The 138,334-nt window shown below is 40.9% G+C and overlaps 1 protein-coding gene across 6 annotated transcripts; it reads left to right on the top strand.

Annotated features, from left to right (window-relative positions):
- Positions 1-20,847: 20,847 nt before the first annotated feature.
- ZNF516 (zinc finger protein 516) lies at positions 20,848-131,989 on the top strand. 6 transcript variants are annotated; one of them, XM_053396674.1, is made up of 6 exons: positions 30,125-30,464; positions 69,574-71,589; positions 108,910-110,367; positions 117,896-118,000; positions 118,975-119,042; positions 128,869-129,049. In XM_053396674.1, exons 2-6 carry the CDS (start codon positions 69,696-69,698, stop codon positions 128,926-128,928), a joined length of 3,585 nt encoding a protein of 1,194 aa, XP_053252649.1. In that variant the 5' UTR covers positions 30,125-30,464; positions 69,574-69,695; the 3' UTR covers positions 128,929-129,049. The 6 variants fall into 6 exon arrangements, with proteins under 6 accessions (XP_053252648.1, XP_053252645.1, XP_053252649.1 ...); XM_053396673.1 differs by lacking the exons at positions 30,125-30,464; positions 118,975-119,042 and adding an exon at positions 20,848-20,868 and having other exon boundaries at positions 128,869-131,989; XM_053396670.1 differs by lacking the exons at positions 30,125-30,464; positions 118,975-119,042 and adding an exon at positions 22,251-22,547 and having other exon boundaries at positions 128,869-131,989.
- The last annotated feature ends 6,345 nt before the right edge of the window (positions 131,990-138,334 follow it).

The raw sequence follows: 138,334 nt of genomic DNA, 5'->3' as shown, positions 1-138,334 counted from the left end.
GAGTGGGAGGAGGCTGGCAGACTTCAGAGGCCCTGCAGTGCGCCCCGCCACTATGGCTCCCCCCGCCCCTGGGCGCACCACCCTAGGCGCCCGAGCAACTTCCTCTGCTGCTGTAAACAAGGCAAGCCCAGGAAATTTTGCTGCCTGAAGTGAAGGACAAATAACATCTCGAACAGAAGGCAGGTTGTTTGACAACGGGGCAGCACCCTCTGTCACCAAGCATCTGGGGCTAGTGGGGCATTTGGAATTTAGAGAAAGTGTCAGTGGTGCCAGTTACAAAATGGCTGCTGTGGAGGTAAGGCATAATCCAAAATGGCTGCCACATTAAAAGAGCAGAGAGAGACAGAGAGGACTGCCAAAAGGTGGGGCATGCCCCACATCAGTACTCATAAACAATGGGGGAAGAGGCACCTACATCAGCAACACCGTACTTACTCACAGAGAGATGCATGTAGGAGAGGTGGAGCAAGTGCAAACAGGAACTGAGCAGGAGGAGCAAATTGTCCTTTGTGTTCTGTGGATTTTTGAGGGGATACTTAACAAGACCTTTCACAGGCACCATAGGAGGTGCTGCCAGGCATATTGGTTACCTGTGGGTGCCATATTGGCAACCGTTGTTTTGCTGCACCAGAGGGTAGCAGGCTAGCATGAAGGATCAGTTTTCACAGGGGTCCTCCAAGAGGGCTGGCCCACTTATGAGGCAAGGTGACAGGATCCATCAGAGCAGCAGATTCCAATGTCAGCCTTTCTGCTCTTCTCTTTCTTGAGGTACATCTTCCCTGGTGGGGAGGGGAGGGCACCATTTTGGGATCTGCCTCAGGTGCCATAATGTATTGGGTTGGCCTTGGGTACAGCTGCATCACTTTGTCCAATGGTAGGACTGGCTCTGGAATGCTGCTGTAGGAGAGCGCCTACTGCTTGCTTCTACGTATTGTTGTGAAGCAACGATGTTAAAGTCTAAGACTTCTTTTTAGCCTTGCTGATCTATCCATGAAAACGTCTCTTATATTCTACAGATAAAGCAGCCAGAAGAATGAAGCAGCTTTGATATATTCACTGGCTTTTCCTCTTATTTCTAAATTTACATCATCCTGTTTTTCAATTGCTGTGGTAAATGGCAAGTAAGACCAGCAAAAAAATGTTAAAAGATTGAAGTACAGCTACACAAATAATCTTAAAGATACAGTTCCAGCAAGGAATTTTTAAGACGTTTGGGCATCTCATTATAGATTTTGACTATGATCCTATTGTTAGATTGCCTAAATCTCATTGAAATCAATAAGCAGCCTAATTGTATACAGGATTACATCTCTCTCCCCCCCTTACAATTCAAGTACAAACACGCAAAAATGTGAGTTGATATATTAGGAGATACTATCTACCTAATGATATCAGTGTTACAGAAGAAAGAGATATTTTGTTCAGCTCATATAGTGCTCCAGTCCCATCTAGGGACAAATAGGGTTGATTTAGCACTTTAAGGACAATCACCCTGCCCTGAACTTTTGATAACTTTTATTGTTAATGAAGAAATGAGACATCAAACAATCAAAGAGCCAGCGCAAGCAATGAATCACAGTTTGGTTCTTTTAGCTTGAAAACACTCTGCATATTGTTCTGTGTGCAATTCATACCACCTGACCCTTCAGGAATAGGACAACATATATCTGAAGAAGGGATGTGTTCTCAAAAAAACAACAACAAAAACTAAACATCACACACCATTCTCTTTAGGGTTCTAGAAATGAACTCAAGAATCTGCTCACTTAAAAAACACAATTTTCCCTCCAGGTTCATGAAATGAAATAAACGATCCACTCAACTTATTAATTCTTGGAGCAAAGAAGATTAGATCAAGAGATTTCAAATAAGTTTGCTTATCTGCATTTTTAAAAGAGCAAAATAGTTTATATTATTGTTAAAAGGCACACTGATTATATTCCTTGGGAGACTGCAAAAACACTATTTTACAAACAGTTGCAAAGAGCTTTATCAGTGGAAAGTCAATAGCTTTTTCAAGAATAATGGTTTTTCAAAATCATAAATTGATGTAACATTTCCATAATCCTTTAAAATAATAATGTTAAGTGTTTCACTAAGAATATTCAGGGGCACTGGACTGCAGAAAGAACATGCTTGGTCTTGCTGTTTTACTAGAGATTTCTGCTTCCATTTGTATGGCCCATGACAGAATGCCAATGCCTTTTCTTTGTACAGCAAAGGAAGTTCATAAAAAAACAATTTCACTCAGCTTTCTATCTTATCCCATGATCTGATGATCATCAGCTTTAAATATCAGCTAGAAGGTGAATTATGAAATACCAGCTGACCTAGTTCCCCACAACAGCCTCAGAGAGGTTTAATTTTTTAATGCGCAGTGTTGAGCTGTATTACATCAGGTGCACCAATAACCTGACTTGTGCATTATGTCTTCAGTTGACAGGTGTAGATTTTGGAAATAAAAATGCCAGATTCACTTGTAAAAGGTCTAATAAGGCTCCCTCCAGGTTGCTATAGCTGGGTTGCTATAGAACAGGGGTGTCCAACTGGTCGATCACAATTGACAGGTCGATCCCTGGATGATCATGGTTGATGCTTTCACTTCTCTGACCTTTGATAGATCCCATCCCTTGGCCGATACTGATTCTTTTAAGCACTGCCCTTGGGCTCTTCTAGATTATCTATTTATTGAGAATTCATCTTGATTTACTTTCACAAAGCTGACCTGCAGGTAGGGATAGTCAAATCTGCCCATTTCAGTTTCACTCAGTATCTCTTTTTTCTTTTTCCAGTCTTCACCTCGGTTCTCCACATATCCATATCAGTTTTTGATAAATATATATACTCTCTCTGTGTGTATTGTCTACATGAAAATTCATTAGCATTTTAGTGCAATATTCTCCTAATGCACACGTTTCTGTATGCAACTTTGCCTAACAGAAACATTTTTGCAAAGCAATGTTCCCTAATATGCTGCATTTTTTGTATGTTATTTTCATCAATATATGAAATTATATGCATCTTAGTACACATTCCTTGGCTGGCGCACTGCCTTGCAAAATTCAGAGCAGTACAAATTTTGGAAGAATGGGTGGGTTTAAATTTGCGTGGATTGGGTAGGTTTGCCTTTCAACGTAAACTGAATCAAATATCTCCCCCATCCCTATATGATGGTTAGACTAGGGCTGGATCTATACACATCAAAGAAGCGATTCAGTTCAACGTGTTGTCAACTTCATACAGGGAAGTTCCGTTGGTGAAGAACAGCACTCCACAGCACCATCTGGTGTCAGTGTTACAACGCGTATACAGTGGTGCCTCGGTTTAAGAACAGTCGGTTTAAGAATGATTCGGTTTACAAACTCTGCAAAACTGGAAATAGTGTCTTGGTTTAAGAACTTTACCTCAGTCTAAGAACAGAATCTGAATGGTGGAAGGGCACCGGCGGTGGGAAGCCTCATTAGGGAAAGCGCACCTCGGTTTAAGAACGGTTTTGGTTTAAGAATGGACTTCCGGAATGGATTAAGTTCGTAAACCGAGGTGCTACTGTACGGTAAAGCGCTTTATCTTTACAAATGTAGCTGAATTCTAGGTCTGGTCTTTATTGAACAAGTTGTGAACTACTCAACGTTGCTGAGCAGTATTTAAAAGCCACCCTCATCAAGAAAGTTAGAGTAATCCAAAATGTTGATGCAATCATTAATTTAGAATTCCATGTAGGATTGCACCATTGCACATTCTCCACGGTGGTTTAGCAAAGATTTCCATACAGTTTGGGGGTGCATCTACGTGGTTTTGGGAAGGACAAAGTGGGATTTTCGTTGTATGTACTTTTAGGTCTATTTGGGAATCATTTGCACTCATTCAACATTATTTGACTCTAGAAAGTTTGATAGAAGGGGCATGCAGCTCAGTAGAACAGCAGATGCTTTGAATGTAAAGAGGTCCCAAGTTCAAGACCTGAGACTTCCAGGTAAGGAAATCAAGTGTTGATTTAAAAAAACAACAACAACAACACTTGAGAGATGCTGTCAGTCTGTGTAGGCAACGCAGAGCTAGATGGATTTGATTCACAACCAAACAGCTGCCTATGTACATTTTGTCTCTTATTCTCAGAAATTCTAGTTATGAGCAAGTATAAAGGATACAAAAGGAAGATTATTTAGAATGCATAGAGCAGCCTGCCTTCCAAATTGGGTTTCTGCTCTCCCTCCCCCCCAATATATGTTGGAATGTCATATCACTCAGAGTATCTTCAAATAACACCCTCTTCCCAGGAGTTACCCATCATTACAAAGTGACTAATGCTTACTGCTACACTGTAGCTTAAAACATATTTTCCAATTATAAGTGTATATAACCTTTCTTTAACAAATGGTCTAATTCTGTATACATAAGCAAGTTTTTAATGGAATTTTACAATTGGAAATTACCATATAATTTTTCAAGCACATCGGTGCAGGCCCATTATTAAACTTTTAATAAAAACATGAAAGCCGAGCTATATATTACAACAGAAATTGCCCTTACTTCGCTTGTATTAAAAATAGGATCCTGCTTGTTTTGGAGGGTTGAAGGCCATTTAAGCAAACGCTCTGCTGTGTTTATTTCTGTATTTAATAGTAAAGCTATACTGAGCATCTAATTACCAGTCTGTTCCTCTTGGATGGCTAAGAGAAGGGCTCTTTTGCATGGGGAATGACCTTATTGCAGGAATAAAAGCATTGCAATAATGCCCATTACAATGACCCAAGGGGTAGAACTTTATATTCTTTGTAATCTGTACAGCATCTCACACACCAACCTCATCACAATACAGTACCATCTCATTTAATTTCCCCATCCAATCTGGATTTATTATTCTTACATTTATATCCCATCTTTTCTCCCAGGACCTCAAGGTAGCATACACCGTTCTCCCTCTCCCCAATTTTCTCCTCACAACAGTCCTGTGAGGTGAGGTAGGCTAAGCAACAAACCCAAGGTCACCCACCCAGTGAGCTTCATAGTTGAGAATGGATTTGAACCTTGGTCTCCCAGGTCTTAGTCCTCACAATCTAACCACTACAGTGGTACCTCAGGTTAAGTACTTAATTCGTTCCGGAGGTCTGTACTTAACCTGAAACTGTTCTTAACCTGAAGCACCACTTTAGCTAATGGGCCTCCTGCTGCTGCTGTGCTGCCGGAGCACAATTTCTGTTCTCATCCTGAAGCAAAGTTCTTAACCTGAAGTACTATTTCTGGGTTAGCGGAGTCTGTAACCTGAAGCGTATGTAACCCGAAGCGTATGTAACCTGAGGTACCACTGTACAACACACTGGCTCTCTTCCACACAAAGAATCCAATAAGTCCCTCTCCTCCTCTCCAGCAAACAAACAAACAAACAAACAACACCAGGGAAATTATAAATCTAGATTATACTGGGGAGAAGGGATGGCATTTGATGAGGACGACCTCGTGTGAATGCTGCCAAAAAATTTTCCCATGCATATGGGCTACCAAATCCAAAATAAATTGCCAAGTAGAAGCGCCCATAATCTGGACCTTGCCTACATAACCAAGTTGGCGTTATGCAGCCTTGATTCAGGAAATCTCCCACTATTTGCTAAAAGAAGACAAGAGACAGGGTGAGATGCAGCATACTGCAAGCTGCATACAAAAAGAGAGGGTGTGTGTGTGTGTGTGTGTGTGTGTGTGTGTAAAATTCAAGAGCTGGGATTGTTTAAATCTCAAGACTGTTCTGGCTCACTCAAGCTGTTTTTGACTGAAGAATCAACTCAGACTACCTGTTTGAGCATTGCATTTGTGTTAAATAAGTGGGTAAGAAGAATGCTGAATGCCTTATTTGCACATTAAAAGCTGATAATTAATCCTGTATTTTAACTCTACAATTGTCAACAGCTATTATTTCCCCGAGAGCCTGACAGTTCCATGGATAAACTGGAGCTTAGTCCCATTATAAGGTTCTATGAATAGGCAGCAGGACAGTTTGTACAGCAAACCCCAAAGGCTGTTAAATGTGATACTGAATCAATTTGCAGCTAAATTAAAGGTGAGGGATGTGAAATGTGGGACGGATTCCAGCAAAACAGGAAATGTAACTCATAGAAGACGTGCAGGGAGTGGGGTGGGGGGGGGAGGATGCAATTAAGCAGATGTAAAGATGGAAGAAAATGTGTTTTAAACCTTAACACTTCCATTGATTCCTCCCTTCCCTCCTTGATGTGTTTTGGCTGCACATGTATTGAGCTGAGAAAGTGCTGAAATATTGTGATCAGAATTATGTTTTCAAGATCCTCCAGGGCAAATCAATGGGAGAGGTGACTGTTTTATAACTTCCCTTTGAGGGAAGTCAGCAAGCTAAATAAATGCAACCCAACCACAGCTATTTAAAAACAAACAAAAAACCCTGCAATAAACCGGTGGGATTTTTTATTTTCTGATTTTTTGCAACAGGACATCCTACTGACTTTTATCTAAGCTCATTAGGCTTTAAAGCTGGCATCTAGTCACATGAAAAGACATGTAAATCAAAACAAGGTCCTGTGTTTATGCTGAATGTTAGGTGAGGTCTGAAATACATCCAAGACTTTGGTTCTAGATGCATTCGTTTGGTTAAAGTCAAAAGGATTTGCATCCAAGGGAAAGAATGGCCACCCATTTGGTGGTGCAACTTATACATTGTTAATCATGCACCAAAATGCATCATTAGTTGTATGGTTTATATAGATATGTATAATTTGAGTATATCACTTTGGACTTAATAAAGAGTATTTTGTGTCCTGACAAAGGTGTTTGCTAAAATGCACTGGGACTAATAAATTACATTGCTGCGCACTTATATGTTTTCTCTCCTCTTGCTATTTGTACCCAGAGCCAAGTTACACAAAATATTTACATCATATGGGGTGGTGCTTATTTTCAGCCAGGCAGCAAGGGTGACTGATGGCAGCAGGATGGTGATGTAATTGTCCTCTCTCTCGTGCTTGCTTAGCTGTTACTCTAAGTAATGCTGGATTAGCACTGGGTGAAGTCACAGCACAAATAATGCAAGCTATTGCATTATAACTTGCATCAGGTTCAGTTCCATCCCTTGAAAAGTGCTATGTGGCTGACCTTTTACACGGTTGTGGTGCCAGTGGAAAAACAACCTTATGCTGGTTTTGAATGCCTCCTGCCTGATATTTGTTTCCTGTTCTTGTTTCACTATCATTATGGTATGCAGGCAGCTGAATGGAAAGATAGCAAAACTCTGGCTGTGCTGAAATCAGTGACAAAACTTCATTTATATCAGTGAAGCAAGGATTTAGGCATTGTATGTGCAATTACCCACACCCCCTCTGTGCATTCACAGACAAAACTGGCTGGGTTTGGCTGAACAGTGGGAACAGGATAATCGTACCCATAATCTTATTAGAGGAAAATAGGTTCACAAATAGTGTTCTACTTTTGTTACCGGCCTCAATGGCAGGGAATGGATTGTGTATACTTTGCAATCATAAGTGCCCATTATAATTGCGAAAGTGTTTTGATGCATTAAAAATATATCTGAATGTCACTACTGCAGCCCCAGCAACAAAAGAAGAGAAAGAGAAGAAATGCTTCAAAGGCCAAAATGTTTGAAGATTATAAACAGCGTAAAGCTGATACACATCAGCGTTTGTTTCTCTGGCTCTGAAAGAAGCATAACTTCTCTTTTTCTTTTTTTTATCCTGTGCAAAAGAGCAGGTTGCAGTCGGAGTTGATGAAAATTATTCAGTTGCAGTTGCGTCAGGAAAACCAATTGTGATATGCATGAAATTTTTAGAATATCTTTGCCAACTCTGTTCTGCCAGTGGTGTGGATTTGCATAAAAACAGTGTTGGCCAATGAAAGGCTGTATAGGTAAAAGAATTTTTCTGCCACCCAGCCTCTTGTCTGCTTGAAAGGGAGTTTTTGGTTTCATGGAACAAATAAAGCATGAAGCTAAATAATTAAAGCCTGGCATTAAGGGACAATGTAATTTGTCATTATCTGGAAACTATTTGTGTGTTTCAGATACTGGAAGATTTTTCTTTTTTTAAGAAAAAAAAATCCTAACAAAGAAAAGAGAAATATCCCCGGTAACATTTGGAAAATGTATACTACCTCTGGAAGGGAGGGGGGGAAAACAGAAACCAAGTGGAGCACATCTGCTTACTGGAAACCTAATACTGTTATTGTAAGGTTTTGTATAACTCACTTCCTGTCTTTATACTTACACAACAGGATATTTAAATTACAAGGACAACAGAGGAATGAGACAAAAGATTCAGCTTACTGCTGTTGATCACAAATATATAGTCTCTGATTAAACGCTCACTTTTATGAGGAAAGTCACTTTCAGAAATAATTAGTAACCACAAGGTCACTCCTTAATTAAACAAGCCCAAGTGATTAACATCAGATTTACTGTTTATTAACTGTTTTACTATGCTGCTTAAAAAAAAAACTTTTACATAGTGGCAAGCACTAGTCATGCTACACAGGGAAGTCTTATCACCATTTCCGTTGCTAATGTAGTCTTTGGGGTTTTAATATCTCAGCAGTAACAAATTGCATCAGGATGAAACCTGGTACTGAGATGTGGCTCCACAGTCACACTTTTTATTGTACCGGAATACAGTCACCTCAACTGGAGAGGCTGAAAATAAAGGAAAACAAAATAAAAAATGAAGCAATTGCCAGGCTCAGTCACCATTAAGGGATCTCCTTAATCTGAACGATTTTTAAATTCCTATTTGGAAAGCTTTTCATCTAAAAATAAATATATCCATTTTGCCCTTACAAGCTGCTGCAACACTGATATGGGTTTATGGAAGTATTTAATCTATGGAGGGGAAGTAAAATATATGGATGCTCATGGCGTTGAAAGCCGGCACCTTCATGTGCAGAACAATTATGGCCATAGCTGTCAACTTTTCCCTTTTCTTGCGAGGAATCCTATTCGGAATAAGGGAATTTCCCTTAAAAAAAGGGAAGAGTTGACAGCTATGATTATGGCTTGGAGTTGTGTTAAAGCATTCAAACTGCAATCCTAACCATGTCTACTCAGAAGTAAGTCTAATAGGGCTTACTCTCAGGTAAGTGGGTTAGTTTGTGGTAAACAATTTAGACCTGGGTAAAAATGGCCTCCAAAAATCCTCCATGACTGTTCAAGGGCAACAAATTGGGGGGGGGGTGTTTTGTGGGGTGTTAATGAAATTTTCCGAACAGTTTTTCCTCAAAATTTTAGCTCTTTGGACATGCAGTCCTGTGGTTCCTTGAAGGATGACCCAGGGCCATAGGAAGCATTGGCTCTTCCTTTCTGATGGCATGGAAAAAGAGCTCTGATTTCAAAGAGGCAGATTTTATATTGCATTCCCCGCTGCCATGGAAACTTCTTGGGCTACTTCACTTCTAACATCAGAGCTCCTGTGTCAGGATCAGTGTCGGATTTATGTATAAGCTAAACAAGCTATAGTTTAGGGCCCCACTCTCTTGAGGCCCCCCAAAAAAATTAAAGGGAAAAAAACCACTGGATGTACATTTCCAAAATATAAGATAAAAAGCAAATTACTTTGATAAAATACATATTTTGTTATGTGCAAATGGCTTTAGATACTTATTAGGTCCATAAATTAGCATATATTCAACACAAAAAAACCAGCAACCATTTATTGGACATACAAAGAGTCCCATTACCTTAAGTAGCTTAGGTCCTCATCAAATCTAAATCCGGCCCTGGTCAGGATAGGGCAGTCTGCAGTGGGCCACATCAGTCCCCCAGCACATACACCCCAACTGGGGAGAAAACTGTACCATTTTCAATCAGAGTAAAATCAGATGATAATGAACCAACTTCTGGGAAAGGATGGAAGAGCACAATGCCCCGCCAGCAGAAGCCTGGCAAAGGACTGGATCAGGCAGATGAACTTCTTTTGGTTGTCCTTTCCCTCCATCTTAGAATTGGAGCCTTAATGCTCATAGTTCATATTGGTCAATGAGCAAGGGTGTCGGTGGGGCAGGGAACCTCAGCTCCAGGGGCCAAATTTTGCTCCCCAGGCCTCGCTGTCCTGCTCTGTGGCCAGACTCAGGCTCTAGCGATGCAGAGCTCTGGCATTGCTTCAGCAACAAATGAACAGAGACAGAGTCCTATATAGGCAGCCCTGTATAGGGAAGTTTTTAATGTTTGACATTTTACTGTGGTTTTGTAATTTGCTGGAAGCTGCCCACAGTGGCTGGGGCAACCCAATCAGATGGTTGGCATATAAAGTATTAACAACAACAACAACAACAACAACAACAACAACAACAACAACAACAACTGACCCAAATGTAATCCCCGCCTGCACTGGAAGATGGTTCTTCCATTAAAGGGGCCCATTCTGCTTCAGTTGCATCCTACCATGACAGATTTGGGGGATGGGGGCTCTAGTTTCTTTGAATCTTTTGCAATGAAGTCTTCTGACTTTGTGGACATCCTTGGGCCTACAGGATTGTTTGGTGGAAGTGCTCCTGGGACAGGACCCCTTTTAGTTCACAGTCCTCAACCTCGTTTCCTGAAGAAGGATACTCCAGGTTCATGACACTTTCTGTCAGAACTCTCCCAAGGCCACACTCTGCACCAGCCCTGCTTCACACACCCAAAATGTTTGCCTGGGATAGTGCTATTGTGCTCCCGCCCTGCGTGCGGGCTTCCTGCAGGCATTTGATTGTCCAGTGTGGGACCAAAGATGCTGGACAAGATAGGCCTTTAGTGTGATCCATCAGGGCTCTTGTCGTGGTCTTATATTTAAAAGAACCCGACGGCCCATTAAGCAGACTGCTCATCCATGTCTGGAAAAAGTGTTTCCCTGGTAGCAGAAAGCAAGGAATGCAACAGGAAAAGCAAAATATCAGTTATCTGACAAGTTACAAGCTCCAATTACTCTAGCAGGCACGGAGACAGCTCTTTCTACATCTCAAATGGAGGTTAGATCCTAAAATGGCTACATATTTGCTTAAAACGAGAAGCAATATTGCATTACTTGCTTTCGTTCAGAACATTCCTCTCAGGACTGAGAAGGTAGGAACAAGGCCTCTGCTGACCCTTTGAATTGCACCCTGTCTGCATGTTTGGTCTCCACCATTTCTTTTAAGAAGGGAAGGAACAGGCATTTCTTGGGAAGCAGAACACAAGGATATTACCGTATGCTGTTCTTCAGGTGTAGGATCACATATCCTAATTTGAAAGGATGCATTGCTGTGTAGTGCAAACTAGTCCATAGAACTGAACCACCCAGATGTGAAAATATATTGCACTGGGTTTATTATCTATTTTGTTTATTTGTGTAGCACCATTTGCCTAAGCCACAGGGCAGTTTACAACAAAATCAAATACAGTGGTACCACTAGTTATGAACTTAATTCATTCCAAGGTCTGTTCTTAACCTGAAACTGTTCTTAACTAGAGGCGTGCCTTAGCTAATGGGGCCTCTTGCTGCCTCTGCACTGCTGGCACATGATTTCCGTTCTTATCCTGGGGCAAAGTTCTCAACTCGAGGTAACTCTTCCAGGTTAATGGAGTTTGTAACCTGTGGTGTTTGTAACTCAAGGTACCACTGTACCTAAAATTGGGGAGGGGGAGATTGGATTGCTTAAAACAGAAACACAACTCCTCATAACAAATCACTAAACAACAATTATTAATAGCAGCAGCAGCAACAACAACCAATCCAGTTGGATCCAGGCTAGGGGTTTATTTCATGTTAGTCCTATTCAGAGTAGACCCATTGACCATCGCTGCACTGTACATTTGGGGTCTATGGACCACAATAAAGCTGTTTGTGTGTGAATAGACCCATTGTTGTTAATGAACCTAACTAACATATGTTCATTCATTTCAATAGGTCTACTCTGATTAGGACTGGCATTGAATACAACCCTGGGTGAGAGCCCTCACACTCAAACCCATATAAAGATTGAGTCATGACTAACATAAGCTGGAACTGTGTGTCTAAGTCTATCTGAATGCAACCCTTTGAAATTCATGCTAAATAGTTCAGACTCCTTAGGAAAACCCTCCATATGTTATTGGACTCCATCTCCTATCAAGTTCAGATAGCCTGGTCAATGGTCAAGGTTTAAAGGTGTTCTATCTAGTGACTAGTCCAGCAACATTTGAAGGACCACAAGTTCCCAACTCCTGATATGAACAGAGCAACACGGTTCTGTATGGTTGGTGCATCACTTCATAGCAGTAATCATGCAGGTCACTTGTGCTTTCATGGCAATAGCACACACACAAAAAAATTCAAATATTAATGTTGGCCTGGAAATAATCGAGCATTCCAGGAGAACTGCATAATTGCCACTTTAAGGCTGTACCTTGGAACCTTGACTGCAAGGTGTGTCTGTGTTGGAGTCAAGAGTGGGAGATGGCAGTAATGTATATATTGGACCTGAGTTTTTATGTAAAAAAATATCCTGGTTAATTTTTCCTGGAGCCTCCTGAATTAACATATGGTTATGCCTTTCAATTTAGGGGGCTAAAGGAGAAAATACTTTGTATACTCTGACTTTGCCAAGTGATAGTTGTCCATCTTAATCTAGGAGAAGATTGCTTTGGACAGCAGCTGAAGCAAAGGTCACTTCATTATGCACAACCTCTTTTTCTTTAGCAAGTCTTCACTGAAATGAAGAAGCCATTATTCCATTGCCTTGTGTGTGCGCGACATTGTGCACAGAAATCACATCACAGGTTGCAAAAATATTTTATTTGGCGACTGCCTATATGTGTATGGTTCCCCCAACAAAACAAAAAAAACCCCACAATGAAGAATAACAATCCATAACAGCAAAAGTATCCAGTGCATCCCCCTCCCACTTATATCTCATTATTCAACTTCCATTTGCTATCCAGAATGTAGCTCCTTCCTCTGTTGCTCCCAATAGTCATATCAACCACCACACTATCCTTAAGCACACTTAAGGATATCATGAGCGAAAGGCAGGTTAATCACTGACTTTCTATAGACTTATGAGGTTACTTAGGAAGTTCTCAGGGGCTACCCCCGCCCTTTGGGAAAACTTTTGTGCTTTAATAGCCAGCTGCCCCGTGGAGTTACTCACAGTATAATACACCTTTTCTGTACAGGTTTGAAAGGCATACTGTAAAGAAAGAAAAGGGGATTAAATTGTAAATTTAGGAGAGAGAGAAACCAAAGAGCATGTTCAGCTTCTGTATATGTGGCGTATGACTAAAATATCTTCGAGTTCTCACCACAAGTTTCTTAAGGTTCTGCAGCCTCTAAGTAAGGCCTTTGTTGATATGAGTACTTTGCTTGTTACAGAATGCTCAAGGTTTATTAGTTTTGGAGTTTTAACAGGGGGAAAGCAGCAAACTGTTCTCAAATTTTGCAGCAGCCCATAATAACCCACACTGGCTTTTAAACGTAAATGAACACTACTGTTGGGTGGGATCATGAGCTGTATTTACAATAATAGTGTCTTGGTCCAAATATTTGACAGACTGTCATACAAATTATTTGTTTCAGCTCCTTCTCAATAGCTTCCAGCTTCCTGGGAATGTCTATAAAACATGGATGGTGTAAGGAATATTGATAGAGAAAACCAGCAATCTATTTAGCATTAAACTTTAAAGCAAAAGGAGTAAGTGGATGATTTTGAAATGTTTCAGTTTCCGACTATAAATATGCACATATTCATGGACTGAGATTGCTAGGGATGACAACTAATTTATAATACAAATGTATTCAGCATACTTCCTCTAAATCTTAATCCAAGTAATCTCAGAAAGATAAATAACACACACACAGCAAAGAAATCCACCTTCATGGCCTATGCTCTGGGAACGACGTGCCAACATTGTGCCCAATGGGGAAGATACAGTTGTGCTCTATCCTTATCCAAATAGTTGTGGAATCTGCATAAAGGGCTGGAACCTTGGCTAAATCACACACAGAGCTGTAGTAACCCCTGGCCATGAATGCAAACAACCTACCGGATGCAAATGGGTTATATATTAAACGACAGGAAGCCAATCAACAGGCTAGGCTATTTTCAAATCACACACACTAAATAAACAGCCTAACAGTTATTTAGAGCTGAGACTAGAACGTATCAAACCAGGAACATCAATGAACAAAACTTGCAGTGGATAGAATTTGAGCAAGGGGAGGATGAAACTTACTGAAGATAGCGGATTCCTTCTTCTGGTGAAGGACTTTCAGGGATTTAAATGTGAGAGGGTGTCATGAACTGGCAGGATGACGGGGAGGACAGCAAGGAGGAAGGGTATCCCAGCGAGGGGTGTAGCCAGGAGTGGGACACACCGGAGCAAGCAGGGGGTGGGAAAGGAAGTACTCACAGGGTGACAGAGGATGGCGAGGGGATGGGGGTCAGAGCACAGGAACCAGAGCAGCAGGATCCATCACCAGAATCAGAGGACCCCCTGTCTCCATGAATACAGTGTGCTCTGAGGCATAGAGAGCAGCAGGAGGGGTGCCCTAGGGGCTGAGGCAGGTAAGGACCCACAGGTTAGGCTTGCTAGCTCTGGGATGTGATTCCTCAGCTGAAGTAGGCTTGGAACAGGTGAGGGTCACACCTTGCCAAGCCCAGGTGCTGAAATCAGCATGCAAAGAGCAAAAAGGAAGCAGAGCTGAGGTGCTGGGTCTACTCAACTGCTCACGTTGAGGGACCTTGGCTTGGCTGCTCCTGGATCTCTATGTGACTGTGCTTCAGGTTTGACTCTGGACTGTATCCTGACTGCTGGACTTCAGACTTGGCTACTTGGATTGACCTTGGACTTTTGCTTGTGTGGACTGACCCCCAGACTTTGAACTTTGGTCTTGGCATACTGACTTGCTGCAAGGTAGGCCAGGGGTTCAGGGCAGAAAGATGTGCCAAGGTCGGAAGAAATTGGCATTTCCCTTGGAGGCTTTGCAATTGTTAAACATGCTCAGAATGGTCAGGGAAGTGCCGTAGCTCAGCTGTTTTTCAGCAAATGCTTTGAATGTAAACTGCCCCATGTTAAATCCCTGGCATCTCCAGCTAAATAGTCTGGTAGTATGCAACAGATGGTGCTGGAGGAGACTCTTGAGAGTCCCATGGACTCCAATAAGATCAAACATATCCATTCTTAAGGAAATCAGCCCTGAGTGCTCACTGGAAGGACAGATCCTGAAGCTGAGGCTCCAATACTTTGGCCACTTCATGAGAAGAGAAGACTCCCTGGAAAAGACCCTGATGTTGGGAAAGATGGAGGGCACAAGGAGAAGGGGGTGACAGAGGACGAGATGGTTGGACAGTGTTCTCAAAGCTACCAGCATGAGTTTGACCAAACTGTGGGAGGCAGTGGAAGACAGGAGTGCCTGGCGTGCTCTGGTCCATGGGGTCACGAAGAGTTGGACACGACTAAACGACTAAACAACAAATGCAATAGAAATCCCAGTGAACCCACTGCCAATTGGGCCCCGTCTCCACTATGTATTTAAAGCGGTCTCATACCATTTTAAACAGGAACTGCTTTCCGCAAAGAATTCTGGAAACTGTAGTTTAAGAGAGCTGAGCCCTGTTGGGAGGCCCCTATACTCCTCACAGAGCTACAGTTCCCAAAGTGGTTTAACAATCTTTCCCTCTTCCTGGGGAACTCTGGGAACTGTAGCTCTATGAGGGGAAGGCATGGCCACACAGTGGCATGATACAGTGGTACCTCAGGTTACAGACGCTTCAGGTTACAGACGCTTCAGGTTACAGACTCCGCTAACCCAGAAATAGTACCTCTGGTTAAGAACTTTGCTTCAGGATGAGAACAGAAATCGGGCGGTGGCAGCAGGAGGCCCCATTAGCTAAAGTGGTACTTCAGGTTAAGAACAGTTTCAGGTTAAGAACGGACCTCCAGAACAAATTAAGTTCTTAACCCGAGGTACCACTGTACTACTTTCAATGTAGAGTGCAGAAGCACTTGAGTAGACAATATTGGGCCAGCATCAGACTCAGTATAAGGCGACTTCAAAGGAGGGTGTGCAGAATTATTCCAACCTAGCGCAGCAGTTGTGCTGGAGGAGGGCCCTGTTTTTAAGCTCACTCTTGACATTGCAAAAACATCGCATTGAACATTTATTTGTCTTTTTTTGTACAGTGAACCTTGCGTAAAGTGCATCCATGGTCCAATCTCAGGCTGCCAAGCAATTAGTATATTACAGTTCAACAGTTAACCGTCGATGTGAAAGGAAAATAAACAGTTGGCCAAAATGTGCCATGAGAAAGTTAGGATATGTTTCAGGGTAGAACTCTTTATTGAATTTGTCTCTCTTTAAAAATCATTCTATTTGGCGGCTTCATTCTTATTGCTAAGGGTATGATCGACCACATATGTGGCATTCTATAGGAATTGTTTTGAAACCAGCTGCTGCTGAGATTCTTTCAGCTGAGGCTGAAATTAAGAACAGGTTTCATAGGTTTTCTACCCGCTGTGAATCCATGATATAGTATATAAAAGCGCAGATGGCTAAGAATGTTTGACTTCTACAGAACCTTTTTTTTAACTTCCATATGTAATGATTTTTATAAAGCAATATTTATTCTATAACCATTCGTTTTTTTCTATTGTATAATAGGACTCTTGGATTATTGGGTAGATTCATCATGGAAGGGCTTTGGATCCAGTGGACATCTCTGCTAACATGAAGGACAGGGCAGACATTTATGCATTTGTATATTATCTCCTCCAGAAAATCAGCTCCAGAGTGTTGCAGAATCCTTCAGAGCAGCATGGAAAGGCGGAATTGGTGAAGCATCTCCTCTCCCCTTCTGCTGGCAGAGGCATCCAGTGGATCAAAAGCACTTTCATGAATGCAAGGCCACCAGTGGAATTCCCTTCATGAAATAGCCTTTTGGTTTTACGTTTAACCAAGTGCAGAGAAAAATGCCCTTGTGTTTCTCTCTGTCTGTGTCCCCCACATTTTATGATGCACTTAAATTTAAACCATCTCCTAGCACAGTAGCAGGGGACCTCAGACTTGAGAGCTGAATGCAGCCCTCTGGATTTCTGTTGACCCTTGGCCCTGCCCACCACTGGCACACGCCCCTCAGAAAGTTGCATTAAAAGGAACGGGGCACAGCTGACTTATGCGCACTCCGCCGACACACACAGGATTTGGGAATGTAACCCCTGCACAAATCGGCCATTGCCTTCAGGACTTCATCTTCAGGACTGCATTACCTTATATACACTGGCCTGGTTGCTGTGTTCCTCAGGAGAGACACTTCTCAGCTGTGCTACAGAGTCATGGTTCACTTTTTATCTATAAAAACAAAACAAAACAGGACTTTGAGTGCTGTGGCACCTGCCCTCTGGAAAGCACTCCTAGTAACAGACAGGCACCTACTGAATTGGAATTTAGGTGCCTACATTTGCCTACTCAGGCTTTCCTGAGGGATAATTCGTTCATTTGTTGTCAGTAGTTGTTTTTATTAGTGTGATGTTATTGTTGATTTTACGATGTTCACCACCTTGATTGTTTTATGTTTGGAGGAGAGAAATATTTGCAAAAAAAATAAAATGTATAATATATAAATAAAGGAAATCACAACTGAACAGTTTTTAAAAACTGAAAGAGGAAAGGAGAAAGAAGTTACAGGAAAACTCCTTATATTAAAGTTATATTAAAGCATCCTTCAGGAACTTTGTTAAAATAACCATCAACTTGGCCAGAAAGGAAAGGTGTATGAGAGACAATTTAAGCAGTGAAGCATTTGAAAGGGAAATGAAGTATTCATTATGTCTACATTCACTTGATTATTCCTGCTATCAGGCAAAATTTAGCCCCATCTCAATAATAACAGCATGCCAGAGTCCTCCTCTTCTGCAAATTCTCTTTAAGGCAGTAAGACATCCTAGCTAATGGAAACACTACCAGGATATAAGGCTCTTTATAAACTCCTGAAATACTATCTTGTTGCCAGAAGCAAGAGTTGCATAACAGGCTGGAAATCTAACAAGGTTAAAAACGTACTTCATATTTTCCCCCAATGGAAAGAAAAGGCATTGTTTCGCATTGGCTGGATTTATGCTTGACAAGGCACAACAGCTTGACCCTAGAGCTTGTAGTCGCATGGAACATCAGTATGTAAAACGATGCTGGACAAAAATGAAGGGATTGCCCTTATGCTCACTTTAGAATAGTTCTGGCACCTCATAGCTACAAAAGAATGTTCAGATTTTTGTGGCACAGACAGTGTTGAGTAAGAGGCTTCTTTGTAGCAGAGTAAAATTCATCTTGCTGACAGCTGTGAGCATTACTTCTTGAGCAGACTTTTAGCCAGCTTTATGCACAAACGGACTGGAATTCGCATGTGTAGGTTGTATCAAAACCACCATTCTTGTGGCAATTAAACTTTGCATGTGACAGTGGTGTTGTCTGTGTTTTATAGCTGTAAACTGCAGATGCTATTTTTATCCATTTCTAAGTATTTTGAATGGAGTATTTCAGTCCCAGAATGGGGAAGAGTGAAATAAAGTAGTAATAATAAGTATATACCAATGGGAAAGAAAATATACAAAGATTACATTTATTAAAAAATGGACATTTCTGAAGATATTTGCTCTCTGCAAAGTTGCAGTTGCAATCTTATGCACACTTACTTGGGAGTAAGTATTGTGCTTCAAAGGCTTGTTTAGCTGTACTTATGTCTATATTCAAATTCTTCCTCGGGGCGGGGGAAGGGATGAAATTTTTCAGTATTAACTAACATCCTGTTACCTAGCATGGAAACTAAAACAGATTCATGTTCTAGATATGCTTCATGGAACACACATGTGCCATGGGTGAAATTACAGTTTGTTTCCCAGCCTTTGGAAATGTTTCATGTGGCCTTTCCTTCCTACCCCTAGTGCTTCTCAGGACCTTTTCTTATCTAAACTTCCACCAATCAGTCTTAAGAATGAGTGATACAGCACAGAGTCTCATCAAAATGCCATTTTCCTGAGCTTGAGAAAGCCTCCTTCCAAATGCTGAGCAAATAATTTATTTGACTCTGGCAAAAGTAAATAAATGTTTTCCTGTTCCTTGTACTCCATTAGACAGAATTATTACACATAGCAAACTATAAATAGCAAAATATGTATTGAACTATTAATATCCCTGACATTCTTATACAGTATTGTATTGTAATTTAACAAAATAATTTCAAATTGGAGTACTTCTGTAAGATTTCACTGAGACACAGAATAGAAAACAAAGCACCTTTAAAAGAGATTGATCAAATCGGAAACTGGGATGTTTATCATTTATTTCTTTGTTATCATGTAACACAATATTATTCCTATCATAATATTATTCTCTGAACCAAGAAACAGTACAATACATTGGAAGATGACGATGATGAACAGCTATAGATTGAAATTATTTGGATCAACTAGCTCTCTGCTACTCTGCAGAAAACAGCTTACAGTGAGATTCTAACACTATGCAGAAGTAAATCCTGATGATTTCAATGGAATTTACTGTCAAAGAAGAGTATATAAGAGGGCAGCCACCTTAGTGGCAATTTAATTAAAATGTGTTTCTCTTTCTCAGTTTTATTTGATCACAAACCCTGTTCACCTCTCTACAAAATTTAAGGCCCAACTAGGCAGCCCTTTCTAAGATGTTTATTCCTTTTACCGCATAAGGATGAGCTCTGTGAAAAGCATTTTTGAAGGACCACATAATGGCATAGTAAGCTTAACTCCAAACATTCACCTGACATTTGCATCAATGCCAGCCATGTTGTTGAGCCATCATGGCTTATGCTGTCGAGCTGTTCCCGCTTTTTGTGAAGACAGCGTCTAAAGTAATTAGTGCTTGACACAACACGGCTCACAAATGAAAGAGATGGGTCATGACATTCTTGCAACGTGGAGAAGTTTAGGCATCCTGTCCAACTTTCACTCCAGTAACTTGTCACTTTTCCCCACTTGGAAAATTGTTAGCCTCATATTATAGCTTTAAATGCTGCCTAGCAAAGCTGGCTTACAATGGATGCTTTAAAAGTCTGCACCAATAAATGCTCTTCTATTGTGTGCACTATAATGGTTAGAAAATTTGCACAGCACATTGTCGCTTGTATAGGATTTTATAGAGTGAAATCGTATTCCTGATTTTCACCTGGTACAAAGCAGAAATTACTGAAGTGTGCATATGACGAAGAGAATAAACTGCTGTAGTCTGTGTTTTGAAAAGGACATGCAAGAATGATGAAAATGCAAAACGCAACCTTTTGAGTACAGATTAACTCTTTTTTCTTTTTAAAGGAAAATAAAATATTGATATGATATACCAGTCTCAAGCTGCTGTCAAAAATCACTGGAAGGGGCTATGTATACACTGAAGTATGAGTCTGTGGTATGGAATGAATCGAGAATGCCCCAAAACGTATCTCACTCAGGCATTCATGCTGAAACCAGCAACAATTGTCAATGACCTTTAACATGTTTGCTATTCAAATTAGCACAGATCATCAATTGTACACAGCATACATAGTTATGTTTTTGTGTGTTCTTCATTACAAACTTTCCCTCCATTATCTTCTCCCCTTTTTTTGATCTCCAAGTGTTCCCTGACTCTAAGTATTTATATTTATGAGTTCAATTTGCCACAGACAGCGTGCATGCACGCCCCTCCCCCAGCGACTCTGCTTGCTGCCGGAGTAGATTCTGTCGCAAATGGGAAGAAGCTGGAGAGGGCTTATGCAGAGGCTTCCAACAGTTATGTGCACCAAATACCACAGCACTAGGTAACTGTTTAAACTGAAGCAGAGGCATCCTTGATTGTCTGGCTTGCAAAGAACCACACTGAAGAGATTTGGACAGCATGTTCCTTTTAAGTGCTTAGTAATCATGGTTGGGCAGGGAGGAGGGGGGAGGAGGGTGAGTATGCAATGGAAGGAAAATGGAAAGATCGAATCAACACTCCTCAAAAATTTTGCCTTTGCCAGTTATCACACACTACAGTACTAGACAAAGATTAAAACAAAGCTCCATTCTTACCCTCAACACATCCAGCACCTAGGACCACAATTCAGCCAATTAATTTGAGGCTCCCCACCTCAGACTCAACATATATCAGCTGCATGTTTGGGCAATTGCGGTGAGCTTTAGAAAGCATCCTGGAAAATATGAGATAAACCTTAGAGCTTATCTATTTATTTATTTTTAAAGGTATATGGCAAATGGATTTGTTTTGAGAAGTTCCAACTCTTTCCACTGTTAGTTAGCAGTATTGTCTTCTTCTTACAGCCTCTTGTTTAAAAGAAGGGGGGGAGCAGGAGTAAGCCACTTCAGATATTATGACTCCTCTCAATGGGTAACATGTTTGTTTAGGGAATTCCATTGCCAAACATATTGGATAGTAGTCAACCGAGGCATACTCAGAGTAGACCCATTGAGATCAATGGACTTAAGTGAGTCATTATTTTAAATGAATCATGTCCATTGATTTCAATGTTGACTACGGTCACATGATACAAGCACACACGTATTGGTCCTGTATATGCACACTGTGACTGATATGTTTTGGACAACACCCAATGATACAATCGTGTTTATTTAAAAAGCTGTGATGCAAACTGAGTTCATAGCTGATAAATGTCTCATTCTGACACTAAACAATGTATACCTTTAAGAAGGAGCGAGCATGTGTGCATAGCTTTCTCTTTCAGCTTCCAGTACATTGCCACATGAGATTACTGTACATATATAATTTGTGTGTGGGTATTCTAGTACAGCATGTACCTGTGATGAAATTAATGCACCCAGAAAAGTCACACGCTGCAAATGTCAAACCAAGATTTCATGTAGAAGTTGTCTGTAGCAGACCTCTCTGAATTAAACAATAACAACAGCAACAATTTAACAAGAAGAATATACAATATGCAATAATGTTTTTATTTCAAAGTTGAGATACCAGCAGCATGATATCTATCGCGAGAGAGTCGAAATTATACAAAATTGCAGTGTGAATATATAGTTTCCTGTAATCCCCATCTATGTAGTCATTTGGCTGAAGCAGAGATGAATAACAGATCTGCTAATGAATCAGTCCTGTTAGTGGAATAATTGTTTTTTATGTGACTCGCTTTTGGCTATCTAGACTTTCCCCGCATAATACAAGAACTTTGTGCTGATGAGACAATAGTAGACAGTGTGTGCATTTAATATAGAACAGACCATTCGCCCGGCTGGGGGAAGACGTCAACCTATACGCTGCGAGGTAAAAGACCAGGAAAAGGAGAGGGGGATTCCTCCCGTCGCCCTCCATCCCAGAGCCCTCAAGGGATTCCCAGATGGGCTAAAGGGCGGTGGAAAGTTTGAAGCCGGAGGACCCCTTGCCCAGGGCTTGGCACCGAGGGGTGTAGAGACGCCCCCCTCGCTGCTCGCCGGAGTGGAGCTGGCGCAGTGAATCATGTGCAGTTCTTTCCTTATTGCCTTCAGCGCATGGTTTCACCTTCAGGTTTCTTGTTTGTCTGTGTCCTTCTCCAAATCGCTTCACCTCAACTGCAAGAAGGTAAGGGGATCGGGAAGAGATTGTTAAGCCATTCTTTTCTCTCCACTTCCTCCCTCCTCCTTTTTTTCTTTCTTTTTCTTTCTTAAGTGCTTAGGAAGAAGATGGGAGGGGATCAGAAAGAGGGGGGGAAGAGCAGGAGAGAGATGAGAATATTCTTAATACGCCCGTGGGAAAAACTTCGCGTTTCCAATTAATAGTTAATCTCGCTCGGTAATTGAAGGGACTTTTTACAGAAACGATAACTTTGGGCTCTTTGAAAGGGGTGGCGGGGTGGGGGGGAGGGAGAGGGAGGAGGAGGAGGAGGAGAAAGATGGTTTTGTTTTTTTTTTTGCTGGGGCTGAATGGATTGTCGCTATATGTTATTTCTTCAAACTGTGAACATTTGGACTTTGTACAGAGTGGGGTGGGGAGGAGATCTCGCATGCAAGAAAGAAATCTGCCTGTCTTTTTTAAAAATGAAATGTTTGCGGGCTGCGGGAGGGAGGCGATGCTTCTCCAGCTTGGGAGCGAGCCACTTACATTATTAAGGGTATTTGCAGATTGGATTGATTTATTGCTTAGGGTGTGTGTGTGTGTCCTCTTTCCCTCGCCACTTCTCTCTCTTCCACCCACCCCCCAACCCCTCCTGATCCTCTCCCATCAGCTGAATTAAAAGGAATAGTTTATCCTGGAAAGTTGAGGACTGTAAATTAGGTGGAGAGGAAGGGAGTCCTTGGAGGGCAATCCCGGAGATGAGTCCTGCCCATTGGATATACTGGGAAGGGTGGGGGGAGAGAGATGAGAGGACTGGTGGTGGGGGGGTGCAGAGAAGAGAAATAATGCAGACATTTTGTCCTATGAAACCCTCCTCTTCCTCCTCCTCCTCCTCCTCCTCCTCTGCCCCTCCCATCTCCACCCAGAATTAGCATAATACTTGCAACCGTCATTTGAATCAAGCTGTTTCGACAAGTTGAGGAAACTTTAGAGGGGTCGGAGTTGAGCTGCAAGAAGTCTCAGGGAACAGGAGGCGTTTTTCATCCAGGTTAAGGTGACAGGGAGATGGTCCCAATTTTGTGCTCTGGCTTTCGGGTCGCTTGCCCTCTGCAGCTGCAGCGCTCTAGAAAATGCTGCCCACTTCCCCGCGGCAAAGATCTTGCTCCAGAAGCGCTGAAAAACTCCCAGCAGTAGACCAGGACGCTCTGGAAAATATGTATTGGGTGGATCTAAGATCTTGCAAATTCAGGCAGCCCCTCCCCCTCAGCTTTTGGAATCTAGATGTAGAAGGATATTTGTTGTTGTTTCTAGACCGTTTCTGGAGATCTATTAATGCATGGTCTTTATCTAATCCAGATGTAGCCCCCTGCCCCCACTCTCTCAATCCCCATTCAGTGCCTTATTGTTGGTTTACATTGTGTGTGTGTGTGTGTGTGTGTGTGTGTGTAAAAAGCGATCTGTGTAACCTGTGGAATTTGAAATGCAAATAAAAGCCCGTGGGAGTTGAGGCAGAACAAATCAGCATTTATAAAGTGGGAAAAGATTTCATGTCTTTGAAAGCATAGGGGGCGAATTCTCTCTTTCTGTCTCCCCCCCTCCCCAATTCTATTAAAAAAAGAAACCACCGGAGTATTGAACAGTGACGTCAATTCGTCCCTTTTCTAATGTGTGTGTGTGTATGTTGTTGTTCTTGTTGTTAATGTCTAAAAAGCGGGCATGCGAAGTGCTTACAGGAAAACAGATTACAAGATTAACATCTGTTAACATGATCGTTTATCTCCAGCCAAAAATAGGTCAGTCCTTTCTTAAGGAAGCTCGATTGGTTGGCGCATGATTAAATAATGAAATTAGACTAATGAGTTCGCAAATTAGACAAGAGTTGGGGGTGCTGTTATAATCCAGCTGACTGACCTGCAAGAATAAAATTCATAATGGTAACGGTAATAATATTAATGGATTCAGAGACTTTAGGAGATCAATGTAAGGTCAAAGCCTCTTTCAATGGAGTGACACAACTCCTCTCACCTCACCTCTGGGTCCCTTCCTCCTCCTCCTCCTCCTCCCTTTTCTCTCTGCTTTACAGCAAATAGTGTGTTACAGACTCCAACTCTCGTTTTTCCCTTTCTCTACTGAGGTGATGCATTAATATTTTCCATCTCCAGTGTTTATGGTGAAGGAGACCAACTCCTCCATGGATAGGGATGTTTGTTGCTTCCTAAACAGTGGGGTGTTATTTTTGGGAGAGGTGGGGGGAGGGGTTCACACAATGTGACACACAGTGGCAAAGAAGAATGGGAAACACCGATGCAAAGTAGCTCTGCTTCGCTTGACTCTGCCCTCCTGCAAAGATTGGCAGACCCACCGTCCAATCAGCAGCTCCAGCCCTCCTTACTGCCTTTGCATTGCAACTCCACATTACAGGCTCGGGAAAGCGGTGCTGTGCCCTTGCGTTTCTCTCTCTCTCCCTCTCTCTCTCTGTACGTGCATCTGTCTTTGTTGGGATATACGTCAGTATTGAGATAGGTAAATTAATACTTTCCCTCCCCCACCACCCCCGCCCATCTGCTGTGAACTAAAATCCAGTCCTTGGGACCAGAAACTCGAATAGTGAATAGAGAGTTATCGTTAAGGAGCTGGTTTTAAGTATCAAGTTGAGACCTGCTGAAGTCAAGGAAGTATAAAATGATCTATGGGTGTATTTGAACAATGTGGCAGACTGGCTTATCTGAAGGGAGAAAAAGGTGGAGTGCATCCAGAAATTCCACCCATTTCCAATCCGAAAATGATTATTTATATCACTTTAAAAGCCCATTGCTGTTAAAGACGGTTTTGTTGTTCTTTGGCCTTTAAGGTACTGCAGATTCACACCACCTCTGTAACATAATGGGTGTGTGTTTGTTTGATTTCTTCATGGTTTTCAAAGCAGACAGCTGTGTAGCCAAATAATAATAATGAAACAGGCAGTGCCCTCTCGATTCTTTCTGCACCAAGTGGTGTGTTTTTTTTTAATGCTCAGAAATAATTTAAATGTAAAATTTCGCTTTAGCAAATGTCAGATTTAACCATCATGGCACAACAGCATGACTGTTAGGCAGCATACTTTGTGAATGCCACACCACACAATGAGCACATTCATGGAAGGAGCAATCCTATACTATGCTTCAATTATGTTAGGCTGTGGATCTGCAAGATACTCCCCCTACGCCCACCATGGCAGCAATGCCCATCCCACTTGCATACCTTGAGAGGTTTGGCCCTTGGGGTCCAGGCAGTGGGGGGGGGAGGCCACTGCCAGAGCCCATAAGCTCTTTGTCTCCTTTAGAGAACCACCCTGAGTCAGATTTTTCTAGGGGGTTAGGGAAAAATCCATGGGCATAGCGAAGGGGGGCAGGGGGGTAGCTGAACCCCCTAGATCAAGCAAAGCAGTAGAAATACTTAACTAACTGACCAATCACGTCGGTTCTGCCCCCCAAAAGTCCTGACCCCCCCCCAACAAAAATCCTGGCTACGCCTAGACCTAGAGGGAAAGGGTTGTATTCAGCTAGGTCCTACCCAGAGTAGACCCACTGAAATCAATGGAACAATGTAAGTCTGTGTATTCATTTGAATGGGTCTACTCTGAGTTAGACTAGTATTGGATACAGCCCAAAGGAATAACATGTATGATGATGTCAAAGTCTTATTGAACAGCATCCAGGATGGAGGTAATTCTGGAAGGAAAGTACAGTGTGTGTGTGTGTCTAACTAGCCACTCCAGCAGGGATTGTACAGTGGCTTGACACAGACATGAGGGTAGTAGCTCCATATTAAGGACATATTCACCTGTTGCATCTGTCTGAAATAGAGCTTTTCTGCAAGTCAAGAACGAGGAACCCCTGAGAGCATGCTGGTCACTGTTGCAGGTTATGGAGTGGATTTTGATCATGATGAGTGCAAAATGGGGAGTGGGGTGGATCCTGTAGCTGTGGCGATCAAGGGAAAGACAAATATTGTATTCAGTTTTTTACTGTTACTTATTTGTTCTGTGTATGTTTACCTAAAAACCAATAAAATGATTTTTTAAAAAATAAGAGAAGAGAGAATATCAAGCAGTAGCCAACAGGTCTCCAGCATAATCTCTGTAGAGGGATGCACAGTGGGTGCCTGTGAGCAGGTGAGAGAGAGCAGTGACTGGTGCTACCTGAGTGCTCATCCCATGCTCCTTCCCCAGCCTTCCTGCCCTCCCTCTTGTGGGCTCCCATATGTGTGGTGCTCATTTCCTGTCCTACTCCATGCATGCAGGTTGTGATCTTGTAAGGCAAAAGTGTACCTGAGTGTCTCACCAGCAGTGGCCATAGTTGCGGTGGAGTGCCTGGCCTTTGCCAACAGGTAGCCTTGTTGGGAGGCAAGAGAACATCATGTAAAAGGCAGCAGGCAGTGTGGCTGCTATAAATAAAGCTGTACAGTTTAGACAAGACGGATGTAGTCACACATAGCAAAGGGGATGTGGTGGAGGGAGACACTTGAAGCAGGCATACATTACAGGATGTGTTCCCCCCTTTATTTCCTTAGTCGTTGGTGGGGTGGAGTGGGATTTGGTGATAGGAATTTGGACCCCTATGGTGAGTTACCTGCTAGGGTTCTAGGCAGTGGGCTGAAAGATCTCATGTGCGTTGTGAGGTCTGTCTGTTTTGTGCAAACTGCTCCTTTTGTCATGGGGGGGAATCTTTTCCATCAGCAGAGTTCTCCCTTGTGAGCTCTGTAAACGGGCACAGCATGAGATCAGAGCAGCATTCAAAATTCGCCAGGCATGTTTTGAACCTGGCTATTGGTCACTTGCAACCAAGTGAAGATGTGCGGGCGCCAGGATGGTGCCTGATGTCTCCACTATCTGGGGATCCTTGGATCTTGCCTGTTTTCACACACTAACAGTGCATCCTTTAGAATTTTATTTGTGGGGTGTTATCTGCACAACTGGAACACATTTCATTCCATTTTGGCAACTGTAACTCTGGTTTAAGGAGCCATTTGGCACCTAGCTTATATTCCCGAGTTTCTAACATTGGATCAGAGTGGTACACAACTCTATGCACCCTATCAGCTGACTTAGGATGTCTCTGTGTGGGGTTTATTTACTGATGGTGGTGTGCTATGAATGGGTCCTATGCTTTGCCATGAGGATGTGACTGGAGTGATTGTCCATGCAGGGGTGGCTTAAATCCCCCCCTTCCACTGATATCTCAGCTGTTTGTGTGGATTCTTTGTGATAGGCTGAGCACTGATGTAATATTGTGCTACTGATGGGGATGTGCCTGTGGACCGAAGGATTGTAGGATATGATGTCTGTAGTTCTTCCCTGTGTGGCCCATGACTCTGCCTGATGTTGGCCTTTTTAATCCTGGAGCGGCTCTGCCAGCAGAGTGCTCTACATATCTGTCAGGGCGACGGCCCATCTGGCATTCTGCCTGCGTAGCATGGCTTTGCCAGTTCCTACGGCAAATCTCAAGTATACGATTGCACCCTAAAAATGAATAGCTGCAATGTATCCTTCCCTGCTTTGTGCTTAGCAAATTCTTTGCTTTGCGATTTCATTTGTTTCCTGTTATATCAATATTATAATTGATTCTGGTTTTGTATGAGGAACATACTGCCTGTTAGTGTATTGATTGTTCGGGGCAAATGAGGTTTCTGTGCTTTCCAGGATAAATGGTTGATTTCTTGGGTTTTTCCATGATCTGTATTTGGGTGAAGGGGCAGGATGGACAATTGAAGGCCTAAATTCGCCCTTTTGTCTGACAGAAGCCAGCTGCCCACTTCTTTCGGAAGATGGTCAGAACTATTTCTTGTTAGAGAGAAACCTGAGTAGGTTCAAAGAAGAGTCCTTTATGCTTTGGCCTTGTGCCACATACTTTATTTCATAGCTGCTATGCTAAATGAGTTAACTACCAAAGGGTTTTTCATTAACTCACTTGGCAGCCATATATTTAACTTTTTGAAAAAGAAAAAAAAGAGAGTGTAACTTAAAGAGGACAAAACCTCACACAAGGAACATTTTGCTATTCAGCGGCATAGTTTTAAGAACCAGATTTATTTATTTTTTAAACCGTTTCCTCCTATTTGTTCTCTCCATCTCAACCTGGGACCAAAGTGGGTGGGGGAGATCTATCAATATTTCAGCAGCTAGTTGCCATAGGCGAGCAGTAACTGAATATAGTCCTCACCCCTTGAACTCCAATGTCACCAGTCCCCTCTGTTTTATTAGGTCAGGCGTGCACCCATTGTTACACACTGTAGTGTTAGGAAGAACATTGTTCATGTTACAGAGCAATCCATGGCAGCTTTCAGGCCGTGTGGTGTAAGCAGTGGTGGTGTCTGTTTTCTTGCTTGACACCAATAGCCAAATCCTACGTACTGTATACCTAGTGCTATTTTTCCAGAAAAAGAGGTCTTGGGACTCAGCATGAGCACCTCCCTTGTCCTCTTATAATTACAATGGTGCCCACCTGAGAGTTCTGGTGATTTCTGGCTGAAAAAAGGCCCTATGTATATCCATTTATTCATGATTACATTTATATCACACCTTTCCACCAAGAAGTTCAAGGTGGCATAATTGTTGCCTCTCACAACAACCCTGTTCGGTAGGTCAGACCAAGAGTCCGACTAGCCATTTGGTGAGTCTCATAGCCAAACAATTATTTGAACACTGGTCTTCCAGGTCCAACATTTTAGCCACTACACCACACTCACACACTTTTTGAGAGAAAGTCCTGCTGAAATCCCTGGGGCTTCCATGGTGTGTGTGGGGGTGTTTAAAAACCTCCATTGGACCAGCCTGTTTAAGCATATTTGCATTTCCCACATCTGCCATGCAAAAATGGAAAAACCTACTTGGCTGGAATGTATGTTCTGCTTTCTGCTCTGTATGCGCAGAAATAGCAGTTCAAAAGTGCACTTACAAGCACAATCCTATGCATGTGTAAGCCAGAAGTAAACCCTATTTCCCCCTCCAGTGGAACATCTTCCAAATTAGAATGCACAGCCTACGGTTGGAGGCCGAGGCTTCAGTCCTCTGTACACTAACCCATCGAACGCAACGGGACTTCCTCCTGAGCAACCATGCGTAGGGGGAAGTGCGCTTTTAGGATTATTTCTGAGAGCTACTGCAGACATGCCTGACAGACCCCCTCAGCGACATTGGCACCAGTTTGGGAGAAATGCAGGGTCGTTTCAAGGTGCAGAAGGATAGCAAGAGTGGCTTTGCCCTGCCCTACCCACTGTGGCAGTGTCAGCTTTTATTATATTCTGGGACTCCAATTAACTATCCCAGGAGAAGCAAAAAAAAAACCTTCTGACAACCCAACACTGGTAATAAACAGGATAATAACTGATGTTTGAGATTTTTGAGTGGGGCTTGGAGCTGCAAGGATTGGGGGACGGTAGAGATTATACCTGTGAAGGACAGAGCCAGAGCTCTGTTTCCTCTCCACCCCCCACCCCAAAAGCAGCTTGTTGCTGTGTGTTAGTTTGGAGGAAGGAGGGAGGGGAAAGCAGCAGAGAGGCGAAGAAGGGAGGAGCTTCGCCCTGGCAGGCGGCTCTCACCCTCAGTTGTTTTCTCCCCCTTTTTCTGTAGCCAGAAACGTCACACAGCCATGTAACTGTAATACAAGAAGTGAAAGAGGCAGAGAGAGAGAGAGAGGGAGGGAGAGAGAGAACAGGCACAGCTCAACTTCTAACCCTTAACAAAGGCAAAAAAAGAAAAAAGAGAGAAAGGATTTGTCAAGGCGCTACCCAAAAGAAAAGAAAAGTGGAGGTGGGCGGGGGGGGGGGGGAGAGACCGCTGCAGCCCCTGAGAAACCAGGCGAGGCTCAATTTCTGGAGGAGGAGAAGCAAGCAGCTCTGGAGGTTAGAGCGCTGCCCTCTTGGATTATGTGGGGCTCCGGTTGGCGGAGGACACTGACTCGGGAGGTAATTGCTTTCTATTTTCAACTTGAGTTTTGTTATTGTGGAAAAGGGAGAGCAGCGAGGGAGCGTCGCAAGGCGTGGCGAGCGCAGCAATTGTTGCACAAGTGTTTAAAAGGGAGGAGGGAGGAGGGAAAGCATGAGGTGCAATGGTTTGGCTGGGTGGGTGGAAGGGAAATATGCAGCATGCACAGATGTAGATAAATAGTTAAGATGCCGCACAGCGGGGGATTAGTCGCCTGCACCCCCCACCCCACCCCACCGCCTCCAATCGCTGGGAAGCTTTCCTTGGGGAAAGAGGGTACTGGGGAAACTGGGTGGTGGTGGTTTCCCAAACAGGAGATCCTCGCTCGAGTCTGGAAAGAGATGAAACTTTAGCAACCCAGATGTATTTCTTGGGCGTGAGATGAAGGCAAGCGCAGGTCTGCATAACAAAGGGAGACGGATGGATCGCGGATTGCAGATCTTAAATGAACTCTCATTCTTGTTCTGGGCTTTTTCAGAGAAGTGGGTGGCTGGGAATCCAAAGCCCGTGCGTATTGACTCAAATATGCATTCGTTCATTGAAATGGGAGAGACTAGTCGCTGTTGTTGTTGTTGTTGTTATGTCATGTTGCATCTTAATCACTGGGGAGAGAGGTCTGCACAGAGTGTTCTCCGGAGTTCTAAGGCCTTAACAACTTACAAAGGAGTTGAAAAGTTGACATCAGGCCTTACATTGTTGTAAGTATGGAATGGCAGGCTTCCTCTGCTGTGTAATCAGCGGCTGCATTTAGAAATGAAACAAATCCCACGACATGTTTTCCCAACCCATGATGTGTCTCAGCAAAATAATAAAAACAGAAACAGCCCTTCAGCTCAGTCCACAGGATGACTATTGCTCTGAAACATAAATATTCCAGCGGCTATATACATATTATCTCCTTGTGTTTGTGTAAGGGAGAAGAGAAGCTTGTTTTGCGAGGTTGCTTCCTTTTCTGTCAGTATGATGTTTAATTGTATCCTATCAAAATCTGAAAGATGTCATGTTGATACTTGCATATGTATATAATTGAATGCTCTCTGTCAGATTGGTAGGAGAGAGGGAATGGAGTAATGTATGGGTTTTCTAATAAAACTGGAGGCTGAGCTCGCATAGGAACATTTGTGGCATAATTAGTACTAGAGCTCAGTTATTCAAGGAGGCGTCTTCAGTTTCACAAGAGTTACTGCCATAGCCATCTTGAGCAAACTCTTAGTAATAAAGTGATCTTCAGTTCTGTTTGTTTTACTCTGAGTCATTTAATATTAGGCATGCCTTTATTTAGACCTGAGACAATGTGAAAGATGAAGTCAAGAGGCCTCTCATTCATTTGAATATAGCTTCTGAAAGCTATATATGCCACCAGTAGGGTTTTGTTTTTGTTTTCTTAAATACTGAATCATTTGAACATTTTATTAGATTATATCTAATGCATACAGGTGAAGATTTGTTTAGATAAAGCTCAAATTCAAAGTTGATGGCAACTATAAATGAGTATATTCTTCAAATCTGGCATGCACAACATTAGGAACAAAAGAAAGAGCCCTGGTGGATCAGACTCTCTTTCCCACAGTAGCCTAACAAATGCTTCTAAGAAACCCATATGAAGGCAGTAGGTGTTCAGGAACTGGCATTTTTAATTTGGTGGTATGCTGCATTTGAACATGGAGGTTCTATAAAACCATCATATCTAATAACAATTGATAGACATATCCCCCATGAATTTGCCTAATCTTCTGAGGTTGAGCCAGTGGTCATCACCACATCTTTTGGCAGTGAATTCCCTAAATTAGTGATGCTTTGTGAATTGGCATTCGGGGTGTGTTTCATACCTGTCAAGAAAAACAAAGCTGTGATAATTCAAAAACAAGCAATGATAACTCAAAAAGGATTATTAGTGGAGAACAACGTTTTAAATCAGGCTGCACAACTTAAGCATTTTATATATTTAGCTGTTAATTTTCCTTTTATCAGGCATGGGAACGGTTTGTAATCACTAACCAGATGATAACCCAGTAGCATAAATTGGTTGGGGCATCAGATGCAACTTTTTCCAGGGACGTGCAATGGGTCTCTGTGGCTATGCAATGTATGGATAGTTATTAAAATCATTTAAAATGGAAAAATGCATAATTCACATGTTTTCAGTGGTGGAAAGTGAATCTTCTTGGGAAGCAGGCTGCTTTGCAAGTTTTTCATTGGCTCTGCACCTGCAGTAATTCCAGAGTTGTAACCACACTTACTTAGGAGTAAGCCTCACTGAGCACAACAGGGCCTTACTTCCAAGTGGATTCAGTCAAACCTCGGTTCCCAAATGCCTCCATTATCATATGTTTCAGCTCCCAAATGCTGAAAACCCAGAAGTAACTGTTCCAGTTTTCGAATGATTTTCAGAAGCCGAACGTGCTACATGCCTTCCCCTTTGAGTTTCACTATTGTATTGAGGCTTCCGCTTTCAGTTTTTGGTTGTTGAATGTTTTGGAAGTCAAACGGTCTTCCAGAATGGATTACATCCGACAACCGAGGCTGGACTGTATACACAGGTTGGTCTGCAATCTATATACACAACATGATCATAATGACACATAAGCTTGTATGTTTATTCAGAGGTCTGAACAAGTTCAGCTGATTTCCTAGGAAGTGTAGCCTCAACCAGTGAATACTGCTGATGGGGCAAGAAAGCAACAGTGAGGTCTCCCTCTACCCTTCACTTCAATAGTCTCCTAGGAAAGCCTCTCAGGAGCACCTCTATGAGCAGTGAGATAATGTGTGGTTGTTAGCAGCAAGTGCCCTTAAAGGTTCTCAGCCATTCTTATCTGTTACTTGACTAGGTCAGTCCAGGAATAACCATTGTTTTCTTTGTTGACTTCTTTACCTGTTACATATAGTGATCTTACTGATGCTCCAGAAGGTATCTTGGTCGGCTGCTGGAGTTTGGTAAGAGTTGTAGCTCAGTGGTAGAACATCTGCTTTGAAACCAGAAGGTCCCTGTTTTAATCCAGGTAGGGCTGGCAATGTCCCCTTGCCTGAAACTTCAGGGAACTGCTTCCAGTCAGTATGGACAGTACTGTGCTAGACAGACTTCTGAAGAAGGCAGAAGGGGATGTAAGCTTGTCCTAGTACTAGGTATGTGACTGCAACAACCTGTTGTGGTTTACTGGTTCTAGATGGCAGGTTTTTATTCAGGTCCTGTGGTGATTGCAGTAACATTTAAATCCGCCACAGTACCTACATATGTGTCAGTGAATATCGTCTCATTAAAAAGAATAAGAAAGAAATCCAGAAGTATGTCTCTTAACATTTAAGAAGACCCAATATCAGTGCAAAGAACAGATCAAAAGAACCACGGCATTCTAAATCTTTGCTTCAAATCTTATTCCAACATCTCAGGGCTTATTTTATTCTGAGGTGTGGAAGCCACAATTCACTTCACATAAATGAGCAATCTGTAAACTTTCAGGTGCTAATATTGTATTTATTTATTTCATTTTTTAATCTTCTCCTATGAGGCACCCAGAAGCAATTTACAACATATAATATATATACACACGCACTGTATCTGGGTTGTGTTCAGTTAACTTTTACTCAGAGCAGACCTATTGAAATTAATAACCCTGATGAACTTAATTTCAATGGGTCAGATCTAAGCAAAAGTTAGTTGAATGCACCTCTATATGTCTCTTCCATATCTTCTACTTCTGAGAGTTACCAGAATAACAACAATATCAGAACCAAATAAGGAGAAATCAATAGCAACCTTATTTTTCATTTGTCAGATAGGCCAACTTGAGAGATGTATTCATGACCCTGTTCAAGGACACAGAAACTGCTCTTTTAGTTTTTCTATATGTTGTCATGATCTGTTCAGATGCAGAGTGTCAGTCCTTTGTTGTTCTGTCCAAACAGTGTAATGGAAGAAATTTTAGGGCTGTTTACATCTAATCCATCCATATGAAGTCATACGTGAGGCTGTGCTAATGGCTGCACACACTCTGTTAATATCATATTCAAGATTACTGTCTTGCACTGTGTTGTGAAAGGACCTGTTGTGGTTCAATGGAACCAGGGTTTCACCTTATTCACTGTTTTGAATTAAGCACTTGCTTAAGGCTTTCTATCCATACATACAGGTTGTTTCAGGATTGGGTACTTTGTAATACTACCTGTTTGGTAGGAAAGTAAATTTGTAGCACTGATCTGCCTTAATCTTAACTCCAACACAAGAACCTGTAATAGCATCTGGCTGTTTAGAAAGACCTTGTCTAAACCTTTGCATTTCATTGGTAATTTTTTCAAAAATATGTTTACATGCTTCAAACTGTGATGTATTTCTTCTTGGGAGCAGTAATTAGTATTGGTTCTTGTGTTTTTTGTCAAAAAGTTTGTTCACATTTTTGACAGAGCCATGCGATTTGGTGTCATTGGATGTGTGTATTTTCGCTTACATGGAAGGCAATAACTGCTTGCATCCATTGCAAGAGCTATTGACACCTGTTATTGTAATGCGTTGCTTCTGACAATGATGACCAACTAAGGACTACTTCTGATGTTCAGAAATATGCGAGTGCTTTCTTAACCCCATTTTATGGCTGGAATTATTACCAGGGCTTTCTTTTCAGGGGGAACTCACAGGAACTCAGTTCTGGCACCTCTCAGGGGGGTGCCATTGTCGTGAAGGAAGTGTCCATGGCCGAGTTCCAGCACCACTTTTTCTAGAAAAATAGCACTGATTATTACCATTAATGTAATAGTTAAAATAGAAGAACTTTCTCTCGCTGTGTGCCTTCCATATGTCTTGGACTGCAACTGCTGTCATCCCTGACCACTGGCCATTCATGCTGGAGCTGATGGAAGTTGTAGTTCAAAATATCTGAAGGGAAACAGTTTGGGAAGTCTGGAACAGAGTGACAGGCTCCAGAACTGCTGTTAAGAGAGCAAGTCTTTACTTGTATCATGATGGGGAAGGCTCTGGAACTGACTTTGGCATTCCTGAAGGTATACGTATGCCTTATATACATATGTATACATACATACATACATACATACGGTATACATATGTCTTTCTCAGATTGTGAGAGTGGCATAAAAAGCAGAGGGAAAATAATTGTTTTTCTCTGGAAGTGCCAAATTGTATGGGTGCTTTTGGAACATATGCTTCCTTTCTGCAGGGAATGATCTCAAAACTGACTTATTCTCCTGTAAGGGAGAAATGAGATCCTGTGTGGGTTGACACTGCCCATCTCACCACTGGTGTGAAGTACAGTAACTTTTTTGAGAAAGAGAGAGAGAGTTGAGTGTCTTTGTATGTGCTCAGGTCAATATTGAAACACTTTTGAGCAGTGATAGCTGGAGATTTGTAATATTTTGGTTCTACATTGCAAAAAAGAAATGTTCAATATTGAATCTGAAAACTTAATGGCCAGATAGCAAAATTCAGAAGAAAGTCTCATTTATTTTAGTCAACTTCTTCAGTATGCTGTAAATGTTTGTACCTTGCAGCAACATTCCTTTTTCAAAGTCGACACCTTACATATTGTAAATGTTTATACATTTTCAGTGCTAGGTTAAACTGTTATGACTCACTTATGGCAAAACTCTGATCTCCACTCAGTCGGCGTAATCTTCGTTATTCTGTTGGCATGACAGTTTTGCAGTGGTGCAAAGATAATATGTTTACAGTCCTGTGCAGACTTAATGTGGGAATGAACTGCATTGGATGTTGTCAGAATCTACTTCAGAGTAGCCCACATAAGTCTGGGCTGTTGGTCTTTGTTTATGTTTACTTTAACCTCCTCTTTTTGCATGCTTAATTATTTTTAATTGGAAATCGTGCAATTAGAGCTTTACAGTGTAAACGTTAAATGATCAGAGTGAATAATTTTTTAATTGTTCACACTGTCATAACTTACATTAGTGTGGTTTCGGTGCAAGTGTTGACTTCATTGGGCATTTGACATCCAGCAAGTGCCCTGTCTCATAGTTCAGTGAACTGAGCTTCCTGTTTGAGGCGCACTTGCCTTTTCAGAGGTAGTGCCCAGTATAATAGTTATTCTACAAGCAGATGGTAGCCTAGTTTTAATTATATCCATGTTGCTTTTTATTGTAATTTCATGCCTTTCACTGGAGATCTGCATGGCTATATGATTCCCGAGAACACATTTTCTATTGCTGATTTATCCATGTATTCCTGAAGTTTGATTACAGCAACCGTTGTTTATGCCAGCACTCTCAAGGCACGTGCTTATGTTCTGAGATGTGCTTCGAACAAGGGGTGTGGGGGGTGAGAATTTATTAAGTAGCTGCCAAATAACTTATTACTCAATAGTACACATGTTTTCTTCTGTATGATTTGTGAATTTATTGCTTCTTAAATATGAGGTAATGGCTTTAATACAGTATTATGTTTTGCAAGCTAGCTTTATTTTTAGCCTAGCTTATCCAGTCAGTGTCAGAAGCTTCTCCTCTAGAACTGCAATACAACATGGATTAGACCAGTGCTCTTCAACCAGTCGAGACCTGAGACCCACCTCTGACTCCCAGACAGGAATATGGCCCACTTCTACATTTTAACTTTTGATTTATACTTAGTAGTGCTAGCATCTCACCGCATATCACACACTGAGGTGCTGACATGCATATTTTTTCAGTACACATAAGCCAGTATTTCATGAGCAGTATTATGGGTCAAACCTTTCAACCTTTTAAAATAGCTGCAGATTTCTGACAGTCTTGTCTAAGCCTGTGGCTAATATTGAGCATTGCTATTGCATTATTTTACCAAAAAATCCTTTCTCTCACTTTGTTCCTTTCCATAAGTTTCACCACTTCCCTCCTTTTCCTGTCACTTCTGGTGACTTTTTCTCTGCCTACCTATGTGCACTTTCTGTCCTCCATCTTTGCCTCCCCCTTGCGCTTCCTTTGTCTGTTGTCACTCGCTATCATCTCATCTTCTTTCACGATCCTTTCTGTCACCAGCTATCTGCCTGCTGCCTCTCTCTCTGCTCATGCCTTCTTCCACATTTCCATTACCTACTCAAATATTTCTACCCTTTCTCTCACCTTCTTTTTGTTTCCGTTCATCTGCTATCATTGCCTTTCTGTCTCTCTCTTTCACTTTCCTTTTTACTGTGCTCACTTTCTTCCATCTTGTGTCACCTTCTCTGCCACCTTTAACTCACCTCTCCGTGACTCTTGCCCCTTCTGAAGGTCAACTTGCCTGAGATCAAAATGAACAGCATTTCACCCTCAGAATTTATTATAGGTGGCAACCAAATGTTGTTGCCCCTTTGTTGGATGACGAAGTGTGAAGGAACTCATCATATTCTCCTCCACTGAAGTAACATATAGTTGTCACTCCAAAACACCTTTTTCATTTAGTTTGCAAAGTCTTTCCATTTTGCGGTCTCTTTAAAAAGCAACTAAAATTAATTTTCATTACAAATCAATGATGAATGATTAAAAGTCGCAGTTCTGTGCTTACTCACTTGAGAGTAAGTATCGTTAAAATAACTGAGCCATACTTCTGAGTAGACATGCCTAAAATCTGCTTATTAATTTTACTAAGGTCCTACCTGAGGACCTGGGTCTCTTTCCCCCTTCCTGCAGTTCCACCCTCTTTTCTGTCCTCTTTTATGAATGCATCTCTTTCCCTCTTTCACAACCTCTTGTCTAATCTGCCCTCTCCTTGTGTCGGCTTACCTGAGATCAAATGTACAGAAAATAAATCTGGAAAAGTTTTAGTACCCTAAGAACCTAATATATGCATCAATTGCTTGCTGTTATCCTAAGTCCACATAATTTGGAGTAAATCCCATTTAAATGAATGGACCTTCTGAATAAGTGTTACGGGGAGTCAGGAGGATGGTTAATTGGTCTTTAAGCAAGCATGCCAGTGCAACCCTATGTCTGCTCAGAAGCAATTCCTACTGCATTCAGTGTGGTTTACTCCCAATTAAATAGTTTTAGGATTGCAATTTTACTTCTGAATAAATAAAGATTTGGCTGAAAAGCTGTAAGTTTCCTAAGAACATAATAATAGCCTACTGCATCATGCCAATGGCCCAGCTAATCCAGCATCTGGTTCTCGCAGTGGCTAACCTGTGGGAGACTAGGAAGCAGAATTTGAGCACGAGAGCACTTTTCTCTCCTGTGGTCTCCAGCAAGTGTTACTTGGAAGCATTATTTTGGCCAACTGTGGAGGCAGAGCATAGCCATTACGGCTAGTAGCCAGTGATAGGCACATTACTATTTTTAAAAGGGGAAGGAGGAAAGAATAAAGGTATTACTTGCTTATTTTTGCATGTGTCTACTATAAAGTTATGCAGTGCCTATAGGAATCCTGTGAGGCCTATAAGACCTGCCTCACAGCCTGATCCTATGCATGTTTACTTGGAAGTAAGCCCTGATGGGGGCGCGGGTGGTGCTGTGGTCTAAACCACTGAGCCTAGGGCTTGCCAATCGGAAGGTCACATAAACAGATCTTTTAATTTGTCAGATGATATGGTCACAAGTTAGGAGTGCTTCATAAATTCAGTATTGTTCGTAAGTCACAAAGTGAATGAGGACAAAAAATATTTTTATTGGTGTTTTAAAGTGATTCACATTTACTGGAAATCATTTTTTTTTTTAAAAAAAACCCACAGCGTTTTGCTAACCTAGTGTTAAAAATCACCACTTTCCATATAAAATTTTAACTAGCATCAACAAGAAGAGTACAGTGGTACCTTGGGTTACATACGCTTCAGGTTACAGCCTCTTCAGGTCACAGACTCCACTAACCCAGAAATAGTACTTTGGGTTAAGAACTTTGCTTCAGGGTGAGAACAGCAGCAGGAGGCCCCATTAGCTAAAGTGGTACCCCAGGTTAAGAAAGGTTTCAGGTTAAGAACGGACCTCCAGAACGAATTAAGTTCTTAACCCAAGGTACCACTGTACTGGGCCTTTTGCTCAGCTCCTCTCTCCTTCCCAAGATGTTCATGGTATGCTTAGATTGAGCAATTCTAGCACTGTGAAACAGTGAAAGTTAGAAGTAATTCTGTCAGCTTCACAGGAACTGTTCAGAATTAAAAACTAGTGTGTGGGAGCAAGACTTCTCTTTAGGATGCATGGGCATCTTATGGCAAAATGGTTACAATGGATCTTTATGTAATTGCCATATGCACCCAGTAGTAGTTATGCTTATTTAGCACATTTTGTAACAGGCATAAATATTGAAAACCACTGAAGATGTCTGGAAACAGGAAATTTTAGAACCATTAAAATTATCTGGTCACTGTATCTACTTAACATATATTTTAGGCTGCAATCCTATGGCCATTAATTTGGGAGTGAACCCAGTTGAACTCAGTGTAACGTATGTGTGGGACATGCCCTGGACCTTGATACATGTTTCCTCTCATTGTTGTAATTAAAGATACCTAGGACAACACTTTCATTTGCATTGTTAATTTGCTTAATGCAATAGGGATAACTTTCACCTCAAACGGTTGTTTAGTTCTGAATATTTATTGAGAAAAGCAAGGTATAGTTTTAATATGTTTAGGGCCATTTGTAAGGAGTTTATGTTCAAATTATTAAATGAATATAGGCTACAAGCCTTCAGCTATGAAACTGACTTATTTCAAATGAATACTGTATATAAAATTCATCTTCCAGCTAATGTCTTAGCCATGAATCTTCTTTCATAGAAATCTCATTGTGCCTTCATTCTGCAGCTCCCCATTAACCTTGTTTTCCCTAAACCTCTGTTTTTTCCACTTGACCTTTTCTCTATTCTTTCTGCCTCTTCCACCCATCTTCTAGCTGTTCTGCCGCTGTGCTCCATGAACTTTCACTTCCCTAACACTGGAGTGTTTTTTCACTCAGTTTTCCAGTCTTACCACACATAGAATTTCCTATCCCTAAACTATGGCTGAGGGTATTAATCCTAACAAAGCTTAAAACATTCTTTTCCCGTATAGATTCTGTATTGTGAGTATTCTATTGATGCTGTTTCCCTATGACTGAGAACATTTTGTGATAATGCTCAGGGACTTGATTTCAGAGGCCTCTACACAGTAGGCACAATATAATATAGATGATGGAGTTGAATTGTCACTGTTCCTGCTATTCCATTACACCAGCAGTCTTCTTATTAAATTATGTGAATGGAGTAGTTAGATCTGAGCATAAAGAATTAGTTTCGTATTTGCTAGCTGCAGCTAGAATGCTTTTTCTGCAAAGACTGTTAACAACACTGAACATTACAGAGTGTGGGAGTTTGCAACTATGACTGAAGTACATACAGTGGTACCTCGGGTTACATATGCTTCAGGTTACATACACTTCAGGTTACAGACTCCGCTAACCCAGAAATAGTACCTCGGGTTAAGAACTTTGCTTCAGAACAGAAATCGCGCGATGGCAGCGGGAGGCCCCATTAGCTAAAGTGGTACTTCAGGTTAAGAACAGTTTCATGTTAAGAACCGACCTCCAGAATGAATTAAGTTCTTAACCCGAGGTACCATTGTACTTTTTTAGATTCCAAGAAGGCAGGCAAGACAATATAATTTTTTGATAAACTGGCAAAACTTTGTTGGCTGCAGCAGAAGATGTGGGATATTTCCAGTTATGAGTTACAGGTTTTCATTGTTTTAATTAGTTAAGGCAATATGGTATAAGAGACTCTGGGGAGAGCATTTTTTTTTACAAATGCAGCATTCATCTCGGCTACTTACAAGCATTAACACACACACACACACTCTCTCTCTCTACACACACACACACACAGAGAGAGAGAGAGAGAGAGAGAGAGAGAGAGAGAGAGAGAGAGATGCGTTATAGCTTTCAAATAAAATAATCTGACGCCACCTCCCTCTCCTCACTCTCTCACAGTGTTTGTTCACCAAAGGGAATTAGTTTTGTCAGATCAGACTCCTTGATTTGAATGCCCTATCATTATTATTTCCTTGGCCCATTTAAAAATATGGGTTATAGAGACCAGGCCTGTGACATTTGCTTTCAGGAAGCATTTACCCATTGTGACTTCCAACCATTTTAAGATTTTAGAGGTTATTTGTATGCAAGGCATGTTCAAATATATCAAGACAAAATGACGTTTGAAAAACAACACCTACATTTAGTTATTTTCACATGTAGCTCCTCTACTCTACAGTAGTTTTAAAGGGTTCCCCTGCTTGATCATCCTACATTTGGTAAAATGGTACATACCCATATTGTATAAATAAATCTGAAGTCACAGTTTGTGGTTTCCAAATGTTCCTTTTTCTGAAGTATGATACAGAGTGTGATGGTGCATGTAATGTTGAGCAATTGATCTGTGAATTTGACGGTTTGTCATGATCCTGGCTTGAATGAGTAAACACCCTTTTAGACTATTACCAGAGTAGATATAGATATATGCAAGCTCTGAATATTTGCATATATATGGCAACTTCATTCCTATAAATCATTGGCAGAGCATTGCCCATATGAGAACCCTAGCACTAAATGTGTGCTCATTTATTGGTTGAAACATGGCCTATTTAGAAGGCCGGAGGGTAAGATTTCCAAAGGTATTGACTTGTTATTAAGAATATTTAGGTCCTCACCTTTCAACATAACATTGCTCAAAATAGTTAGCAATAAGAAGAAAATTCATTAAAATACAGCAAAACTTAATTTAAGAATACACCACCAACATTCATGTATTTATTTAGACTACAGTGGTACCTCGGGTTAAGTACTTAATTCGTTCCGGAGGTCCGTTCTTAACATGAAACTGTTCTTAACCTGAAGCACCACTTTAGCTAATGTGGCCTCCTGCTGCCGCCGTGCCGCCAGAGCATGATTTCTGTTCTCATCCTGAAGCAAAGTTCTTAACCTGAAGCACTATTTCTGGGTTAGCGGAGTCTGTAACCTGAAGCGTATGTAACCTGAAGCGAATGTAACCCGAGGTACCACTGTACTTATATCCCACCTTATAGCCTAAAGAGTCTCTCAAATAAAATAGTCACACAGTAAGGCCTGGTATCAGACCCTATGGTGACAGTATTATTCAGGTGGCATTGCCTTATTTAATCCTTGGTCTTCCTTTGTGTTGCCCTTTATCCTCTGCCTATGAGATGGTAGAGTCTACTGAGGACCCCTGAGGCAAGGGAATGTGGCTGAGTAGCTGAAACTCACTCAGCCCAGGAAGGATACAAGTTTTCCAAGGAAACAAACACCACTAAACAACAAAGGCAGCACTATCCATATCTACAAGCAGCAGAAATTAAAAACCAGATGACTGATAGGCCAGATGCTAGCTGAATGCCATTAGGGAGGGATGTGATGAATTTCTCAAGGGGGAAAATTCTAAAATCTGGGTATGTCCACTGGAAAGACTTGCTTTCATATGTTTGCTCCCAAAAGGATCTAAAGTCCTGATTATATTTCACGATAAAGATCTTGCAGTTAGGAACAAAAAGCACCTTGGTCTTAGGACGAAGTAGGATTCAGTGAGCAGAATATCTTAGAACGATCCAGGCCATAGCTCTGCATGAAGTGGCCTGTGGCAGAAACCTATGGGAATCTGTTTTAGGTATTTTCTGAATGATAAGTAGTAAACAATGGAACTGACATTTCACAGAAAGGTAGCTATGACTCAGTTCACCTACAATGCTCTTAGTATGTGAAGAAACTGCAGCGAGCCTCAGATTTATGCATTCCCCTCTCTTCTTCTTTAGTGTACCAGAAAAGAAAACTGGATGCATTGATATCATTCTAAAATATTGATAATCGTTTTATCCAATATCACGCTAAAATAACGATAGTTTCAGACTTGATAGTTCAGACTTGAGGAATGAGCCAAGATAGGAAAACCTGCTTTGTTGTCCCTAACCATAGTGAAAACAAACCACAGTTCCTTGAGTGAACACCATGGGAAACTGGGGTTGAGTTTACAATAGCCAATTTGTTTTTCTTTCACACAAAAGATGGGAAAGGACAAGTGTTAAGTATTTGAGCTGTAACTGGCTGCAGCACATTCATGTAGCGGGAACCCCATATGAACTGGCCAGTGTCTCAGATCACCCTCAGCGCTAGACTTGTTATAGCCATTGGCAGAGTAGCTGTGAAGTCAGCCATTCTTACGAGACGTCTCTAGTGCCTGCCCTGAATACCTTCAGCAGTGCAGCATTTAAAAAAGATGTGCCGACTTCAAGTAAGTGTTTTCATCTTGAAGATGTGACTTTATACTTATTCTTGCATTGGTGAACAGGAGATGAAAATTAGATTTCCATACGCTGTTTAGATGCAATCATTGAGTTCTGTATTCTACAAACCTCTCTCGGCAGCATTTTATTGGTATCTCTTTGAATTCAGCAGTATGTATCATACATTTTTGCACCTGCAAAACTGTAGATGCAGTAGTTCTATCCGTGGTTGATTAACATTGGTCCCTTGCTGACATATTAATTAATGACTATGCTAATATATTTATGAGAAAAGGAGGCATGTGTATTTGCAGAGACCTAGGAAAAAAATCTACATAGATGGGATGCTGGATTCAGGCTCGGCCCTTTTTTCCCCCTAGATGAATTTTAATGCTGCGAGTTAATGTCATGATGTGTAATGCATAATTTATATTATCATTAACAGGGATGTTAGAGAAATGTTTTCATGCCAGGTTAAGAAAACAGTGCAGTTAGTAATAGCAACTGTCGCCGGAAAATATTTGAACTGGTATTGCCAGAGATGTTCAGGTCAATGGTATTAATAGAAAAAATTCATATCCTTTTCTTAATGGGGTGGGTTTGGAGGAATTCACATTATGGAAAGAATGCACACAGTTCCAATGATTGGCCCAGCATACATCTTTGATTTGGAATTGTTTTCGAGACATTGACTCTAGCTGGAGCAATGGTGCCTGAATTCCTTAGAATTAATTTCTGCTGATTATTAAATTAAAATATATATATATTTGCGAACAGCAAGCAAATTCCTGTGTTAAGCATTGGCACAATAAGAAAAAAATGCAACATAACTGCCATGGGATTGATGGGCTCCTCTTGGGAATAATAATAATAATAATAATAATAATAATAATAAAATGTCATTGTAAAAGTTGGGGTTTGGGTGTTTTATTTGATTTATTTATTTATTAAATTTGTACGCAACACTTCATCCGTAGATCTCGGGGCAGTTCACAAGATAAAAGCACAGAGTACACAATAAAAACCAAGAACAGAACAAAACAATACCCCCCCAAACTCAAAAATACAGTTAAAAGGATATAGGATGTTAATCAGCCAAAGGCCTGGTTAAAGAGGAACATTTTTGCCTGGCGCCTAAAGGTGTATAACGATGGCACCAGCCAAATTTCCCTAGGAAGAGTATTTCACAAATAGGAAGCCACTGCAGAAAAGGCCCTTTCTAGTGTTGCCACTTTCCAGACCTCTCATGGAGGAGGCATATGAAGAAAGGTCTCAGATGGTGATCGCAGGGTCTGGGTCAGTTCATATGGAGAAAGGCTGTCCTTGAGGCATTGCACTCCTGAGCCACTGACTTTTCATTGATATTGTATATCTGAAACACATAACCATATGCTTGCTGAAGTATGGAAATTAAAAATAGGAACAATATATTAAGAAATAATCTGCTGATTATGTTATGTCTCTTACATATGATGCCATGCTTATTGTGTGTCTGTATTTTTAGGTGTGTTATTGTAGTAATATACAATCTTCATGAATTGTATGACCTTGTTTAGATATAAAGATGATCCTGAGGACATCTTCACATATTTTTCATACATACAATGCTCTAGCACTGTGTGGGGTATGGGATGTATTCATTGTCTCCTCTGAAATAAGGCCCTGGAGTTTGTTAGTTGCTAAGTGTCATAAGGCCATCAATCTCACTTGGCATGAGAAATGTGCCCCTGCACCTTCATGCTACTCAAAACGTGAATTGTTTTATCCATCTAAATCTTAGTGTGCCAAATGATATCCAAAACATCCCTTGAAGAGCCTGATGTTGCATTTTTCAAATATCCTTGGGAAGAAATGTCCTCCTTCTGTTTTGCGAGTTCTTGGTTTCTGCAGTCATGGCAGCGTGGCCTGAGATAACCCTGTACAACTTGCATGTAAGGCTTTCATGCTATGAGCTAGTTGACAAAAAGCCTGAAAGGAATGTAACTCTTGAGAGCTGAAGGAGGGATTAGAGGAAGAGCCATAACTAACTCAGTGGCAGAAACATGTGATTTGCATCTGAAAGGTGCCAGTCCACAACATCTCCAGTTTAGAGCTGGGCAAGACTTTTGCCCAAAACTTTACAAGAGTTATGACTAGTTAGTGTGCAGTACTCAGCCAGATGTATCCACTGTCTGACTTGGTAGACAGCAACTGCCTACATGCCCTAAATTCATTGAAACCAGCTCTGCATAGAAACAGGGTGTTGAAATATATTATGTTTATTTACTGGTATAATCATCATCACCATCGCCATCATCATTATCTGCCAGTTTCAAAGTTAAGAGAACATAATCTCTTAACTTCACTTTAAATTCTTAGTTAGAACTTTGCCATTAAAACAACCATGAGTGGTAGCAGAGAATAAAATGTTTATTTTGTATACAGATTAGGATACCGGCTGACGTTGCCTGTATGAATGCTCAGATTTTTCAAGTTCTCATTTAGGAGTGATATAATAATAATGGAGGGTTCCGATTACCATTCTTTGAACCAGGATTGCATTTCTTGAACTCTGTAAATTATGGCAGGTTTGAAATATACCTGTTTCGAGTAATTACAGTATATATATATATATACTGGTGTGTTTATGCATCAGGGTAGGGGATTGGAGGAGTGTCCCCTTCCTCTTGTGAGGACAACCAGGATAGGACAGGAAGCCAAGAGCACTTGCAGACCTTGAGGGCCTCAAATTTCAGCATGTGAAGCCAAAATTCAGCGCCCCCAACCTCTTGTGTTCCATTTTCTATTATAGTTGTGGCACCCCTGAGATTTCATGCCCATTGTGACCAAACCAGTCGCACTCCCCTAAATCTGCTTCTGCCAAGAAATGTTCATAAACATTTGAATTTCAAACCTGGTAACTTATTTAAAATTTGCTCTGGTTCAGAACTATCTTATCCTCAAGGAACTTGGTTACCCTTTTCCTCAATGTACTCAATAAGTACAGTATATTTTATTATCCTGATTCAGAACCAAATTATGTGAACCAAAGTCATCTTTCATCTAATTTAAATGCTGGTCGAGTTGGCCTTGGGATAATTGTAACTAATTATGTTTACTTATGAAAGCCACAGTCCTGAGACTACTTACAAGCTTAGTAAATCTTGATTCCAGAGTTTAGCTTAAATTTGACTTTTTGTTTTAACCTATATTTAAGATGATTAGCGATTTAACTGCCCAGTCTCTGTTACACTATTAGTCATTCCATTTAGTCATGGATATTGTCATTTTGCTTGTGCATGTATAAAGTTGCACTTGTATCATATCACATGCCTCTTTGAAAATCTATATGTCTTAAGAATCTGACTGTGAACCATCTATACAAATTCATAACAAATAGGAGTGGTGATGTGCTCAGTCATTTACAATCACCATTTCTTTTTCAACCAATTTCTAACCACCTTGATGTAAATAGTATAACGTGACACATTAAGTTAAAGACAGACAAGCAGCAACTTGAAAAAACAGAGGTGTATGCTAATGTGTCTTTATTGTTTATGATTCTGTTAGTGGCTTAACTATTTTCTGAATAAAATGACTTGTCATTGACCAAAGCAACACAACTTTTAAATGAAAAACCTCCAGGAAATTAGCTATAACTGGAATATTTGGAGGAACGCAGGTGGTTCTGTAGCTAGACTTTTCCACATCCAGCAGATAATTTGTCTTTAGTAATGAACATTAATATTCATTCATTCGTTTTCTGCAAGGAAAATGCAGAAAAATACTTAGGCAAATGTTAATAATTCCTTGGTGTATCCAGAGGCAATTGTGGGCTGGGATGAAGTTACAGATAGGATGTACATATGTTATGAGAGGCTTCTGTGAACAAACCATTCGCAAAATAAACTTGATGTAGTTGTATAGTCATTTGGACAAATATTTTTGTGTATTTTGTACTTGTGGGTGCTGGTATAGATATCAGATAATGCCATTGGGCATGTTTGGCTTAAACAAAGCAACAGAACAAATAGTATTCTGTCTTGCATCCCTCCCCCCCCAAATCAAACATTCTTCTTAAAGTTAATGATCACAGAAGCATGTAAGATATCTTCAGAAAACACATTCCTGAGATGCTGTGAAAAGGATCATGAAAATAGCTGTTTTGTCTTTATGTCCATGAGAGTTTTTAGAGGGGCTGCCAAATCAGTAACAGCTATATGATAGTGACGTCATCTTCCCACTTCAGTAATGGTTGCTTGTGCATATGTCTGTCTGTACTCACTGTGAATGCAGAAGCCCAGTGTGGAATTGTAGATTCGTGTTTGCAACAGGATGAAATAAATTACGGATCCACGGGACATAAAAAGCAGAATTTCTGTTCTCAAGTATTCATCTTTTAGATATTCAGGAAGCTTATCTGAACACGGGCTTTGGTGTTTAATTTGAGCTGAGACAATTTTGGTGTTGAGTGTGATTGCTTAAAACATTCACACACACCCCAGACTTCATTTTAGAAAGTTTTGTTACTCTCCTATTAGAATAATATCCTTTCAGGGATTTGTTTTTGGAAGAAGTAAGGGTTAATCCATGCTGTTTCATGCCCACCTTCTCTCTTTGCTTATTGTTGTTGTTTAATCGTTTAGTTGTGTCTGACTCTTCGTGACCCCATGGACCAGAGCACACCAGGCACTCCTGTCTTCCACTGCCTCCCGCAGTTTGGTCAAACTCATATTCGTAGCTTCGAGAACACTGTCCAACCATCTCGTCCTCTGTCGTCCCCTTCTCCTTGTGCCCTCCATCTTTCCCAACATCAGGGTCTTTTCCAGGCAGTCTTCTCTTTTCATGAGGTGGCCAAAGTAGTGGAGCCTCAGCTTCAGGATCTGTCCTTCCAGTGAGCACTCAGGGCTGATTTCCTTCAGAATGGAGAAGTTTGATCTTCTTGCAGTCCATGGGACTCTCAAGAGTCTACTCCAGCACCATAATTCAAAAGCATCAATTCCTTGGCGGTCAGCCTTCTTTATGGTCCAGCTCTCACTTCCATACATCACTACTGGGAAAACCATAGCTTAAACTATATGGACCTCTCAGCACCAAACAAATGCGGTTCTGTTTGTTTTTGGAATAATTTCTTCAGTCATTCACCAGGCAACACATACGCCATTCTCTGACCAGATTCATGGGTGCAAGAAGCTGTATGGGTGGCTCCTTCAAACACAATATGCAGGCAACTTTATGGGCAAACTGTGTGAGGTAACTTCCCGATTGTGGTGGCCTCTTTCAACCATGCCAATATACCCCACTTTCTTATTTTGCAAAATGTGACTTAAATTGTGATGCTTTCTAATCACCATTCCTGTGTGGAAGATGAATAATACGTCCCATGAATTTCATTGTGCACAAGCATATATACAAGCAGGACCTGCAACAAACTGTCACCATGTGGAGTGTTCATTTTCTGGATTATACCTCGCCTTAGAAACAGAGAATTGTAGATAGGAAGGGACCCTGATAATCATCTAGTCCAGTTCCCGGCAATGCAGGAATATGCAACTGGTCCTTGGCATTATTAGCACCATACTCTAACCAACTGAGCTAAATGCCTTGTTCTCTTCCAGGATACAGTTTCCCATATTTTTCTCTAAAGGGTCTTTGCATTCTGTGTCCACTGAACTTGCTCAGTCGTCATGCAGCTCTATTGGGGCTCCTCTCTCTCTCTTTCTCTGTGTCTCTCTCTCTGTCCTCTTTTGGATCCCCATAAAGTTTGTTCATTTTATCTTTGGTGCTTCTGTATATGGTGCTTTCCTCTGAGCCTGCCGATACCTCCCTCTTGTTTGGCTACATCAGAATCTACACTTGAGAATGCGTGCAACATGAGCACATATGCTGCTGACTACTTAGCCACTAAATAAAATAAAATAGCTATGTGAGCAGTGTGGTTTCAGTGTTATTTTAGGCCAGGTGTTTTTAAAAAGACAACAACACACCACAACATTTCACATTCACTTGTAAGACGAATTAATTACTCTCGGAAGAATTTCCTGTTTAAAATGGTTTGTGTTTTGTTGTCCTGAAATGGAATTCAGATAAGGCTGAAGAACAACGGTTTCTCCCTGACCTTGAGTTGTGCTTGTTTTTCTTGGCATAACTAAAAAAGAAAGTTAGAATACACTTGATGGCAATATATATGCAGACCAATAAGAATCTTGTATTTGGCAGTGAAGTATTTGGCTGTGAAGCATTTAAGTTGCTATTTATTCCATCTTAGCTTTTTTAAAGGAAAAACAAAGCACCCTATGAAGTTAATCGGAACCCTTAATTAAAAATGCAGGAATTCATATTATTCATTTATTATTACATTATTCCACCATTTCTCTATGGAACTCTAGGTGGTATACCTGTTTCCCCCCCTGCCTATTTTATTTTCACAAACTCTGTGTGGTAGGTCAGGTTAAGAGACAGCGACTGGTCAAAGGTCACCCAGTGGGTGGGGATTTGAACCCTGGTTTCCCAGGCCCCAGCCCAGCCCCCTAACTACTTACACCACCCTGAGTGTTTCTCAATCAGGAAAGGATCTCCTATATTACGTGCCTATGTTTGCTTCATCATACTGGACAACGTGTGAGAAGATTTGCTTGTGCTAGGTAGAGAATTCAGTTCAGGGGTGTGTGTGGTATTTTTAAAAAATGAAAAGTCTTGTTTTACAAGGCATTTGAGGATATTTACAGTACCTTTTCCATCTTTAGGCATTTTGCCAGTGGAGAACAATAACAGTCATAATAATTTGAGCATTTCCTAATGCGGTGTTTCTTCCATAGAGAAACAGATATTTTCCAAACAACAGATATTTTCCAAACTTGCATATAGAGCCAGATAAATTGTGTGTGTGTGTGTGTGTGTGCGCGCGCGTAAATGTTAGAGGCAAAGTACAAAAAACCAGCTATTCTATATTACCTAGGAATTCTATTTATTAGTAAATGGTGTTTGGTAAATTATCAGATGAGGCCAAATGAAAATGGGTGTAGCTTGATCTAACCTAGTCAGAGTCCCAAGAATTCTATAGTTTTCCAAGTAAAGCTTAGGGCAGGGATATGTAAGTAGTGACCTGCCATATCTGGAGAGCCACTGGTTCCTCATCCATGTCTTAAGAATGCGGGGTTACATGAAAAAGATGTGCAGGCTTTCCACTGGCACTGAATGTTGTTTCCTCAAATTCTCTGGGTGGGATTAGGCAATGGTCAGAAAACGCCAGAAAAACAACAACAAAACACACTGCAGAATGTGCAATTAAATATTGTTTTTATAATTAATAACAGGACAATGTATTTTTGATTGTAACTGAACCAAGCACGAATGCATGACTTGTGACACCTGTATGAACCACAAACAACATTGCCCATATTCTTAAAACATGCAGAATTGTATATTTTTACATGAATTTATTATAGCATGACAAAACACCATTTTAACACTGGGTTTCAGCACTTAGACTTGAAGTTGCATTTTACAAAACCGTGTCTGGTTCTAGTCAATTGTTCTACTATAGCATCCAATGTTAGTGACAACTCTTTGACTTTGGGGGTATTGCAGGTATTCTGTAGAATGGCTGTGTTCACCTTTTGCCTCCAAGCCCCATGCTTTACTGACTCCATGCTAGAGACAATATTTTTGGTAGAGCAGCCATTTAGTGTTTTGCATGGTGTTTTGGAGTGTGCTGTAGATTGTCTAGGTGATAATTAAATTGCCTGTATTTTGCCTCCAACATATGTTTCAAAAAATACCGTAAATAAACTGAGCAAACTACATGGAACTGCAAAGTGACACACATTGCTGTCTTTCAGCCGAAGCCAAGTGCTTGCATATAGGAGGGTAGCTAATTTCAGGGGAGTGCGAAGTATTTTCATTTCACAGAAAGGTGTTGTACCCAGTGCAGTTGGCAAGGGAGTGAATATAGATGGGTGTCCTTCCAGTGTGAGTTGCTATAGTGCAATATAGCTTAACATTACAGCCTAGCAACTGTTCAATATTAACATTGTTCATTGCCTTAATTAGCTGCTGAGCCCTGAGTCTGGCTGTAAAACACTTGGTGGTGTCAAACATTGATCTGCGCTGCAGTTGTGGGTCTGGCAAACATGAGAATAAACTCATTGCTCAGTGTCAGTAATGTGAAATAATGTGCCATTTGTTTTGTACCTGTTTTTGAATGTCTTTGTGCTGTAACAGTAAGAAGAGTAGCAATGATCCCCCCCCCCAAAATTTATGGATCACTTTTTGCCCTTTAACCCATCGGAAGAGGAGGAGGAGCTCAACTAATCACAGTTATGCGTTGCTCAACCATCCCTACTCTAATTCACTGTTTGGGTGATTTGTATAGATGCTCAGTTTTGAAGATGAATTATTCATCTTGGGAGATGAAAGGGTAACTTCATACATTCCATTCTTAGAATGGAAAAGACTGTGTTGTAGTTCTGACACTACTGCTAGCCACCATTTTATTCAATACTAACGCGCGGAAAGCCCACCTTGCCATTGTTTACAAGTAACAGTATTGTTGCATGAAGTATCATCTTAATGCTGCCCTTGTAGAATTATGCAGCATCTTTGGAAGAAATCATCTGAATTACTATTTTTTTAATGTTCATACAAATGTGTTGTAATGTGCTAAACACTTTTTTAAAAAATTAAAAGGATTTTAAAAACCATTCAGTGTGAAAAAAAGATACAAAGTACAGTACAGAGTTAAACTATAAACTTAGAAGAAATCTAAAGCCAAAAAGCATGCAAAACTGACATTCAGCAACATTTTTGAGAGTAAGTTACCAGCACAGTTTACCTAACCCAAAACTGCAACATGAAGTAGTTAAAAGTTAAAAGTAGTTAAGTAGTTAAAAGTTTCTGTAGCTGATCACACAGATGGGCGGGGTATAAATAATAAAGTATTATTATTATTACAAGCTATTCTTTTGTTGTACAATCCAATGAAGACTTAGGCCGGGCTAAGCTTAGTTTGTAAGCAGAATTTGGTGCTGAATTGTGGCTACCATATATAAAGTTTCCATATATTTAAACAATTAATATAATGCTTTAAAGTAAAAATCTATTAGGTGCTTCTGTCTTTATCACCACACCTTAACAGTATAGATTGCAGTCAAATATCTCATTTCTGTACTACTTTGTTTCTCGTGGCCACGAGGCAGCTGAACACTCAGTTTCATCAAGGTTCTGTTTAGAACACAAGCGTTATAATGACACTGGCATATATGCAAGATGATAATTTACGTGGCAACATGTAGTCCCAATACACCTTTATCAGCCCCTAAGGGATTTTTTTAAAAAGAGAAGTAATGCAGAATCTTATTTGTCTTTGAAGTGTTTTCTCAAGGTCTTGTTGTTGAGGTGAGTTTAAAAAAATGTGACAGCATGTTTTGCAAGCTTGGGGTGGGGGTCTGGTAAAGAAGCCTAAGCTCATATTAATAGCTTCTAGAATGATTTTGGGGCTCAATTCAGCATTATCCCCTCCCACCTCTAGTTGCTTTAATTATTTAAACATAAGATACTCAACCAGGTGACAGGCATGTTCATCACATGTTTCCAAATACGAAAATGAGAGTGGTAGTGTGGTGAGAGCCAGCATGGTGTAGTGGTAAAGAGCGGTAGTCTCGTAATCTGGTGAACCGGATTCGCTTCCCCACTCCTCCACATGCAGCTGCTGGGTGACCTTGGGCTAGTCACATTTCTCTGAAGTCTCTCAGCCTCACTCACCTCACAGAATGTTTGTTGTGGGGGAGGAAGGGAAAGGAGAATGTTAGCCGCTTTGAGGCTCCTTAGGGTGGTGATAAAGCAGGATATCAAATCCAAACTCCTCCTCCTCCTCCTCCTCTTCTTCTTCTTCCAGTGTTGACTCTTCAGGTGTGAATGTCTTGTCCACTGTTTTTAACAATGAATAATTAGGGCACAGGTTTTGTTTATGGAGCCAGACTTGTTTGCTATCCATATGCAAACTCTTGGTGAGAATTGGAGTTGGATGTGAAAAATCAGGACAAGCAGACAAAGTATGTGCGTGTCTAATTTTATGGGGTTTAGGCTAGAAACTTTCCTGGAGAATGAAGGGACCCTAATCAGTAGGCTCTCTAGCCCCATTTTCCTGTGCAAAAGTGCCTGAAGCAAAGCATTGGAAGAATTTGAGAATGAATACTTGCACTGAAATCCTTCACGCTGGAATATTAGTGTGTGCAGTGTTGCAGATAAGAAAAGGGGAGAAGAATAGTGCACCAGCCTGCAAAACAGTTTACCAACTCACAGTTCTGCAGGCTTCCTGCATTGGGTGTGGCAGAGTTGCTCAGAAGGAATTTATATTCATTAGAGGTGAATGGGCAAGTAAGAAACTGAGCCAGGCTATGTTAGTGTAGTGCAGAGGATTTCAACCTTTATACAAAGACCCAGGGATAGATATGGTCTCTGTCAGTTTCTCATATATTTATAAGCATTTTCTATCCTGTTTCCTTATTAATCAGCGATTAATAAGCTAAGTTCAGCCAGTATGTCAGGTCCAAACTCCATTCTGGACCCATGTGCAGTGTGCCCCGCGTGAACGGAAGGATGAGATGGAACAAACTGACACAACAACTTTGGGGGATTAAAATGGGCCACAGCTTTATTGATTACAGGTGCAGGTAGGCTTAGGCTTAGGCACTGGGCATGTATCCTGTATCAGCTTCCTGGCTGAAGGCTTAGGTTTGAATAGAGGCATGCCTGGGTTATGAAGCACCTCAAGATGCAGGTCAACTAAGGTGGCTGTCCTCAAACTGCAATTGGAAGTTCTATGGCCCCTCTGCCCACTGTTGTGCTTCAAGACAGAAACTTCCACCCATACCCCTTTATTGGGGTAATCTGTGATATCGTACCTGCCTTAGGTCAGGGTGATGCACCAAGCCACATACCCAGAATTGGACTAAGGATTCTACCCAATGCCTTACCCACCACACAAACCGCCCCTGCATTGCTCTTCTGCTAATTGCGCTGGAGATTTGAGGCACAGTCGGCTTAAATCTTGCAGCGGCGGACCAGCGCGAAGACTTGTGCACTCTGGTCTGCTGCCCAGGCCCTGCCCCTCCCTCAGAGACCACCAGTGGCCATTTAGGATTTAAAACGAAGACTTATGAGCAGTGGCTGAGGGAATTGGGTATGTTTATTCTGGTAAAGATTATCCTGATGTGATAGCCATCTTCAAATATCTAAAGGACTGACACATGGGAGATGGAAGTTTTCTGCTGCTCCAGAGAGTAGGACTGAGGATCAATGGATTCAAGTTACAAGAAAGGAGATTCTGACTAAACATCAGGAAAATCTTTCTGACAGTAAGTGCTGTCGGACAGTGGAGCAGACTCCCTCAGGAGGTTTGGACTTTCCTTCTTTGGAGGTTTTTAAGCAGAGGTTGGATGGCCACCTCCCATGTATGATCCGGTTGAGTTTCGTGCTTTGCAGTTGGTTAGACTAGATGGGCCTGAGAGTCCCTTCTGACTCTGCAATGCTATGATTCTAGGATTCTGTAATATACCTTAACATTAATATATATAATTAAATATAGAATCAATACAATTAATATATTTAATTATTAAACAAATTTAATACACAAACAGAAGTATGCACTTCATGAAACAAACAATATTTTTTTAAAGGCTTCAATGTGTTTTTTTCTTGAACGTTGCCGAGGATTGCCAAAAAAGGCTGCAGTTTGTACCACCCTGAGCTAAGGTCATTACAGTGGAAGCGGGTGGGGTGATGTCTTGATGCTGGAGAAATTTAAAACTTGGAGAATGGTCACTATCATTAAAAATACTATTGATTAATGGCGCATGGTAGGACCTGTAACTGTTTTTTAAGTGTATGCTGTCAAAAAGCAGCAGAACAAGTTGTACTATAATGTGATCAACAATTAGATCACACCAAAACATTGCTAACATTTCAGCAGTTGGGGAAACGCCTTGCCTTATGCGAGTTTCCTTTGTCTTTTTTTCTGCAACTTTTTAGAGGCAAGGGACCAAGGGGTAAGTGGACTTTTTGGATAGGAAGAGGTATATTTGAGCATCTTGAGGAAGGCCAAATCACATTGCACTGCTCATGACACAGCATGGTTCAGTTGTGTCAGGTGATATTATATATAACAACAACAACAACAACAACATTAATGCTTCCTGGAAAACCTGCAACCAATTTTAAACACACACACACACACACACCCCACCACCACCACCACCACCACAACTCTAAGCCCAATCCAGTTTCAGCAATAAGCCCCACCTGTTTTGCAATAGTTGATAATTCCTTTTGATGTGAACTTGCTCAACTTTACTGGAAGGTCAATATTGCATGATGCATTGTGTCCCACTGCAAAAGTAGGGAAGTTATATAAGTCTTTCCAGAAGATTGCACAATTTTGACAGCATACATTTCAGTACAAAGCAAATTCAAATGTGGTTATTTTGTAAACACACCTTCACTTAGTGAGCTTAAGAAATATATATATATAAAGTGAGATGCAAGTGCTGCAAACTAGCAGGGTGTGTTCATAATAGCATCTTTCTACATACTTATATTTTTATGGAGACCTTTCCCCTTGGGAGCTGATCCCCAGAGAACTGAAAACTGCCTTTAAAACCTTTCTGAGTGTGAAAAGCTGGTGACTAAATAATTCTCTTTAGAAGAATTTCTGGAGTGGTATTATGTATGTAACAGTTTGAATAACTTCCTTTTAAAACTTGCTTGCACCAAATCTCTAGATCGTCTTTAGAACTGCAGTAGGGAAGTCATGAAGATTTTTTTTCCTTAAAAAGTGTGGTTATGTGAAGGCAGCTACTAAGAGGGAAATAGGGGGAAATGGGTGCATTCAGTTATGGGCCATGATAATAATAACTTTCTCTAATAGCAAACTTGGATAGTTGAGTGCCAAAAAGACTGGACCCCAAACTGGACCATAGAAAAGCAAGAAGGCTGAACCCCAAGTTCCAAAAAACAAACAAGCCCCAAAACAAACTCAACTCCCCTGTCCCCCCAAAAAGCAGTCTGATGAGGACTGAGCCTTTTCAGTGACTTTCAGGAAACATGGGATGTTGCCCCAAACCTCTCTGATTTTCTTCTCAACTCAGAAAGGGTGGGTTAATCAGCTGGCTTGAGCTTTCTGGACTCTGACATTGCTGTTACATCTACACTGCTCAGTTTAATTTGAGATAAATAGTTTTGCTTCTATTTCCCTAGTTTTCAGGAAATGTTAGTGCCATTAAAAATAGTTTTTATGGAAACTGCTTAGATTTATATTATATCAGGTGGTATATTTTTTATATGAATAAGTAAACACAAGATTAATTTTTATTCAGTACACACAGTTAAAGAAAGGAGAGAAATTAACAGAATGGCCCATAATTATAATACACAAGTCATGCAATCAAAGCATTTGGTCAGTGCAGTTTTTCCTCCTAACGTGAATTATTTTTTTAAAAAAAAAAATATATTCAAACTGCTGCAATATTTCTTGTGCTCTGATACCTCTGAGGACATCCATGTTGAATCCTTGGGTTGCGTTCAGTTGATTTTTACTCGCAAGTAGAGCAATTGGAATTAATAGCCATGAATAACTTAGGTCTGTTAATATTAATGGGTGTGGTCTGAGTGAAACTTAGCAGTTTGTTAGAAGCAAATAGAACACACTTCCACTTGTACAATTAACTTAGTCTTCTCTCGCCTGCAGCCACATGCTCTGCCCCTTAACTCCATTCTCTTCTATGCTGTTTTTCTTTTGCCCAATCAGTTAATGCTTTTTCTTCAATAGAAATGCTGCCACATGGCGCTCCCCCCCCCCATCTTCTCTGGAGGGTTGTGGGTGCCTATTTTCAGAAATGAATATAGTGATGGCCAGTATCTGTATCAAAATAATGCCAGGCATTTGCATTTTAGGAACAGAATTGCGAAACATCCCATATAATAACTAAGGCTGCAACCCTAACCCCATTTACCTGGGAATGAGCCTTGAGGAATTTGGTAGGAATTGCCTCTCGGTAGACATGAATAGGATTGCACTGTAAGCCATGGCATAATCCTTGCTTGTTCATTGTGCAACAGGTTTAAAAATTAACAGCACATTTCCATACATGTCTGTTCAGAGGGTAAGTCCCATTGTGTTACTCCCAGGTGAGTGGGTATCAGATTACGACAGATTTACTTGGGAGTAACCCTATTTAAGCAATTGGTTCTTTAAAAGCATTTCTAACTTGCTTAATATTAATACTAATCTCTAAGCAGTATACAAAAATACTACTTAAAAACAATAAAACAGTATCATGAAAACAAGAATTCAGTAATAACAGGGTCCAAGCTTATGAGTCAGAGAGAGCATGTGCAAAAAGATATATTTCTTTAGAAAACGTATGAAGCAACTAACATGTATGGTGGGCAGAAAGGCATTCCAGAGGGCAGGGGCAATGTTAGAAAATGCCTGTTTTTGTGTCTTTGGCTATAGGGTGCAATGCCACAAGTAAAATTTCCTCATCGTTACAGCTCTATACAAGTCTTTCACGTAATATGGTCCTGAGTTGTTCACTGCTTTATATGTTTGTTACAAGATCTTGAACACGGCCCTGTAGTTAATTGGTGTCCAGTGCAGTTCCATCAGCACAGATGTAATATGTGCATCAACAAACAACCTGGGCTAGCATTGGGGTTTACTCCCGAGTAGATATGCATAGCATTATGTGGTTAGTGTTGTAGTTCAAGTTCTGTGATTGAAATAGAAAGCTACTCACTTTTTTTTGTTTCCTCAGCTAAAATATCAGTTTCTAGAATTCTAAATACCATACCAGAGTGACTTTAACACTCCCTGGTACAAGCATGAATACAAACTAGATGATGGAACACTCTAAATAGTCTGGAAATGTCACATTGGCACTAGAAATGCATGGATTACAGCAGATATAGCCAATGTGGTTCCCTCCAAATATTTGGGTTAACAACTCCCATCATCTCTGTCCCTTGGCCATGCTGCCAGGAACTGATAGGAGTTGTAGCCCACTCCATCTTGAGAGCTACCCATGGATTATAGGGTTTTATATATTTTTTAAATTCCCATCAATCTCAGAATAGTTCTTAATGGTCAGTTATCTAAGTAGATTGCAGAGAGGCAAGCCATATTATAGGGTTCTTCATTGGTTTTGTTACCACCTACACCCCCCCTCCTCTGGTCAGCCCAGCCAGTATCAGTTGCCAGTATCAACTGGTCATGCAGGCAGAAGTTTGGGTCTTATCTTTTTACTCAAATATGCCATCAAGTTGGTCAGGGCCATTTTTAAAACTTTTGTATGAAAGCTGTGTGAATGGTAAGAAAGCAAAAGGATTGTATTTCAGCACCATTGCCTCTTTATCAGTGCAGCAGCCAAACGCTTAATCAAATTAAGACGTTTTACATACTGTACCAGGGTACTTAAAGAAATGCTTTAGATCTCTGGGATAGAGCAAAATGTAGTGCCTTCATTTTGCAAAAGGAAATAACTTGAAGTATCCCTTTGTTGTGTTTACAACATACAGAATGTTGGAGATACAGTGGTACCTCAGGTTAAGAACTTAATTCGTTCCGGAGGTCTGTTCTTAACCTGAAACTGTTCTTAACTTGAAGCACCACTTTAGCTAATGGGGTCCTCCTCCTGCTGCTGCGCCCCCGTGCATGATTTCTGTTCTCATCCTGAAGCAAAGTTCTTAACCTGAGGTACTATTTCTGGGTTAGCAGAGTCTGTAACCTGAAGTGTCTGTAACCTGAAGCGTCTGTAGCCCGAGGTACCACTGTACTAAAGTTTTGAAAACAGTGCAGGATAAGATCGAATTAGCCCTTCCTGGCAACCGTGTGCAAGGAACACATCCTGCTCGTTCATTTATTTAATTTAGTTGTGTGTATCATTTTTCCCCATCATGTGATTCAAGATATCATACACAGAGTTCCTAGGCAACCGCCCATTCAGATACTGACTAGACCAAAAACCCCTTAGCTTTGGGATGGAGTTTGGTCTTTCAAATTTCAGCCTCAGTGTGCAAGGCAAAAATTTGGTGTCCCCCCACCTGTTACCTTCTGTTCTACATGTGCAATATGTCATAGTTGCAATGCCCTGCACCCCCCCTCTTGGCTTGGTGTGCAGTATGGGGGAACAGGTCCACCTCTGTTTGCTTCTGCAAGAAAGCTCTAACATATGCCTTCACGCTATGACCTGGGTCAAGGTTTGTTCCTGTAAATAACAGGATTAACTGTATTAGTCATGGTAACCAAATGCTACTTTAATCATTCTCATTGGAATAATGAAATGAAATTTTAGACCCAACCACCTAATTCAGTTAAAAGCATATTGGAACAGCCAAATCATCAAGATGAGTCAGAGACACGTTCACAGGGATGGGGCCACCACTGAAAAGACCTTGTCTCTAGTGCCTTAGAAGATCTCATGGATCTTCATGGCAAGCCTGTGAGCAGGGCCTTTGTGCCTGTAGATGCACATAAAGCATGTTATTAAGGTCAACTACATCATTTTATGAGGGCATGAATGCCTGTGGCCAGATCTGCCTTCTCCAGTGTGTACTTCAGCTGGTAAATCAACCAAAGTTGACAAAGGGCCTTTCTGGCATTCCTCTTCACCTGCATCTCTAAACATGGCACTGAGTTGAGGACAGCCTCCTGATTATTCAGTGAGGTTCACTTAGGTGGTTGAAAATAAAACCATCTTGGTTTCCCAATTGTATGCTAGCCTACCTCACAGGGTTGTTTGGAGGATAAAGTGGGGAGATCGAGAACTACCTCGAGCTCCTTGGGGGATGCAATTAAATAAATAAATAAATAAATAAATAAATAGATTTAATATATTTGGAGGTGATTTCTGTAATATTTCTAAATCAAAAGCAAGAATTCAGAGCCTGGGCATCAAGTGATATCCGAAGTGATATTCAGCACTCCTATTCTACCTGTAGATATAGTGTATAAAAATAGAACACAAATTTCAGAATGCTATTAGTGATCAATATGTATGTACAGTATTCTATAATTCATCTATTGTGCTTGCTAATAGACCACTTTTTTGTCACATTGTGCCCACAAAGTGGTTTCTAGCATATAAATAAAATAGTACTTAAAATTCACAAAAAGCACAATTTCAGTTGATGGAGCAAGCAGTGCTATGGTACAAATTCTGAAACGTAGGATAACCTAAACAATTTACGTGATAGAGAGCTTTGACTTTGCCTCCCCCCAATACATATGGTGGCAATGGAGAAGTGTCCCAGTGATGCTTCATAGTACAAGATAATGTATTTGTGGAAAATCTGTTCATGCTGTTCATCAGATTGTATTCTTAATCTGAGCCTGCACTGTATATATAAACAAACTGCCCTAGGGGAGAACTCTTCATTCTGTGCTAGGTTGGTTGTCTATATCATCCTGTCCAAAAAAAAGGCAAACAGAATTTAGTCACACTCCCAAGTGCTGATATGTGGCTAAAATATGTGGCCAAATGTCCATCTGTATGGGCTCTGTTTCTCTCTAAGGGCAAGTAAACTCCATGTGTTTAGCTCAGAAAACTTGTTTTTGTCTTGCAGGTAGCAACACAGTTGTTATGGACTCTGTGTTTTCTCTGGCTGCTGCTAAAATTAGTCAAATGCCTGCTGGAGATCTGCATTGCTACAGGAACTCTAGTTAAGCTACTGAACTCCAGTTTCTCAGATCTGTGTTTTTAATATTATTCATTTAATGTTATTTTGACTGCTTGCGTTGCTCTTAGATTTCATTTATTTTTCTTAGTATTTGTTCTGGAATGCACTATTGCCTCCATGTGCAGCTGCTTCGGTACGTTTTGTCAAAGCCTTCGGTCGGTTAAAAATTGATTGCCATTTATCATGGATGGTGTACTGTTATGTTTTACGTGAAAAATAAAAGGCGGTGGGACATTACATTCCTGGCTAGGAATTTTGGCTTTCCATTTTCAGTGGAAATGTCAGATGTTTTATACTGGATAATTTAAAACCACATGAGGACAGCAGCTTCAGCAAGAGGCTGGAATTCTAACATAACTCTACACTCTGCCTTGAGTCCATTGCTCTGGTGTGACTAGCAATTTGTTAAAGTTTTAACAAACTGGAAAGGCAAGACATTCTATAAAATGTAGAGCTCGGACTAATGTGGGATGCAGAGCGCATCCAGTATTTTCTCTGTTCTGTTTGTAAAGCCAACATGGAAAATGGAAGACAGAAAATGCTTGCAAACCTCTGTTTGCTCTTGATGCTGCCTAGGAAAATAGTCAGGTTTATGCTGACTCTACAGAACAGACATATGAGGGATTCTATCCTTGGTTTCATAGTCATTGAATAAATAACCTTGTCTGTACCACTCATTCTGCATACTGTCTTTCAGGAGCAGCCTCCCAGAAAAATTAAAACACTTCTATTCATAGCAGGTGAGGATAGCAGTAGGAGATCTCTGTACCACTGGACAGAATGAGAGGCTTGAAATATGTTTGCGGCTACTTCCCCATATAAACCAAAGTTTATGGAGGTGGTGAAATATGGTTTGGGAATGTTATTGGCAAGAAGCAAAGAGGGCTTTTCTTTTTGCCATTGTGCCGTGTTACGCTGGAGTTCCATATAAATAGTTCAGGACTTTCCACCAAAATAAGCCGGACTGGGGTGACAGCTGAAAGGTTTGATTTCAGGTTCGATTTCTTCTCTGCGGGGATTACTATGCCTGGCAGCTTTTGAAATTCAAAATAGTCAGCTTAGGTTTCACATTTTATTTGCTATACGGAACTATTGCTTTCCAAATTGTCCCTCTTTATCGGTTAAAAAAGAAGTCCCATCTGTTACTTAGGGCAGCTAGGTTTCGTGAACGTTGCATGTATATATAGATGCTTATGAAATATGTGGGTTTCCAAACAGTAATAGGATGATTTAAGATCCTGTTTCATCATGAAGTACTCTACACTGTGGAAGTACCTTAATTTCTGCTGTAATGGGTCCATGAGAAAGGCCTGGCATGTACATAATACTACGTGCAAACAACCAACCATTTGAATGCAGAGTGAAAATTGCAGGAGCCAGTGTGGTGTAGTGGTCAAGAGCGATAGACTCGTAATCTGGGGAACCGGGTTCGTGTCTCCACTCCTCCACGTGCAGCTGCTGGGTGACCTTGGGCCAGTCACGCTTCTCTGAAGTCTCTCAGCCTCACTCACCTCACAGAGTGTTTGTTGTGGGGGAGGAAGGGAAAGGAGAATGTTAGCCGCTTTGAGACTCCTTAGGGTAGTGATAAAGCGGGATATCAAATCCAAACTCCTCCTCCTCCTCCTCCTCCTCCTCCTCTTCTCTGGTTCTGTTGCCTTCATGGTAGTTGGTGCTAAGCCTTGGTTTGGGTTTTTGTTACATCCACACCTGGGCATCTGCTTTGTCTTGCCCTGTGTTGCCCTTCAGTGTTACTATTCCCAGTGAAATAAAACAAAACAAAACAGAAGAAGAACAATTAAAAACAACACAACCAACAATCAAATTCATCCCAGTATAAACAGCACAGCAGTCAAAGCAGACAGAGGGGTTGTTTTGAAATACAATGTTGGTAAGACAGTTCTTTCTGTTCTGGATGGGTTTGCAGACAGGGGTGCTCAGCTTGGGCTGCTGGCTTGTTACCTTTGTCACTGGAAGTCCAAAGGGGTATCATAGCATGGAGTGCCTCCGCTAAACCCCCGCTGGTACAACTTGCTGTGTCCCGTCTTTCTGGACAGACAGAGCCTGACCACAGTAATCCATGGTCTGTTACTTCCAAATTAGACTGCTGCAATGCATTGTATGTGGGGCTCTCTATGAAGACTGCTCAGAAACTGCAGTTAATGAACAACCCCCCCCCCAAAAAAACAGGCAGATTACTAAGTGGCTCCCAAGAACGTATATTGCCTTTATCAGAATGCAGCTGCAGACTATTATCCAGTCAGTTGCTAATCCCAGTCACTGTTATTTATTATTACTAGAAACAAAACAAGAAGCGAAATACAAGATAAAAATACAAGATTTTGGACATCCAGTGCTCATCTGACTGAGAGTCCTCTTCCTTTAAAACAGCCTTTCTCAACCTGTGGGTCCCCAGATGTTGTTGAACTACAACTCCCTTCACCCCTAGCTAGCAAGGCCAGAGCTCAGGGAAGACAGGAGTTGTAGTCCAACAACATCTGGGGACCCACAGGTTGAGAACTGCTGCTTTAAAACATTTGGCTGTCTGGATATTGCTGGTCTCCAGCTCCCATCAGCCCCTCCAGCATGGCCAGTGGTGACGGATGTTGGGAGTTGTGGTCCAGTAATATCTGGAGGGCCACAAGTTGCCCATCCTCAGATTGGAGTAGTACTGCGGAGACTATCAACAAAGCTCACTGGGTTTCCTTAGGCAAGTGACTATATCAGCCTAGGTTCTCATTGGGTTCTTGTGATGATAAAATGGGGTGATTGGGAAGAATCGTATATGCTGCCCTGAGCTCATTGGAGGAAGGGCATAAATAAATTGCAGTCTAGGCTGTGCTGGGGCTGCACCAGGAACCCAATAAGACATCCTTTCCCAGCTGGTCTGCCAATTTGGGCCAATTTAGCACCCTCATTCAGGATTAAATCATGAACTATATATGTTTAAACCTGGATGCTTCTCTGGCATCCAGGTTTGACCTCTGCTGGGAATTGTGAGAATGGAGAAAACATAAATGCCTACGATTGCAAGAACATGACACGTGGTGCTTTGGCTCATGGTCAGCTGAACTAAAGATGGGTCTCATTTGGAAGTTTCAGCTGATTCGGAATGCTAGTGTCTTCCAATGATCATAAAGAGGAAGGAAGATTTGCATCCAGTTTATTGGGAGATGTGCTGGCTCTTAGGTGCAATGCTTTTTGAACTTTGGAGTCTTAAATTGTCTGAGCCCTGAAGATATTGAAGAATGTTTCTCAGACTGGGAGGATGGTGCATAAAATTTCCTCTGCAAAAGCAGCAGGGAGATAGAGCAGATCATTATAGTGATGTCCTATGAGGTTTGTTATGTATAGGTATCAGCATTGTTTCAGAGTTGGGATCCTCAGTGTGGCACCATGACGCTCTCAGACATTACCCTCACTGCATGTTTTGTTTTGGGTGTTTGGGGTGGTGGTTTTGAGCATAGCTAGTTTTTCTTTTGTGAAGTGGCTATTATGTGCCCACAGCAGTTGCTTAGATTTCCAAATATAAGCCCAGGCCCCCAAAGGCAGGAGAGCCCTGTTGTAAAGCCTTTAAGAGACAACCTAAACATTGTTATTTGTTGTTATGGTTTCTTTTGTGGATTAGGTAGCTTCAGAACAGAAGAGACTTCGATACTATTTTTAATGCAGTGATTTTGTTCATTTGTATTGTAATTGAATGATATTTGATTTCAGGACAATTTAAAATGTTTAAAATTATGTGCATCCTATTTAGAAAATTTTTTGATTGGGCGAGTTAAAATGTGTAATACACATTTTCCTCAAATTCTCCTTAAGCTACTCTTACCTGTTGCCACTCAGCTTCTCCTTAGTCTAAAGTTGCCAATAGCAACTTACATATTAGCATTCTAAAATCAAAATATCTCTGGCAAAACCTCCATACCTACTCATGTTCGCTGATTAGTTTTCTTAATCTTACCAACAATAACATCCTGTCCCCGACCTCTTTGCATTTGAGGTCAGCTTCAGCTACTAATCTTTATATTACCAGAAATACACTATATGCTCTTAAGTAATAATATTTTTCATCTAATGATTAAATATTCTTTATTTAGATGATTTTCTACTACTTGTCTTGCTCCCATTTGATAACTTAAAAAGCTATGTTGACAAAAGAAAGAATAGCTTATTTGTGTCAATGTATGCCAGAAAACGATGGATGCATACTATGTTTGATGAGATCAGATTGTGTTTTGAAGATTTGTTCATACTGCTAACTGCAATTGGGATATGATGTTTGAGATGTGTGACTTGCTCAGAGAAACAAAGACATTAAATGAAAAGGAGAATTGTGTTTTCTCCACTTGAAAATGTGATGTGCTTGTCCTTTGTCCTGCAATTATGGTAAGGCACTAATTTGGAAAGCCCTATTTCATTAGGTGGGGTGTCTGTGTGTTGAGTGTGAGAGCACATGTGTGCAAAATATGTTCACGCAGAAATAAAGGGGGTTGGTAAAGGGGTACTGTAAACAGTTTTGTCAATGCCATGTGTGACCATTCATTTCAACCTTGTGATGGTAGCATTTTTGTGTATTCTGTTTCATTGATTTTCCCCTCCTGTACATGAAATAACTGCTAATATTGGCTGTCCTTTTATTCTTCATATTAGAGTGGAAATGTAGTTTGGACATAATGGATTATTGATTGGTCTGAGAACAGCAGAAGCCCCAAGGCCTTGTCATCAATGGTACTTACTCTCCCATTTAGAGAATGCATCACTTCATACAGCTCTTTGGGACCCAAATCTGCAGAATATAAGCTTATAATTGTTGATCTTGTAACAGCGGTTTTTAGGGCAAGGAGTGCTTCATTGTTGTTATGAGTTCCCCTCCTCTTCCCATTTGTTCAAAGAATAGCCTCTTTGTCCTGGTAGCAAGATAAGCTGGACCAGGATGTTAATGATGTATTTTAATTCATTCCTTATAGTGCTACAGTGTAGCCAATAAAATACATTTCTTTGTCCCTGGGAGGACAAACAGGACCAGTATACTGAAGCGCAAAATATGTCCTGAGTGGGGGACGGGTCTGTGTTTCTCAGAATACCCTGTAGAAGTGCACAAGAACACCCTCTTCAGATGGATCTCCTTTAGAAAATGCTAAATAAGCTGCTTTATTGGACGTATCACTGTTGTTCTTTTCTTGCTTTCCCTTATTGTAGATATTCCATGGCCAGGAGGCTGCATATGCTTCATATAGGTGCTTGTTGGTGTGCTTTGTCTCTTCTTTGGGGTTATTGTCTCTGGTGCTGTTTCAGAACAGCTTAAATTATGTTCTCCGGAGGTTTAGAGCCCATTCAAAATATCATTAGAACAGAGAAGGGAGAGCGAGTGAGTCAGAAAATGCCATGGAAAAGGATTCTCGGAGTAAGGATGCAGGATTAATAGCTGCAAATCTGAAAAGGATGTATCCCAAAGTGTAAAACAGGATACATTAATTAAAAAGAAAACACCTACTTCAGTAACCCTGGAAACAAAAGTAACTTCAGTTTAAAGAGCACAACGCCCCTTATATATTTGTAGCATTCTCTCCTTTTCATTTTTCACTTCTACCGTTATGTTTTGACAACTTATGCTTCAGTTGTGGCTATAAGTAACAAAACCTATTTTGTTGTCCGTTTTCTAGATATGTATATTTTAAACTGCCTGTATTTTTGTTCCCATGGTTTTGGGAAAAGAAAATCAAGGCAATGTCATGCTGACTTTTTCCTATTGCCTGCATTTACTTGGAAGGACGCAGGTTGCTAGGGTTTCCTGTGAATTCAAGGATATGCTTACTATTTAAAGATAGGCACCCCTTCCCCGCCCCTGTGCATTTAGCTGCTCCAGGGTTACTGAACAGTTGTGTTCCCTTTGGAAGTAAGCAGTATAACAGTGAATTAAGTTGTCCACAATAGAAGGAAAGAAGAGCCTTTCTGCAGGATTTTTGTCAGAGCAAGGAGGTAAGGATTAGGTATTCCAAATGTGTTAAGTGTTAGAGTTTTACAGCACATCGTTTTCTATTTCCCCGATAATGTGACTGCCTTTGGTGATGAGAAAGGGGCACTGCAACAGATGGTTTGAAGCAGAATATCAAGGTCCGGGATTCAATTCTAGGGCAGCCATAGGTGCACTGCCATATCAGACGTGTAATATAGGTCCTATTGGGTTCAGTGCAATGTATTTCTAAATAGGCATGTGAATGATCGCAGCTTCGAAAGTGCATTTCAGTTTTTTGAACTGTTCAGAGCATTCTGGGTGTTCCTCTTGTGCAGTGGGTGAGAGGATTGCTGTGCAAAATGTTAAATTCTCATATCTATCAGAACTGAAAGTTTATTTTTAAACTTGCTTCGTTGCTTGAGTAACCCTACAGTCCCCTGTCTGAGCAGATGTTCTTTCAAGGCCAAGGGTGCATGGCTAAGCTGCTGTTGAAATAATGAAAGCCTAGGTTCTTCACATGTTTATATATGAGAATATATTTAAGTAAGTGAAACAGAATGGGTGTATTCACCGTTTCTTTTAATGAAACACATGCTTAAGTGTTGATGGTGTAAAGGAGTGGGTGTGGTGAGCTGTGGTTGCTAGGTCAACTTTTTAAAGGCAAAGCTAAATTTATTCCATATTCTGAAGAAAAGGAGATTGCCACCAATAAGATATGCTGTACGTATAAACCAGAACAACCAGAACTCGATCTAGTTCAACAACTGGGAAAACATTCTGCTTTGGATAACTTGCTGCAGTGGATTAGTTATCGCTACTGAATGGAGCAGTAGTTTTTGTCCACTGCTATTCAGCATTGCGTAGAACTGGGCAATGTAGGAAGAGATATTCATGAGACCATCTTAATAATGGAGTCTTTATTAGCAGTGGAATATGGTCAAAATTTGCAAGTGGTATTCTTTGTGTCTGATTTCAGAATTAGGTGCAGGTTTGACAAAGCCCAAACACCATGCAGAAAACATTTGTGGTGTTTTTAAATGGGGTCCAGGATGGACATTAGTATTGGGTCCTGATTGGATTTGAAGACTCTGTCACCTGTCGAAGGATGCAAGGTGCTAGTGCCAGCCCTGGCTGATCATAAATTTGCAACTCTCTCTTCCTGGATACTTGACCAAGCTTGAAATCTTTTGGATGCATTGCACTGTTCACACATTCATGTTAATAACTTGGTGACTGTAATATAATAGAACAGGATGTCTCTTCACCAGCAAAGAGAAGGGCTCATTTCTTCTTAAAAAGCACAACAGAATGTCAAGATATCCTTACAAAACTTTGCTTTACATGATTATACTTATGGTCAGAAGGTAGTACAAGTATCCTTGTCATCCCATGCAATGGGACTTAAGCAGCCGAAGTGTGTGTAGGCCTCCAGTCTGTATGAGCACTGCAGAAGTTAAGGCATCTCTACCCTTCAATAACTTTTACAGAAAATACAAAATTTTGCTCCCGTTGAATTCAGTTTAAAATAACTAATGTAGAAGGATTTCAGCTTAAAACAGTTTAACCCTGTTTTGTTGAATGCTCCATGGATCCTTCTTGGTATTAGTAAGGATTTCCAAGTCTACATTAACATTTGCCTGAATAAGGTATTACTGTTACTGTTAATTTTAATTGGCCTGTATAAAAATCTTATTGAATTGCATTGTTGCTTTAACAAAAATTCGGTGCACTCTTTGCTGTCTCCATTCAGCAGCTATGTTTAAGTTACCATCAACAGGGATAGAGTGCTGCACTCTACAAAAACCCTTTATCTCTAGGCAAACAAACGTTTGGCTGTTTTTCATTAAATTATACATGTCCATAAAGCCACAGACTTAAAATATTACAGCTCCTTCGAGAAAGGACTTATTCACTCGAAATTATGTACACACACACTTTTGTTTGGGCTAGAAAGAAAAAGTACATGTTTTTTTGATACTTATATTCTTATTTTTAGTAAACATAGAGACACATACTCTATTTGCCCGTGTCTGCAACTACTATGGAAGTATGCTTGTGTAAATCCTCTACTGAACATTCAGTTTGTGAATGACAATATTCAATGCAAAGTCAGACTTTCTGCAGCCTGGTGAAAATGTAACATTTTGGTGAAGATGGCAAGAAAATATTAACAGGGGGCTATTACAAAGGGAGCAAAAGGAAATGAAATGCTTTGCATTTAGTAATGCCGTGTCCTGTTTTCTGTTTTGGTTCCAGGTCCTGCTTGCTATTTGACTCAAGAAACACCAATGAATGTTTATATCCCAAATGCTTTTAAGCAGCTGGAAGAAAACCCAAATACGAGAATGAAGAGATAAAGGTTCCATCAGCAGGAATGCATGATTGAAAAAACAACCCAGTTTCCCAGCCCGGAACAGGGTTCTGCCCTTTTGACTGATGCTTCTGCGGTGCAGATGGATTGTAGCATAAGCGCAAACATGGAATTACGAAGAGCCTCCAGTCCTCACAAGATGAACAAGAGTGATATGAATGCAAACAAGTCTGTGCTGCACAGCTGCTGCATCTGTGGCAAAAGTTTTCCTTTCCAGAGCTCACTCTCGCAGCACATGAGGAAGCACACAGGGGAGAAGCCATACAAGTGTCCTTATTGTGACCACAGAGCTTCCCAAAAGGGCAACTTGAAGATTCACATCCGGAGTCACAGGACAGGCACTATTAGTCAGGGGAATGAAGTGGAGATGGGAGGAGAAGCACAGCTCAGTGAGATGAGAGTATCCGAAGGCCTTGATGGTTGCACTAGCCCTACCAAAAGCACCTCTGCCTGCAACAAGATATTGAACGGAGCAGCTCCCAAAGAAGAAGGCAAGATCTTGCTCAGGAGCAGCAGGAAGGAGTCCTCAGAAGAAGCACCAGTCGGAGAAGACGTTAAGTTATGTACTTTTCCATGTACCTTCTGCAAAAACAAGTTTGAAGGTAAGAAAGAGTTGGAGCAGCACATACACCAGGTCCACAAACCTTTCAAATGCAGGCTGTGCAACTACATGACGTTAAGAGAGGAGACTCTGCTAAACCACATAGAAAGAGACCACATCACCACTCAGATTCCAAACGGGGAAACGTACAATGCCGAGAACTGCAAGGCTGAGTCGAGTGCTGGAGAGTTTCCTTGCGAAGTCTGTGGGCAGGCTTTTAGTCAAACCTGGTTCCTCAAAGCTCACATGAAAAAGCATAGAGGGTCGTTTGACCACGGATGCCACATCTGTGGCAGGAAATTTAAAGAGCCCTGGTTTCTCAAAAACCACATGAAATCCCATGGCCCAAAATCTGGGAGCAAAAACAAGCCAAAAAATGATTCGGAGCCTATAGCCACTATTAATGATGTCGTTCAAGAAGAGATGATTGTGACTGGTTTGTCCCTGTATGAAATTTGTACAAAGTGTGGAAACCTGTTTACAAATATGGAAAGCCTAAAAGCACACAATTCTGTACATTGCAAGTCTCAAGGAGCCCGCAGTGAACATAGAGTTGATAGGCTAGTTGACGGGGACCCCCCTGTTGCAAAGCAGTTTTTCTTCCAGTATCTGAAACTAAGGCCATCTGTAGGGACTGATGGCACTCCAAGGGGCCATTCAGGAAAAAGAGTAGCTGAGCTGGATCCAGTCAACAGTTACCAGGCCTGGCATCTGGCTACCAAAGGAAAAGTTGCAGAGCCTTCTGAGTACGTGAAGTATTTAGGATGGGACGAAGTCCTGGCGGATGCTGACGTCACTTACGACAGGGACAAAAGGGAATATATTCTCGTCAGCCAAGAGAAGCGCAAACAAGAGCAGGACTCCTCCAGCTCGTCCAGCAATCCGAAAAAGAAGAATTGTACTAGTGGGCGTTCGGAAAAAAGCAGCCATGTGCAGTCGGGAGACAGCTGCATGCTTAGCCAAGAAGACCTGGAGTATAGGCCGTCCTCGCGCCAGAGCAGAAGGGTGTCTCAGAACAAGTCCACAGAGTGCTTTGAGTGTGGCAAGATCTTCCGCACCTATCACCAAATGGTACTTCATTCCCGTGTGCACAGGAAAGACCGCAGAAGCTACAGTGAAGGGGTGGCGGCTGCTCAGCAAGATCGGTATAGATCAAATAGTGAGGATGGCGACTCTGGGTCTGCCAGTGGACCGAGCACCCCAAGTTCTGCTTCTGGCCCAGATGATTCAGTCACCTCTGGAGTGGGTGAGGAGGGGCCCGAGGATAGTTCAGAAGAAGGAACACAAGAGCCACCCCCACGTAAGTGTCTGCATTTTTTAAAAACAACTTCCTTTCCCCATTTTGTTATTTTGCTTCCTTTCTTGTGATGCTAGAAGAGCTGTTCAAGTACCTTTGACAGGTAAAGTAGGAAACTTTGAGTATCCCTCGGAGTCGTTGCTGGACTGCAACTCATAGAATCATAGAATTGTAGAGTCAGAAGGTACACCAAGGGTCATTTAGTCTAACTAATCTCAGGAATCTCAGCTAAAGCATCCATGAAAGACAGCCACCCATATCATGTCATCCCTGCCCTTTGGCCATGCTGGCTGGGGCTGATGGAAGTTGTATCCAGATTAAATTAGTTGAACCTAGGTCCTGTTGAAATGTGGAAACATTGTGGAATGTTAGTCATGATTAATGTAAGCTACATTTGATTTAGGTGTGCCTAACGAAGTCTGAATCCGACCTCCAATGCCTTTAAATGGTCGCCTTCAAATTCAACCAACATACCCACAGAGAGCAGTGTGGGAACCACTTGCATTCGGTGTGATTCCAGGCTGTTGGGGAACATGCACAAGTCATTCATAAATTAAGAAATGGAGAAGGCCATTTCAGTAGATCTTTCCCACCAGATGAGCACAGTCCCTCTCGGTGAGATGTGAAGTGGGTGAGAAAGACCTGTCTAACTGGCCCCACCCACATAGCTACTTATCCTGCCTGGTGCACCAGCTGAACTGCACCAGCACTGCTATATGTGTCTCTGAAAAGGACCTTGTATTTGATTAAACATACCAAGGTTCCTGATTTGGAATAATTATTATTCTTGAATCCTCAACTTAACATGGGATGGTTTCCAACCATAGGGAACGGCAAGTAGCTGGAATGGGGGCATGCTGATCCTTCTCTCTTCTCATTTGCAGTTTAGCTTCTGCATCTTGCTTGCAAATCCATGATTTGAAGCCACTATGTAGTAGCTACTTTGACTGTGCTAAGAAACCATGGCATTAATTCTTGCCCGGAGAATTAGTCATATGTAAATCTTACACAGGAAATTGTAGCATGCCTTTGTTGAATTTGCCTGGTTTTTATTTTTTTGATAAACAAAATGGACATGATGGCAGCAACCCTGAGTTGTTTCCTTTAAAAAAATAAATAAAGAGTAGTTAAAATATAGAAAAGGGAGGTGGGAATATGTGTCCATGATTCCATTTTAGAGCACCCCTTTAATAGGCATTCAGCACTGTTATCATTATACCAAATGGGTTGTGCTGTCGCAATGTATCATTAGCTTCTTAGAAGTGTTGGTTTGAATCCAGTTTAATTTATGTCAAAAGATTTAGGAAGCATATTTAGGATGCCGGTTGCCTCTGAACGATATCATGGTCTTTGTTATCAGTTAATGTGTATCACCACATACAGGATATCTTGTTCCCATTTATGCAATACTCTTCTTGATTCAATAATTGGTGGCAGCCCTGTTTTGCTGATGTAACCTAAAGCACTCAGATTGCCTAACAATTATCAATGAGAGAAGTGTGCATTCTTCTCTCTCTCTCTCTCTCTCTCTCTCTCTCTCTCTCTCTCTCTCTCGGTACTGTGCCTTCAAAAGTTGTTCGAAAAACTTGAAAGGATGTAATTAATCTCTCTGGATTACTGCAGTCCTCAGAGTCTGATTCTGGTTAAATGGAACAAGTTATTCTCCAAATAGAAGCAATGTAAATATTTGAAGAAACACTACTGTGACTGCTTTTGTACAATGTTGTTTTATTATTTTGCATTGTTTATTTCTCTTTGTTTATAAGGCTCTCTTGGATTCTAAGAGAAGAGAATTTCTTTCCTACAAGTTGTTTATATTTTTGTTTTTGGTTAAACAGTGCTTTCCTACTGACATTTTCATCCCCTGAGAGTTGGCTGATTAGAGTTTTGAGAGTTTTAGCCTGCTGTTAGGAGCTTCGTTGTGGTAGTAATCAGCACAGTTCAGAACGAAATTTATATAACACTGACTGTCACTATATTGAAGATTAATTCACACATTGGCCTGGTTCACATGCCAAATTAAACCTTAATTATAAACGAACTGTGCTTTAATGTGAATGAACAGCATGCTAGTGCATGCTGCCAAAATGTTCTACTCCTCGCCAGAGTCTGGCTTGTCACGGTATTCGGAACCTTGTCCTACTGTTTTGTTTCTCTCCAAAGTGAGCCACAAGTGATAACCAAGGTTTGTGCTTGTGGTTTGTTGGAGAAAGCAAAGCACGAGCTGTATTCATGTGCCACAACAAGCCAGACCCTGGTTTGTCATCCAGCAGGGGGGTGGTAGCAGGAAGAAGAGAGGAGCAGCGTAAGAACTTTTCAATGGTACGCACCAGCATGCTGCTTGTGTACAGTAAACCATGGCTTGCTTTTAAAACTAAGGTTAATAAAGAACAGAAATCAATCAGAACCCTTGAGGAGTGCACATGTATCACGCACCATTTGCAGACACGTGTTTGTCACATGTGTGTACCTTAAATTGTATCTGTGAAATCTTATATTCCTTTAAATTAATTGAAGTAGGTCTGCTCTTCCATGTTGGCTGATGTTGGATAGAATCCACAGCTTATAGAATGATTAAAACACTAAAAACAGCAGTAGAAGGCTTCTGAACTGTAGCAACATTGGTGTTGCCTGACGTGCCTCATGCTGTTTGCATAAGCTCATATTTACTAGCATCAGCAATTAAGGGTATGATGTATTTATGCTAAAATTAGTTGTTAAACTAACCTGTTCTACCAAACTAAATGAATATAACTACGAAAGGCATTACCTTATATAAGCCTTTCTGTCACAATCATAGATCATTTTAAGAACCAGTTCTTATGAAAAAGCAATCACCAATGAGCAAAATAGATTCCCCCCCTTCCCTTTTTCTTTTAAATGTAGGGCTTCACTTCACAAATGAATTAGCTGGAATTCAGTGAGATATAGTGGGTTCATTGGTTTGTCAGCCAGACTGTGTGTTGCCAAAGTGTTTTAAGGGCAAAACAGAGGATAAAATGCTGCTGTTATAGAGTGGAGAGAACCTCTGAGGTACACGGATTGATAATTTATTCAGTTTAGCCCAATGTGTTTTGATTATAGTCTTTGTTAGGGGCACACTCATGTTTTGCATGTTGCCAGGTGATAGAGAAATCACTCCACAGCACGCAGAAAACTCAGAAGCTCTATGCCCATATTACTTGTGTGTAGACCAGCAGCCTTTTAAGTAAGGACTCAGCTAGGTAAAGGTAAAGGGACCCCTGACCATTAGGTCCAGTCGTGGCTGACTCTGGGGTTGCGGCACTCATTTCGCTTTATTGGCCGAGGGAGCCGGCGTACAGCTTCCAGGTCATGTGGCCAGCATGACTAAGCCACTTCTGGTGAACCAGAGCAGCACACGGAAACACCGTTTACCTTCCCGCCGGAGCGATGCCTATTTATCTACTTCCACTTTGATGTGCTTTCGAACTGCTAGGAGCAGGGACCAAGCAACGGGAGCTCACCCCGTTGCGGGGATTTGAACTGCCGACCTTCTGATCATCAAGTCCTAGGCTCTGTGGTTTAACCCACAGCGCTACCCACATCCCTTCAAGGACTCAGCTATACAGCTGCAAATAAAACGTTTTAAGTGTGCTTTAAGTGCAGTATACAATGTGACACTAGATGGCAATGGTGAGCCTTATGGAAAATTCAATGTATTTTTAAAAATGCTTTTTAAAAAGCATTTTCAGAACATTTTTTTATATGTGTGTAGATTCCACCTAAGTTGTGAGCTGAGGCACGCTTTGAGCCCTCACCTTCAGCATAGCACCTGCTTCTTGCAGCCACTGCATGCTGCACACAGTTGTATGTAAAGAGAATTGACAAGCAAGCTCCTGCAAGAGTTTTTGCAAGATTGGGACACCTGTATTACCACGTGTCTCTTCATTTGAGCAGGAACTTGCATGCTGAGGTTCCTACACAGAATCGCGAACAGCATCTGTGTTTTACATGAAGCAAACACAATGTCAGAGGCAGGGCTAAAATTACGGCCCCATTCCCTACTCATTGCATTGTTGCCTTACACGTGAGCTACATGTGCTACAGGCTAGTGTGTTGTTTTATTTTACAGTACCCCCAATTAAGATTGTAATTAAATGCATTGGTATGAATCTCCTATATATTTTGGAAAGCTCTTTGTCCGTTCCCTTAAGATATCTTGATGAAATTTTGCATGATGGTTCCTGAGATCAGCAAGCACATCTTTATTCTAAATTTGGAGACAGTTGGATATCTTTTTGAATGAAGATGGTGTGCTGTACTTTTCAAAACTGCACTGATTTTTTTGGTTTCTTAGAATTTCTGAGCAACTCCGAGTATGAGGCTGCTAGTAAACTCTTAATTACGTGCACCTCATACTCTTTCTTGCTCCTTCATTGCCTTTGCCATTTCTGTTTCATCTTAACCAAACAGTTCCACCAAAGTCTTTTTTTTATTTGCTCATATTTAATTTTATCATAAGGCTTTGTGGTGTGAAACCTGCTGTTGAGGTTTCCTCGTTAACGAACAAGCAAGTGTTTCTAGCTGTTGACCTTTTCACAGCAAAAGGAAAACTCATTTTGTAATTAGAGATGCAATAAGTTGAATCTGTACACCTGACATTTCTAGAAAAATCTTTAAAATGTAGTTTGGAACAATCTTTAGTGGTCGTAAAGTGGTCTTTAAGTGTTGTTTTAGTCAGAATTGTTGAATTTTATTTGCCCTCCTCTCCAACCTGAGCTGTAGTTCACTGTGAGTTCATTGACTCCTTGGGTATATTATGCCAGGGATATATTTTTTTTCTTATGCTCTTAAGGTTTTGCCGAAGTTCCACTTGTGGGTTTCCCACATGTGTCTGGGTGGCCACGGTGAGAACATTAGCCTGACCCAACAGGCTTGTATGGATGATGGTGCATGTATGCCATTTTGCCACCGTTTTTTTAAAAAACAACAACATTTTGCTAGTAATTTTAATAAACACAATACAAACAATTCCATACATTTAAATGAGTCCCAGAGAGAAAGAAAGAAAGTGGAAGGAAAGAGAGGCAAAAACTATATGTTGCATCACAGTCAATTTTGGTTTTATGAAGGGATCATGACACCTTCTATATTAATTTTAGTATACTTCAAAGTTATAACAACCAGATATTAAAACAGAAATGTTAGGGAATGGAAGAAGTCAGGAATGGTCCCTATTCCTGCAAAAGCTGATGGCTGAGACCTTTCATGCTCTTTCTTGTTTGTATAATAAGTAAAAACAGACCATGTACTGAAGAAGGTGTCCTTTTTTACCTTGTCAGTGCTCGAATTCTGAGCCTTTGTAGTAACTTTCTCACACCATTTTTGTACTCTTTGGTTGTATGTGTCTTAACTCCTGGGCTTCAAAGTACATCCATTGTTCTTCCCATGGAGCTGTGGTCCATATCTCCTTGACTCCCTGGCGTAATGTGAATACTGTATAGGATTGATCTGCCTGCCTATTGAGATTTAGCACCACTTGACTGCATTTTAGGGACCTGTTTGCTTTTTTTGTAGTGGGGTTGGGATTGGGTCCAGGACAAAGCCAGAGAAGTAAAGCTTGAGTTACTGGGAACGCAATCTGTTTAAACGACTACCAGCACAAGTAGTTAAATTCAGAGTCACTGGGAGACATGCCTAGGTTTCAATTCAGCTTGTATTTCCCTCAGGTTGGCATTTGCCTTTAGGGCTTAATTATGTAGGTAGCACATGATTACTCAAGTTAGTCAAAATGTGCTAACTCAGGTGTGTTAACATGTTGAAGTAGATATGCTGACTCTAATCCAAAGTTTCATGTCAGTGCCAGATCAGTGCAAGCTAGTGGAACTGCATGAGTAGAGTTGTCTTGCATGTTGAAATCAATGGAAAAATCATTACTTAAGTCGGGACTTGCAGGTTTGCATGTGAGCGCCTTCATCCGTATGGGGCTCTTTAGTTGACACCATAGAAGTGTCTTATTCTCTTGAGTCCTGTTGCAACTCTGGACTCATCTGGAAACAGCCTTTTGATGCTGTTATTCATAGATCATGTATAATTGAGAAGAGGAGCCTCTCTCTCTCTCTCTCTCTCTCTCTCTCTCTCTCTCACACACACACACACACACACAGAGACATACACCCCTTCCATTCATTTGTGGTTGTCTAGTTTATCATTTTTGGAGGTGATGGGAAATGCTTTATTTGGTGGCTGCTATAAATAATGGACTTTTAGGAATTACATACTGTTACATATTATTTATATCTTCTATAACTCCATAATTTTAGTTTTAGAATGTTGCTGGCCAAGGTACAACTCATAATTCTTATTTCACAGCTTTGTAGGTTTGTTTAAAAATACAGTTGAGTTTTCTCTCCAGGACTGGAATACGTCTCCCCACCACGTATTTGTGGGCATACAAGTCTGGAATAAATATTCAAAATATTTAGGAACTGACGTATCCAGCTGCCTGCAATTTTTCTATATAAAAGCACACACACACACATTTCAATGTGTGTTATATATATATCGTGAGTTTTCTTCTAACTATCTGCACTCTCATCCATTCAGCCCTAACTATGGTTTGCCTTTGTTTTAGTATGTGCACTGGGTCATCTTGTGCTTTTTCGCTTCATTTCTCAGTAGATTATCTATAACAACAAAATGAAATATAGGTTGCTATACAGTATACTGAATTCTGAACATTTTAGTGTTAGGGGGCTTTGTAAGATGCTCTGAAGATTGTGCAGATTTGTGGCATCTAATTGTTGTTGTTGTTTAGTCATTTAGTCGTGTCTGACTCTTCATGACCCCATGGACCAGAGCATGCCAGGCACTCCTGTCTTCCACTGCCTCCCGCAGTTTGGTCAAACCCATGCTGGTAGCTTCGAGAACACTGCCCAACCATCTCGTCCTCTGTCGTCCCCTTCTCCTTGTGCCCTCCATCTTTCCCAACATCAGGGTCTTTTCCAGGGAGTCTTCTCTTCTCATGAGGTGGCCAAAGTAGTGGAGCCTCAGCTTCAGGATCTGCCCTTTCAGTTAGCACTCAGGGCTGATTTCCTTAAGAATGGATAGGCATCTAATTAAACATATGCAATTCCCCCCTGTACCATCTGACGTATTCCCAGATACTATAATTGTAATATGTTGCTTTTGATGGAGTACATTTATTGTGTACTGTATTGTTTTCTATTGAAGTGACTTATTGTACACTGCCTTGGCGTTATTTTAATGAGAGGTGATAAATAAATATTGTAAATAAATAAATTTAGATATGCATTTTCAGGCTGACAGAGATATGGTTTGTCTATTGTTAGGATTTGAAAAGTTCCATTTCTAATGCAGCCCTGCATTACTGCTATTTTGAATGATGCTAAGACTCAGGGATCACTGACACACATAGAGCATGCAAGCAATAAAAATCTTATGAGTCTCCCATGAAAATGTATGGGATTTAAGCACTCCTAACTTTCTGTGGATTATGCTTAGGGTTTTAGTTAATTCAGAAGGGTACAGGAATCACCACACAACACGACTACTCTTTGTAGCCACGCTGATCCCCCTCCCAGCCCCCAAGAAGTCTGTCTTGCTAAAGAAACAAATAATAAGACTATATTGGGTTTTTCATTACAGCTACAGTGGGGCTACCTCAGCAGATGCTAACAGCTGTTGCTCTGTTTTGTTTTGTTTTTTACTGACCTTGGTTGTCTTTTTCTCTCCCCCTCTTACTGCATTCAATCTCAACTAAAAATGCCTTATAGGAGCCATTAATCACTTAAATCACACACACACAAAAACATTCAGCGAGAAAGAGTTCATTTTTATCTTATCCTTACCAAAGCATTTTTAGTGGGAAGAACTAAAAGGACCTTGAAAATATATGCATGTATATAATGTTTCTTTGGATTTCCTGTACAGGTGGTGTAGGAAACCACACAGAAATATCAGCAAGACTGATACAGAAGTAGACTGAATTATGGGGCAGCACCAATATTTTGTTCTCTTTAATATAAGCTCCATCCAGGTGGGTCCATCCACAGCCATACACCACCGTTGCTGCTTCTGCATCCCTCCACACGTTGGTTGAACTTTGGCAACCTGTAGGTTCTTTGTGTGATTTTAACCCCTGAAACATCAGGGTTGTGTAGGGAACATACACAAGTAGGAATGTTTCTCCTTGATGCAGATGTTCAATTGCCAACTAGATATGGGAAGAGCTATAGCTCAGTTGCTTCAGAAGTCACTTAAAAAGGAGAGGTTTAGGGAAACACAATATAGATGTGCTCAGTGGAAGACCAATGGCCACATTCTGGTCCAAATGTTGAAAATGCAGTCTCAGATTGTGGACGATATTTAAAGTCAAATGTCCAAAATTCAGGATCAGATTTTGACAACTGATCCGCAATTTCTGACAGAGCCACAAGTAATGAATTTGCCTGTGCAAGCATTTCTGTTGTGATTGACAGCTGGCTGCCAAACAGCTGTGAGGCAGAAGAAAATACCTGCAACAGTCGTGTTTTTCCTTTTATCCTTTTCCCTTTGTCTCCCCACTCTTGCATCACAATTTGGGATTATCCTTTTGGTTGCATCTTTGATACAATTTTCATTTTTTCATGCCTCCTCAGTTGGTGGAGGTGTGTTTGTGTTTGAGGATTGCCAGATGAAAAAAAAGATGAATGCTTTTGCTCTTGCACAGCAAGGCTTTAAATGGAGTATTGTGCGAGAGAGGATTTGGTGTCAAAATCTTGCAAGATTTCAGACAAAGTAGAAAAGAGAAGTCTGGTTTCTGCCCGAAGAATGGTTAGCTGGGGGCAGGCAGGCGGTTCAACACATGCACCCTTCACTTAGACCTACTGGTCTTTGGTAGGTCACTTTTCCTGAGGGCCGAGAGGGATTTTCTTTTTTTTAAAAAAAAAATGTTTGCCCTGATTGGCAAGTGGACAGGTATGTTTGGTTTACATGTTTTGTCGTTGTTGTTTCACATTCCCTGGGGTACCCTTTTTAATTAGAAAACTCGCTGAGTGTTGGTTGTTTTTGTAATAGCTGCGTACAGTTTGGTTTCCTCAAAGTCAATGGCAGCCTTACAGTGTCTGAAAACACAGCACATGTTAATTGAATAATGGATTTAATGTCAAATTTCAAATACCAGTCCTGAAACTCAGTTTTTAGCATTTGAATTTCAGTTCCAGCCATCCTAATCTATCTGAGCCATGGAAATGCCTTGGCTGATTCCATGTAGATTTTGAATGATCCTTACATTTCACTCCTTTGGATGCATAGGAATAATATTAAAATAGCACATGATTGTTGCCAAGCAATGCATGAGAAAAAGATCCTAAGGCTTATGAGTGACTACCACAGTAGGGAGCAAAGATGCCCTCTCTTAATTACCCAAATTAATTTGGAACACATTAGCAGGATTAGTCTTCAAGGACTCTCACATTGTACAAAGGCCACATGACTCAAATATAAGGAATGAGGTAAGGCAGAGGTGTAGGCCTAATGCTTAGCATTCAGACATCAAAATAATTACTCCGCATTTGGCATGAGCTGAAACCAAGGGTATTGCAATTTGAACAGTATTTTCCCTACTTAAACTACTGAAAGCTCACTTACCATTTCAGTTTAATTTTAATTCTTCAAATACTGTTTGAATAGATGTGCTGGAAGGGCATGGAGATGCATGGGATTTGACCGTTTCCTCTGATTGTAGATGAGAAGCTCTTACTGTGCTTCCATTTATTCACACTCCCGTTACGTCAGCCCATTAGGGTATTGATGCATTATTTATCATTGTAATCATGGTTAGGACAGGACAAGCATGTTGAAGGCCTGAGTAAAAATGGGTCAGGTCCACACTGTTGCCAAGGATGGGGAAAGGTGTAGGTAACTACAGCAGAATATGTTACATAGCAGAGAAACTTGACTCTCGCCATTCTGTCTTTCAGGGCTGATACACACAAAATCCTTTCCGCCCTCTGCCATCCTTTCCCACCACAAACACGCATACACCCCCACACGCTATAAAGGTAAAAGACACCTGCAAAGGTGCATTAGCTCATACAGTTGTACCTCGGCTCCTGAATGCCTTGGGAGTTGAACATTCCGGCTCCTGAACAATCGAAAACCAGAAGTGAGTGTTCTGGTTTTCGAACGTTCTTTCAGAAGCCAAACATCCAATGGGGTTCTGTGGCTTCTGATTGGCTGCAGGAGCTTCCTGCAGCCAATCAGAAGCTGTGCTTTGGTTCCTGAACATTTCAGAAGTCGAATGGACTTCCGGAACGGATTCAGTTCAGCTTCCAAGGTACGACTGTATAGAAAAAGCCCTACTCAGTTTTTGCATCAAGCTTTTCATAAGCTAGTCAGTTTGAGAAAAATCTCTTTAACTCTGGATGGTTTCATTTTATTTTAAGCTTTTGTGATTTTTTGGTTAAAATTTTAAGAGTATAGTAGGAAAAAAATTCTGGATACACTGTTCAAAATTAATATTTCTTCTAGTAATTTTGTGCGTGGCGAGGAAACAAGGCTGCCATTTTTTACAAGTGTTCTGGAATATTTGTGGACTGTCGCAGGTGCATGATCTAGCAGTGGTCTGTGAATGATTGACAGGGTATTTGTATGGAACATAATCTATGATAGCTGTGCAGCTGTAGTTTTACAAATACCTAAAAAAAAGATTAAAATATTATTTACATTTTTTCTTGCTAGATTTTATTTTTGCATCCCTTTACTTAATGATTTCTCTTCTGATGCTGACCAACATTTTTAGAACTTTTCCTTGTCTGTTAAGTTTTGAGCTTAGCCACAACACAGAAGCCACTTCCAGAACTATAGTGGAATGTAGTGCCAGTTTAGTGCTCATTACTGTATTATTTGCTTCAAAAGAAAAATCATTTTGCAAATAATATGGGAATGAGTGTAAACTTGCCCTGCATGCCACTGTAGCTTTTACATTGTGAGAAAACTCAATTATAATGTGGAATTAACAGGGGAACTTTGTGAAAATGGAATAAGCTGCCATGTGAATGTAGCCAAAGTTGCATCTCAACTCATGTTTAAAACGAATGAGGACCAGACTTTGACTTGATATTCTGGTTTGTTAAGTAACTCTAAGCGGCACAGGCCTACATAAATTATACCTACTCAGTTCCACTCCACTGGCTTAGGAGACCTGTTGGGAATGGCCAATAAATAAAGGCTTCTCTCTGTCATTGGCTGAACAAGCTCCAGCTGCCTCAAAGGACCTAGAGGAACCTGGAGCTGTGGTAGGCAATGGCCATTGGGCCAACACAAGGAGAGGCCACAGAAGATGTTAGGAAACGCCACTGAGGAATCTTGGCACCACGTGGACACCATGTTATTTCTTTTCCTGATTCTACACTGGAATATGAATATAATTTTATCATTCAACTCTTTTGTGAACTACTTTGACAGCCTTTTGAAGCTACGAAGGAGGATATCAGTTTTCTAAATATGTAAGTAACGGTAACTGTGGTTAGTTCTTGTCAGGTGTGAAGGAGAAGGAGCGGGGTCCAAGCCCCAAGGCTCATCACGCAAGTTCATTTTTGCAATCACAAAGCTTGCTTTGACATTACTTCTGAATCTGGCCAAAAACACTTGGCTACCAGAAATTGAAAACTGGCATTATTTTGTGTAAAGCCATGATTTTCTTATCACATTAGGGTTGGGCTCTGTAATAAAAGGGATAATGTTTAATTTGTCATTAAAGAATATTGCAGTTCAGTTGGCTTTCTTTTGTCCACTCAGTTGTACCTTTCAAAAATCCCACTGAAGATGCTCAGTCTGCCAAATTCATTCTAGAGTATAATGTCCTTTGAGATTAATTCTGTACACAAAATATGTTTGCTAAGTATTTATTTGGTCACAGTCCAGCTTTTAGTGTTTCTGAGACTTCCAAAAGTGGAAGAGGAAATGGAGTGGTATTGTGGATATATATGCTGTTGGCACATTTAATGAAAGTTATGTTTTACCTATAAATAAGCAAGTGTTTTTATTCTTAAATATAATAAAATTCGGTCATTACTAATCCTATATGGATTTCACGGGATCAGGAGACCTCTCAAGTTATCTACTCTGGCCTTAATGATAACATATTGGAAGAAGCAACACTGAAAAAAATCCTCTGTAACAAGTAAACATATTCCTTTAACATTGGAAATATAATTTCTATAACCATTAATAATGGCATACCTAATAACAGTTTAATAATGTGGATACAGCCAAAAAGCTGGCATTTGTTGCAGGCAGGCAAGGTAACTAATCCTAGAAATCATACATATGGACAAATTAGATTTATGATTATGGTTGAAGTCACAGGGTGGGGTTGCAAAATCAAACTGAGCATCTGCCATTGTATGAATACTATGAAAAACCTGGCCTATAACCTTGGCAGACCAAAGTTTTTGAATTCAAACTGGCACAGAGCCAGATATGCACCTTTGCCTTAAAAATGACATGTGGGAAGAATTACTCAATGGTTGCTTGAGATTATTCTAGTATTAAACTGATATTTACATATCAGTGGAGGGAATGCATGATAGCTGCCGTGCAGATCTGCTTGTCTTCCTGCTGATACAAGCACAGAAGATTTAGGAACTGTGTGGGTAGGGGAGTAGGGTGAAATGGCAGGCAGTTTTCCTGGCACTGTAGCAGCTAGGGTGCAGAGCTCCCGATGTCTGCCTGTGACCAGTTGGTAGGCTTTTAAGCAAGGCAATTAGCATTGACTGGGTAAATTTCACACTGCGGCATGAGAATAACTGTAGCTACTAGCAGAAAAATCTTATGGAGAGGGAAGGCTCATATATTAACAGTAGGCTGAATGTAGGCATACAGTGGTACCTTGGGTTATATATGCTTCAGGTTACAGACTCCGCTAACCCAGATATAGGCTGAATATAGGCATACAGTGGTACCTTGGGTTACATATGCTTCAGGTTACATACACTTCAGGTTACAGACTCCGCTAACCCCGAAATAGTACCTCGGGTTAAGAACTTTGCTTCAGGATGAGAACAGAAATCGTGCTGTGGCGGCGCGGCGGCAGCGGGAGGCCCCATTAGCTAAAGTGGTGCTTCAAGTTAAGAACAGTTTCAGGTTAAGAACAGACCTCCAGAACGAATTAAGTACTTAACCTGAGGTACCAATGTACATTCTAAGCATGGTGTAGTTGAATGAACACACAGACACACACACACTTTTCTCATGAAATGCCACACAACAAATGTGTTCAAGCTACCTCCACCGGCAGGAAATGGTTTTATCTGTCTTCGCTCAGAGAGCACGTGCTTTGAGTGCAGAAGGTCTCAATAGTGTTGAGGCAGATGGGCAGTTTGTTCTTTCCCCCAGCCTTTCCTTCAATGGAAAGCTTGAGGGAATTTTCTCATGTTTCTTTGTTTCTAATCTTGGAAAAATATATCCATCTTTTTCTTTCCTTCAGTGTAAATTCTCTCTCCTAGCCCATAAATCTACAGTGGGTCAGCATTTCTATAAGAGCACAAAGAGACTAGATTCCGAAACGGTTTTGTGTTTTTGGTTCCTCAAGCACTGGATTTTTACACACACACACTCACTTGCTGTAAGTGAATGAAGTGCCTCATGACTCGTGAACCATTGCTAGAAAAGTCGCCTCACAAAGGGGAAAAATATGTTTTTGGGCAAAAGAGGAAATGGGATTAATTTTTCCCATTTCCTTTATGATAAAACTGTTTCAGGCGGTTTTATGTTGGAGAATTGAGTGGCAGAACAATCAGAAGTGGTCTTAATGAAAGGCATTGCCATCATGGATAATTCTAGTCTTCTCATTGTCACATATTCTTGTATTTAACTTACTGTTTTCTATTTGGCTAGTAGGGGCCTTTTGTTTCTTAGCAACCATCTGTTCATCCAGTTTATTCCCCCACCTGAAGTAATCCTTAGTTTAGCATCACAACTGATTACTGTTGAATTGATTATGGGATGACTGCCAGAAGAGGACGGAGGAAGGCATTTATTTACTTTTCTATTAAGGCATACCTGAAGTTCCTATAAATTTTCACATTCTGACAGTTTGGTTAATGTGAAATCAGAGCTATATTTTATAACATTCTTATTTTATTTTAGCTGGAATAAAAAGAGAACAGTACATTAGAGACTCACTTCTCATTTGCTTTCATGATAAAATTATTTTTTAAAATGTAATTAAAAAAGAAAAAAAATAGTTTCACCAAAAGGTTGAGTAAAAAATCAAACCCCAGTAAACCTTATTAAACCTAAAATCTCAGCTGGAAATATATATGTTACATGTGGTCTGAAAGTTAATTGTATCCCTCTTTTCCTTAAATCAAGCAGTCTTACTCTCTTCAAGACAAAATTTTGGACTACGACCTGGTTCAAATACCTACTTGGCCATGGGGCTTACTGGGTCAGTCACTGTCTCTCAGCCTAATTTCCTTCACGGGGTAGCTTTGAGAATAAAATGGGGAGGAGGAAAACCAGGTATGCCACTGTGAGCACATAATGATAAATACATTAAATAAAAGAGATAAGCCATTTTCCACAGAATGTTGGGCTTCTGTGGGCTTGACCTCAGTGACCGTGCTTCTCAGTCCCTGCTTTAAAGCAGAGACCTAACGTTACAAGTGCCTGCTAGATTTTCTGCTGTTTTAAGTTCAAACCCTCTTATGTGATTGAGGAAAATAGCAACTGTCACATTGAGGCAGCTTAATCTAGAACGAGGGACTGACTGGCTTTATCTACTGCTTTCTGGCAGCTAACTGTCATTAGGTCTGAGCCACCTGCTGCTTATGACCATTGTCACTTGGCCAAATGTATATTGTTCTCTTACAGTCTGTTACTATCCAGTTTTCTATTTATTAGAAAGTTGCAGGTCAATGTTTTTCAGGTGTTATGAAATCACGTTTCCCCAATTTACTGGCTTTTCTTCTTCCCTCAGCAATTTTTGTTTAGTTATTCAGGCTCCCATAACCTCCTTTGCCATTTCAAAGAGTGTTAAAGAATCGTGACATGGGCTTACAAGTTAAGGACAGTCATGCATGCCTGCTGTCAGTGGAAAAGGGAACCTATAGCTCTTCAGGTGCTGCTGAACTATAACTCCTATCAACCCTGACCATCGGCCATATTGTGGCTGAGGGGAGTTGGTGTTGAACAATATCTGGAGGTCCACATGTTCTCCGTCACAGTAAAGCAGTTAGGAAAACGAGTCTCTCCCCCCCCTATTTTCCTCCCCCAACTTCAGCCGATGGTCACCTGGCTTTTACATTTTATGGCTCATAGATGCCGCTGAGTATGCTTAGCCTTCTACACACTAGAGTTTTGTTTTATTTATTTGCTGAATAATATTTTTCTGCATGCCAGCAGAGTCCCCCAAGTACACAGAAACCATTAACTTTTTAATGGTCAGCCCTGTCTGTCTTTCCAGATGAATAACTAAGTTCTCTCTCTAACAGGAGGAGCAAACGAGAGCTGCAACAAAACGTTGCAGCATATCCTATGTCCTAAAAGGAAGGTTCCTGCCAGGGCTCCAGTCTGGCCTTTTGGCCCAAGAAAGGCATTCCACTAAATCCACCCTCTCTTGTCTTTCTCACCATTCTACATACTGTGGCTACTGAACATACTCAGTTCACATTGGGCTGCTTGATTTTTCATCCCTTAGAGTTTTTTAAAGGGAAAAAATGTGTATTAGTATGAATCTTGGCATTCCCGCAAGCATGGGTGCATTTTGGCTATAGTCTTGTTGACTCATATCACTGATTTTGCTGCTAGAAGGAGCAATCATTATAATATTTGATTACCGTAGCTATAGAATAATTGTTAACATACACCATCAACCTCTAAATGGCTGATAGTCATTGATTTACTCTATAAAATGAGGTTATTGTGCTTGTTGCTTTATATGCATTGTGTTGTTAATTCAATTTACATAACACTCTTCGTCCTAAAATAACCCAGGTGCAATATGTTTATCCTGAATATATAACAATAATCTAAGTATCAATGTAAATATAGCATTTCTCGATATTTCTCTGCGAAAGGAACCATGTTTATATTGATACTTAGATGTGAAATGTTTAACATTCTTTTGCCTGTAATAAGTGTTGTTTCCGAAATCTCCAGCTGTCTTTATATGCAAGGCTAAAGCTCAAAGCTAAAAAGAGCTATAAAGAGGGCTGCCTTTTCACTAGACTAATACTAAAAGCAGACTTTGCACTCTTTAAAGTTAAATAAAATGTTTGTATTTTAAAACAGGCAGCTGAATTTTAATGTTTTGCCTGAAGACAAAGCGGAAAAATGATTCTGCAAAAAACCACTATTCTAGCCTGACTTGTAGTCTGTAGCTATGGAATGTAATCCACTCGCCCCAAAAGACGTTTCTAATATAAGCAAAAAAGGAAGGGAACATCTGAGTTTCAGCTCTGCTGGTTTGTCTGCCTGGTTGTCAGTTTAAAATATATTCTAGGCTGCTTTTATTGTATCCAGTTGCAATCTACCCATAATTAGTTACAAACAATTATGCATTTATTTTCTTCTGCACCCAATTTTATTTGGGTTGGGAGTTTTGCTAGTGTCAACCCTCTGACCTATGCAATTTCAGTGTTTGGAATCTGGATGATCTAAATGTTTGCTCTCTGTTTTGAAACCTGTCGAAAATTCATGCTAGGTTTCCAGCCAGTGTAGTGTCGAAAAGAATGCTAGTTGTTTTCCTTCTCATTCTTGATCAAAACATCACCTTGTTACAAAATGTCCACTGTGCTTTGCATATACTGTAACATAGCCTTATTTCCCCTCATAGACAGTTTTTTTTGTTTTTGTTTTTTGGTGTGGGCACTAAATTGTCGCCTTCCTTTGAAGATGCAAATTTTTGATCCAGCCTCTGTAGGAGAGTTGCACAGCATATATGCTCCATTGATTATGTGGGGGTTAGGAGAAGGGTTAGCTAACACTGCTCTTCCTTATTACTACACAACAGAAATATTGTGCATTGTATTTCTGATATGTGGCAAGCTTTTATGCCCTCCCGTAGCTCCTCTCAGTACTTCTTCCTCAGAACTTGCCAAAAGGCTTGTCTGAATGCTCCAGTGCAGTCTAGTCGTCGCAAGCAGTATTGGGCAATATAATTTTTAATTCAAACATTTTGCTCAGCACAACTTCAGTGATGCTGACTTCCCTGAGATATTGTTCTAATATTGTAACCTGTATGCCTCTGAATTTGTAACACTGCTACAGCGTGGGTGCTTTCAGTCACTGCTCAAGATACTGTCATCTTTAATTCACTGACTGTGAATTTTAAATGCATTGTAATAGCTACAGATGATTGCTGGCAGTTGGAAAAAAAATTCTCCCTGGCATTATCCTTTGATGCCTGTCAGTTTTTAAGTTATGTTGTCACTTCTTGCCCAGAGAATAAAAAGATAACTGGTCAAACAAGTTAACCAGGTTGCTATCATTTACATTAATCATAAATGTCATCTAGGCTGTTCTCGCAGATTTCAATTACAGTATAATCTGCTATCATTTAAAGTATTATGACTTCCCAATCTGTATCTCATTAGCCCATTTCTCGTGAATCTTATTCAGCTTGCAAGCTACAGGTATATGGTTGAAGATATAACATATGCTGCAGAGTGTAAGCAGCAGTTCACTCAAGCTCTGCAACTGATGAATAAGTAGTGTTTTTTTGTTTTTGTTTTTAAAAGAGACGCTTGAATTGAAGTTGAGGAAGCTGTGCTGCTTGGTTCTGCACAAGGAATGGTCCTTGGCTTGTGTATGTTTATAAACTTCCTTATATGTCACTAGTTTTGGTGGTTTGGAGAGTAACACTGAGATGTAAAGCACACATTACAGATTATTGTTCAATTCTATTCATCATCTCACATCTTTATGTCCTATATTTCTTTGATCATAGAGCTCAGTAGTCCAGGACCGCAATGCCTCATGGACTGCCTCTCCCCATATAAACTGACTTGGACTCTGTGATCAACAACTGAGGCCCTTCTTCGTGTGCCTCCTCCATGAGAGGTCTGGAGAATGGCAACATGAGAACGGGTCTTTTCTTCAGTGGCTCCCCATTTGAGGAATGTTCTTCCCCAGAGGTTCATCTGGCCCCTGCATTATATATCGTTAGGCGCCAGGTGAAAACATCCCTTTTCAACCAAGTCTTTGCTTGATTAATATTCTATGTCCTTTTAAATGGGTTTGTCCCAGGGGATGTGTGTTATTGTTTGGTTTTCATTTAATTTTTCATTTTGTGCTTTTGTCCTGTGTTTTTCTGTTGTGAATTGCCCTGAGATGAAGGGCGGTATATAAATTTAATAAAAAATAAAAATAACAAAAAATACACGTAGCTCCCAGGTGGTCACCTATCCACTAAACAGACCCATCCCTGCTCATATGCCTTCAGGCCATACACTGGCCACTTGACTACTCATTATTCCCAAGCAGAAGATCTTCTGTCCTTTTTTTTTTAAGTGTAGCTTCTCCCCACTCACTTTCTTTCAATGTGCAAAGGGATAAAACAGCAAGACTTTTTGTTCTGGTGCCCTTCTTCATTTCCCCCCAGTTTCTAGCTGGTTTCTGCTTTGCTTCCATGGTAGCAATAAGCGAAACAACGATATTGCTCTTGGTATTTTGTGAAGTGATTCTATCTGTGCAGACAGAAAACACCTACCGCATTTTCTTTGGCAAAGAAATATCATGTTGCTGTTCTTAGCTCAGTGCTTAATCTGAATCTAAAGATCAGCTTTGAAAGTCCTATTCTTGCCTTAAAGAACAGATTAGCTGGATAGCAGGAAAATATTTTGCTGTTCCTAGTGAATGAATAATCTGCCTTTATTGCTATAGGTGTTATGCGAGAGCAAACAGGCGCGGTTCTTGAAAAAAATAATTTTAACTGTGATGGGATGATAGCAAAATAACTTTCAGTGACATTTAGAAATTTCACCCATTTATTGTCTATGTCAATATGAACAGAGGTCAGTAGATCCAACCTTTTTTTCCATTTTTTGTAGAACCCCAAGATCTACCAAGCAGAGCCAGACATGTAGTTAGTAGAATTAAAGAACAGGGTGAATCTAAGCACATCATGACCCTAGAAATTTATTTGCTGTAACAGAACTGAGCTGGGTACTTTGGCACACAAGTCCTCAATAGCTTTCTTCAGTCCAGCAGCCTAGTTTGGGTGGGAAAGGCAAAACGTTCCGTGCTTGCAACTGTGTCACACACAGATTGATGAAGTGACTTCCCCAGTGGCTTCATTTAGATGTTAAATAATATCGGGGACAAGATGAACCCAAGCTTAAGTGCCATGGAGCCAAATGATGTTCTTCAGTGCTATTCTCTGGAATCCATCTTGCGGCTGGGAATGGCACCACTGAAAATGGTACCTGCAGCTCCACATACACAAAGCTGTGTGTAGACATGCTTTTCGGTGGCCGTCCTTGCCTTCTTCCTTTTATGGCAGCAAGATTTTTTAAAAAAACAACAACAACAAACGGGCCTGAATTGTGTTTAAAATAAAGAGATTCCCTTCTCTTTACAACAAAATCACAATCAAATTAATAAGGATAGAGTATGAGAGAATATTTGTATAAAGTGTGTGTGTGTGTGTGTGTGTGTGTGTGTGTATGTGTATGAAGTTTTTACTTAGCTTTGATCCACTTTTTCTGCATTACACTTTCTGTGCAGAAGGCATTCAGTATCTATATTGACTGAGTGAAGTTCTCAGCCCATTTTAGTCTTGAGCAAGAATGAAGCATTAGTAGATAACATATTGGGCTGTATCCATTGTTCTTGGTCTGCTAGCGCAAGGGCTTTTGTGTTGTCCAATGGGTGAGTCTTCAGGTTGTTCAACGGAGGAATCTAACACAACAGTTGCATCACCAGAAACCCATTGCACAATCTATTGTGCGAAAGGCCACCAGCAAGCAGCTTTTGCATTCTCTTGCACAATAACATTTTGCTGGCACAGAGCATTTTGCCGGTGGACCAAGTATATTGCTAAGTGACTTTAACTCAGAGCTACATTGAATCCCCATGACGGGGTGAGCTCCTGTTGCTCAGTCCCAGGTCCTGCCAACCTAACAGTTTGAAAGCACATCAAAGTGCAAGTAGATAAATAGGTACTGCTCCAGCGGGAAGGTAAACGGTGTTTCTGTTCACTGCTCTGGTTTGCCAGAAGTGGTTTAGTCATGCTGGCCACATGACTTGGAAGCTGTCTGCGGACAAACGCTGGCTCCCTCGGCAAGTAAAGCAAGATGAGCGGCGCAACCCGAGAGTCGACTGTGACTGGACTTAACGGTCACAGGTCCCCTTACCTTACCTTACCCCTTACATTGGGTGCAACCTATTACTTTCTTACACACATCAGAGAGTAATTTTAGTTGCTTTAGAGCATGGATCCTTGTTGCCAGACTGTCCAGGAGAGGTTATAGTTGGCATAAAGGGACCCCTGACCATTAGGTCCAGTTGTGACTGACTCTGGGGTTGCGGCGCTCATCTCGCTTTATTGGCCGAGGGAGCCGGCGTACAGCTTCCAGGTCATGGGGCCAGCATGACTAAGCCGCTTCTGGCGAACCAGAGCAGCGCATGGAAATGCCGTTTACCTTCCCGCTGGAGCGGTACCTATTTATCTACTTGCACTTCATGCTTTCGAACTGCTAGGTTGGCAGGAGCAGGGACCGAGCAAGGGGAGCTCACACCGTCCCAGGGATTTGAACTACTGACCTTCTGATCGGCAAGCCCTAGGCTCTGTGGTTTAACTCACAGCCCCACCCACGTCCCATGTAGTTGGCATACTAGCCTAGAAAACACTCTGTGCCACTGAGGACACCTGTACCTCAAGTGCCAAGGATGGATCAAGAATTACTCCAAAGCTGTGAACTTGATTTTTCAGAACCTGATGCAAAACATGCTGAATTTCCCTTCCCTGGGCTAGGGAGTAATTTCCCCACCCCACCCCCATTGCACCATTTCTCAGCAAGGAATGTTTCTGGGATCCCTGCTGCTCTTTGCAGTTCTGCTGCTGGTAGAAACCACTGCAAAGCTTTTAACAGATTTTTTAAAATAGAAAGACTGATGCAACCCTCTGCCACCTCGTATTTATTATGGCACATCTCCCATCCCTCTGCCTTCTTAACAGAAATGTCCCTTGATCCAAGAAGCCTACCGGGGGGGGGGGAATCTCTGGGGAGGGCATTTTTACAGGCCCACAAAGTATCTCAAAAAAACAACAACCCTGGTCTGAATACTTCAGCTCAGCACTAGAGTCAGGGGTCTGTTGGCGATGTGTTGCTAGGAAATCCAAACAGGAGGAAGGGAAAACTCTCATGGGAGTAATATGGAGATACAAGTCACTTAGCTGTAGGGAGGATTCCCTTGAGCTTCTTGCAGACATTGTAAGTTGGGCAAAATACATGATGTGTGCATGGAGATTTTCATTTTTATTTTGTAAAGGATCTTCATCTGTTTTATGGTATGCATCCCCCCCTTTGTCCTTTATAATAACACTTGCTGAGTGTCCCTGAGTGCTATGATGTTTTTGCAGTAAATGGGGCAAGAGAGAAACAGGCTCCATTGCACAGGGCGATTTCACAGTCGTCCGTTATTGATTATTTTCCTCTCCCATTTTCTTCCCATGCCCTTGCCCTCAAACCTGTCAGGTGTCTAAAACTTTCAAAGGCAGCAGCAACACTTCCTTCACTCAAAAATCAAACCTGTTACTTATTTCTGCGCAGTAATCTTCCTTTCGTTTTCTTGCTTTGTTCATTTCATTTCTTTTTTAAACTTCGAGGGGACTGGCCAAATAATATAACTTGTTAGTTTTGCTTGGATATTCTTCAGCACATCATTATTTTGTACAATATTTCTAATTAAACCATGACGTCCGCTGTAATTTTCTGAAATGCTTAACTGAGAAGGGGGTTGGAGGCTGAATGAGGTTGGAGGTTTGCTAATTTGGAATACAGCAAGAATGTCTCTCTTGCTTGACTTAAGGTTAGATTGAAAATACATTTCAAGGATATTTTTGTGTAGTTTGGGTTGTGCGAATTTGTTCAAGGCTTTGGAGAATTAAAATGGAGAAATATTAAATTAGGAAGTGTTACATTAAGAAAGAATAGCTGGAATATTTTTTTAAACTTTTGAATGAGTTTGTTGCTTTTTACCAAGATAGTTGCAGGTTCCTTCTAGTTGCCACTTATTGGTCAAAGCTTGACATACTTTCAATTGTGTTTCGATGGAACTTAAGACCACACACCATGCAAAGGGAAATGTTGCAATTTGGATTATAAATTGTGAATAGGTGCCATCTAGTGGTTTTTTGGGTACAGTGCAGTTCCAGCTGAATAAACTTGAGGCAGCTGCCCTCTGAATGAATGTCAGTGTCTTATTGTATTACATTCTTAACAAAGATTGCTTATATTCTGAATTTTTTCTCCTGCAGAGGCATGCACTGCAGACATTTAGCAATTTTTTTTAAAAGAAAAAAACTTATCATAAAAGGGATACTACTTTTAAAATAGAAATTAATTCTTAACTTCCTTGATATTTTTAAATGGTAATAAACTGTTTCAGTGCATACACACAATTAACAAAATGCACAGCCAGGCTTTTTACAAGGTCACATTTCTCTAGTGTGTATCAATGATTTCTTTGTACTCTGCAGCAATATACTGAAACATAATGCCACAAAGAATCTTACATACATAGGAATCTTAGGTTTTTATTTATGACAGACTTTTAGCGACAAATACACTGCATTTTAAGATTGCACACTATTAGTCCCACAAAGGAATCTGGGCACTGTGCAACTTTTTATTAGTTAATTGCAGCTGTTTATGAGCCGTAGCAACAGCAGTAAAAATTCTCTGCACACTCTAAAAATCACTTTCAGGAACAGGAAAATACTTGGTGTATGGCAGATCCTTCATCATGAAGTTTTACAAAAGTTTTATGTTCAGAAAGGAAGTCATTAGAAGTGTTGCTTGATAACAATTTGGAAAGGGAATTGCAGAAAACTTTTGGTGCCTTTGTAAAGTTGGCTTTATGCTTATACAAATAGAAAATTGCAAACGTTATTATAAATGGAAATTTTTACATCACAATCAGGACATGAAGGGTGGACTTGACAAGCTACAAGATTCAAGCTCATATTGGTGCATACAGTCACGGTGGGTGGAAATCGAGCAAACATAACACTAACACTATTGTGTAATGATATCAGGCAAGTGTAACTTCTACTTAAAGCAATCCCCAAACACCACCTGAATCCCTCTCACATATTGTTGGCCTGGTTGAATGAATGGGTTTCTGGACAGATGATGGTGACTGCTTTACTCTTCTCTGGTCATTCTGCTTCTGTGTTAAGCTAAACCATGGTTTGACTTAGCGTGCCGTACAAACCTAACTTCATAGTTTAACTTCCTTCAGACTAATCATGAGCTGTAACCAAGGCTTCTTCTGCGGCTCACAGCTCATGGTTTGTCCTTGTGTTTACCTATACAGTTGTACCTTGGAAGTTGAATGGAATCCGTTCCGGAAGTCCGTTCAACTTCCAAAACGTTCAAAAACCAAATCGCGGCTTCTGATTGGCTGCAGGAAGCTCCAGTAGCAAATCACAAATCAGAAGCTGTGGAAGCCCCATCGGACGTTCAGGTTCCAAAAGAACGTTCGCAAACCGGAACAATCATTTCCGGGTTTGCAGCATTCGGGAGCCAAAACATCCGAGTTCCAGGGTGTTCAGGATCCAAGGTACGACTGTATATTTTTTGGAATATCTGCAGCAGTCCTTGAAGTCGCTGACACCTAAACAAGCTGAGTGATTTATGGAGACCAGCTTACACAATGGGAAGTGTGTCAGTTGTGGGTTCTGCCAGGCTTGTCTGTCTCCAGACCTTTCCTCACCAGAATTGCAGCCTTGCTTCTAAAAATGTGGTCTAGACACTAAAACCTGGTAGTTTGAGCTAAAGAGAGGTGCAAGAAAGTCTGATAATCACTTAAACACAGTGGGATGGTATGCTGTTCCATTTCTCTTCGCGTAGCCCTAAAACAGACTGCAGAGACTGGAAAGGCACTTAGGTAAACAGCATCACCATCCTTTGAGGCCTAAGTCTGTAGAGAAGTTGGGATCCACAAAGAGACACGGCCTAAAGTGAAGTGAATGGGTGGACGAGATGGTTATCAAAATATGGTGCCACAAAAGAAAAGGAAAACTTGTTGTTTTCCCTTGGGCCGGGGGAAAGCTTTCTGTTTGGCAATAGACAACCAACTGCAGACACAAACACATGCAGAATATTATAATTTCTCCAGTAAGAACCTCACAGTGGCTGGGCAGAGGAAGGAGTTTGGTACCAAGTAGTGGGATGGTCATTGCTAGTTTGGCACTCCTACTGGTGCACCTGTGTGGTCCTTGCCTGGCCACACCGTGCCCCAGCCTGGTTTTGGGAAGTGGCAGCATTGCTAAAGTTGGGAAGGCAGATTCAGCAACTGGTCTGATGTTCACCTGCTTAGCTGGCCCTCCACTACAAGATTTTGCTCCGTAAAATAATTTTGCAGAAGGGGACCTGCCCTCACAATGAAAGGAGTGCACACAATGGGTGGCAGTTTTACTCAGAGTACACCTATTGAAATGAATGAATGTGGCTAAGTTAAGTCTATTCATTTCAGTGGGTCTGATGTGAGTAAAACCTAGCTGAATATCTGGAAACCTTTTCAAGTGTATGCCATGAGTGATATTAGCTCAAATTTTTTAAAGGTTTTTACTTTATTTTTGAAATTTCATTTAATGACTGATTGCTGAGTCATTATTTCAGAATGTGAGTGTTCTCATTCAGACTTGTAAACAAATCTGTCTTAATTTGAAATGAAACTATCCTTCTCCCCCATTTTGGGTATTCCTTAAACATTCCCTCTAGAGCAGACATTTCTGTAGAAATGTTAATTTTCTGCTACCTCAGCACTTTTGTCCAGCATAAATAGTCACCTACTTTAGATTGAAATCACTTGAGATTACTGGTGAACCTGTTTGGTAAATGTGGCTCTCATCAGCTTCCTGCTTACTTATTTCCCTAACTGTTCTTTTCTATTTTTATATTTGCTTACAGGTGCTCTGTTCGTATTTCTTCACTTGTGTACTTAAAAAAGAAAGAAAAGCAGCTCATGTGACTTGAAGGTGGAATGTATTTCCAGAGCAAAAAGTGACCTAACACCTGAATTTCACTGGGTTCTTTTGCTTTGGGGATCTGAAATCATCTCGTGCTTTCAAAATACACATATGAAAACATTCTATATTGCCATTATATTGCAGATGAGAACACTAACATAGTATGGGCATAGTAATAATAGGTTCTGTTTATCACAGTGTGATCATTTGATATATAACACTTCTAAGCCATGCTGCCAGAGGAGCTAATAAAATAGCTACAGCTTCTTTGGACAGCACCTGACAGTACAAAATAGAGCCATTTTGCAGATGGAGTGAAGATTCTGAATTGTGAAGCTTAACAGCATTTAGCTACCTTTCCTAGAATAAATTTAGCATGGCCAGAGTGGCTCGGAAGAGGTTATAGTGCTAGGAACACACAGCATAATTTATATACAAAGCAGTGTAAATTAAGTGCCCACATAGACCTGGATTGCTTCCTCTCCAGAAACATAGGATGATATACTTCTGACTAATATGATTACCTAGTGGGACAGTATTTGAGTTGCCATGTAAAACTTGCACGAACCCAGACAAGTAGATGCTGAAACAAAACAGATTGAAGCGTTCTGAGTTCCTGCACTTTATTTATGTACTTATTTCAGTCACTAAAAGGTAAAGGTACCCCTGCCCGTACGGGCCAGTCTTGCCAGACTCTAGGGTTGTGTGCCCATCTCACTTAAGAGGCCGGGGGCCAGCGCTGTCCGCAGACACTTCCGGGTCATGTGGCCAGCGTGACAAGCTGCATCTGGCGAACCAGCGCAGCACACGGAACGCTGTTTACCTTCCCACTGGTAAGCGGTCCCTATTTATCTACTTGCACCCGGGGGTGCTTTTGAACTGCTAGATTGGCAGGCGCTGGGACCGAACAACGGGAGCGCACCCCGCCGCGGGGATTCGAACCGCCGACCATGCGGTCGGCAAGTCCTAGGCACTGAGGTTTTACCCACAGCGCCACCCGCGTCCCAACCCATTTCAGTCACTACTTCCTTGTTAATTTATTTAAATCAATGTTCACATGGCTTTCATAAAGATAATATGGCAAATTTATAAGGGGCAAAATATATGTAGTGGCATCTCATTGACTCAGTCCCATTCTTTTTCACTCTAACTATTTCTAGTATATGCATATCCCGCTTCAGAACGCAGTGAGTTCCCAGGAAATACGCAACATTTTTCACATATCTTGTGTTTAGTGCTGAAGACATCAGGACTTTCCTGATGGAGAAGGGTAGAACACATGCATTGTATTTTTATTTTATTTTTTATATTTCAGATTCAATTGTTGGAGCCTTGAAGAAGGGCTGAGAAAGATAGAATGGCAGCAGAGCTGCAGCCAGTTAGTTTCTTGTGCTCTCTAATGTTTAAATGATTAGCGGTACAATCTAAGAGTTTTGCACCATTTGTGAAAGTGAAATGCTGCGAAAATAAAAGCATGTTTGTCACAATGTTTTTCTTCTACCCAGGTTAGCAAGTGGGTTAGGAATAGAAAAAAGCTTTGATATTCTCTCTTTTTCTCCTCCCTCCAGAATGAAAACTTCCACTTTGAGCCAGGCTGTGGCAGTGTGCTTCAGCATTTTCTTTGTGCTTTCCAAAGCGGCCTCTCTCTCCCCCCTCCCTCCTACTATTCCCAGCCAGAATCCTTGGGAAGCATCCTGCATGTAGCCCATCACTGAAATCTTTGAAAGATACCCTTTCCCATCTACTAAAATGAATGTACTTTTGCATGTCCCTACGACTCACCAGTGTGCGGTAGAATCAATACTACTGCATGTGGATGAATTTATTTTAGGGGTGGTGTTTTGTTTTTTTTAAAAAAAAGGGATTTGGATATCTCTGAAAAAGACCGGATGGCAAAAATTCAGATTGCTCTTGTTTTCATTCACTCAAACATTAGTGCCAGCATCATCATTATTATTATTATTTAAAAAATCTTTCCGATGGGTGATTTGTGAAATGAATGTTGCCTTCCACTTTTAGAACAAATCTGATGTGACATTTTGGTATTGATTAGTGTTTCTTTTTATCCCTCGCTCCCCCCCCCCATCATTCCTTTCCTCTTTAGGCTTTATTCATTCTTCTGGTGATCTTGAATTCTTTTGGCTTCTTTGTCTTTTTAAAATAAACTAAACACTTGTTTATGAATTGTGGGAAAATGCGCTTCCTTTTTCTAAGGAAAAAGTTGTTTGTTCACGTGCTGTTTTCCTCTGTGATTTCCAAAGTGTTAAGCAGAAAATGATTACTTCCCCCTTTGTGAGCTTTCAAATCCAGGCCCCAATTTGAAAGCGTTATAATGAGGTGGAAACTTTTAAAGGTCAGTGCACCCAGAAGTGGCACCCTCTCCTGCTTCAAGGAGGCTTCTCTCATAGATTTGTTGTCCCATTGACTCTTAAAGGAGCTTATTGAAGTTGCCAGTAAATGGCTGATGTCTTTGGCAATCTCAGCAAGGCTGTCACCAGGACTGTTTCGTAGTAGGTCTTGAAAGCTGTTTGCTGCTTGCTTGTCTTTTGTCTTTCTTTCTTTTTTTTATGCCACACATAGTTATCGTTGTTTTCCCTCAGTTCTTGTGCAAAGGAGAAAATGGTGGATGCTGGAATGAAAGGAAAAAGGAAATGCAACTGTATACAGTATTTGTTCAACCTTTAGAATTAACTAGTGTGGCAGGTCATCTGAGTAGATCCAGTGGTTCGTTTTTACAAGAACTGAGATTGGTATGGTAACTGCACAAAGCTCATAAGAGTCCCCCTATGCATGATAGAAAGCTGTATCAACTTTTGGCCAAAGGTTGAAAATCAATAGGACCTCAGAATTTAACAATAATAATAATTTATTTATACCCCACCCATCTGGCTGGGTTTCCCCAGCCACTCTGGGCGGCCTCCGACAAAATATTAAAATACAATAGTCTATTAAACATTAAAAGCTTCCCTAAACAGGGCTGCCTTCAGATGTCTTCTAAAAGTCTGGTAGTTGTTTTTCTCTTTGACATCTGGTGGGAGGGTGTTCCACAGGGCGGGTGCCACTTCCGAGAAGGCCCTCTGCCTGGTTCCCTGTAACTTAGCTTCTTGCAGTGAGGGAACTTACAACAAGAAACAGCTGGTGAGATATGTTGCCTTCACGCCCTGCACCCCTTCAGAAACTAAGCCTAGATACATGTAGCTGCAGTTATGCACATTCTTCCCATGCTACCCTTGCCTCTTATCTTTTTCAAGACACAGTGTTCAGGAAACAATTTTCCGTTTGAAGTTCAAAACACAAGCTTGTCTCCTTCACCACTTTGTGGGGGTTGAAAGGAGAGGAGGGGAGAAAGAATAGAGGCAAAATGCAGTGCAGTTATCTAAAGCAAGGCTTATCAGCGTCGTGCTGTTACACATTACGTTTTATTATTTTATTATTCCATTTTACTATTTTTAAAAGTAAACATTAAGTACACTTAACAGTTACCTATGTAGATGTAACATTTACAAAAGCCATTAAAATGTGTTGTCTTCAGCAAAGCTGTGGGACATACTTATTGTCTGTCTCCAGACAAGAAGACTGACATCTTCCTCTCTCATGTAAACTTTCCTTTTTCATAGTTGGTCCAATAGAGACTCCTTGTTTCACTCCTCTCAATTTGACTTTGCAGTTTTAATTGATGCCTACTTCCCGATAAAACATGGTTGTTGTTTTTCTGTTGAAGCTTATCTTCCCTCTGTGGTTATTTTCATGGACTGAAAATGGAGATGGCAAAGTGATTTACTCTTTTCTAACTTCTTTTTTGGTCCATACTAACTGGAAAGAAAAATAAATACAGGCTGGGAAAAAAGCCTAAAAGTAATTTGGATTCATATGAACATTTGGTGGCTGATTTCAAAACAGCATTTGTTAAACTGTGCGCCATTTTATTTGCAGGGATCTAAACTCTTCCTTTTGCTTGTGCTTTTTAAAGGGAAGACCAAATATTTTACTTAAGAACCATTTATACAGTTCTCTGTGTTAGTCGATTTTGCACAATAAGGATCCACTTCACAGATGACACTTTTTCCACGTGGAAAGAAATGCGCAGTTGTGTACAGCATCATGTGAATAAAGCAAGTGTATCTAATTTTTTACCTCATAGGAAATAGTCAAATATAAAGTTGCTTTAATTTTGGTCGTTTTCACTAGCATTTTCAGTACTGTAAATAATAGCTTTCTACACACACACACACACACACACACACTTTGGACAACCTCCTTTGCTTCCTTGTGCTTCATTATCCCCCCCCAGTACCCCTTTCTTTCTTCAACCTCTAACAGTTCCAGTGTTACGACTGCAAGATTAATGCCTACCTTTATGATTTCATGGTTCACAAATTTATACTTTTAGCCGTAATGTGAAATTCCTTGCAGGAAGGATTTCCAGAGTTTTATGTTAAAGAAGAAGAAAGGTCTCGTTTTCCTGAAAATGTTATTCTTGAAAATGAAATAATTTTATTGATAAAGCCCAGTGGTCTCAGAATGCAACCCTAGCAAAGTCAGCATTTGGGAACAAAGGAGCAGACACTTGCCTGCAGCCCGGAACAGAACAGATTATTGAATTGGTCTGCTGGTTGTCCATTCATGTTTTCCATTGCCCAAATTGTAAGAGTTTAGTGCTTTTTATTTTCCACAAGCACCAGGTGTCCACTTAGACAATGCTAGAGAGATTAAGATTCAAATATGTTATGAGTTGTAAATTCCTTTTGGCTTTGTGTGTGTCACCTGTTTTTCCTCATTTGTTGTAGTATTGTGTTTTGTTTTGTTTTTTAAGGACTGTGGGGGTTTAAAGGGATAGTTGAAGCAAGCATTGGTTACCCTAGAACTGGAGTAAAATAATACCTAATTTTTTTAAAAAAAATAAGAAACAAAAATAATTTAGGCAGAAAATGTACTTGGATCTAATTTCCACAAGGGTTATATAAGGTATGGATAGTGAATTACAAAATAGCACAGGTGGTTTTGTAGAATGGAGGCATGTTTGAATATTATTACTAATATTAATATCGATAATAATTCTAACTCAACCTTTAGCTCTTTACATATCTGAGTGGTATGCAGGCGTGTGAAATAAAACTAGCAGTGACAAAACAGTACAATAAAACAAACATCCTATAAACAAAGGCAGCTAAAGCAGTAGAACATATGCCGTCTTTATAGAAGGTGAATGGAGACCTTTTATATCTGTGGGCCCAGCCCTGCTATACAGTGGATACCTATATTTATGATTCACTGGAGAGAAAGGTTCAAGATTAGTTTGTTCTTAACTGCATTTCTTCTCTCAATTGCTGTTAACTATTAGGCTGCAATTTTGTACTCACTTACTTGGGAGTAAGTCTCATAGATCTCATTTGGGCTTGTGTTTTTATCAAAATGAACATATGTAATCCTGCTCCTGAACACCAAAAGATGGCTATTAAGATCATAATCAAGATCAGAAGGTATTGGGCTTTTCGGATGCAGCGTTGTTTCTCATAATGAAGTCCAGTTTAAAAAAAATTAAATGATACTGATTCCTCTGATCAGTAAAAGTGGTCTAGATCAGTGAAAAGTGATTGATTAGTTTGGGGAGTTGCTGAGTTATTCTCAGTATTAGAGCAGTACACGTAGTGGGTAGTATGGCGGGGCTCTGCACTCACCCAACCCCCAGTTTGTCATGTTGCTGATGCTTACCAAGAAGTACAAGGTCAGTGTCGTGCAAACGCACTGGCAGAGCCAATCAAGTGCTCTCGCCAGTGCCTTTGCACTGTGCTGACCTCACCGTCTACCTCCTGGTAAGCAGCAGCAATGCAACCAACCACAGGTGTTCTGTTGCTGCTATAGAGTTTGCATAGGTTGTTTGTGTATCTTCTCTCATTCTATAATGACTTGGGTAAACTAACTGGACTCATTTTGCTCTCTCTGGTTTCTTAAAGATGAGTATCAGGTGAGGGCTATAATACTGTTGAATACTGAGTGGTCCAACACGTTATATATGGATGCTGTTGTGTAGGGAAGTTTTTGATGTTTTATCGTGCTTTTAATATTCTGTTGGGAGCCACCCAGGGTGGCTGGGGAAACTTAGCCAGATGGACAGTGTATAAATAATAAAGTATTATTAATTTCTTAATCATAGTTCTAAGACTATTTGGTTCCACATTTGCATTGGGGAGGGGAAAGGAAAGACAAACGCATTTAAAATACACCCTCCTTTTTTGTCCAGTTGTATTCCAAATATTTTGCTTTAAGTTATCGAAAATGATAGCTTCTGTTTACAGTTGATGACATTTAGATTAAAAAAATAAATAAATTAGAAGCATGTCTTCAGCAAAGTGGAACAAACTAGAGTCTTTTAAACGTATACTTGGAGAAATACACTGACAGGAAACAAACAAACACAACCAGAATTGAAAGGCAACTAGGGTAATCTGATATCTTTACAATATTTTGCTTATGTTTTTTATATTTTAAAATACAAGATTCATGTAAGTATTAACCAGGTTTTCTGGATGCATTAAAGCCCTTCGTTTTTAATATCATGCTGCCAATAAAAGCCATCTGTATTAGTTTCCCATCTTCTGAGTTAACACAGCAAAATATAAAATCTTGCAGGCAGCATCACCAATCAAAACAGAGCCAGAGGTCTAGCAATAAAATGTAATAATAACCAAAAGCCATGTAATACAAAGCAGAAATGCTTGTTCAACAGCTAGGAAACCTTCTGAGGTTCTTTGTGGCATTACACTTAAGTAGGTCAGACTTTCTTTTCATTCACTTTTACTGAGCAGTAAAATGAGCCTAGGCCCAACTTGTTTGACTTAACTAGGCTTCCATCAGTGTGTCACTCTAAAAGACATCAGAGCCCACTTTGGATATTCATTTATTTAATATTTATTTATTTAAGAAATTTACATCCCACCCTTTGTCAAAAGTCAACAGAGCGATTTACAATGTAGTGACATAATAAGCAACCTAGTGTATAACATGATATCCACAAAATGCAAAATGTTAGAAGTTGTTGTTGTGAATTGTGTGTGTGATAGTGTGCATGTGCATGTGTAATACACAGTAAAAGATAATAGCACATTATATGTTCTACATTATAAGCAGCAGTGTCAAATTATTCACAGTGCCAACCAAGCAATAAACACCACAACCCTGCGAAACACAATGTCTAACAACATGTTATTATTTATATGCATTTACTGTGTCGGTAGCCCCCTCCTTTTTTTGTGTGCAAGCTGTTTTTAAAAATGCGAACATAGTAAAAAATGCAGCCAAATATGCTGCAAAACCATGTGCAATATCAATTTAAGGAGGAAGCTGGGGTGGTGTGAGATTGATTAAATATCACGTGCAACAGGAACCCCAGTCACAATTCAGGCATCCCATTTAGCCAGGTGACCTATATGAACCACCGTCCTGCAAGACCGTAACCACCACCTTAGCTGATTGTATGTTTCAAGCTTACCCTTGCTGACAGGTAACTATGTTCACATGGTAAGGAAGCTTGAACCACAACTGCTGGTTTAAGATAGCTAATAGTTGCAATTATCCTGTGATGAGCAAGGTTGCCGTAAATCTTCCCTAAATGCTTAGTGCAGCAGAATGACCTGCTTCTCTCATTTAGTAATTTTCAGGTTGCACCAGATTGTGGCTTACCACAATCACACATAAAAAGTGCCAAGGGATATGTTTGTCGAATCTCTCAAAGTGTTGCTCCTAAACTTTTCTATGGCTCCAGCATCTCTGCAATATCTCATCAAGTATTGTGCACTAGTATTGCAATGGAACAGTGGTTGGCATACCTTGTCCTACAGATGTAGCTTGATGAGTTATTCCTCTGTTGAGTTTATCAGCCCATGGCTGAAAACTATGGCCAGAAAACCCACCTCGATTGGACTGCCACCATCCCTCTTGTTTCTTCTGGGCTATGATACCGCTCTTGAATCCCTGAGGCAAAGGCTTTGGGACATTTCACATAGCAACCTGCAATCTCGATCTCATGTAATCTGTGGCCCGGTAGCAGCAGGAATCCAATATGGGTACGACTTACAGATACCCTCATATCTTAGGAACCTGTCTGTTCCACCCTATCGGCATTTATTTACCAAAGCCAGACTAAATTTATTTCCTTCAGAAGTGCTAAATGGTAGACTGAGAGGCATCCCTTAAGAATAGGCTTTATTTATGTTCTCAGGACGTCAATTGCATGAAGCATATCTTACTGCATTGTGGGCAGTACGAGCAAGCAAGGGACCAACTGATCAAACCCCTACTGGCAAATCTGCCGGGAAAATCTGAAGCCTCCCATATTAAACAACTTTTGGATGACAGGTCTAATGATATTACACTGGCCGTGGCAAAGTTTCTTTCAGAAGTCGAAAGAAACAAAGATCATCAAGCTCGAGAAAAAACAAAATGACCGCCTCGGTTCCTCTCTCTTTTGTGGTTGGCTGTCTTAACTGTATTTTGTTCTGAAATTGTTCTATGGGTCTTTGGACTGCAATAAAGATTTATATATTATTCCTCTGCCTGGGCATAATGAGCAGCATTGGGTTTCCCCACTGAGTAAGTTTGCCCATTGGCATGAATGACCTGAAAGTCATAGGACTGACATTATGGAAATAGTGTCCGAATACTGAAATCCTCAGCCTTAATAGGTAAGTTGGGGTGTGGGGATGTATCCTACTAAATGTATCCTACTAAAAGTGGCTGGGAAAATTCCACATCCACTCCAGAATTGTATCCCTCACAAGGCAGAATTTCTTAGCCTCATATAGTTAAACCCTGCATCCTAAAATAATCTAAACTTCCACATGCTCCAAGCCAGTACATTTCCCCCTGTGCCATGTCATTATCAACTCTTTTCTGCTCGTAGGTCCCTTGATTGGTCAATAAAGAGAACTCTGAGTCATACTACCCGGGGCACACTTAAAATAGTTCATTAAAAAATTATTCTCTGCAGCACCTCCAGCAACTACTTGACATCAAGGATGAGTTGTGGGAGTTAGGGGAAAATGGGGGGCTTTGGCTTGGGAAGTATCAAGGCATTTCTCATATAAGATCTTTCCGGAATAAATTGCCTCAGTAAAAGCTGATAATTTACCATATAAAAAAATGTGGCATTCTTTTCAGCTGCTGGTTTCCTCCAAACAAGTAGATCAGGGTTAGCTAACATGGTGCCCTGCAAACATTTTGAACTACAACTCTCATCATTCCTGGCTGTTGGCCATGCTGATGGGAGTTGTAGTCCACAACATCTGTAGGGCACCATGTTAGTCCAGATATTGACATTAAAATCATAAACCAAGAGCCAATGTGGAAATAGTGTGGAAAAGACTACTTGGAACAGCTGGATTCCTGAGGCCTAGTTTACACAAACAGGCAAATGAGATGGTGGAGTTGTGAGGAGTTGTGATTGTATCTGATTAGACTGCATTTAGGCACCCATGTTTCTGAACTCTCTCATATGGGGACAGGGAAACTCATTTAAAGTAGGAAACTAGCACAAAAGTGGGGCGTATGCTGGTTAGTTGTATGCTAGTTTATTTTTATTATTTTTTACTGGCAGAGTTTTCTTAAGTTAGGGAGCATGCAAGAAGTACACACACATCCAGGCCAATAGTTTGAAGCTGTAGAGTTGTTTTGAAAATTAATAAGAAAAGCATACAGTACTAGGCAGAAATTAGTGAGTTTTTAAAGTCTGTATTTCTGCGATCTGCATGGAAGGCTATGATTCTGTGCACAGTTAAAGCTGCTTAAATTGCAGTGGAATCATATGGCTCTAAGGCTGCTAAGTGTGTACAGGATTTCAGCCATTCTTGGCTGTCACTCTGATGGCAGGTGATTTCCCAACCTTGTAAAGCACCAAAGTCTAGAGGAAGCCTTTATTACTGAAACTAATGACTCCTTGTGGAAAGGGTCAGTCTCCTCTACTGTATTGCAGTTGACCGGGAGTGTTAGTTATTTACTTCTGTTGATTATTTAGGTTTTTTTAAGCAAACTAACTGCACCATGGTAGGAAAGACGTAGAATTCTTCAAAACATTTAACTGCGACAGATGTGCTTTAAAAATAACACAGATGTGCAGTGTCAAATTTCACAATCCCTGGCAGCTCTTTTGATTCCAAGTGTCGATTTAACTAGCGGTGCTGGGCATGTGCTTTCAGGAAGTCTTAACTTCTTGTAAAACAGGAAAAAACACTTTAAATACAAAGGACCTTGTCCCATTGAGAATTTGAAAAGAAAATGATCTTTACCGAGTGAGTATTCAACCCTGCTAGACAGCAAATCCATGGGTTATTTTTAAGCTAATTACTCAGAATTAAACAAAGGCTTAAGGCTTTTTGCCTGAACTGTAGTTGAGGCCAAATTAAATCGAAGTTGAGTCACTGATTTTTTCTTTTTAAAACCCACACTCAGCCTAAAACAGATCACATTTGGCAGGGTTTGAACACTGCCTGTGGTACCAATGTTATACTAAGCAACAGTGATGTGTTTGACTTTCCAAAACACTTGCTTTTAGAGTTGATGCGGAGAGGAGATGCAGATACAGAAAAGACCACTTACGATCTGATTCTTGCAATCTCAGTAGTTCTAAGAACATGGAATATATGTGGAACATGAATATTACCAGCCATAGGGCCAGGCCCATCCATGAGGCAAGGTGAGGCGACTAACCTCCTCAGGCAGCAGGAGCCACAGGGTCAGCAGATCTGGCCTTCAAGGAATGTATTGCCCACTACTAGAAATGGAGCAGCAGAACAGAAGTAATAATAATAATAATAATAATAATAATAATAATAATAATAATAATAATAATAATTTGTATCCCGCCCTCCCCAGCCGAGGCCAGGCTCAGAGTGGCTAACATCATAAAAACAACACAATATACATAAAAACAGACATCAATTAATTAAAATACATTTTAAAATTAATTCAGACAAGTTAAAATCTGGGCAGGTGGCAATTATCGGGTTGGAATTGAGAGTGGTTAATACTTGCCAGGACCAACTGTTTCCACTGATCATACAAGGACCTGTGAGCTGGTTGGGGGCATCCTTCGGGCTTGTTTTACACAAAGGAAAGTAAGTACAGCCTTAGGACTGGCTCATGTGGTTTGGGGTTGTTTTTCTCTCTGAGTGAACTGTCCTCTCTGGTCAGTATTTCCTAAATGGTATTTAGGTTGCAGCATGGTTGCAGAAATCACTGGCAAAGTGTGTGTATCATTTGCCCACACTGTATGTTCCCCGTGTTATCTGATGCAGGTCTGTATCTGTGAAAAATTGCCCTGAGGAAAAATGAGCCCACAGGACTCTGTGAACTGCTCTTTGGTCTTCAATTTTAGCTTGCAACGATTTTCAAATTGTTTTTCATTTCCGGCCATCGTCTTAGATCCTTCTTCATGTACCCCTTCCATGGGAGATTCAGATGGTGGCTACTCGAGAATGTGAAAGAGCCTTTTCAGTGATGTGTTCCCCACCTCAGTTTGTGGAATACTCTCCCCAGGAAAACCCATCTGGCACCATCATTATAAATAGGTCCCAGGCCACCACTTTTTTGTTTATTCAGGCCTTCAGTAGCTAAGCCTCTTCTTTGGTGCTCATCTTGTAGTGGGGTGGGGAAGGACTTAGCATATTGATTGTGTAATGGGATGACCATTTTAGGAATTTCATATTGCTTTAAAGTGTCTGGTTTTCACTTGATTTTATCAGCTTGCATTTTATCCAAATAAGTCACTTAGAGGCTTCTCTATAAAGTGATTAACACATGTCTCAGTAGTAAGAATAGTAATGATGATGATGATGATGATGATAGCTTCACTGTGGGCTTGTGTCAATGGGGTATTTGTACTTTTGCAATAAGCAGTGCACACAGAAATCCACTACTTGTTTGTTTCCCAGCTCCTTTCAGTGGTGGTTCCTTGAGCGGAAAGCAATAGGTGGGAAAGTCTTGTGGAGGGTGGGGACTCACTGTGTGCATAAGAATCGCCCACCTGTGGGGCTGCAGTGGTATGCTGTGAATTTGTCCAACCCAAAGAAGCTTTTACCCATTCTCTGATATTTATCTAGAAAACCTGCATCTTGCATGTGTTTTGTCTTCATAGTAATTCTGTTTTTATGTGTGCCTTCCAGGTAAAAAGCCGTACCTCTGCAGTTTTTCTGAAGAAGCACCTCTGGCAACCCTACAGTTCAACCATGGGAGAAACATTACAAGAGAAAACAACGCCACTGAATCTAAAACAGAGCTGTCTTTGGTGGCATCTATACCAGAAAACAAGACCAGAGAACCCTTTCCAAAATATGTGGATTGCAAAATTTCCCTGGATTTAAAGAAATCGGCATTTCAGCAAAGCCACAATTTCCCTTGCTCCAGTAGGACTGTTGACTTTGCTTCTAGACTCTGTCCAACGTATTCTGATGTGAGACTAGATTTGCAAACCCCGATGGGCAAGGGCTCTAAGGAGAATCCTCCTGATATGTGTGAAGACTCTGTGTTAATTGACAGTGCAGATTTCCCAGAGAAGATTCCATTAGATCTAAGTGAGAAGTCAAGCAGGGCTGATTCATGCAATACGAGTTTTACCTCAACCTTACAGGCTGCTTTGATTGTCCACCCGTGCCCTTACTGCAGTCATAAGACCTATTACCCAGAAGTCCTGTGGATGCACAAAAGAATTTGTCACAAGGTCAGCTGTAACTCTGTGGCTCCCCCTTGGGTTCTTCAAAATGGATTCAAGAGTATAAAACACAACGCCGTTTTCATGGCACGAAGTGGCCGCACCGGACCCCCTCCTGCTCTTGGTGGTAAAGAATGCCAGCCTTTGCCTGTCAGCAGATTCACACGCCTTCAGGTGCCAAGTGGGTTGCCGGGATCTAAAAATAATTCTTCTGGTTCTGCTATGACTGCTAAGCCCGGGACTATGCAGAAGGATGCGCCACTGCCCACTGGCAGCTATGGTCCACGGTCATCAGGCACTGATGGGTACAGGCAGCCCAAACTGAACCACACCCACGAGCAAAACAGCACAGTATCCCAACAGCCCCAACTGAAAGCAAAATACGAAGCAAACTCCAAGTTGCTGCAGGCAAGGAGCTTTGGTGTAAGTTTGGCACCTTCCCCGGTGATTGTCTCTAAACCCAACTCACAGCCCTCCAACAGCAAACTTGCCGAGAAGTATACCGTTCCCCAAGTCAGTGCTGGGTTTGTCCCTTTAAGCAAGCATTGTGCTTCAGAACCAGGGAAGGCCAAATTTTACTCTCCGCCTCAGTACCTCCCCCCGTGTAAAGCTGAGCCATACCTTGTGCAAGAAGACCCACCTGTGCCTCAGCAAGATCCGAACACCAAGAAAGAGAACGAGGGGAGGGCTCTGGTCAATTGTACAGCAGGGTCCAGAGCAAGTCCTCTCATGCTGCCCCAGCCTAACACAGCAGGGCCTCTCCCACCTGTACATTCCACCAAACAGGAGCCACCGTCGGAAGGACACGAGAAGTGCTTGGACATTTTGAACATCTTTAAGACCTCCATTCCCAAGGATCTCGCCACTCTCTACCAAACATGGGGTGCCAATAGCCCTGTAGTGGACCATGCTGGTAAGAGTTCTAATAACTGCTTTTCCATGGTATTTTGCTAAGTTTAACGACTATCGCTGACATTTTGGATTTGTGAAAACGCTGTGTATTAATCACCATGTTTAAACAGATTACCTCCCCTGTTTTAACTATCCCAACCTTACTCCAGTTAGTTCCCTGGGAATAAGTCCTGTTAAGTTCTATTGGTGCAAATTCCATGGCATTTTTATTTTGTGTGCAATAAACATACCTTTTAGAGAACAGTTACAGAAAGGTAGCCGTGTTGGTCTGCCATAGTCAAAACAAAAAAATTTTTTCCTTCCAGTAGCACCTGTGTATCTGAAGAAGTGTGCATGCACACGAAAGCTCATACCAAGAACTAACTTAGTTGGTCTTTAAGGTGCTACTGGAAGGGAAAAATTTTTTTGTTTTGACTTTTAGAGAACGTGATGCTTGGAGAATTTGGAAATTGGGGGTCGGAAGAGACCCTCAATGGTATAGCCGGCCATGCCATCATTCACTGCCCTTTGCACCAGAATCCTGGGGTGGATCTACACTTATGTTTTTAACGTTAGGAAAAGGTTAAGGAAGGGTTGTGGTAACGCAGAGGGACAAATGATGCGTTGCTTTTAACATTCCTGTTGTTAAAATGCGACACCAGAGGGTGCTGCAGAGCAATTAGCAGTGTTTTGACAAAAATAAACCAACAACAAGGTAAGAAAGGGGATTTAAATTACAAGTATGCTCTGTGACCTTTTAGAACAATATATCTTACAGTTCAAATAGCATTAAACAGGTCAGTGTAGATCCAGCCCTGGATGCTTTTCAGCAGCCTTTGAATGTGAACCAAGTTCAGCTCCTGGCCCTAGTGATGAGGGGGTGTTGGGAGGGTGGGAGCCCCTTGTCAGCACTGTGCCAGTGCTCCCCTTTCTCTGGTGCTGATCCTGGTGAAAGTTCCATCTACACACATGTTTCTCAGCAGAAGGTAGATATAGAAATGTTCTTAGTCTTCAGTGCAAAGAACTAAGATTTTTAATATTTCTTTTCTTTGTGGAAGAGTCTTTGAGGAAACAGGCTTTATTGAATGCAGGGTTTGATTTAAAAATGGGGGGAGGCAGAGGAAGGGAAAGTCATAGGGAGCACAGTTGGTGCTTAAGGTGTGTGTGTGTGGGGGGGGTGTCAGTAGGGCAAGAATGCAGATTTACCAGCAGAGCCAGAGTTTGTGTCTTATTTGTTTGTTTGTTCATCAGTATAGTGGTTCACAACATAAAAACAGGAAATAAAAATAGGAAATTTGTCTCATGTCCTTGTACTTCCAAAATCTATCACTGATCACTACTAGCAACTAGTATGCCATTATTGGTGCTTTATTTTGAATATATTGCATGCCTCCAGATCTTTCCACTGTATGAAAACAACAAAGAGAAATCAATGGTGGTTTACCTATGGCAGCATCCTCCATCATTGGGGCAGCCATACATTATACACTTAAAAAGTGGTGTGGCGAAGGAAGCCCTGGAGCAGAGGCAAAGGTACATGTGCTCGGTTAAGAAGCTAAGGGTCTGAGCTAGGCATGTTGAGGTGCTGTCCCTCATGATAATACTAAGCATACCTTTTCTCCAAGTTGAAGCTTAACTGACACATTTTATTTATTTGTTTTATTTAAAATATATTTCATCCTGCCCATTTTATTTGGAATGTCAGAGTTGTGTACAATGAGTTATTTCACAACATAAAGACAATAATAAAACAACAGATGCAGATGGTCATGCATGAGAGAAGAGAGTAAATGGGTAAGGGAATAGCAGGTACCTCATCTTCAAGGATTTGACTTTCCTATGGGATTCTGTGTGTATAAACTGATACGGAAATCTGCTTCCTTTTGTTCATTGCCCTTGTGTAAACATCCATTGAGAAATCCTAAGGCTTTTCATTGCTAATTCTCTTAGCAAGCTAAATATAGCTGTTATTCCTTACCAGCTAAATAAGAAAGTTTTAACTAACTGTTAGTTAGATAAATCTAAAAGATGTCCTTAGAAAAGTTCCTTCTGTTCTCTCTCTCTCTCTCTCTCACTCTCTCTCTCTCTCTCTCTCTCTCTCTCACACACACACACACGCACACATCTCAACACCCCTCATTTATACCTGTCTATTGAGTAGCTCTGGTCCATGGGGTCACGAAGAGTCAGTCACGACTAAACGACTAAGCAACAACCACAACATTGAGTAGAAAGGCTTTTAGAAGTGTATTCCAAAAAATGGAGACCAAAGAGGTGAAAGAATGACCTTGGGCAGTTGTGGATACAAATATAGTCCTGAGTAAGGCATGAGCTTTTACTTTTTGACAACTGTGAAAGAATGCAATAATACAGCAGAGTCATTAGCAATTGTTTGGAAAGGGCTGGAGAGCAGTATCTGGTGGGTGCTATAAGGAATTATGGCTAAAACACACAGCTTGTTTTTTGCTTTTAAAAAAAAACTTATTTAAGGATGGGCCACCTGATAATTCTGGAACCACTGCTACACAGTTTCCCCCACGTTGCAAAATAACACCAGAATCTTCAGGCATAGGGATCAGCCTACATTTTGACTTTCCCCCATGGCAACATTGCCCCATTTCTGAAATGGTCAATTACAGCATGGGGAAGAGGTACAGTATGGGTTCTGCTCATGTGACTCCTGGATGCTGATTATACTGCCATACTGCGGCTACTCCCACCCCACCCCATGTAATGTTTCCCAAATTCTACACCCCACCAGTTCCATATTCTAGCTTCCCATGCAGGCTCCAACCACACATGGCTACCAGATGGTTGATGATGATGTCATTAGACTTGCTGGTGCAAGCATGCTTCTGGATCTGGGCACAGAAACTTGGCTTAGCCACAGGCCACCCTTTAATTTCCTGGAGTTGGGATATGTGTGCCATGTTGAGCTGTTAATCACAGGCTCCAGCCTTGGCCATTAGACTGGCCATTCTGCCTACTGCTGGCACTTCACATGCTCCCCTAATCTAGATTGAAAACACTAGATACCCCTGGCCAATCATAAAAAAATTAAATTCTTAACAAGAAAGGAAAGTGGGAAATAGTCTGTGGGCAGGAAAGGTTTTAGGTAGCCTTTTAACACGTTTCAGAACACCAGTATTGACATTCAGTTTGTGAGAAAATGTAAAAATTGTTAAAACGAATTAGGAGGGCTGCTTTACCTTTACATTGTTTTTAGAAGTAGGGTGGAATTGCAAAATGTTTATTTATTAGGATATTTCCTACAGCACTGTTGGCACTCTATTGCCAGACTTTCATGCATACTCATTGGGCATTGCATTCCCCATTCACACACATTTTTGTCAACAACAACAACAACAATAAATCCTAGGAATTCAGATGGTTGCTTTTGTGTTTTAGTTTACCTTTCGTTTTCTTTTCTGATCTCTGAAGCAAGTGCTGGTGCAGATATTTAGACACACTAAATTTGCTTGGACAAGAGTAGTTTCATTCAGAAGAATAGTTGAGTGATTATAGTTCTACCCAACCCACAGATTATAATTAGTAGAAATTTGGAACTATTTTAGCATGTGTTTGCCAGCGTGGGTCACAATATTACATTGTAAGCAAAGAATGCTTTTTTGTAGTTCACATACAATCTCTCTCTCTCTTTCTCACTCTCTGTATTTCTCTCTCACACGCAGGAACATTATTCATCTTCTAATTTTGAATATTCAGTTTATTTCTCTTTTGCAGTAGAGCTTTATTGGCCCCAGTAGATCATTCCCTTATGAATGCTTTAGTATGCAGTGGAATTGGGGCAGGTTTGGAGCTTTGGCTTTTACATTTTAAATTGGCCTTCTATTCTCAGGAGAGAAGTGCACAGTTTTGTTTCCTTCTAGTAACACAGTGATTTCCCAATCCCGCAGAGAAATAGTTACAAGTACTGCCAGAATATCAGTGCAAGCTATTAGCATTTGTATTATGTCAGGCATTCAGCAGTTTGATGCTTGCTTAAGAATTTCTAAAAACTAGAACAACAAAAACCAGGGGCCTCAAATCTGTGGAGGTTATTTTTCTATTTTACTGTTAGTGTTATTTACTGCTATCATAGTATTAAATGTGACATTGGCAGCATGGTAATTTCCCCATGTGGTTTCACAGAAATTCCTACGTATGATGAGAAATTGAAATTTATGTAAATAAAAGTGACTAATATTTATATACATATATACACTCCTAATATTATATAATTTATCTTGAGAGATAATTCCACAAAGGTGTCATTGTGATCTGCATAAACCCTTGTGCATAAAAACCTTGAGAATGTTTTTTCTCATCAACGGTTGACAAAACACACTCTCAAGGTATATAACCAGATTTTTGCAAAGGGATTGTTAACATTAGTTATAAATTAATAGTGTTTCTCCTCTGTGTGATTTAAGACCAGTTGATTGGCTGCTTTCTGCCCTCCAGCACTGCTTCGTGGTGAGATAATAGTATATATTTATGTAGCACATTGTGCATATATTCATATGTTAACTGCTTTTTCTGTACAGCCCAGTAGCTGAAGCTCCTTTGGCAGCTCACAAAATGGAGGTCAACAACCATAATATAATAATAAGACATGAAGTAAAATCTAAAATGGATTTCAAAAGCCACAGAGAAAACAACAGGGAAGAGTAGCAGTGTAAGGATATTATAAGCGTCAACATATTTTTCAAATTAAAGGACAAAAAAGTCTAGCAGAATGAAAAAAGTCTTCATCTGGCGCCAAAAAGACCAACATTTGGGGGCCACATGAGCATATCTGAGATAGGCGTTCTACAATCCGTGTGACATCACTAAAAAGCAGTTGCCTGTTTCCCCTGCATTTGGTGGGAGCACCCAGAGAAGGGCTTCAGAAGGTAGCCTTTGAGTTTGGATAGGTGGTTCAAAGTACCTCATATACACTATTTATACACCTCATACACACATTTATGAGATCCCCATGGAGCAGTGGTTTGTAAACTTTCTTTGGTGAGCCGTTTATATAACAGCTTGTCCAATGTGAAACTCATATGTTTTACAGTGAATACAGTGCCTCAGAATGCAGGTAAAAGGTAAAGGTACCCCTGCCCATACGGGCCAGTCGTGTCCGACTCTAGGGTTGTGCGCCCATCTCACTTAAGAGGCCGAGAGCCAGCGCTGTCCGCAGACACTTCCGGGTCATGTGGCCAGTGTGACAAGCTGCATCTGGTGAGCCAGCGCAGCACATGGAAACGCTGTTTACCTTCCCGCTAGTAAGCGGTCCCTATTTATCTACTTGCACCCGGGGGTGCTTTCGAACTGCTAGGTTGGCAGGCGCTGGGACCGAGCAACGGGAGCGTACCCCGCCGCGGGGATTCGAACTGCCGACCTGACAATTGGCAAGTCCTAGGCGCTGAGGTTTTACCCACAGCGCCACCCGCATCCCGCCTCAGAATGCACCCTGCTTTTAATCCATGCAGAACAGTTTGTTTAGGGGGTGTAGGACAGGCTGCACGACACATGCACACACAGCTCTGTCCACTCACTGCCCCCACAGCATCTGCTGCCCGAGGTGGCTATCTCACTCTACCTCATGGTAGAGCCGGCCTTGCTTCCCCTTGGTGAAGCAGATGTCTGGAGCTCAAAGCACAACTTGTCCCCACTTGACTCCCGGGTTACAATCCAGGTCCTCAGAACTCACTGGGTAACCCCTATTCTGCACATGCTTCTCCCAGTGGAAACAAACTCTGAGAACTGGGTTTAGAATATACTTTGGATATGACCAGTAGGAACAGCCATTCCTTTTTTATTGAAAGTCATGCCATGATGCGGCATAGTTCCCACTGGGCCATTCTGTTTGCATTGAGGGGTTGTTGCCACATACTGTACCTCAGCCGCAGCTGAAAATGGCACCATTTATTTCTTGTAAAAGGGAAACTGCAGCTCTATGTTGCCTCATCTCTACTCCTTCTTGAAAAATGTGAGGAGCTTTGCCCTTTAAAAAGTCTTTAAATCCTAACACCCACCCACAGAGTTTTGCAGTCCGTTACTACTTTCAGCTTGAATTCTGGATTGCCTGCCATCCCTTGATTTTATTTTGTTTTCCTTGCAAGGCTGCAATGGAGTAAGAAATGCAGACTGGAGGTGGGGAGAGAGGCGGGTCTTGTCTGTGAGGAGGGGATAGAGAGAAGATCTGGAAAAGGGCCAGCAGAAATCATTTACCCATGTGAGCAGCTCCCCCCCCCCGTCCCCCTGCCTCTCTCTAACCAGCTTGGGCAGCTGGGTTGGAGCACCAGAATGAGCTAGGATTAAGACAGGATAATGGATTTGGGTGAAGACAAGGCCAAATTCTAGCCATGGTTTTGGACTGTGGTTTGTTGGCCACAAGCGATCCATAATTAGCGCTGCCCTAAAGTGTACATGTGTGTTTACTTCTGTAATGTCTGGATGGCTTTTCTACCACTTGGATGTTCCACAATGAAACATTTTCAGTTTCAATGTGCCAAGGCAGATGATGCCTATTTTTAATTATATCTCTATCTCTCCATAAAAGAAAATTAAAAAGATAAATTCTGTTATTCTACCCTTGATCCCCCTCTCCTCCTCACCACCGCAGCGTTTTGATGGGTTCAAAATTTTCAGCAACAGCCCCTTAAATGATTTTTTATTTTAAAAGGCAGGACATGCTAATGGCAAATAAAAACCTTTTCCCACCCCTTTTGAAGATGCTGCCTAACCAAAATAGCAAAGAAGACGCTTCAAATATTTTTGAGAAAATAAATAACCCAATAAAAGTCAAACGTGTCCTTTTTGATCAGCCGTAAAAGACAAAGACCAGCCCTTTAAGTCAGATACTGTAAACTGACCTTTGGGAAAAAAGAAGAGGTTTGAGTCATTTTTCCACAAATGCTAATGGCCTAGAAAACATGTTTATCAAAAGCTGGCAGAGGACTGCTGCGTTGCTACTATCTCCAAATGTCTGTAATGACACTTTGATTCACAGATGTCTTCCGCCTGTGCCTCAGAGCTCTGGGGTCAAAGCAGCACCAGCAGGCAGGTAAGGCAGGGCTAAAGGTTTGATCAGCTTGTGATGGCTCCACTCACTCTGCATTTGTCTCCAAGGTATTGCAGCCTGGGGGGGACAGTCGGGCTCTGGTTCTACTCACTTCCTATTATCCATGTGACTTGTCTCCGCCACGCTGGAGTCACTTTGATTTGCCTGATGTACTGCTTGACAAAGCTGGGTGATGGCTGAAAAGTAGATCCAGCTGCTATGAAAAGCGCACACCTGACATGCCAGTCCTGGTGCGGGCACATCATGGGGAGCATTTTTTAATTCAATGTAATTTATGCATCCTTGCCGTCCTGTGTGTGCCTGGCCTGTCAGCCGGTGCCTAGATGAAGGCTGACAGTTGTCATCCAGGGCCTGAAGGTAGCCTCACATAATGACACATTAGACATACTAATGATGTTTTCCTCTGGCATAATGTTTTCTTCTCAACTTTCCCTTACTCCTCGCTTCTCTCCCCCCTCCCCTCTTCTCTCCACCATAGGGATGCTTAGGACACAAACACGCCAAGGAGACTATCTCTGCGTAGAGTGTGGAAAGGGTTTCACCCAACCAAGCCACCTCAGAACTCACATGAGGTCTCACACAGGTACATTTTTCTTTACCATTCCATCAAGCGGGTGGGAGAAGCCCTTACTTACAATATTTCGCCTTGCTCTTAATTTCCTTTGCTAACCTGATTTTTTATTTTTGGAAAGATTCCCCATTTTGTTTAATTTCATATTTGATTAGCGTTGATCTTGTTCTTTTTCAGGTACTCAATTCTCCCCCCTCCCCACATGCCTTGCATAGCACTGCAGCACAATTGAAATAAGCTTATTTGTAAGGTTTTGGTGTGTGTGTTTAAAATAAACCCACCACTTTAATTAGAGAGCAGAATACTCTGGAATGAATATGCTAATGAATTCTCTTGCCATCAGCACAAATTGAAATCAAAGAACCTTTTTGATCCAAACATAAAGCTTTGTTTTGCTGTCTCCTTGCTGCAGACTGAAAGAGGTCTGGGGTTTATTTTTATTTTATTTTATTTGGACAATGATAAAATTCTAAATCTCAGCCCTTTTCAAGCTGTGTGATTTGGAGAACGTAGCAAGCTTGAAGCTGCTAGTGTGTCAAGTTACCTTAATAGCATTACATGAGACAGTGAGACTAGCAAAGGGTTTTTTTTTTATTAAAAAAATATTTCTTTTTCTTTTTTGGAGAAGTGTGAATGATGCATACATAAGCCAGTCTGATGCAAAATGACAGAGGCCAAATGGTAAGTAATTCAAGAAGAGGGTCCCTTTACACATACACTGATAATTAATGTTGTCAGTGATTGCTTTCTTCAGCACTGAAGTCTGAATTAAAAAGGGCAATGGCCTTAGGCTGCCATTAGCACACTCTCTTACAGTAAGTGTTACGGTAAATTGGTATTTTCCGGCTACGGGCGAGGAGCTGGTGTCTCTGCTTTTTTCCCCACCCTCCCCCAAATGTGGTTTAATCTGTAATGGACTCGAATATTGTACGCGCACTAACGAAGCTTGAATGTTAATCTGTTAACAAGCCCCCTTGTTCCCACAGTGGTATTTGAGTCTAATGGACTCCGAGGTACTGACGTTCACACCACCTCCGCAGACGCCCCAAAACAAGTATGTTTTACAATTAATTGGGTATTTGGTTTTTAATGTGGTAGCTGGGGAGAAAAAAAAAAGTTACACCGTGATACTCATCAGTAAAGCACTGACTCGTTAGATAAGAGTGTAAGTAAACAATAACCGTGCTGTGTTTGGTTTTAGATGCTAAAATTTGTGGAAAGGCCTTACACAAATGAGACAATTTATTAGCAAATGTCAACAAAATTGCTAAAAATATATTGAGAAGGGAGGGTAGTTTTTGTAACGGCATATAAAATTGCTATCTTGGTTTCGCTAGATAAGTTCTTCAGTGCATATCTGCCCACTACTTTAATTTCTGAAATGCAGCAACAGTACAACTCATCCATAGTCCGTGTTTTTCTGAAGAGTATTCCTATCACAGTATTATATAGCTCCTATCTTTTGAAAGACGCTTATCTTTCAATCTCTGTGGACTCTGTGTGGTGGTGTGTTTTCCTCTCTTGACAAGCACCTGGCTGTCCTCTAAATTTCCTTATTTTCACTAATGCTGTCCTGGACGTTATGTTTCTTGCTTTTTCTTCCTCCCTGGTGTTTTTGGTTTCATTTTTATTTCCAGTCAGTTCCAGACCACCTAGTTCCCAATGGCCCATCCATGCATAGCATGGACCTAACATCTAGTGCAAGCAAGCTCAGTTGCTTTTTCAAGTTCTGAATGTGATCCTTTATTAGCACAGAAATAAATTCTGACACACACACACTCAGGCAAATACTGAGTAAACTATGTGTGTTTATCATCGCCTCTGATAGTACTTCAGCCCATCATAGGAATTTATCAGTTTTTCCATTACAACATCCCCACCATTAGTTTCAGCATGGCAGTAGTGCTTGGAGAACTGCACCCAGGATTCTTTGCACAGGATCTGGAACAAGAGATTGCAATGCCCTGATCCTGAGCACACACGTGAGGAAATGGACCTGTGCATATATTATGTTGATTCTGGGATGCCTTTGAAAATAACTTCATCCTATCCTGCCCATAACATTTGGAAATGTTCATCAAGGGAAGAATTAGCATCATGTTGAAGGTTTCCATTCTCCTCAATGGCTGTCAGGAATGTCCATGGGGTAATGGAAAACTTTCAAAGCAGTGAAAATAATAATTGTTGGTAAACACTTCTAAATGCAGGTAATTCATATAGTTAAACACCTCTAAAAAATAAGAAGAGAAGGACACTTGTGTTGCATTAGATACATTCTGGAGCTGGATCTAGATACATTAAAAAAAAAATTCTGGAAAATGCATTATAAACCTCATAATGGGAAATCATGTTGCTGAAAGATGGAACTTCACAGTGCCATCTGGTGTCACAGTGTTACAACACATTTAAAACACCTTTTCTTTACTAATGTAGCTGAGTCCCAAGTCTCTCATGTCCACCATTTTATCTCAAACAATAGCCAACCCAATAATTTGAGACCACAGCTGACTGACAGACCACAAACTTTACATGGAAAAGGACCTGGGATAAATCCCTGGTACCTCCAGTCAAAATGTGATATGAAAAGTCTCTGAGATGATGGAAGGATACTGCTGTTGAGAAGAGCAGTACTGGACTAGAGGGACAAAACAGTCCATCTAGGTTGGTACATGGCGGGTACAAGGATATGTTCTTATGAAATTACTTATGAAGCACCACATTGGGGTTCCTAGTTCTAGGTGATGGGCCTTTTGCAGCAGTTCTATTTCTTGTTTTATCACAGCTGTCCTTCCATTTCACATATGTGTCCGCTGCCCTGTCCGTGTCGTTAATTAAAATGCATACTTTAACTGTGTTTACTCTCATCTTTTTCACTGCAGTAACCAAAAGTGCACTTTATCCACAATATCAACTTCTAGTTCATTCTCGGGGGTGGGGAAGGGATCTCAATGCCTCCAGCATGCTGATAACACCATTGTTTTCCTGTTATAAACTTCTTAATTGGAGAAATAACTATTCAGGACACTGGAGCAAAGTCAGTTCTGGTTATGGCAGTGCCATGATTTCCAGGTTTTCTCCATGCTCCATACCATAACAATAGCTTTGGAAAGAAAGATTAAAATGGTTTTCAGTAAAGGTTTGGTGGTTCTTAGCACTGTGGATATAATTGTACCACTGCCACATTTCAGAATGTAGGGAAATGATGCTTATCCCAGGTGATCAGAACTGAGTCCTTTACTGGCCCATTCAAGACTCATTGTAAGATACTGGCTTTTAAAAGAAATGAGTATCCAGCTTAATGACACCTGAAAAAGACTGTCAGTTTTGTGAAACCAATTAAATTACAGTCACTTGTGATTGTTTAAGTGATCTAGAGTCTTTTAGGTGAGTTTAATCCTCATCTTAAAAGGCTGGTAAATGTCTATGGGTCGATTCCAGTGTTTTTGCAGATGGAATGCAGCTAATGCAACCAATGTTTCTCTTTCCCTCCTCCCTCCGTAAGCCTCACAAGGGGATCAGTGGGCGGAGGGGGGAGCTTACATTTGTCTTTGCATATCTCATGTTTGTAAATCAAGTCTAATAATATAATTACGTTGGGTGTGTTTCACATTCCATTCTACCTTTATACTACATTCAAATGTGCACACAAGTAGTGTGGGAGAGGTTCAAAGTAAACTTTCATGCCGTACGTGAAAATGTTCCAAGAAATTGTCTATGGGTGGAACAGAAACTGATTACGAAGGTGCCCCCTCCCACAGTAACTCCATTGTGTTGCATTAGAGGCTATCTTCTCTTATTTGCAATACAATCATTCTGAAGCAATTTTAACACGCATATGTCTCAAAGCATAATGCAAATTTTTTACTTTTTATGTGATGGAAATAAACTGAGATTGATTGAAATCATGGAATCCCAAAACAGAACTGCAGTAACTTGTCAACTGGTTCACATGTAATGCTAAGCCATGTTCTATAAATCATGGTTTCATTTGATCAGCTGAACACAGCCTAGTGCCTTAATCATAGTTCATTAACCAGAAACTAGCCATGCTAGTCATGGTTTAATAAATAACACCCTCTGATGCAGAAACTTAGATATCCACTCTGGCTGTGCTCTCACACTTTAAAGAAGGAACATGGATGTGAAAATACGTGGGAAAAATCTTCCCCCTCCATTAATATGATTAAATTCCACATGCCAAAACCTCCATGGTGGAATCTTGGTAAAGGTAAAGGGACCCCTGACCATTAGGTCCAGTCGTGACCGACTCTGGGGTTGCGGCGCTCATCTCGCTTTATTGGCCAGCGTACAGCTTCCGGGTCATGTGGCCAGCATGACTAAGCTGCTTCTGGCGAACCAGAGCAGCGCATGGAATAGTGTCTTGCTTTGAGAACTTTACCTCGGTCTAAGAACGGAAGCTGAATGGTGGAAGGGCACCGGCAGTGGGAGGCCTCATTAGGGAAAGCGCACCTTGGTTTAAGAATGGTTTTTGTTTAAGAACAGACTTCTGGAGCGGATTAAATTCGTAAAACGAGATACCACTGTAATGCACTTTACAACATACTTAGAATGTTTTATTTGCAGCTGTTTAGCTGAGTCCCATGTGTACAATGCAGTGCATATTTGGCTCTAGATTTGGGCTATTGAACTGCTTTCAATAGGACTGGTCAGTAACAGTTTGGGAAAGTCTGTAGATTAGATAAAAAATAATCTGGCATTTACCACAAAACTCAAAAGGCGTACAAAAATATACCATGTTTACAGTATGGTAATTAATAGGCATATTCTCAAAAATTGTTAAAATGAAAAAGTTTGGAAGATAATTAGGTGGGGAGGAAGTTCACAATAAATCATTAGCTGCCTAAACATTCTTAAGTAGAAAACATTTCAATGGTTGGTTGTAGAGATGAATACATTTTATCATACATCTAGACTTTCATGTGTTTGAGAAAGAGTAGAAAATGTGATCAAAGGGAAAACACAGGCAAATATTACTACAAAATCTTTTCTCTTTTCTTGACAATTTTCCTTTGCAGTGTTAAGTACTAGTGCTAAGGTAGCAATCTAAAGAATACTGAAGCTACCAACCTTGGTATCTTCAGCTAAACGTCCTCTTTTTGACATTTCATTGACATATGGAATAATATGCCTGCTTTCTTTGGCTTTTTTAGCCTTATGATTAATAGTTTATTGCAAATGTTTTTTTTAAAGATAGTTAGATTGAGCCCAAGAATTCCATTAATCAAAATAATGCATAATGAACAAATAAATGGCAATCTAATTTGTCTCCTTCACAGCTATAAATATTATAGTACAGTCAAGGAACAGGTAGATCCTGTTTGGATTGGACTGCTTGTGTTTCCTTTTGCTCACAGATGATTCAACTGACATGTTGAAGCGAAGAAGACCACATCTTGGCACCCTTTAATTTTTAGCTGAATGTGGGCAAGTCCATCCACTCAGCCATTCATGATCATAAACTTCTTTTTAAAAATATCATGAGTTTATACACAGACACATTTCTAATTTCTTCTGCAGATTTCTCAGAGGAAGAGAGGAGAGGATTGCTTTTGGTCTGCACAGAGTTGTATCCAAAGCTTGCTCTTCTGCTTGTGCATCTTAACTTCCACATTCTCTCCTCTCCCTTACAGTCCCCCACCGACCCTCAAAATCTAATCCAGAAAACTGTGGGACTCTCTCCCAGAGTAATTTATTCTTGGGGGGGGGGGAGTGCATGGGGAGAAGAGAGGAAGGGGAAGTTCCCTTGTACAAGGGGAAACACACTTGCTCAGTGATTCACTTTTCATGCCTCTCTTGCATTGCACTAACTTTATTGTGTGTATGGATTCATATCCTATAACCAGTTCCGACTTATGGGAGTGGGAGAGGGAAGGCCATTTCTGCTGATTTCTCCTTCCCCCAAATCACCCCAAATCACCAAGCAGCTCCCTTTGTGCACCATTAAAACAACACGGGGGGGGGGGTTAGAGGACCCTCTGGATAAATATGGGAAGTACTACAGGAGCCTGCAAGTTAAAGAAAGAAAAAAGCAAAAAGCACCCCCTTCTGTTCTATGAGCTTTTGCTGGGTCACCAGCCCTTCTGTGAGCTGGATAAGCCCTTCCATGAAGAAGCCGTTCCATGTGGAGAGGGCTGCTCTGGATCCAAGCCTGCTATTTTTAATAGTTTGATTTTTGCAGGCAGACAAGAATTTCAGAGTACCAGTGTCTTGTTTTCTTTAAGAAGAGTTCAGTTCTTTGCTTGATCTATGCTTTCTTCATGGTGCTAGTTAACTCATCCCTATTATCACATCTGTAAACGGGTCAATTTGCTCATAGCAAATTGGTGGCTTTATTTCACCCCACCCACCTGCCACCATCCTTTACACTGGTTGCTGGCCATCAAGCTGCCATAACTGCACTGGCAACCCAAACTTTGTGTGGCAAATAAACCATGTGGAATCCAAGAGATACACCCCAGCATCTTCTGTATAATTCCAAGAGATTCAGTGGCAGCTTATGTAGTGTAACAGTATAGGGTAGTTCTCTCTTGAGTCAGCTTAGCAGATCACTGTTGGTTGTATCCAGTGCCTTGTTATTCAGAGTAGACTCACACATTTCACTGTTCCTAAGTAGGGTTAGCCTTGGATACAACCTTATGTTTGTGCTTAGCCTAGTTTTGGAAGGTGTCTAAGGGCATCATGACACCACGATCTGTAATTCATGATAATGTGTTCCTAAAAAACAATCCGGCCACCCAAGTATGCCAATAGGTATAGGTTGGATCTCAGAAAGAAATTTAAGGTGACCTTTCTAAAACTCACGGGCAGCTGTGAGGGGCCAAATATTGAAGAACCGCAATAACCACAGTGGCTTTCCATATTCTGATGGCAAAAGCATGCTGTTTAATCAGAAGCATCCCCATTTGGTTTGGAGTTGTTTGAATACCTCCTTGCGATACAGACAGGCAGCTTTTATGAGCAATGCAATCAAATAATTGATTTGAAGTCATTTGATCTGGAGCCAGTTAAACTAGCTTCAGATACTTGGCATCTTTATCTCTTGGTGGAGCTTTAGTATTACCTTGGCCTCCCATCCTGTAATGGCTGCAGTTCATCTCTTCTTCCGTGTAACAAGGAAACTTTTTCTCAAACTTCCTTTAAAAGAAAACAAAAACCTCTTGCCTCTTTAGAGCACTTTCTCTTATGGTAATGCAGACATTCACACAATATCATTACATATTCTAATTTAGCACTGAGGGCTCTGTTCCCATCGTAGTAACACAAGTGTGGGGAAGCTTTGCTCTGAGCTATGGCCTTCTCCAGTATTGTACCCAGAGAGAATTCCACTAATGTGGTCTGCTTAGGGAGAATTATTGCGCACCCCTCCCACTCATTGCCTGAGCTCCTGGCCCTCTTGCTAATCTTATGTTGTGGGACAGTTGCTAACCCCTTTCATGTTTCTCCGCTATGTGTTAATTCTCCTCTGTGGGTGAATTACAACTGGACCTGTAGGGCAAGCCTTCCCGAGGAGTCACTGACGAAGATGGCTGTCCCACATAGATACCTAATTACACCCTCAGGCCAAGGTCCCTTCTTCCATCGCTCTCTCTTTCTTCCCTTTTTTTTTTTTGTTTCTCTGGCAATTCTTATCCAGGGAGACTGGATCAAGCTGTTCCTTTTCCCTCCCACCACAGACTTCCTTCCCATATTCCCTAGTGCACCTGTAGCCCAGTTCAGTACAATATTTTGCGTGTGTGAGAGAGAGAGAGAGAGAGAGAAAGAGAGAGAGAGAGAGAGAGAGCAGGGCCTCTCTCTTTTTTAATTTAATGATGAGCATCACCTCTTGAAATTGTTCGCCTATCTCTTAGGCATGATGTAGCTGTGCAAAAACATAAGGCATCTTTCTCAGTTTACTGCAAGGAATCCAGCAACCAACTAAATAAGTTTTATCACATCTTTCACTCAGTTACCGTTTCCTACATTTCAAATATACTGCAGTCTGTACAGCTGCTCCCCCTCCCTGTTTCACCCCTTTAATTTTGTTGCAAATCTTCCCAACTCACAGCAGACATTTAACTGGTAAATGCCATGAATCTTAGGCCGGCCTTAATTAGGATGCTTTTCTCTCCCTAAATCTATTAACAAAGGGGAGATGCTTAATACGTTATGTCAACCAGCCCAGGCTCTTCTTTAGTTCTTCCCAGGACTGCCATAGGCACGGCTTGAAATTTACTGGGAATGGTGGTTCTTTTTGGATGGATGTTGAGTCTTACGTTGTGTTAATTTAAAATGGTCTGTTTCCCTTCATCAAGGCTTTAGCTTAAGGTTAATGTATGAACATAAGATGCGTTGTGCCATAGAGCTTTAGCAATCAGGATTGTAAGCCACATTGTTTGGACAGGGCTGCTCAGAATGCCAATGCCAGAGAGCTGGAGGCATCCATTTCATCGCAACTTTATTTTGAGGTTTACTTGGGTGTGGAACAGCCCCTTCTGCTTTTCCATGGTGGTAATTTTCCTTTTATGGAAACTGGTCAAAACTCATACATATCTGCTTACTTTATTTTAAAAACAGTTGTTACCCACTCTTCAATGCCACAGGCAATCCCAGAGCAGGGCACAAAAATATGGATTGATTGATTGATTGGGTTTCTATGCTGCTTTTTGTCACACCTGACAGTGTACACAATACATCATATAATTACAAATCACAGAACACAATAAAGTACGAGCAACATCAGTAATAAAATCACAAAAGCAGTTCTATAAAATGAAACAAAAAACTCAAGGGTCAAAAAAATAAGTGAAGCAAATAAATAAAAAACACAGCTAAAAATGCATAGCAACTGATTTAAACCACCAGGATATACTATAATAGTATTTCAGAGGGGAGGGAGTTCCACAAAAATAAGTTCCACAAATCAAGCACCACTGCAGAGGGCTGTGCTGCCCTAGCTTATTAGAGGCATATATACAGTCTATGCTCTCAAACCTAGCTTGATCTGACGATTACCATAACTTCTCTTTTTCAGGAATGGACACTTTTGATTGTCACTCACATCTGTGTAATTAGCTGTTGCCTCAACACATATAATAATTTTAATAATAAATTTATTATTCACACCCCACCTATCTGGCCGGGTTGCCCCTGCAATAGATTGTTGCAGACAATCTATACTATACATACTATGCATATTGATACGAGAGATCTTATTGCCAGCAGAGAGACAGTAATAAGTAGATTTCGTTAAAAGAGGAGAGAGGGGGGCTGATTCACACAAACAAGCAGCTGTGGGGGGGCACTTGAAATATAGCGACATGACGGTTGTTTTCTGTGGATCAGCCATTTGTATGAAGTGGCTTCCTGTGCAGTTCAAACTGCATCTGAATGTAAACTCTCACTTTTGGTTTGAGCTTCTCTCTCTCTCTCTCTCTCTCTCTCTCTCTGTGTGTGTGTGTGTCTGTTGCGGCTGCATGAATATCCCCGTAAGAATGGATTAAGGTTGGTCCTAAAAACAGGATCAGAACAACCTGCCATTAAAACAGATCGTTAAACAAAATGTGCTCTACCCAGATCATTAAAAGGTGTTTGGTCCTGTCCCTCCACTATATTCTTCAACGCCAGAAAATAAATCCTTGTCAACTATACTTTTTCCTGGAGGCTGGGGCGTGCTACTGTGCAGGGATTTGACCAAATTTTGGGATCTCCCTTCAGTGCAGAGACAGGGAACTTGTGGCTCTCCAGACACTGAACTACAACTCCCATAATCCTTGACCATTGGCCATGCTGGCTGAGACTGATGAGAATTGGGAGTCCCATCGACATCTGGGGAGCCATGGGTTGCCCAATTGCTGTGTACAGAGTGAACCCAACCTGCTTTCTTAGGGCTCCTTTAAAATCTCACCCAAGCATGTAGTGGATCTTGTCACATGAGCAATGATTACATTTTAAGCCAAAAGAGAAATTCTAAATTACTAGCAGGCTGTCCGGCATGAAGAATCCAATAACTATGTACACTGTACCAAAGTATTGATTCACAGATGGGGAAGATAGCATGCCTCTGTGCCTGGAAGATGGGGTATTTTGGCATGGGTGGAAATCTTAGACCCAGGGGCCAAATGTGGCCGTCAAAACATCTCTTTCTGGCCCTCAGACCTTTCCCCTTGTTGGCTCTGCTTCCCAAATTGAGTGCTTTCACCTGGCTGGAAAAGTATCCTTGAACTCTAATTATGCCTCTTGGTTGTATGGATGAAGAATAGATAACAGTGTGTTTGTGTGTCTCTATGTGTGTAAAAAATAGCCTACAGTACAAATGTAAAATTTATCTTCACTAGTCTGCCTCTGAAATGTGGCCCCTGAACTAAAAAGATTTCCTCACCCCTGTAGTACGGCGTAAGACATTTTGGATCCTTGAATATAGTTCACTATTCAGCTCACATGAACTTCAATCTGGTCCTGCCACCAAAAGCAATTTAAAAACTACCCTATCATTTACTTATAAATCCCCTCAGTTACCGTAAAATTTTGCTTCCCCCTTCCTCTGGTCTTTTCCCCCTTCTTCTAGCTATTCTTAACCTTTTCTTAAATGCTCCTTCAGTCACTATTATTTGCTATTCTAGTATGTCATAGAGTTTATAGGAACTTGACATGCTGTGCTCTCACTGGAGATGATTAAAAATAACTCTTTGTGATGTATTAGGTCAACGTTAATGTGCATAATGCTAATAAAAAGGTAGCTGGGGCCAGTAAAGAATGTGAGATTGCTCAACTGCTAGCCTAGAAATGGAAGCGAGAATAATAAAAAAAGGGGTAACGAGAAAATAAGAATAATAAAATGCTCTGCCTCTTCCCTGTTCTATCTCTCCTCTCCCTCCATTTAGGCGAGAGACCCTTCCAGTGCAGATATTGTCCATACAGTGCCTCTCAGAAAGGGAACCTAAAGACGCATGTCCAATGTGTACATCGGGTTCCTTTTGACAACAGCCAGTACCTTGATCGACGGTTCCTTCTGCCTCCAAATAATTATTCTCACAACCCTATGGAAGAACAGCTGGAAAACCTCCTTGCAAAGCATCCGGTCCCAGGAGCAACTGTGTTACAATGAAATCTGTGCTCTGTGCTTTGCTGGAAAGCGATGCCTCTGAACTGTTAATCATTTTTAAAATAAATGAAGAAGCTGCAGAAGATATATACAAATTGACATACTAATCAGTCCCCACAGCTCCTTATTTCCTTTATAACAAACAGTGGCGTTGGCAAGCTTTCTGGTGGCGCAAGGCATCTATATTAATCAAGATAACTTTTTTTAGACACTGGAAAAATTAAACTTTATATGATTTGGAGGGCAGCACTGCAACAAAATCCTCTCTCATGGTTGCTTGAATCTTTAAAACACACACACACACACACACACACACACACACGGATTTGGGAATGTGGGATGGAGTGATTAATGAAACTGCCATTAGCTGTCATGCTGGGGGGGGGGAACACAACTTTTCCCCTTCCCCCCAAAAGGAAGAAAATAAAATGGAGGAGTCATTCAGTGCTGTGAAAGCCAGGCTTGATGAAGGACGGAAGGGACTAAAGAGAAAGACCATCATTCTGCAGTGAGGTTGTTTCATGATAGTTTGGGGACCACTTGCATTTCCAGTGGGCTTATCCTTGACTGCACACCATTAATAGTATGTGAATATGGAAATTGAAACACTTCTTAAAAATGCTTCTCTTTTCACTTCAGAAAGAAAAGAAAATGGCTAGTCAAACACTAAAAAGGAGAGGAAGAAGAAAAACAGGCTTCTGTGTTTTTTTTTTTTTACTCTCAGGGCCTTTCTAATTGTTTGTTTATCCTGCTCTTTCTTTCAGTGCTACTTTCTGTGACCTGATCACAAAGGAAATGTGCATGCTTTTAAAAAATAAAATTAAAAGGAGTGGGGGGGATGAATCAGCTGTTTAAAGCTGCTGATTTGTATGCTTTTATTGAAAGAAAGAAAGAAAGAAAGAAAGAAAGAAAGAAAGAAAGAAAAGAGTTCAGGCAGACCTAGGCCCTTAGGGTACTTTATGTGCCTGTATTTCTGTGCAGCAAGCCAGTTACCCTTTCTGGGCCCTTGTGACATTTTGAAGAGAGAGAGAAAAAAGATGAATAGCTTCTTTCGTGGTGACAGGTCAGTGTTCATCTAATGTGTCATGTCTTGTACTTGGTAATCACTGGGGTAAGGGGGAGAGAAAGGAAGCTTTATATACCTCTTCTACAGTAGTTCTTTTCAATGCAGGTTTTCAAGGTAAGGGTGCGGTTGCAGGTTGTTAACCATCCAGTGTCTGCAATTCATTTTTAAATAAATAAATAAATCCCACAGGTATAAATATTTTTCTTTCCCTTCATTGCTATGGCACTGTGTGTGATGGTAATAATTCAGATTTTCAGATTTTGCACGTATAATTTTATGCATCATCATCATAAAAATGCTGCCTTGAAAAAAATATTCTGTGAAAAACTTTTTGCAAAAAAAAGAAGCTTTACTAGGTTTTTTTAAATTGTAACATTTTTGTAAAGGCAGAAAAAGGATTTTTTTAAAAAAACTAGCATGCTAAATATATTTTTCAAAAAAAGCAATAATTTTACATGTACAGAAATGGCGCTAACTTTTTAATACTGATCGAGAGCAACCGTTTACTTTCTACAAATAATGGGATAGTGCTGTCTTTGAAGTAAATAGGCTTCTTACACAAAGAATTTTAAATGTGTACTTTTTCTGTGCTAATTTTGTTTTTGTCTCTCTTTGATTTGGGTTTCTACTTAATTGCAGATTACTTGACCGTTCTTGCTTTACAGTTGCTGACGATAATGCAATTGAAACGTTTGTATGCAATTTGCTGGTTTGGGATTTTTGTTTGATTCCTCATACACCAACTGTATGCCTGCTGTAATCCTGGTATAGCTAAGAATATCTGTGCAAATGCCTATATAAGTGATTGTAATCTGCTGTCTTTTGAAGTTATCTTGCAGAAATTTGTATAGACACATTCCACACTCACCCCCCCTTCCTGTACCCCACTCCACTTTCAAGACCCCCCCCCCCAAATCAGCTCATTTTCTGTCTTGATTAACACTTGATCAATTTGGGATTCACACTCAAGTGCTACTTTCCCCTTTATCAAGCACTTATTTTCCTTGTTTAAAGCAAACAGGTAAGGATTCAGGAATGCACCAAGGTAGCTGCTTTGCCTATTTTGTGTGTTTGTAGTTATTAAAAAACCCTTCTGTCCCTCAAAAGTTATATGAGTGTCATGTACAGCTGTAATTATTTATGTTGGTTGATTGTGTTTTGTTGTTGACGGGTTTTTTTGGGGGGGGTGTGATGGGTTGTTTTTTGTTTTTGAAAGCTGATATGAAAGGATCTTAGTTAATATTAAGACTTTAAAAGCTCCTCCTGGAGACTGTTTACTTCAGGACTGTCTGACGCAGAGAAAGTGCTGTCACTGCCATTACCAGGGTACTAATCAGCAAAGTTTACAATCATAATTTAGCTACATGAAGAACAACAGCAGGGGAAATCAGTTTAAATAATTATATGCTGTGTATAGCACAGAAATGAGATTTTCACTTAATTAAACAAGAAATGGGGAGGCTGAGGGGGAGCAGTCATTAAAGAGCAGCCGTTTTCACGTGTGAATCCCAAGCATTGTAATTTCCTCCTTTATCATCCATATTGTATCGATTTGTTAATTCAGTTAGACCCTAGTGCTTAGGATGATTTGTGTTCTTATTTATTTAGTTCTTTGGGTTTCAGATAGCTCCCCCCCTTTTTTAGGAAACTTGATAATTTTGTAGCATGACACACTTTGTAAGCCATCTTCTGACTGTTACAGAGACTTTTCTACTACCTCTATCAATCTGTTTCTTTTCCTTAACAGGTTTTCTACAGTGTTGCAGTCTAATGTACCTTAGACAATAAAGGGTTCGATTATGATCACTGCAGATGGTGTATCAGCTATACCTTTCTCAATCTCTCCTTTTGTTTTCCTTTCTCTCCCCCCCTTTTTTTTGCCCTCCAATAAAAAAACAAACATGAGCCATAGCAATTCACCTTCTGCTCTGACACACATTAAAATACTCTACAACAGGCTTCCTCAACCTCGGCCCTCCAGATGTTTTGAGACTACAGTTCCCATCATCCCTGACCACTGGTCCTGCTAGCTAGGGATCATGGGAGTTGTAGGCCAAAAACATCTGGAGGGCCGAGGTTGAGGAAGCCTGCTCTACAAGGACCAAAACCAAGACACATGAGTAACGGCACCTTTCCAAAATGCTCTGTAACGGCACCTTTCCAAAATGCAAGTGAATGGCTCTGTGTACACACCATACTGTTAAAGTACATTTAAATCACATTTCCTCCCCCAAAGAATTCTGGGCACTGTGGTTTACCTCACACAGAATTTCAATCCCCAGCAACTATTAACAGACTGCAGTGCCCCATAATTCTTTGAGGGGGAAAAACATTCTTGACAGCATCTTCCTTAGGGGATCAAAAAACAAACAAAAAAGGTTGGGGTGGAAGACATGAGTTCTCATAATTTCAGAACAGCCACGTGCAAGTTTGAAATGGGTTTGATCTGGTTCACACAATGCGTGTCAATAGTTCCTTTGCAGCCCACTCATCCTGGAGATGCCCACCAACTGAATATAACCAGATGAGAGACAGATAATTTGTGAAAGATTAACACTCAATTAGAGGGATATGACTGGAAATAGTTCCCAAATTATTTCGATTTCTTTCCGACTTTCCACTCTCCTAATTCATAAATTGGGGGGGGGGGGTTAGCAGAATTAATAAATGTTCAATGCAGGGCACTATTCTGGTTGAAGATAATGATCTCCATAATTCAGCTTGTCTTGCCAGTAGTGATTTTCTAACAATCCAGAGCACAGCAGCTTTGAGGAGTGTCCAAATCACTAAGATTTTACCTAGAATAAAGTGAAGTGAAAATTCCTGTGTCAAAGATGAACGTGCTTTGATTCTATCAATGATATCCTTCCAGAAATGTTCACTTACGAAGATCTCCGAAACACATACTAGATTCACTTGTGAACTTCTGCATCAGTAAGATCTCTAAAATGCCGAAATCAAGTTTCATAAGTCTGAGTTCTAGTTCCACATATGACAGTGATTTGTATATTCTGGGTCCTGCAATTTATTACCCTGGTCAATGCATTTGGATGGCTATGTGATGTTATTACCAGTAGAAAGAAAAACATCGACAAAAACAGAAAAGCCTTGGTTTATTATGTTGTTTATCCTTTCAAAATGGAGGCAAGATCTGTAGCATATCTATTACATTGAATCCTGCTTGTGCATGGGAAACACAGTAGAGTATTTGTTCATCTTAAGGACTTTTTTTGAACCAGCAGCAAAATTAATGAGCAAAAATTGAGCATTAATATATCACCTTAAAACTTTTATCTATTCTACTAGTTGTGCTCAACAACAATGTGTAGGAGATCAGGATCCTATACCCCATTGACTGGATACAGACTCATGTCTCTTTCCTCTGCTGAGGACATGCTATGCTTCTGTTCCTCACTTGTGTCTCCTTGGGTGTTCACAGTACCAACAAAACCATGCTGAAAGCCAAAAGCTGGGCACTTTATAAGAAGTCAGTCTACTTAAAATCTCCATTGACCATGGGCAATGAAAGCAATGACAAGGGATGGCCAGTTAAAAAGGATATGATGGCCCAATGACAAGGAAAAGCCCAGAAAGACAATTTGCCTCTCCTTTCTAAGCGGCTTGTCCTATTAACACAGGGAACAGGAAGTATGAGATGTGTGTGTTGGCTTAACTCAATTGTTCATCTGTCTCAAATTTGCTACCAGAGATGTGGCAGTATCCTTAGCAAATAGGCAAGCAACAAGACGCCTTGCAAAGTGGTCTGGAAAATGAAGTTTTCACACCAAACAGTGCAAACCTGGCTTCTCTACCAGTACTTAAAATGGTTGGTGCAGCACTTCAGAGGACCTTCCTTTTTATTATTTCCTAAGCAGATGCTTTGCTGCAGCAGGCCTTTGAGGTTGCTGGAGGGCTGGCACATCTAGCACTCTCCAGTATGCGGTTTGTAGACTTCATCGCTGTGCGTTGGATGACAGTGAAGTGGGGGTAATGCCCCAAGCCTCTGTGAAAGCACATTTAATATTTAAATAGCCTCATGAATTTCTGATTACCAGTTTGAATATTTTTCTACCAAAAAAATTAACAATGTATATCACAGTTTGTAAAATAAAGGCTAGCATTATATTTGTTCTTTTGAGAGAGAGAGAAAACATACACGTTCCGATGAGCAGGTCATTCAACCTAGCTTAAAAGAGGTATTTCTCTACAAGAAGTTGGTAAAGTTATAAAGAAAATAGATCATGTTTCCCTGGTTTGTTCCTGTAAGATAAACTCATGCCATGTCATCTGTTATCTCCATCATCTGGAGTGCAGCGCCATAAAAAGTCCTCAGGGGAGGAGAGTTATTCTGAGAAGTGGAAAAGTATTTATTAGCCTTATGAATACTCTCTTTTCCCTATCTGTCTCTAAAAGCCTTCCAATCTTTCAAAGTTGAGGCTTGCATTCGCTTGTAATTAAGCTGTAACTTGGATTTAGAGCTGCCTTGCATCATGATATACGCAGGTAAGGAAGGATGCCTTCAGATGGAAGTTTAATGTGGAATCGGTGCTGCTCGTGTCCACGGCTTTTATTGCAGCATCTGCGTGATGTCATCATCCTCAAAATGCCTGCCCATACTTTTTATTTCTTTTACATTTAGAGTGGTACCTCGGGTTACAGACGCTTCAGGTTACAGACGCTTTGGGTTACAAACTCTGCTAACCAGGAAGTGGTTGCTCCAGGTTAAGAACTTTGTCCCAGGATAAGAATGGAAATCGCACGCCAGTGGCGCAGCGGCAGCAGGAGGCCCCATTAGCGAAAGCACGCCTCAGGTTAAGAACCGTTTCAAGTTAAGAACGGACCTCTGGAACCAATTAAGTTCTTAATCCGAGGTACCACTGTAATCCAGATTCCTCCTTACCCTTGGAAATTTGATAAGTTAAACACACACACATACACATTGTACATCTGTAGTAATTACTGGTGCATTTTTTGTGCTATTATTTATTCGTTTAATTTTTTGAGGGTGGCTCGTCACATGTGGTGAAATTTTGGTGGATGATCTCTGTCACTACATCCCTACGCCCAGTGCTCCCTCCCTCTCCAAAAAAAGGTGCTGGTACTCACCATGAAGTTGTTACAGCAAGTGTCACACTTTGAACAAATAAAAGAAGAGGTGTCGGTACTGCATAGCCTTGAGTACCCCCAGAAAAAAGCACTGCCTATGTCAGTTTACTGTTCATCTGAGCACAACCTTGCTGTTTCATTTCTGGCAGTCCGCAATCCCAAAGGAAGGAAAAGCTACATGCCATTTTGGAGGAGAAATCACCTCAAGGTCTCCACATGGTAAATATGGAAGATGACCTGGGAGACTGTACCTGTGGTACAGATAACAGGCTTTTAATAATCTTGAGCTATTGGGACTTCTTTTTTTTAAGCAATATGAGGAAGATATGGACAAGACCTCTGCATCATTCACAAGACCTAGGTATGATTTGAAAAACAACAACAACACACACAATACACACTGGAAATGGGCATTTCCCTGACCACAAATAGCAAAACTGTCAATTTTGCTCATTGTGAAACATGGCTCAGTAAGGCTGCTAATTTTTGCTCTTGTGCACTGTCTGGGACTCTCTCGCTGAAGGTTACTACACAAAGGTACAGAAATACATGTTTGCATGCCCAGAATGAGAAAAGTTAGTGGAGGGCAGTGGAAATACAGAATAATATAGCCCCAATACATTTGGTCAAGCTCCACCTCCTGGTGGGGGCAGATAGCAGCATAGCAATACAGTGGTACCTCGGGTTACAGACGCTTCAGGTTACAGATGTTTCATGTTACAGACTCTGCTAACCCAGAAATAGTACCTCGGGTTAAGAACTTTGCTTCAGGATGAGAACAGAAATTGTGCAGCGGCAGCGTGGCAGCAGTGGGAGGCCCCATTAGCTAAAGTGGTACTTCAGGTTAAGAACAGTTTCAGGTTAAGAACGGACCTCCGGAAGGAATTAAGTTCTTAACCCGAGGTACCACTGTATTTATCACAACTGGAAAAAATTGGAGCAGGTACACACTAACTTGCCAACTTTACACACAGAAAAATAAGACCTGACTGACCAGGTTGTGATATAAGGTCTGAAGTCTGTAAGCACCCTAAATTGGTAAGGTGAACACTGTCCTGCCTGGATTCTTGCTGTTTCCTATCTATATAAGGGATCCTCTCCTCTCTGCTCCACCAAATGCTCTCTGCCATTCCAATTTGAGCAGCGGTGGGGCAGCACCACAGAGCCCACCTGACACCTGTATGCCATTTACCTGGATGGAGCAGGGCAGCAGAAAGATTGGAGCTACATGGGTGCCTGTGGGGTTGCAGGATTGGTTCCGTTTGCGACCCTGTGCAGCCACAACCTCTCCTTATCCTTGCACCATGGGACAGCAGAGCTGGGGAGGATGGCTGTGGGGCAGCATTCTGAATTCTAGAACATTCTATGGCAGGCTTCCTCAACCTTGGCCCTCCAGATGTTTTTGGCCTACAACTCCCATGATCCCTAGCTAGCAGGACCAGTGGTCAGGGATGATGGGAATTGTAGTCTCAAAACATCTGGAGGGCCGAGGTTGAGGAAGCCTGTTCTATGGCGTTCTTGGATGTTGAACGCCCATAGTACAGCAGCAGCCGGTGAAGTGCTTTGTTGGGTCACAACTAGTGCCCATTTTGGGATATGAGGCAGAGAGAGAGGGATCCCTGCCTGTTTCCAGGAAGAGACAGTGACGGATGTGGGGCTACCACAATGGTATTCGTATGGTCACGGCCGGCCTGCCCATGAGGCAGACTGAGGCAGCTGCCTCAGGTGGTGGAATTCAAGGGGTTCCTCTGTGGATGAGGAGAAGCAGCTGGCACCTTTTGGGTTCTGGTGAGATCTCCCAAGAGGGCTGCAAGTTCATGTGAGCTTCCCAAGACCCTGGTAAGCAAGTCAGAGCACCTTGCTTACTGGGTTTTGGGAAGCTTCCACATGACCTTGCCGGGCTCTCACAAAATCTCTTCAGAATCTGGAAACTGCAGCCACGCAAACCTGGTAAGTGAGGCTTCAACATGGGTGGTAAGCGGGAAGGATTGGGACCTTTCTGTATTGCCTCAGGTTGCAACATGGGATGGGCCGCCCCTAAGCATGGAACTGCTGTAACCGTATGGTAGATGTTTCCCTCTAATTCAGGGCTGCAGCCATCTTTCCATACTAGGTGGGGCTGACTCATTTCCAGGTGAAGCTCACATACAGTATGTCTTCTTGGAATTTTGCCATGGTATTTCGCTTTCTTTCAGTCAGTGGACTTTTCAGTATTGCAACAGATACCTTACTTTATAATAGTCATTAACCTGAAGCCTATGGGATGATTCAATGACCTAGTAAGATATAAGGCGTGGACTTAATTGCTGCTCTCAAAAGAAATCTGCTTCTTGCAATTATTTGGCTGTAGTTTTTCTCCCTCTGTGTGCTATGTTCATATACAAGGATTTGACAAAGTGCCACAGTATAATCTAATAATAATATCCATTTTGTCCCATAAAATTATTATATGCAGGCTTAAAATGTTAAATATGTCACTATTAGGCTGGAGTAGCGAAGCATTCAGTTTATAATATTAAATGCCCCCAAATTACACAACGTTATCAATCACGCACTCTGCTAACAGTCAACTTTCTTCCCTCTCTCTCTTTAATTTTGCATTTTTTGTCGAGCAAATTATGATTAAAGTTCCCAATCTTGGGCTAAAAGACTTCCTAGTGGTGAGTGGCAGCAAAGTTCTAAGCAAAGCAGTAAGAAAACAAATTACACTACAGTCTAATATTTAATAACATTGCAGAGTACAAAGATTTAACACCCAGAACTACAATCAGCTTTGGATCAGAAGAGGAATGCTAGTAATAACAGAGGATATATATATTTTTAAAAATGACTGCAGATCATCACTGAAAGACTTAAAATAATTTGAATCACCGAAAAATGGCAATTTTAAATGTATTTTTGAAGGATTTGTCTGCTCTCTTTGGTCTGTTTGCACTTTTAACTCAAAAGACACTTGACAACGAAGTGATCTGAAGCCTGCTTTCACTTTTTTGTTATTATATGTATTTATTTGAAGAGTATTTAAATGGATGGACAACTCTTCCATCTAAAGGGCTCTCCCAGAGCATCTTTC

The sequence above is a fragment of the Podarcis raffonei genome, chromosome 7, assembly GCF_027172205.1.
Source record: "Podarcis raffonei isolate rPodRaf1 chromosome 7, rPodRaf1.pri, whole genome shotgun sequence".
NCBI lineage: Eukaryota > Metazoa > Chordata > Lepidosauria > Squamata > Lacertidae > Podarcis > Podarcis raffonei.
Note: the sequence above shows the minus strand (reverse complement) of the source record. Positions and strands in the feature narration are given on the sequence as shown.

Excerpts from the sequence above, each read along its gene's own strand:
- ZNF516 (XM_053396673.1), top strand. The coding sequence starts at position 69,696 with ATGATTGAAAAAACAACCCAGTTTCCCAGCCCGGAACAGGGTTCTGCC. Across the intron at positions 110,368-117,895 it reads CCCTGTAGTGGACCATGCTG|GGATGCTTAGGACACAAACA; the intron begins GTAAGAGTTCTA and ends TCTCCACCATAG. Across the intron at positions 118,001-128,868 it reads TCACATGAGGTCTCACACAG|GCGAGAGACCCTTCCAGTGC; the intron begins GTACATTTTTCT and ends CCCTCCATTTAG.